General features: G+C 38.8%; 2 protein-coding genes across 13 annotated transcripts; one reads left to right on the forward strand and one right to left on the reverse strand.

Annotated features, from left to right (window-relative positions):
- Positions 1–26357: 26357 nt before the first annotated feature.
- Positions 26358–113747, forward strand: LOC6505378 (scavenger receptor class B member 1). 12 transcript variants are annotated; one of them, XM_044716527.1, is made up of 12 exons: positions 26358–26727; positions 26786–26875; positions 89779–89870; positions 90077–90237; positions 90294–90438; positions 95440–95868; positions 95940–96057; positions 108600–108766; positions 109834–109959; positions 110013–110115; positions 111355–111767; positions 113620–113747. In XM_044716527.1, exons 2-12 carry the CDS (start codon positions 26857–26859, stop codon positions 113647–113649), a joined length of 1803 nt encoding a protein of 600 aa, XP_044572462.1. In that variant the 5' UTR covers positions 26358–26727; positions 26786–26856; the 3' UTR covers positions 113650–113747. The 12 variants fall into 12 exon arrangements, 11 of the variants coding, with proteins under 11 accessions (XP_044572462.1, XP_044572459.1, XP_044572460.1 ...); XM_044716524.1 differs by having other exon boundaries at positions 26385–26406; XM_044716525.1 differs by lacking the exon at positions 26358–26727 and adding an exon at positions 56978–57173.
- Positions 113748–138304: 24557 nt separating this feature from the next.
- On the reverse strand, positions 138305–139657 carry LOC123257361. The gene is made up of 2 exons (XM_044716177.1): positions 139549–139657; positions 138305–138795 (listed from the first exon to the last, which is right to left on the reverse strand). Exons 1-2 carry the CDS (start codon positions 139655–139657, stop codon positions 138305–138307), a joined length of 600 nt encoding a protein of 199 aa, XP_044572112.1.
- Between the last annotated feature and the right edge of the window lie 4522 nt (positions 139658–144179).

The raw sequence follows: 144179 nt of genomic DNA on the forward strand, positions 1-144179 counted from the left end.
TGATCGTTGGAAACTGTTAGTTTCCAATTCACTGTGTGTCGGAGTCAGCCGGCTTCAGCTTATTGCGGTATAGCCAAATGCTTAAATCAAATTAGGAGAAGATTATATTGGCCCAACATGGTAACAGACGTTCGAAATTATGTTAAAAATTGTCAGGTGACTCAAACAACTAAAGTACCAAACCGACCTTTCAAACCCCCAATGGAAGCTCGTACAACAAAGGAACGACCTTGCCAACGTTCGTACCTAGATTTTATAGGACCATTTCCTAGAACACAAAGAGGAAATATAGGCATATTGATTATCCTCGACCTTATCTCAAAATTAAGAGGTTCACATCAAGGAGGACATATTTACATGTTTTGGAGTGCCCGAAATTATCGTTAGTGATAACGGAACTCAATTCAAGAGTCGCGAACTCACTGACTTCTTTTCTAATTTTGGTGTGCAACAAATCTTCACTGATGTATAAGACCCATAGTCTTATGCAGCGGAACGCGTAAATAGGTCAATAAACGCAGCCCTTAGAGCTTTTTTCAAGACAGACCAACGCGAGTGGGATACCTTTTTGAGTAGCATAAATACCGCTCTTAGAAATTCCATTTACTCCATTATTCCATTATTTCGCAGTTTTTGGCCAATACATGCCTTATCACGGCCCAGATTTTAAACTGTTTTGTAATCTTAATCTCCTATCCGAAGGCAGTGCTAGATTACCCAGAGCTGACGAATTCCAGCAAATCAGATCGAACATAGATAAGTATGTGTCGAAAGCCTACGAACGAAATAAACGAAGCTACGATCTAAGATGTCGACCGCGAACCTTTGAGGTAGGGCAAAATGTGATCAAAAGGAATTTGTTGTTAAGCAAGGCGGCTGAAAATTTTAACGCCAAGCTTGCCCCAGTTGGAGCCCGAATTAAGAATAAACTAGGCCTCCCTGCTGGAGGACATGAATGTCAAGGAAATAGGGAAATATCATGCCAAGGATATTTGGTAACTGGGTACTCGCCTAGTGTTATCCAGTTTCAATGCAAGGGTGTGTTCCCCTTGATTCAAACTGTAGGGGAAGGGTGTGTAGCGAGCACCCTATTTAAAAATAATATTTTTTACCCTTACTGTATTGAGAAGAAGGGGAGGACAAAATTACCAAAATATAAGCAAAGCCCTGTTACTCACGCATCCACTGACCGAAAGTAGGTAAAAAATCATACGATCTTACCGTTAGGTAGGGAAGCTTTACTGCAGCAGGGAATGGCTGTATATACGCACGCTCTCAGAATTCATTTTATTCTGATCTTTTGCCGAGCGAGGAGTATCTGACAACATTTTGTAAAGTGATAGAAAATCCCGCCAAGACACGTGTAGTGTAAGAAAAAAAGAATATAAGACAAAATAAACGGAGCCGGGTCAGTGAAGGCAATTCAGAAAGACATTAAGAGCTTTTGAGGAGATCAAGAATCAACTGTGCTCTGCTCCACTTTTGAGTCATCCAGATTATGATAAGCCATTCATTGTGCAATGTGATGCATCTTTATATGGTGTAGGAGCGGTCCTAGACCAAAAAGATGAATCAGGGTCGGAACGTCCCATAGCATACAAATTAATTAAATTAAGGGGGTAAGGATAGTTGTATGTCCGTTGCTGGAGAGGATGTTGGAAGTTATGTTGGGAGTTACTAACTCCGTTGTTACCGCCCTTGAGGCTGAGTAACCAATTTTACAAGTGAATTGAATTTTACGGCTTGTGCCGGAGTTTTGGTATAGGAGTTCTTTATTGTGTGAGACTCAAGTACCAACTGAAACTTAAAGCTAACAAAAATATATTTCATAGCGGCCACGCAAATATGCAGTGTTCGCCGGCTATGCACGGGCATCCGGCCAGACGCTGTGTCAGCAGTTTGGCCAGAGCGAGCTCATAAGTAATCGGACATTGCCGTTGCGCGGTTAACTTCAGTTAACTACTCCCCCTTCAAGAATGAGGCCCCGATGCCAAGCCGATGCAAATCAAAGCGCAGCATATTGCTCCCGCTATGAACACCATCTGATATATTTGATGATGGTTGATCTTCTCCCCGAACTCCTTGATGTGTTCCAGGTTACGTTCACTCAGCCGGTGAAGGTAAGGAAGACTGAGAACGTTGCGTTCCATAGTGACGTTCAGGGAAGGCGAGCTCCACTCCTGGAGCCCTCTTCTGGGCTGTGTCATGATTGACCAATCGGGTTTCGTTGACGGTGGTACCTTCTTCAAAGGTGACGAGATATGTGCCCCTTATGTGGGCACAGGTGCCATTATCCACACACACTCGAGCCGGGCTATCATTTATAATCACAATCCCCTCATCAACGTAGGTGATGGGGTGTAAATCGCTTTGCTGGATCTCGCAATGTGCCGTGCCTCCAGCGTAGAGCTCTTGGGCGCATGATCTTCCTTCGCGCCAGCCGACAAAATGTAGCCCCTGCTGTCAAAGAGCACTTTTCTACCGTGTGGATATTGCCGTCGCATTCAGCAATAATATTGTCCACCAGCCTGAGTATGGTGTCGTGATGTGACACCGGGAAAACGGTGATCTTGTTGCAGGCCGACTTAATCTTTAGAAACTTAATAATAAAGTGTAAGATGTTATTGGATTGAGAAATCTTAACGGACGAAACGGGCAAAACATCCCTAATCGAGGTCTCGGTGGGCTCTTCCATCGACAGGTCTGCATGATCTAAGATGCTAGGGCTAACGACATTAACTTTGGCAAGTGCTACTGCCAGTATTAAACCCTGCAGCTCCATTGTTATCATCCTATTTCGAGTTAAAAGCATCTCGAATAGGTGCCCTGTATCAATTTGGGACTTTTTAGCTGACCTCAGAAGTTGATTGACGGTAGCGGAAATTTTATTAATTTGAATTTGCACCTTGTTGTTAATATTGACCTGTCTATTGTTTGCATTTTTTAATTCGAATTTCACTACTATCCACTACTTTCCACTAATTCCACTACTTTCAACGCGGTCCCTAGGAAGTCTAAGCTTCTTGCTACCCTTTGATGGATGCTCAATGAGTCGAGCAGGTCGCGCAGATGGGCGACATCAACAATCAAGAATTTCTGCATGTGAGACTGAGGGAACATGTTGGACATCCCGTTAGTTTCTTCTATGACGCGCCTATATTCCGAGAGATTCGCTGAATGTTTCACAAACGCGAATTCCTCCCATATTAGAATTCGGCCATCAACGATGGGAATGTATTTAGCTTTAGAGTAGTCCGTGACGCGTGCCGATGTTGTGGTCAAAAGGAAAATCAGGGATATGTTTGTGAACCTGTAATTTGGAAGTGCTGTAAGTTTGTTGAAATTGGGTAGCCCACCACCAAAGCGTGATTAAAATAATAAAGGAAGCAAAACATATGCCAAGTGGCTACAAAAAATGGATAATAAAAAATTTTAAAATTATCAGGCGAGGGATGATATAGTCACGCTCGGCCTACCTAAGGTTGTCTTTGTGGACCACCCTCCCCTTAATGAGGACTGTGGTCCCCATGTCCGCTTTAACGGTTTTTTCTTCACACAAAGGTGAGAGTTTGTGCCCAGGCGTTTGTTGGACTTCACTAGGACTTTTTCGCCAACCTCGAACACTGTATTTTGTCGGGAAGCGTTTTCCCTGTTTCGGAGCTTGTCTTTTGCTATTTTTATCTTATCCTGTATTTCGTATTGTGGCCCCTTTGATTGAGTCTGAACCACGTCAGCCGGCCTCTTGTCGATGACCGAATGGATAGATTTGTTGTATTTGGTTGTAGCCAGTAGGATCAGCTCTACGGTATCGCTAATGCCTTTGTCGATTTTAAGGCATCTAGCAAGCTCTACCAGAGTGCTGTGGAAGCGCTCCATCTGTCCGTTTGAGACACTGTGGAGGGGCGGAGCATTTGAAATGCTAACGCTGAAATGGTTTTCCAGCATGGCCACGATGGTGTGCGAGTTCAACGATGGTTCGTTGTCGCAAGGGAAAATGTTCATCAGCTGTAGTAGCGCTGGTTTGAGGTCCTCTATGGATCTAGAGGAAACCGGTTGGACGACTGAAAATTTCGAGAATTTGTCGATGCACGTAAGGAAATACTTTTTATCCGTGGAGAAGATGTCTACATATGTGTAGCATTTCTCCTACATGAGATGGGATTGGTGTTTCGCCAAGCTTCTGTTTCTTTGGATGTCTGTCGTATTTAGCCTAGGCGCAAGTCCTGCAGGAATCGACTATTTCGTTCGCCATTTTGGTCATTTTTGGGAAGTAGTACTCGGAGAGTACCTGCTTCACGTTTTCTTGGGCAGACCTGTGAGCTCTGTTGTGCTCTACAGTGAGAATCTCCCGCCTTTCGTCAATTGCAAAAATATCCGTTACTCGGTTTTTGCAGTGCCAAAATTTGGTGGCAGGGCATTGCCGAACCAATTTGTCCTGTACCATTGCTAGCGTGTGCACATCGCAATGGATGGCGTTTACGCATTTAGGAACTATCACGTCCGCGAGCTCTCCCAGCAATGACTCCTCGCAAGTGAAGTCAATGTTATGCCGTCTCTTGTTTCCAAAGAGAACAAAGCTGAGTTTTGACGAACAGCTGGCTTCCCCCAGAGTTATCTGGTTTCGAAGCAATTGAGAGGCTTTTCCGTGGATGGGATAGTGTGGGTTAGCGATAGCTCACTGTGAATTGTGGCCGCGCTTGAAAATGCCCCTTCCTCTTCTACAACGTTGAGTTGTTGCCTCGAGAGGGCATCTGCAACGAGGTTGTCTTTGCCACCTTTTAATCCACCTTTTAATTTTCGTGTTCGGATTAGAATCCGACACCGCGTAGGTCAGCGGTTGGTGGTCAGTGTAGACATTTATGTCTTTGACCCCTACCTATATAGTGACGAAGCTTTTCTAGATACCAAGCTATGGCTAACAGCTCCCTTTCGTTGGTAGCGTAGTTAATCTCTCTGTCCTTTAAGGTTTTAGAGATCATAGTAATTGGTCGTCCCTTTTGGGAAAGCACTGCGCCAATGCCGTATGCTGAGGCATCTATCGTTACACCAAATGCCAATTTATAATCGGGGTATCTGAGGATGACATCCTCAGAGGCCAGGATGTTTCGAAGCTTTTCGAAGGCCAGCCGTAGTGGCTCGGTAAATTGTACCTGGATGTTTCTGACACTCTCATGTTGGCGTGCAGGCTCTATAGCACCCAGTCTACGTGCCGTATGTGGGCGTTTTCGTCCTCTGAGAAGACGGTAACATCAACGACATAGACATAGCAAAATTTGCCAATCTGCTCTCGCAGTATGTCCTCGATGGTTCTTTGGAAGATGCTGGCAGCATTCCTCAACCCAAATGGCAGTCGGCGAAACTCTTATTTTCCCCCGTTTACGGAAAAGGAAGTTTTTTCACGGCCACGTTCCGCCAGTGTAATTTGGTGGTAGCCAGACTTCAAATCGAGCTTTGTGAAGTGTTTGGCCTTGCCTAAATTCCCTAGTATCATAGAGATAATTGGCATGGGGTAGCGATCCGGTATTGTCCTCTCATAAGTCTAATACCAGCCGCATCTTACGGTTGCCAGACTCGTCGGTGCCCTTTTTGTCTACTACCCATATTGGGTTATTGTAGGGGGATCTCGACTTCTGGATTATGCCGTTTTTTAGGAGGTCTTGAATTTCGCCATTGACGAAATCGGCTGCCCCCATCGGGTACGGGTAGGGTCTGGCATAAATGGGCTCCTCATCAACTGTTCTAATGGTGGCAACCACTGAAGTGTTGTAAGGTAACGCCTCATTTGGGTTCGCGAAGGCATAATTCCTGTCGCTTAGCATTTTTGAAAATGCTTTTCTGACTGAAGGTGGTGCACTGGAGCAGTCCACTTCAGTAACATTTACGTTGGGGCATGCTTGAAATTCTAACTTTTCTATTTCAGACCCCCATTTGAGGTGTCCGGAAGCTAGGCAAAGCGATGCCCCTGCCTGTTTTAACAGGTCAAGGCCGATGATGGCATCAAAGGAGGACAAATCTGGTAAGATGAAGAACGTGGCCTTCAAGTTGAATAGGGATAGGAAGCATTTTTTTGTGATCGTGGTAACGCCATGGATAAAATGTACTGAAAACGGCGAATCTGGCCGGAATCCTTTCAACCCTTCGTACTGACGGATGAAATTTTTTGACGCGCCCGTATCGGAAGGCATATCTTTCGGCTTTGCCGAAAAAAGGACATCCGTAAGGCTACGCTTAAGTCCCGAGATAAATACTCGAAGTGCGTCGTCCCGGAATTTGTCACACAAAACCTTTGCCGCCGAGGCTTCGTACGACATGGTGGCTTTGTTGGTGAGCAAGGTCAGTTTTTTCTCGACCTCGTCATAGTACTGCAGTAGGGTCATATTTCCCTGCCTGAGAGTACCCATCTCCTGCTCGATAACGTGAATCTGACGCTTATCACTGTACGTAAACTCGAGTCGATTTATAATCGCGTCGAAATTCAGCACAGTTCCAAACGAGGATAGCACGGCATCGGCAGGGCCTCTTATTTTACTCATAATAATAAATTTTACGGCCTGATAATGGCGAGAGTTATTTTCATAGTTCCTAAAAATATAATATGCGGCTACTGCCGCTTGCCGCCAGGAAACATATGCTTCCTGTGCTCCCGTAAATTCGGGCAGGCACTTAACGGCATCTAGGGCCTCGTCACATTTGACGTTGTCCCTGATTTCTATGGGTTCATACGCTTTGATTTTGGGAGCTTCCGCTTGCGCGGGAGCGATTTGTACTGCGTTGACCTGTTCGGTCAGCCGCTGTATAGCCAGGCGAAGTTCATTTTCCCTACGTTGGCTCTCAATACTGGCTTCTTGAACGGCATGTTGAACGGCCGGCTGTATAGTGGCTGTCATTTGTTCCATGCTGAAAGCTATTTTCGCGTGTATGAGTGCTCTAGCGTTTGCGCTTTTTGGGGTGGAAGATCTGGGCGGTCTTTCGGACTCGGACTCAGAATCACTGGAGAATTGTCTTACGCTTCTATATCGTCGGAAGGGATTGCTCATGTAGAGCTTTAGCTATGTATAAAACCCGAAAAAAAAAACAAATTCATGTTCGAATTGCATGCCCACAGAGGTGATTGGTAGGGTGAGGGGGCTTGCGAGGGCTGAGCCGTCGTTTTAGTTATGTGTGCCGGCTCGTCGAACTGTACTATTGCTTTGCCAAGTAGAGGCAAGGTGAGGGGTATGCGGGGACTTAGCCTCCGCTATGACACAAAGATAAAAATAAAAATAACAAAGTGCCACACACTGCATGCGCGGCCGTATCGTATTCCCAAAAATGGAGTGGGGAAACAAAACGGAAAGGGAAAATAAATAACCAAGACTGTGCAGCTAATACCAAGAATTTTTGTGTAACAAAGGAGACATATAAAGGCTGAATTAAATGCACACAATTATATGAATTATTAAATTTTGAATTAGTGACTTTTTTGTCTTGGTTAAGAATTTTCTATTCTGCAACTTTTGCGTTGTTGTATAAAAATGTTTATTTTTTTATTCATACAGAAAAAAAAATGCAAACAATATTGGGAAGTAAATATCCCAAACATGGTTTATATAAAAAATGTGTATAAAATTTGTATTGTTTATAAAAAAATTTGTATGAAAATACAATGCTAAACCGTCAGACAATTAATGGAAATATTAATTAATGTAAAAAATGTTAAAGGGACTGCACGTTTTTTAGCTGTCAGTGTAAAACAATTTCACTACTTTTTTTATTTAACAAAAAACCAATGCAGCCGTGAAGGATTTATGGGTGAAAGTGCTCACTTACATGATTTTACGATGGGCGCCAATTAATTAAATTAAGGGCTAAGGATAGTTGTATGTCCGTTGCTGGAGAGGATATCTTCAGTAGAGGGTTATATGATATCCCTGGCGGTTGCCTAGGGTTCTTTCTTCTCGCTGGAAGTTATGTTGGAAGTTACTAACTCCATTGTTACCGCCCTTGAGGCTGAGTAACCAATTTTACAAGTGAATTGAATTTTACGGCTTGTGCCGGAGTTTTGGTATAGGAGTTCTTTATGTGAGACTCAAGTACAAACTGAAAGTTAAAGCTAACAAAAATATATTTCATAGCGGCCTCGCAAATATGCAGTGTTCGCCGGCTATGCACGGGCATCCGGCCAGACGCTGTGTTATCAGTTTGGCCAGAGCGAGCTCATAAGTAATCGGACATTGCCGTTGCGCGGTTAACTTCAGTTAACTTACATGTCAAAAAACTAAATAACAGTGCAACTACACTGTGACAGAACTGGAATGCCTAGCCGTAGTTTTAGGTATTCAGAAATTCCGAATATATATTGAAGGACATGTATTTGAAGTAATCACAGATCATGCAAGCCTTCGTTGGCTCATGAACCAATCCGACCTGAATGGACGATTGGTAAGGTGGGCTATCAAACTTCAGGGTTATGGGTTCACAAATGTTCACCGCAAAGGAAACGACAATGTTGTGGCCGATGCTCTTTTCAAATGGTCGCAGATTCCATTTCCACTCTCGAGTATGAAACTCTTCCGCAAATCGACTAGGATGCAGAAGCATTACCAGATTTTCAAGTCATGGATGGTTATATTTATCACCGAACCGAGTTTTCCGATAACTTTTGCTGTGATGGTTGTCGTGCTGTTCAGGACGAAATGAGGTCGTTCATGAGGCAGACTAAAAGCGGTTTCAAGGAGTTGATTAGTGGTTTTCGAAAAATCAATGACCAACTCTGTGCGCTTGATACACAGTTTAGTAGCCTTCAACTACTAAATGAGTCTCCAAAGCGTAAGAAATCCGCTTTTAGTGATGTGCTCGGGTCGAATAATCTTCAGCCTGCTCAGCCGACAACTATGCAGCCGCTTATATGTCTGGCCACCCCAAGGGCCGGACCGTCCGGACCCCCGGTACGCACTGATGCCGCAGTATTAGTTACGGCGGCACCAAAACCCTTGCAGGTGATCCTACCATCGAAACACATTTTTGTTTCCCGGCTTGCCCCTGATACTTCGGAGATTGATATCTCGGCTTACATCAAAGCCAAAGCAAAAGCCGACATAAAGGTGGTGGATATTACAAAGTTCAAATACTCTTACACCAGGCACACGTCATCTTTCAAAATACGTGTGCCCTTGCAGATGTTCAAGACGATCTGTTCCGCCAGCTTTTGGCCAGAGAACATTTTCGGCCAAGAACATCAGCCAAGTACGGTGAAAAAAAGATAATCAAACCTTTGGGTGTAAAACTCCCACATGTTAAGGCCACTGATCAACCTTTCACCTCATCTTCCTCAATCTCAAAAAACTAATGTCTTCATTAACACTTACCTATCAGAATACAAGAGGGTTACGTAGTAAACTTCCCAAACTGTATTCTGATAGTTCTTTTTTGCATCCCACATTATAAGATTTACAGAAACATGGTTAAAGCCGGAGATCTTAAGCTCCGAAGTTTTTCCCAGTAGGTACACCACTTTTAGATGTGATAGAACTTTGCGAAGGGGAGGAGGAGTGCTAATTTCTGTAGACTCCAAATTCGCTTCTGAAGAGGTAAAATCACAAGAGTTTGGTGACATTGAATTTCTTTGCATCAAAATCACTTTGTCCGATCAATCTTTGTATGTTACCTGTTCGTACATAGCACCTTCGTCCGAACCGCCAACATACTGGCAACATTTGTCCGCTATTCATTTGGTTTTCGATCGTCTGTCTGATGGTGACCAGCTGATAGCTCTGGGTGACTTTAATATCCCAGAACTTATGTGGTCAAATGTTGATAATTCACCGTCTTTACAGCTTAACTCCCACCATGACTTCCCTGAGGGCATGTTCGACATGTCACTCGGGCAAATTAACCACGTTAGAAATTCTTTAGGTCGGCTGTTGGACTTATGTTTCGTTTCTGATCCTGATGGAATTACTCTTTCCAGAACTTTGCCCCTTTCTAACCCTGAGGATCCATATCATCCCACTCTTGAGGTTTCAATCGAAAATAATTACTTTTTTGACCTTAAGTGTACAGTTAAATCTCAGAAAGTTCGTTTCTTTCGTAAGGCTGACTTTACGAAATTAAATAAGTTAATTTTGGAATTTGATTGGTCTGATTTACTGGCATGCGAGGATATAAACATCGCATTACAAAAATTTTATTACACTTTGAACATATTTTTCGACGCTTGCGTGCCGTGGAAATATCCGTCCGCTTCAACGAATCCGCCTTGATATACAAGGCACCTTATAAATTTAAAGAATATTATGAGTAGACTTTTAAACAAACATAGATTATCTGGCTGTACAGTTAGTTATTCAAGATACTTAGTAGCTCGGTCCAATTTCACCGTGCATAACGCAGAATGTTATAGGAGTTATATTCGCCGCTGCAGGATTCAGTTTACTCAGGATCCGAAGCAGTTTTATAACTTTGTAAACACTAAGCGTAAAAATTTATCTTTTCCCCCACTGCTTACGTTTGAGAACTCTTATGCGAACACCGATCAGGCAATGGCCGATCTCTTTGCACAGTTTTTTAAAACTACCTATTCACCTAGCAGCAGTTTAGCTCAGCCTTACACTTATAATATCCAATCAGCCAACCTTATATTTTGCCCATCTTTCGATCAAAGTGGTGTGTTATCGGATCTTCTTAAGGTCAAGCCCGTGTATTCGCCAGGCCCTGATGGAGTACCAGGCTGTGTTCTGAAGTACTGCGCCGAGGCACTGTGCAAACCGCTTGTTAAACTCTTTAATCTATCGCTGGAAACTTCGATCTTTCCCCTTATGTGGAAGGAATCCTTCATTATTCCGCTGCATAAAAAAGGGAAAAATCCGACGCTGCTAATTATAGAGGCATCTCTAAATTGTCAGCAATTCCAAAGATTTTTGAAAAACTTATCACTCCACATTTGCAACACCTATGTAGTTCAATAATAACTCCGTGCCAGCATGGCTTCATGAAGCGCCGCTCCCCCACTACCAACTTATTGGAGCTAACATCTTTTATCACGGATGGCTTCCGGAATGGCTTACAAACAGACGTCATATACACTGACTTCAGTAAAGCATTTGACTCTGTTAACCATTCGCTTCTTATAAGTAAACTCAGTCTTTTGGGATTCCCAACTGATCTTCTTATGTGGATTTCGAGCTACTTATCAGGGAGAACCCAAAGTGTTTTCTTTAAAGATGTTACCTCGCGTTTAGTCCGCGCCATCGGGGGTGCCCCAAGGAAGCCATCTTGGACCCCTACTTTTTACTCTGTTTATTAACGACTTGCCCCTTGCCTTAACTAATTCACTTGTACTTATGTACGCTGATGATGTTAAGCTATGCCTTCAGTATAAATTCACTAGCGCCCAGTCTAGACTTCAATCCGATTTGGATAAACTTCAAAATTGGTGTTTAGCAAATAACCTAAAGCTTAATGGATCGAAATGTAAACTCATGTCTTTTTACCGATCTAGTCCTCACCAGGCTATGTACTTTCTCTATGGGAACGCCTTAGAACGATTAACTCAGGTTAACGATCTAGGTGTCCTATTAGATTTGAAACTTAAATTTACCGACCATGTATCTACCATGGTTAATAAAGCTATGGGTGTGCTTGGTTTTATTAAAAGATGGTCAATAGAATTTAATGACCCGTACATAACTAAAACGTTATATACATCAGTCCGATTCTTGAGTATGGATCGTGTGTCTGGAGTCCTCAATATGGAGTACACCAAGATCACATTGAATCTGTACAAAAAAACTTCCTTACTTTTGCGCTTAGGGGACTTAATTGGGATGCAAATCTTTACCTCCCCTCTTATCATAGTAGACTTTTACTAATCAACTTACCATCATTAACAAATCGTAGAACGATGCTGAGTGTCATGTTTTTATATAATCTTATTTATGGAAATATAGACAGCCAGCATTTACTAACACGCTTAAATTTTAACATTCCTAGTAGAAGGACCAGAAACTTTCGTCCTCTGCTCCTCAGCCATTGTAGTTCGACATATGCCCAACACGATCCGTACAATGGTCTCTACCACATCTTGTCACTTTGCTCTACTAACAATGTTAAATCGCTTATATTAACCGCCTTATCTGTGCAACACTCTTCCTCGTAATATTTTTCTCCTAATCCTCGCTTATCTATCTCGGATCTATTCCCGCGATTCGAGCCGTACGTTACGCGGCAGCGTCCCTCGGTCGGTTGGACGGGAGGTGGGCTGTACGTATGCAGTGGGAACCGCGCAAAAAAATTTGCATGTTTTGGAGTGCCTGAAATTATCGTTAGTGATAACGGAACTCAATTCAAGAGTCGCGAACTCACTGACTTCTTTTCTAATTTTGGTGTGCAACAAATCTTCATTGATGTATAAGCCCCACAGTCTAATGCAGCGGAACGCGTAAATAGGTCAATAAATCCAGCCCTTAGAGCTTTTTTCAAGACAGACCAACGCGAGTGGGATACCTTTTTGGGTAGCATAAATGCCACTCTTAGAAATTTTAACGCCAAGCTTGCCCCAGTTGGAGCCCGAATTAAGAAGAAACTAGGCCAATCATGTTACCTGCTGGAGGACATGAATGGCAAGGAAATAGGGAAATATCATGCCAAGGATATTTGGTAACTGGGTACTCGCCTAGTGTTATAGTGCTACCTAGGTAGGGGAAGGGTGTGTAGCGAGCACCCTATTTAAAAATAATATTTCTTACCCTTACTGTATTAAGAAGGGGAGAACAAAATTACCAAGAAGCAAAGCCCTGTTACCCACGCATCCACTGACCGAAAGTAGGTAGAAAATCATACGATCTTACCGTTAGGTAGGGAAGTTTTACTGCAGCAGGGAATATCTGTATATACCCACGCTCTTAAAATTCATTTTATTCTGATCTTTTGCCGAGCGAGGAGTATCCGACAACATTTTGTAAAGTGATAGAAAATCCCGCCAAGACACGTGTAGTGTAAGAAAAAAAGAATATAAGACAAAATAAACGGAGCCGGGGCAGTGAGAGCAATTCAGAAAATTTAAGACATTTTAATTAAAAAAACTGATTGTGTTTGTGGTGGGGCAGAAAATTCATAAGGTGAGACTCTAAAAATGTAAATAGTGCAAGTTTATATCCTGACCAATCCCTTGTCAGGTAGCACCTAATTGACCAAGATCAGCCGGATAGGCTCTCCGTGTGGCCTCGGATCGGTCGTCGGGTTAGTCATGAGGCAGTAGCACCACCAAAGCCACTCCCGCGGAATCAGTGGGACACACATGGTGCGCCGTAGTGCAATTCTGATCTTCTCCACGATTGGCGTGAAGGTGTCGCTCAACAGCTGCAGTAACAACCAACGGATGCCGCTGCGCCCCGCCAAATTCTATTTTATAAAATTTATTACTACAAATTCTGTTTCATAAATTTCTTAATACAGCATAGATATAGTCTTTAGCGAGTATGAATTAACAAGTCTTATCTTTAAATTTAGTCTCTAAGCAAACCAACCCAACCTCGAAAGAGAGATCAGCCAGGTCTTTTCCCGATTGTACGATTTTCTTATGGCATAAAGTAAACAGCAAAGATCTCCTAAGGCATCTTGCGCCCAACGATGGATGCAGAATCGGAAAAACTGAGTGAGTAAACAACAAAGAGTAATACTAACATACATATAAGTACAATGGGAAATCCCTGTTATGTTCTGCCGTTCTATTCCATACTATAAAGATAAGTTGTAATTCTACTATTTGAGAATATCCAATTATAGGAAATGAACATGAAATAATTTCTTTTACTTAGAGCACTTCGGATCCGAACATTGCAGTTGAATATGGGGAGACCTCCCACTGTTTAGTGAGACGTCTACATGGAAGGGTGGGTATAGACGAAGGACCACAATATCCAGTCTTTCATGCATCAGGGTTAGTAGAATCAACCACCCAGGATCGGCATACTTCCATTCGTTCCTTTCCGATTTCTCCATCTATGTCTACGAAGAAATCAGTAACGTACCTTGAATAGTTTGCCGTGCTGGCTGATTTTGGAGTGGGCTGATTTTTACTCGGCTTTCTCAACAATCGTGGGCTGCAATCCTCACATAATTAAGGTGGAAAAACTGCAGATGTAGCAATCTTGTTTTCGGGACTCATCTCCGAGGAGAATTATGATGTCGCGTTACATCTCTAAGAAAAACGATTTAATAACCGTCGGTTAATATTTTTGGTTTATGAGAACGGGATTCTGGGCTTCGGAAACGTGAAGTGGCATCGCTTCGAGGGCTCTCTTCAGTTGTGCCAAGCCAACGGGCGCTTCACCATCCGCGGCTAATGCCGCGGTTACCCAAGGTCGCAGCGGTGAGATAGCCTTACTTGCTACAGAGAACATACTCGTTCGGAGTCGCGCTGGTGTTTTTGTTCCTTGCCGAGCTCTATTGGATTCAGGATTGCAAGTGCATGTGATTATTTCCCGCCTAGCTAGTCAACTGCAGCATCGTAGACGCAAATCTTACATGGCAGTGTCTGCAATTGCTCTATTGGATTCAGGATCGCAGATCCACATGATTGCGTCTCGACTGGCAAGTCAGCAGCAACTTTGGAGATGCAAAATTCGCATGGAAGTGTCCGGAATTGGCGAAAATGGCTTCGCGACAGACGCATTCTCTGTCGATGTGCTATTACGGTCCCATTTCACCGAATATTCCCTTTGTCAACACTGCCATCGCCACGAATATCACTGACCTCCAGCATAGTTTCAGCGTGGATGTATCCAATTAGAATATTCCGGCCTACCTCACTACAGCTGATTCCAAGTTTTTCCTGCCGATGTACTTATCGGAACCAGTCTGTTCTATGAGCTGCTGTGTTTTGGGCAAATGCAGCTCTCAGCTGGCCTACTGTTGTTGCAGGAAACCCGGCTTGGATGGATTGTATGTAGAAGCGGTTCATACGTGGAGAGAAGGCCATTTGTGGCCACAGCTCACATTATAAAGTAGTCGTTGGCCAGGAGTATGGATCTAGTCTCCGGCCGAGAGGGAATATCTCAAGTGGCGGGTTTTAGAACCGCTACTGAAACTAATAAGCTCTTAGTTTAGTTTCTTACTGAAACTAAAGGCTGAGCTTTGCCTATTTCCCCTTAAGGATGAAGTTGAAGGACAGGCCTCAACTGGGGGATGATGTCAGAAGGCAGCCACGGCTAGATCACTAAAATATAATACCTATAGTTGGCCGTCAGCCAACGGGTACTGCAACGCATGAGTTCATATGCCGTAACTGTGTACACCGCTGGTAGTGCGACTATACTCTCCACGTGAGGGCGGCTGGTAACAGGTCCCGGTAAGGTCATGTCTCTGCCGAGGACGCTGGCGAATCGTAGTCGGGCGGGGAGAAGAACACTCCCTTCCTCAAATCACTCCAATCCAAGGTGGAACAGCATATGCCGAGGGATGCATGTCCGGGGGTGCACGGACGTTAATATGCGGACTCTGGGGGACCGGCCGCCCCTCAGTTTCAATCAGGCTTGAAGCGGGCTATGTCATGGTGGACGAACCCCTTCCCGCCTACTCGTGGGTCCAAATATGAACATGAATAAAAATATAAATAAAAACAGTGGAGAACGGAACTCCCCAAGAAAGTCCGGAAATGGGATCATGGATCCGTCAATCTTCAAGGCAGACAGAGGCCAAAGAGATGCTGGGATGGCGAAGCTCCCCACTGAGGGACAACGTCCGGAGGCGAGCTGCGCCGGTATAGGGGGACATGCCAAGGCACCGACCCCCAAAACGGGGCCCACTATGGGACCACCGAACGGTGTGGGGGCAAGATCCCAGGGTCGAGCTCCTCTTGCACCTGCGTTATCCCTAAGAAAGGCCCCGGTCCGGCGACTGCTGGCTCCTTGCAGCGGAAAGGCTCCTATAAGGATAGGAGGAGAGCGGCCTTCATTCTGATGAGGGCAGACCCATCGGCGGAATCTAACCCCGATCAGGCTGAGATAATAAAGTGGGCGAGGGAAATCCTGCCAAACTGTATTCTGATAGTTCTTTTTTTGCATCCCACATTATAAGATTTACAGAAACATGGTTAAAGCCGGAGATCTTAAGCTCCGAAGTTTTTCCCAGTAGGTACACCACTTTTAGATGTGATAGAACTTTGCGAAGGGGAGGAGGAGTGCTAATTTCTGTAGACTCCAAATTCGCTTCTGAAGAGGTAAAATCACAAGAGTTTGGTGACATTGAATTTCTTTGCATCAAAATCACTTTGTCCGATCAATCTTTGTATGTTACCTGTTCGTACATAGCACCTTCGTCCGAACCGCCAACATACTGGCAACATTTGTCCGCTATTCATTTGGTTTTCGATCGTCTGTCTGATGGTGACCAGCTGATAGCTCTGGGTGACTTTAATATCCCAGAACTTATGTGGTCAAATGTTGATAATTCACCGTCTTTACAGCTTAACTCCCACCATGACTTCCCTGAGGGCATGTTCGACATGTCACTCGTGCAAATTAACCACGTTAGAAATTCTTTAGGTCGGCTGTTGGACTTATGTTTCGTTTCTGATCCTGATGGAATTACTCTTTCCAGAACTTTGCCTCTTTCTAACCCTGAGGATCCATATCATCCCACTCTTGAGGTTTCAATCGAAAATAATTACTTTTTTGACCTTAAGTGTACAGTTAAATCTCAGAAAGTTCGTTTCTTTCGTAAGGCTGACTTTACGAAATTAAATAAGTTAATTTTGGAATTTGATTGGTCTGATTTACTGGCATGCGAGGATATAAACATCGCATTACAAAAATTTTATTACACTTTGAACATATTTTTCGACGCTTGCGTGCCGTGGAAATATCCGTCCGCTTCAACGAATCCGCCTTGGTATACAAGGCACCTTATAAATTTAAAGAATAGTATGAGTAGACTTTTAAACAAACATAGATTATCTGGCTGTACAGTTAGTTATTCAAGATACTTAGTAGCTCGGTCCAATTTCACCGTGCATAACGCAGAATGTTATAGGAGTTATATTCGCCGCTGCAGGATTCAGTTTACTCAGGATCCGAAGCAGTTTTATAACTTTGTAAACACTAAGCGTAAAAATTTATCTTTTCCCCCACTGCTTACGTTTGAGAACTCTTATGCGAACACCGATCAGGCAATGGCCGATCTCTTTGCACAGTTTTTTAAAACTACCTATTCACCTAGCAGCAGTTTAGCTCAGCCTTACACTTATAATATCCAATCAGCCAACCTTATATTTTGCCCATCTTTCGATCAAAGTGGTGTGTTATCGGATCTTCTTAAGGTCAAGCCCGTGTATTCGCCAGGCCCTGATGGAGTACCAGGCTGTGTTCTGAAGTACTGCGCCGAGGCACTGTGCAAACCGCTTGTTAAACTCTTTAATCTATCGCTGGAAACTTCGATCTTTCCCCTTATGTGGAAGGAATCCTTCATTATTCCGCTGCATAAAAAAGGGAAAAAATCCGACGCTGCTAATTATAGAGGCATCTCTAAATTGTCAGCAATTCCAAAGATTTTTGAAAAACTTATCACTCCACATTTGCAACACCTATGTAGTTCAATAATAACTCCGTGCCAGCATGGCTTTATGAAGCGCCGCTCCACCACTACAAACTTATTGGAGCTAACATCTTTTATCACGGATGGCTTCCGGAATGGCTTACAAACAGACGTCATATACACTGACTTCAGTAAAGCATTTGACTCTGTTAACCATTCGCTTCTTATAAGTAAACTCAGTCTTTTGGGATTCCCAACTGATCTTCTTATGTGGATTTCGAGCTACTTATCAGGGAGAACCCAAAGTGTTTTCTTTAAAGATGTTACCTCGCGTTTAGTCCGCGCCATCGGGGGTGCCCCAAGGAAGCCATCTTGGACCCCTACTTTTTACTCTGTTTATTAACGACTTGCCCCTTGCCTTAACTAATTCACTTGTACTTATGTACGCTGAATGATGTTAAGCTATGCCTTCAGTATTAAATTCACTAGCGCCCAGTCTAGACTTCAATCCGATTTGGATAAACTTCAAAATTGGTGATTAGCAAATAACCTAAAGCTTAATGGATCGAAATGTAAACTCATGTCTTTTTACCGATCTAGTCCTCACCAGGCTATGTACTTTCTCTATGGGAACGCCTTAGAACGATTAACTCAGGTTAACGATCTAGGTGTCCTATTAGATTTGAAACTTAAATTTACCGACCATGTATCTACCATGGTTAATAAAGCTATGGGTGTGCTTGGTTTTATTAAAAGATGGTCAATAGAATTTAATGACCCGTACGTAACTAAAACGTTATATACATCAGTCCGATTCTTGAGTATGGATCGTGTGTCTGGAGTCCTCAATATGGAGTACACCAAGATCACATTGAATCTGTACAAAAAAACTTCCTTACTTTTGCGCTTAGGGGACTTAATTGGGATGCAAATCTTTACCTCCCCTCTTATCATAGTAGACTTTTACTAATCAACTTACCATCATTAACAAATCGTAGAACGATGCTGGGTGTCATGTTTTTATATAATCTTATTTATGGAAATATAGACAGCCAGCATTTACTAACACGCTTAAATTTTAACATTCCTAGTAGAAGGACCAGAAACTTTCGTCCTCTGCTCCTCAGCCATTGTAGTTCGACATATGCCCAACACGATCCGTTCAGGGTATTATGTTCGGACTACAATGGTCTCTACCACATCTTGTCACTTTGCTCTACTAACAATGTTAAATCGCTTATATTAACCGCCTTATCTGTGCAACACTCTTCCTCGTAATATTTTTCTCCTAATCCTCGCTTATCTATCTCGGATCTATTCCCGCGATTCAAGCCGTACGTTACGCGGCAGCGTCCCTCGGTCGGTTGGACGGGAGGTGGGCTGTACGTATGTAGTGTTAACCGCGCAAAAAAATTTGCATGTTTTGGAGTGCCCGAAATTATCGTTAGTGATAACGGAACTCAATTCAAGAGTCGCGAACTCACTGACTTCTTTTCTAATTTTGGTGTGCAACAAATCTTCATTGATGTATAAGCCCCACGGTCTAATGCAGCGGAACGCGTAAATAGGTCAATAAATCCAGCCCTTAGAGCTTTTTCCAAGACCTTTTTGGGTAGCATAAATGCCGCTCTTAGAAATTTTAACGCCAAGCTTGCCCCAGTTGGAGCCCGAATTAAGAAGAAACTAGGCCAATCATGTTACCTGCTGGAGGACATGAATGGCAAGGAAATAGGGAAATATCATGCCAAGGATATTTGGTAACTGGGTACTCGCCTAGTGTTATAGTGCTACCTAGGTAGGGGAAGGGTGTGTAGCGAACACCCTATTTAAAAATAATATTTCTTACCCTTACTGTATTAAGAAGAAGGGGAGAACAAAATTACCAAGAAGCAAAGCCCTGTTACCCACGCATCCACTGACCGAAAGTAGGTAGAAAATCATACGATATTACCGTTAGGTAGGGAAGTTTTACTGCAGCAGGGAATATCTGTTTATACCCACGCTCTTAAAATTCATTTTATTCTGATCTTTTGCCGAGCGAGGAGTATCCGACAACATTTTGTAAAGTGATAGAAAATCTCGCCAAGACACGTGTAGTGTAAGAAAAAAAGAATATAAGACCAAATAAACGGAGCCGGGGCAGTGAAAGCAATTCAGAAAATTTAAGACATTTTAATTAAAAAAACTGATTGTGTTTGTGTTGGGGCAGAAAATTCTCTAAAAATTTTAATAGTGCAAGTTTATATCCTGACCAATCCCTTGTCAGGTAGCACATAATTGACCAAGATCAGCCGGATAGGCTCTCCGTGTGGCCTCGGATCGGTCGTCGGGTTAGTCATGAGGCAGTAGCACCACCAAAGCCACTCCCGCGGAATCAGTGGGACACACATGGTGCGCCGTAGTGCAATTCTGATCTTCTCCACGATTGGCGTGAAGGTGTCGCTCAACAGCTGCAGTAACAACCAACGGATGCCGCTGCGCCCCGCCAAATTCTATTTTATAAAATTTATTACTACAAATTCTGTTTCATAAATTTCTTAATACAGCATAGATATAGTCTTTAGCGAGTATGAATTAACAAGTCTTATCTTTAAATTTAGTCTCTAAGCAAACCAACCCAACCTCGAAAGAGAGATCAGCCAGGTCTTTTCCCGATTGTACGATTTTCTTATGGCATAAAGTCAACAGCAAAGATCTCCTAAGGCATCTTGCGCCCAACGATGGATGCAGAATCGGAAAAACTGAGTGAGTAAACAACAAAGAGTAATACTAACATACATATAAGTACAATGGGAAATCCCTGTTATGTTCTGCCGTTCTATTCCATACTATAAAGATAAGTTGTAATTCTAGTTTAGTACCGCCCCATTTGAGAATATCCAATTATATGAAATGAACATGAAATAATTTCTTTTACTTAGAGCACTTCGGATCCGAACATTGCAGTTGAATATGGGGAGACCTCCCACTGTTTAGTGAGACGTCTACATGGAAGGGTGGGTATAGACGAAGGACCACAATATCCAGTCTTTCATGCATTAGGGTTAGTAGAATCAACCACCCAGGATCGGCATACTTCCATTCGTTCCTTTCCGATTTCTCCATCTATGTCTACGAAGAAATCAGTAACGTACCTTGAATAGTTTGCCGTGCTGGCTGATTTGGAGTGGGCTGATTTTTACTCGGCTTTCTCAACAATCGTGGGCTGCAATCCTCACATAATTAAGGTGGAAAAACTGCAGATGTAGCAATCTTGTTTTCGGGACTCATCTCCGAGGAGAATTATGATGTCGCGTTACATATCTAAGAAAAACGATTTAATAACCGTCGGTAAATATTTTTGGTTTATGAGAACGGGATTCTGGGCTTCGGAAACGTGAAGTGGCATCGCTTCGAGGGCTCTCTTCAGTTGTGCCGTATGCATCAGCCACTGCTGAGTGCGCCAAGCCAACGGGCGCTTCACCATCCGCGGCTAATGCCGCGGTTACCCAAGGTCGCAGCGGTGAGATAGCCTTACTTGCTACAGAGAACATACTTGTTCGGAGTCGCGCTGGTGTTTTTGTTCCTTGCCGAGCTCTATGTGATTATTTCCCGCCTAGCTAGTCAACTGCAGCATCGTAGACGCAAATCTTACATGGCAGTGTCTGCAATTGCTCTATTGGATTCAGGATCGCAGATCCACATGATTGCGTCTCGACTGGCAAGTCAGCAGCAACTTTGGAGATGCAAAATTCGCATGGAAGTGTCCGGAATTGGCGAAAATGGCTTCGCGACAGACGCATTCTCTGTCGATGTGCTATTACGGTCCCATTTCACCGAATATTCCCTTTGTCAACACTGCCATCGCCACGAATATCACTGACCTCCAGCATAGTTTCAGCGTGGATGTATCCAATTAGAATATTCCGGCCTACCTCACTACAGCTGATTCCAAGTTTTTCCTGCCGATGTACTTATCGGAACCAGTCTGTTCTATGAGCTGCTGTGTTTTGGGCAAATGCAGCTCTCAGCTGGCCTACTGTTGTTGCAGGAAACCCGGCTTGGATGGATTGTATGTAGAAGCGGTTCATACGTGGAGAGAAGGCCATTTGTGGCCACAGCTCACATTATAAAGTAGTCGTTGGCCAGGAGTATGGATCTAGTCTCCGGCCGAGAGGGAATATCTCAAGTGGCGGGTTTTAGAACCGCTACTGAAACTAATAAGCTCTTAGTTTAGTTTCTTACTGAAACTAAAGGCTGAGCTTTGCCTATTTCCCCTTAAGGATGAAGTTGAAGGACAGGCCTCAACTGGGGGAGGATGTCAGAAGGCAGCCACGGCTAGATCACTAAAATATAATTCCTATAGTTGGCCGTCAGCCAACGGGTACTGCAACGCATGAGTTCATATGCCGTAACTGTGTACACCGCTGGTAGTGCGACTATACTCTCCACGTGAGGGCGGCTGGTAACAGGTCCCGGTAAGGTCATGTCTCTGCCGAGGACGCTGGCGAATCGTAGTCGGGCGGGGAGAAGAACACTCCCTTCCTCAAATCACTCCAATCCAAGGTGGAACAGCATATGCCGAGGGATGCATGTCCGGGGGTGCACGGACGTTAATATGCGGACTCTGGGGGACCGGCCGCCCCTCAGTTTCAATCAGGCTTGAAGCGGGCTATGTCATGGTGGACGAACCCCTTCCCGCCTACTCGTGGGTCCAAATATGAACATGAATAAAAATATAAATAAAAACAGTGGAGAACGGAACTCCCCAAGAAAGTCCGGAAATGGGATCATGGATCCGTCAATCTTCAAGGCAGACAGAGGCCAAAGAGATGCTGGGATGGCGAAGCTCCCCACTGAGGGACAACGTCCGGAGGCGAGCTGCGCCGGTGTAGGGGGACATGCCAAGGCACCGACCCCCAAAACGGGGCCCACTATGGGACCACCGAACGGTGTGGGGGCAAGATCCCAGGGTCGAGCTCCTCTTGCACCTGCGTTATCCCTAAGAAAGACCCCGGTCCGGCGACTGCTGGCTCCTTGCAGCGGAAAGGCTCCTTTAAGGATAGGAGGAGAGCGGCCTTCATTCTGATGAGGGCAGACGCATCGGCGGAATCTAACCCCGATCAGGCTGAGATAATAAAGTGGGCGAGGGAAATCCTGCCTGACTTTCAGCCAGCAAAAGCGGGAGTGAGACTGAATTCGAAGAAGCCGACAGGAGTAGGCGACTCTGCCAAGGATAGCGCACAAAGTGCGAAGAGGCAGAGGTCGACTGATGGTGGAGCGCCCCTGGCGAAGAAGAAGGTGCTGACGCAACAGAGTAACAGATCCTTCGCCGAGGTTACTAAGGGTAGGACCATCATTGGGGTTGTTGACAACGGCTCCAAAGATGGCCTCCAAAGATGGGTGGTGAATGAGCTGCATGGGCGCTTCATGGAGGAGATGCTCAAGAGCGGAGGACCTCCACCGGACTGCGAAGACGCAGGGTGGTACCAGGGTAGCATCAAGATGATAGCGTGCCAAGATGCGAGGTCTGTAAGCCTCTACAAGCGCATGATTGCGTCGCTTGGAGAGGTTTACCCAGGAGCCAGTCAGGAGTCATTTTGTAATTGCTAATAAAGGTGGCCACTTAATTGATAATGTTTTCAAAAACTAGCACAAAAAAATTGTAGGGAACCAAACTGAATAAAAATACATTACTTATAGAAATCGGTTGTTTTTTCTCAAAGTTATTCCATTTTTACACACTGACATAAAAGATGGAGCACCCTGTATAATAATACCAGCTGCTAACTAACTGCAAGGGTATATAAACTTCGGCTCCGCCCGAAGTAAGCTTTCCTTATGTTAATTTTGGCCATCTTTTAATAAAAATATGATTTATTAACCATTGTTATATATGGTCGCTAAATTTAAGTTTCAAATCTGCACATGCACGATGCACAAATCTAATATTCTCCATCCAGAGAAAGTATGTAGCCTGGTGAAGGCTAGATCGATAAAATAACTTGAGTTTATATAATGATATACTACGCTTACATTATTTACTAAACACCAATAATGAAATTTGTTCAAGTCGGATTCAAGCTTGAATTGGCCACTAGTATATCTATACTGAAGGCAAAGCTTTACTAGTGTGCAAGTCGTTAATAAACAATGTACAACGTAATGGTCCTGGGGAACAACAAAATTGCGAGTGAACATCTTTAAAGAAGACACGTTGGGTTCTTTCGGATGGGTAGCTCGATATCTAAATGAGGAATCTCAGTTGGGAATCCCAAAAGTCTGAGTTTACTTAAAATAAGCGAATGGTTAACAAAGTCCAATACTATACTATAGTCAGTGCAAATGAAGTCAGTTTGTAAGCCTTGGAAACTTCTTGTACTTACTTGGAAAAACATCGGAGCTAACCTAAAAAACCAAAATATTGCCAATTAAATATACATACATATGAAGATAACTCCAAGCTTCACAGCTGGTTACATAAAATAATAGCTTCACTTATAGGACCATATCTTGCAGTAGTGTATTGTGTGTATATATTGTAAGTGATATATATATGGCGATAAGTTGCGTCAACTCCAAGGCTATCTTCAAACACAACATAAATAAAATGATTATATTTTTATCTTTGCAGAGGGTATTATAAATTTGGTCAAAAGTGTGCAACGCAAAGAAAGATAAAGTGTATACGCATATTTTTGATCAGTATTGCACACATCCTCCTTTCCTTCCACGCAGTTTATAAGTCGGATCTATCGACTATACCCTGGAGCTGCCTGATTTGTATAACTGATAGATCGGGAATGGCAAACTTTTGGTGTATTTTAAGCTAGAAGGATGGGATTTTTTATGGATTCCATTTTGGAATGGAATTGGGATACGAATCCGACCTCCAAATGTTCTAAGGAGCAGTAGACTTTATCCAATAGCTGTCATATAAGTGTAAGTTCCAAGTCGATAGCTTTAAAACTAAGGCTAAGTTCGAGTAAAAACAGACAGACGGACATGCGTATATCGACTCAGGAGGAGATGACTCCTGCACTGCGTTGCACACTTTTGACCAAAATTATAATACCCTTTGCAAGGTTATAACAATACCTTTCGATTATGATATCATTCATAAAAGGAAGGGTGTCGGTGCAAATATGATATCGGAGGGGAAGTTTGACTAAAGCCGTCCTTTCATAACAATTTTAATTCATAACTTTTGTATAACTTCTTAAAATGATCCGACTTTAGTTAGTATAGGACTAGAACCTAGTTGCTCCTTGACGTCAGAGCAAATACTTTCTATATGATTAAGGTCACACTAAGTAGAATATCCGAAGACGCTCACAGATTTTACTCTTAGCCATTCCTCTTACACCTTTTGGGATATTGTCTTGTTAATGGAGCCATATGAGATGCACTTTTCACTCTGCAAAGGGTATAGTGTATATCTTCAAAATATTCATGAATTGATGCTGAGGAAAGCACACCCAAACTGTTGTACAATACTCTGATCATGATTCACTAACTCTTATGTACTCCAATATACCATACTCAAAACTAATTTAATAAGATTATTATACTATACTGAAAAATTTTTCGGTAGTAGTAGAGTTGTATTTTAAGTATTTTGGACCTCTTTATAATATACTCTTGAAAATAACCACATTTATTCCACCTGAACATTAAGTTAGTTTAGGTTTTTTTTACTAAAAGGGTTAGAAGTATTTTTTTCGCTAAACGTTAAAAATATTTTCTTAAAAAAATTTTGGTATAGGCAATTACACAGCCTGCATAATACAATATGTGACACACCAAAATTCTAAGTGAAATATTCACACGATAAGAGTAGATAAAATAATATTATTTTTAGGCATCCCTTTCGAAAACTAATCATATCATAGTTATTACCACCAACTAACCATAAGTCATATTTTTTGTGCGAAAGTTTACATATATGTGTACATACGTGTATACTTTTAAATAATATTATTAATTTTTATATAATATATATTATTAAATAATATATATTGCAGGAATTTAATGTAAACTGATGTAAATGTGTAAAAAAAAACTTTTATTGTAAACTGGAAGAAATTGTACAATTATTTTCAAAATTTTTCTTTGATACTTTATTATTTAATCGATTTTAATTTAATAGTCACCTTTATAAATAATTAAAAACCAAAAAAAAAAAAGTTAGGTTTTGCTTTAAGAACTTGGGAATAGACTGAAATGGTTAGATGCATTAAAACCATGCTCGTTCGTGTGTAGAGAATGAAAGCTGGAAGTATGTATGTGTGGAGGTTGGAAAGTACCTAATTTTGGAGTTGAATGGTACATTACAGACCTTTAAGTATAACATAGTTGATTTTTCAACACACTTATTATTTATTTATAGTTTTTTAATCAAATTTTAAAGACCTTATATTAAAGACTTTTAAAATATCAAATTACCTCCGACCGGTCAACAGGAATCCATATATTAAATAAATATTCGTATTTATACTAATATACATTTAATATACATTAAAAATTTTTAATTCAGATCATAGTTAATAAAATAAAAATACCCTTAAATAAACAATTTCATGATTCCTACTATGTATTCTTCTTGTTATACTGCGATATTTCTTCTTTATTTCCTTATTATTAACTTATGTATATACATATGCACATACATCCATACAAAAACATGACTAGCAATTTTAAGATAAATACAATTACATGTAATGTATTTATTTAGCTTCCGAGCCAATACCCGTTACTTGGGAAATGAAGTAAAGAGAACTAATATAGATAACATATGTATGTATGTATGGATATGAACATATGTATATAAGTACGATGCAGGAAAGGCGCTTCCAAGTTCTTTTCCACAATTTATCTGTTCGCCTTTCATTTCCTTCATTTCTACAACAATGTCACGTTGGTATTGGCGTCGTTGTTTAACCAATTCTCTGATAAGTTTATTTTGACAATATCTAATTTATTGCACCTCTTTTTAATAATTTCTATCCTAATGGTTGTGTTCCATTTGCTAATTAAAATTTTTTGGTTGATGTTGAAAATTATTTAAATAAAAGTTGAAAATAATAATTAAAGATATTTTTGCTTTTATAAACAAAACAAATTTAAACACAAATTTTCTGACTGAGCTGAGGATTTTTATTGAAAACAGAAACCATTCCGTAACAGTAACAGTAACCAATCTCAACTTAAGAAGTTCTTTTTTTGTAGAGCAAATATGTATGTATTTTATATTTTGTGTCACACTAAAATAAAAAAAAAATTGTTGCACCCTTAGATGTTTTAAAAAGCTTAAATATACTTAGTCGCTTACGAAATTATCGAAATACGAAACTAAAATACGGAAAAATGATTTTTATAAAAAGGTGTAAGTATTAATATTATTGTGTTTTGTTCTCTACATTAACGAAATTTAATCAAAAATTTTATTACGAAAATCACAAAAAACAAGAAAGGAAAGCTACTTCGGGCGGAGCCGAAGTTGATATACCCTTGCAGTTAAGGTTATGCCGTTTCCGATCGTTCCGTTATATAGCGGCTATCGGATATAGTCGGCCGATCCGGATGAACCTGAATTTGGCAGAACAAATAAGATTGCCCAAATTGGAATCCGTAGAAAGTCCCATCATTCTAGCTTCAAAGACACCAAAGTTATGCCAATTCCGATCGTTCTATAACAGCTATAGGATATAGTCGTCCGATCATTATGAAATTTTGTACATAAGATATTTTGGCCAAATATACCACGCGTAGAAAATCTTAAATCCTACGCAAAATAGTCTCTCAGTTTTAAAGCTATCAAGTTGAAACTTTGTTCACATCCTTCTTTTGTTTGCAGGCAGTATATAAGTCGTAACGGCCGGGACCGCTCGTCTATATCCTATAGCTGCCATATAACTGATTGATCGGAAATGCCATAACTTTTTTTTAAGGAACAGGCCGACTGCTACGACTGCTCATAGCTGTCATATAACTTAACGATCGGAATTGATATTACTTTGTTAATTTTTCAGCTAGAATTATGGGACTTTCTACGGTATTTCTACCGATCTGCTAAATTTCATAAGGATCGGCCGACTATATCCTATAGCTGCCAAATAACTAAACAATTGCGAATAGCACAACCTTGCTATTTTTAAAATGCTTGAGGCTATATTAAACATTTTTATTAGAAAATTGATTTGACTGTGAAATTTTCATGAGGATCGGAAAACTAAGCCGAAGCATTTGATTTGTCAAATTTGATCAAAATCGGCCGACTCTATCCTATAGCTGCCATATAACTGAACTATCAAAGATGTCATAACTTTGGTCGTATTGAAAATAGATGCTTGGAAGGTCTTTTTATTCCCTTGCAGAATGGATAATTTTAGTCAAAAGTGTGCAACGCAGTAAAGGAGACATCTCCGACCCTATAAATTATAAATATTCCAAAAAAAATACTTTCGGAGCAAAAATTTGCTTTACAAGTAAAAATTCATCATGCTATATACACAACCAATGTTTCCAGATGATAAGATGCCGAATAAACTAGATTATAGAAGAAAATAAGTTGGAATTATGCTGAATAAACACACTTTATTCCTAAATTAAAAAAAAACAAGAGAGGAAAGCTAACTTCGGGCGGAGCCGAAGTTTATATACTTGCAGTTGAGTCGCAGTCAGATATAGACGGGCGATCCTTATGAAATTTGGCAGATCGGATAGGTTTGCCTAAATTAAAATGCTTAAAAAGTCCCATCCTTCTAACTTGAAAAACAACAAAGTTATGGCATTTCCGATCAATCAGTTATATTACCAGTACCAGTAAGAAGGGTGTGTGCAAAGTTTCAACTCGATAGCTTTAAAACTGAGAGACTAGTTTTCGTAAAAACGGACAGACGGACATGCTCATATCGACTCAGGAGGTGATCCTGATCAAGAATATATATACTTTATAGAGTCGGAGATGTCTCCTTCACTGCGTTGCACATTTTGACCAAAATTATAATACCCTCTGCAAGGGTATAAACATAACCAATTATGTTTTGTGGCTAAAAAAAAAAAAAAAAAGAATTCATATATATATTCATATATATATAATTCATATATATATATATATATATATATATTCATATATATATAAAAATATATATTTGTGTGTATATACATATGTACTGCGGAAGGCACTCCGCAGTGGCAAACTGCATATAGTCAAAGAATTAACCTTTTTTTTTTACTTCCGATCTAAATGAATGATATATAGAAAGATATTGTTTTTATTTGATCAATTAACAAAAATGAACGAAACACACGAAAACTAATTTTAACAAAATTCCCAAATGAAACCAGTTTGTCCCATTATTTGTCTTTTTGCACTCTTTGCTTCTTAGAAAACTTGCAAGAAATTGAAGATGGTTGGTTAATATGTGTTGAGTGACTTTTAAGCAGGTTTAAATTAATGGGAAAATGAAGCCGTGAACCCGTCATAGCGTTTACAACGAATTCGAATAGCCAGCAGTTTATGGTAGGCTGGGATGATAAAATCTTCTTATTAAAAGTCTTAACAGAACTGACAAGATTAACTTCTTAACTTAATAATTACTAGAAAACCCGGCAAACGTTGTTTTGCCATATATATATTTTTCTTCTAGAAACATTATTTTTGGTTCAATAAGTATAAGATTATTTTCTCAGCGCATTGGAGTGCACAATATTCTTGGTTAGTCCGTCTTTAGCCAGCAAAAATAAACTGGATGGTTTTCCCGCGCGAGAACATACCACATATAGTTGTCCGTGGGAAAAGCATGGTGTTTCCAAATCTAAGTCACATACAGATAATGTTTGGCTTTGTGACTTATTGATAGCGAATGCCAATCGAATAGGAAATTAAGTCCGTTTGAATTCAATTGGTACATCTGTAGGAATCATGGGGATTCGTGGCAATAACACATTTTTGCCTCGAAACTTCCCATTCAAAATGTTGAAAAAATTAATGCATATTGGAGGGCGTCATATGAACGGTGAGTGTCACTGATGAACTGAAGATCATTATTTCTTCTTCGAATCACAATTTGTCGCGTAGCTGTACGGTCACCAACCATGATTCCAGCAACGTCGTTAACAACAGGTGCTCCAACTGGTGTTCTATCAGGATTGATGACAATAGCATGATTGTCACTTTCTAGCTTGTGCATGTGTGATTTGAATAATTTCAATAAGTCATTGTGCTCATTTAACAGAGCGTCCAGCTCGCCGATGATACGGCTGGCAAACGGTGAATTGAGATTATGGTAGTCGCAACGTGCATCCACACGATTGGCGAGTGCACTTGTCGAGTCCTCACCACCCATAAAGTAGATTTGTAAAAATGTATGAGATTCGTTCGGCGTTGGCAGCAATGAGCCAACTTTGTGATGCACTACACTATTTCAGTTGCTCCAATCGAACTCATTTGGAAACATGAGTTGAATGTACGAATTGACTTCAGGAACAGGCTAGAATCTGTATCTGTACCGAGAAGTAAACCGCGCAATGGTTCAGGTGGTGTTTGAATTTTGGGTAGTTGTACTTTTCCTAATGGGCAACACATTCCAAGTGGCTCATTTTAAAATTAAGTGAATGACAATACAGGCATTCCTTATCCAAAGAACCAATAATCACTTTGGAATGAGCAGAATATTCAACATCAGGTTCGTACTGGAATGCTAGTCGAAGAAATGCCCCTGATGTAAATGCTCGATGAACTTGTTGGCGTTGTTGGTCAATTTCTCTAAGTCGATTAACTATGAATCTGCGAGCTTCTTTTCGTTGCAATTGTCTTTCTTGATTACGTTCATATCGTGCCTCTTGCGATTCTGATTGACGGAAGTGCTCCATGGTCACACGCGCATTTGCATTATCTTCTTCGATTTGTTCGCCTGATCTTCGTGCTCTTCTATCTCGCGCGGTTATGGTTGACCTTGACCGCGGTTGAAATTATTCATTGGAGGCAAGTTTTCGTCCCTCTTATGTAGTTCCTTCATGTGTGACCGCAGGTTCTTCTCTTCCACCACCTGACCCTACAGCTCGGCATTTTCCTGGCCCAGCTCCTCCTTGTGCTTCTAAAGTCGGCGTTCTTTAGATTTTGCGTGTTCTCCGCCTCGCCCTTATAGCTCTGTTTCATTTCCGCCAGCTGCTTTTCCATTGAGACGACCTTCTCTTCTGCTCGTTCTCCAGGTTCCGTTGCGTCCGCCGCCGTCTCCGCCGCAGTCCGGCGTCTTGCTGCTCCAGAGCTTCCTTTGACGCCTTCACAATCGTATCAGTGCAGGTTTCCACTTCCCAGTCCCAGAATTGTCGAAGAAGTTGATCGAGCCGCTCATCTAAAGTGCCTTTTGGGCACTTTGGGATCAGTCCCAACCGCTCAGCTGCCATGAGGACCTTGTCAGCAGAGCCGAGAAGAACTACGCTACGATAGAGAAGATGCTCGGCATAGTGAGGACTATTCCTTTTAGTAGCAACACCCTAGTTAAACTTACAGACAACCACGAAATAACTAAAACTTTCAATAATAAATGGGGTAAATTATTTGAGAAAATTAGGGATTCAGCAGTATTATACACCGACCCAGAAAAGCCAGAAGTCAATGGTCAAATCGATGGAATCGATTCGACATATTTATAGGTGCCTGAATACGAGCATTCGAACTTTAGTCAGAGGCAATAACTCTGTTCGTTCGGTGAAAAAAAGGAAACCATTTATTTTTGAACCGCTCATCTAGGGCTAAGTATCAAGAGTTAACAAACTTTTAAGAGCAGATTATAGAGGACATAAGAGGTTTAATTCAACAAAAGCAAGATTTAACTGACCTCACTAGAATCAATATTTTGCCCAAAGAGGAATCCATTGAAACGCCCATCCTTCTAACTTGAAAAACAACGAAGTTATGGAATTTTCGATCAATCAGTTATGTTATATGGCAGCTATAGGATATAGACGGACGATCCTTATGAAATTTGGCAGTCGTATACGTTTGCCCAAATTAAAATCCATAGAAAGTCCCATCCTTCTAACTTGAAAAACAACGAAGGTGTAGCATTTCCGATCAATCAGTTATATGGCAGCTATAGGATATAGTCGACCGATCCCGGCCGTTCCGACTTATATACTACCTGCAAAGGAAAAAAGGGTGTGTGTTTGCGTAGAAACAGGCATACGGACAGACGGACGTGCTCATATCCGTCATATCATACTAATACTAGTATAGGATATACAAAACACAACATACGCACACAAATGCTGGTTTACAAACACAAAAACAGTATTGATAAAAAATAATCGAACCAAAAAAATTGTCAAGCTCAACCCTCTTCTGAAACGCCCTAAGAAGCTTACTTCCTATAGATACTAGTACTTAAGAACATGACACAAATTAGAATTAATAACAACCCTCGGAACGAGACCCAGAACTAAAACCTTTATCTCAAATACTCCTGTACCACCATCAGCATGGCTCTGATCCATTTTCCGGATTTTTTAAGCTTGCCCATGTAATTGACCTTTGGGGAATGCAATACCTTATCGAGGACAATGAAGAAGAAGCACTACGTATCGCCAACCGCAGAACCGGTACCTTGACCCAAAACTACCTGAAAGACACACCCGAAAGCATCGATCGCATGCTGAATATACCTCAACAGAGGTCGCGCTCTATAAATAAAAAGAAGAACAACGACCAACAGGTCGGCATCAATGATCGGATTTTCGATACGAACCACGAGTTTAACCAATGCATCATCGGCATCGTAGGAATGGTCATCGCGACGACGGGGCCGTCCTTGAAACCACGGCCTTGCTGCAGAAAACATTTATTCTAACAAAATCAGGTCAACGAAACAGAAAGGGCATGCCAGCTTGCCAACACAACAGTCTGCCCAGAAGAGAAACTGATGAAACTGAAAGAAGGCAGCTATATCGTAAGTTTACTGACAGGAGGGCACGCTGTGTGCAGATACCACTTTTTTTGTTGCCACAGCTTCCCCAACTCCAGTGATCATATTGGGCGCGAATCGGGCCATTCGTTGATTTTAATAGGTGCACAAAACTCTGGGTCAAGTTCTTGGATCTTCTTCGTCGGCAGTTCTTGCAATGAAGGCTGGTTTGTGGCGCGTAATCCGAGTAAAACTGTGGGAAGAAGTTTGATTCAAGGAGTTTCCAATACAATATCTCTATAATTCCGTTTGACTTATTATCCGTGTTAATGCAAAAAACGCGGGTATATGGCGATCCGCTTGGGATAAGTGCTGTAGTTCCTTTTGGACGGAGTAAGTATTCGTGAAAAGGCGCTATAACGCTATCAATTCCAATTTCGATTTTAATATTTATTATGGGTCCAATCAATGTTGAACTAACAATTGCCTAAACTAAGAGCTTGCGCAGAAGCTCTACAAAGACTCTTAAAGTGCATGCGCTACAAAGAACAACAAAGCATATGCGAATTTGGGAAAATCAAAGAAGATGGAACTGTTGATAACGGGCAATTAGTAGACCGCTGCGGCTAGTTACACTGAGAGAACTAATTACGAATAATTACAATATTTTATGCTGGCCCAATTCCCAACATCCTCCCCCGTTGAAAATTCAACTTTCAACAAAAATCCTTTGGGGCATTGGACTTCATCACATAATATTGCTGATGATCGCAAGGTCTATAATACTCGGTCAGCCAATAGAGCCAATAATACTAGCCAGGAGCCAATAGAGTGGAGTGAGTGGCGGAAAACGTCTTTCAGGGATTGCGGGGAGGTGCACCTTTCGATTGCTACAGCAGACTCGTCGACAATTGAAGTATAGTTATCGTCAGTACGGTTAAGGATTACAAAATCGGTGGCGCTTCTCTTACGCACTTTAATGGTCAGAAAATCAAACCGGTCGCGATCACGTCGGGGTCACCAAAATGTTACGCTTTTAATAACGGCCGAATAAATAGCCGATTTTCGGTTCTGATTTTAAATATTTTCTTTAGGGGTTCAATTTAACCCCAAAACTGCAGCCGCTCAAATGAGTGCCAAAAATGCAAGTGCATAACTAAGAGCTTGCGCAGAAGTTCCCAAAGTGCATGCGCTACAAAAGAACAATAAAGCGCATGTGAATCTAGGAGAATCAAAGAAGATGGAAGTTCTGATAGCGGGCAATTAGCGGACCGCTGTGGCTATTTACACTGAGAGAACAAATTAGCGATAATTACAATATTTGTTGTTTTGATCTGTGTGGGCACATTAGGAGTCAAATCTAGTACCAAAATATTTTATTTTTGGAGGCAGTAGGCAATCTCTTTATTGATATCTCTTACTTTAGATCAGCGCGTTCATACGCATAGACGGTCATGGCTACAACGACTCGGCTGTTGATGCTGATCAAAAATACCTCCGCCCTCCCAGATAGCGCCCTCGTATCCACAGGTTTAGCACACGCCGATGCCTTCGCCAACATGTAATTTTGTCTCCAGTATCAGAACCAACATCGGGTCCTTCGGGCACGACACCACTGGCAAGCAGTAACGGCAACAGCATTGCAGAAGGCGGTTCAATAGTAGCGGGTGCTACTCTGCCTAGCAACTAACACTTTCACTGATCTGATTGGACAAGCTGTCGTTAAGCTTGTTCCTGTCAATTAATTTGGTCAAAATCAATAATAATAAGAAAGTGTTGCAAAATTTGATAAATTGCAATCAATAATCAAAATGGTATTTATTATAATAAAAATGAATCTTAATATATTTATAAGGGGTTTATATAATATCTTTAAAAATATAAGATTTTTTTTATGAGCAAAAAAAGTCTTAATCGGCTTTTCGCACTATTTTATCGAGCAGACAATATCATATTCCACTTTAAACAATATATACAAAATGCAAAATAGAGATATAATAACCTTGGGAAAAATAGAGATATGCAGAAAATTATTGCATGTAATGTAATGAAATGTAAAGAAATTAATAAATAACTACATATAATATATTGATTTAAAAATTTTATAAATGCGTAAAATGATTATCCATATATGGCACTGCAAACTGGTAGCGATACGGGTATACATTTTTAATTTATCACACAAGATTTTTATTATTATCCTATATTATAATAGTTAGTTAATATAGTTTTACTAGTTATTTATTGAATCTTCTCCTTTCGAGACTAGCAATAAATTATCAAATCTTTTAACCTAAATCTTTAAAAATCTAACTATCTGATAGACAGTTTGCAATTATCAGTTTGAGTTTTTTCATTAAATATGCCTCTGCCATGGCAGAGACGCTTATCCAGATGGACACCTGGACAAGTTATTTCGCTAACTTGAAAGTTCTGTGTGTTGTTGAAGGTTATCGGAAGGCATTCTGGAACCCCAATTGTGCAGGGATAATGTTCAATGGCTCTGATGTAAGGTGTTATGATAAATAGATGGCCTTTCCCAAAGAGTTTTGGAGACATGGTAGCAGACTTATTGATCTGTTTTTTATAAAGTTTCATATTTTTCATGTTTATAATAAAATTTTTTTTTTGATTTGTCATTTTTCAAGGAGGTTGAATAGTTCTGAATTTGCAGATAACATCATTAGCGCAGTTCAATAGTTTTATAACCATAGTTGGGCTTATTAGATCTGCCACCGAAGCTCTTTTAGGTTTCAGTTGATCCTTGATGATTGTAGTAATCTCGGTGTGCCGGAAAGTATTGGGTGTGTCGCTGCTGCGAATCTTTCTGATCCGTCTTCTTTATTACAGGCCAAATTTCCTGAGGAGTTTCTAATTGGAGTGATAGTTGCATTCGAGGGTGGTCTTGTCACACAGGCTTGTCCCATTTCGGTGGGCTTGTCACAGAAGAAATCTGGAGCTGGTCGGTGCTAACTGGTCTGTGTACTTGCGCTATACTAGCGCCTTGTTTTAGGACCTCGGGGATATTGATCAAAGCTTCTTGAATAACTGAATGGTTAAGAGGGTTGTTGGATGCGGATTTAGCAATTCATATGTCCTCCTTGGTATTGACACTTTTTGGTGACACTTGGTGGTTCATTATTTGGGGGTTATAGAGAAGCGTTTCTGGGAGTGGTCAGATGAAAGGTCCAGGACCGATGTGGCAGTTGTTAGATTGCATGGAATTTTTGTAGTCACACAAAAGTTGATTAGGTCAGGCTGGGCTGGGCTAGGTTGGGCTATTCGGAGAGATCCAGTTTGTTTAACGCATTTATTAATGCTTCGTATAAATATCTACCCTTGGGAGCCCAAGAGCGTATGTTTCGCGTTAAAGTCTCCAGCTGCTAAAAGTCTGTCCCAGAGAGAGTCAAAGAAGTCCATGAATTGCGCATCAACGATTACAGTTACAATTACCGTAACAATTAGCCTTATTGCGAATTTCTGGCTCAAAATAAAAAGAACACAAGTACCTCCAAAGACCTGGCAACCGCTGACTCTTTGCTCCGGGAAATCAGCCCTTAATGTGCTTCAGAAACCTATGCTTGGTGCGGCAGCGTCGGATACATTTGTGCAATGCCTTTGTCCCCGTTTTCCTCCCACCGGTTGGCCAGTATTAGAATACAATAAGATTGTACATTCCGCTCATGGAAATCGACAATTATAGATCCAAAACAACCATGAACTTTCAAAACACAGTGATGCGATAGCCTGGACTGGAGACATATGACCCAACTCCAAACACTTTTTTATAGACGCAGCAAACTGATCCTTTAATTCAGACTGACAGCAAAGCTTCTTTTCGAGGGAGAGAAATCGCCGAACGGCTTGGGAGTAAGATTCACCTAGCAACTCAGAGTTGCATTACATCGAAAACCTCACCGAGTAGGCGCCTGTGTTGAGCTGAATGTTGCACAAAATGCTCCTCGGAATCCAACTCCTCCTTTGCAGTCTTTGATTTCGCAAAATTTACGGAGCAGACACTCTAAACGCCATTCAGATGGCTTGGGCTCTTTGCACGTCCTTTCGCTATGTGCGCACACAGCAGCTCATATAATAGACTGGCACCGATAAGAAAATCGATACATTGTGGCCGTAAAAACTTTGGTGCACCTGCGATCCTGAATCCAATAGAGCTCGACAAGGAACAACAGTGACAATCAGCAACGAGGCACTCATGCCGCTGATGCAGTGGCGTAGATAGCTTTTTGATATGGGGGGATATGACTCAGAATAATATCCTGTTTTTTGTAAGTTTTATTTTACACTGCGATAATATCCGCAATCTGCGATAATAATAATAATAATGCTGTACTGCACAGTCATCGCGTAAAAATGTGTTTCTTTTTCAATTTTGAGATTATATCATCTTATAATTCTCAGACCCAAGGGGGGAATTGATCCCCCTGATCCCCCCCTATCTACGCTACTGCGCTGATGGTCTGTTTGGAGACATTTCCGACAAAGACCTAGTCGCCTAGTCTCCTTAAGGCGGCTCTCAGGAGGCATTAATAGAAATCTGGGTATGAAGACCGCCCACCTGATAAAATAAAGGCAAAGGAAGGTGAATTAGTGATAATAAAAGACTATCTGCTGTTATTTGCGACACTACCTACCACTACGTCTTTCCACCTGGGTGCCCGGCGCGAAGGTGGCCATGGCCATGGCCACATCCTTAGCCTTCAAAGTCCTGTATTGCTGCTCCAAAAATTCTGCCACTGACTCCCAATTAGGCATGAGATCCGAGATCGAGGCACTATGACCTTCCTCCAACTTGGCTGGAGTTGATGGATTCAACTTTTAAAAGAGCACCTGGACAATGATGCCGCCGACTAGTTGAACTATCATCACAAATTTTTGAGGGCTCGCATATGGGCATTGAAATTATCTGAAAGACCCCGTAGCTCTGCCACTCAGCCACCATTGTTGAAAACCGAGTGAAACTAAGCCCACTGCAAATATCCTCCGCTGAATGTAGAAAGAGGAAAAGGAGGCAAGGTTTGAAATCTGAAGCGCTCAGTCAGACCTGCGTCTGCCTGAAAACCCTGGAAACTCTGCTGGCAGGGGTGGAATTGGCAGAGCGCAGCGACGTCTCATGCTCGATTTCGGCATGCATCAGCGCTACAAGCTTAGATGCGACCCATCGCAAGTCGCTGCCGATTTCTGAAATATCCAATTCTTCAAGCTCTTGATCAGGAGCACCTTCTAAGTCGATATGAGCATGTCCGTCTGTCACTCTGTTTCTACTCAAACTAATTTATCGGTTTTAAAGCTATCGACTTGAAACTTTGCACACATCCTTCTTTTGTTTTCGGGCATATAAGTCGGGAATATAATTGCGGGTATATTGCGGAACGGCCGGGATCGGTCGACTATATCCTAAAGCTGCCATATAACTGATTGATCGAAAATTGATCGGGACATGTTATATTTGAATTACCAAAATATTTTATGTACAAAATTTCTTAAGGATATAGTCGGTCGATATCCTTTAGCTGTCATAGAACGATCGGAATTGGCATAACTTTGGTGTTGTTCAAATTAGAAAGAGGCGACTTGGTATTTTTTTTATGCAGTTTTTTAAAAAAAATAATATTCGAAATAAAGAATAGTTTTAGTAACAGTATAGCTCTACTGAACTAGTTACTTAGCTGGGTTACTAGGTTACTAGCTTACTTAGCTAGGTTTTATTTGATCATAAACAGTTCTAAATAACCATGACCTTGGAAAAAAAATTAATTAAAAACTCTTATTTAATTGACGAAAACATGGCCTAATTAAATCAAATTCATTTACATTTTTCAATAATATTAACATTACGAGCCTTAATTTAAAAATTAATTCATGGTATTCTCTACTGATTTAAATAAGAAAAAAAATTGCGTGGAAAAAATGTTTCGAGATAAATCATAGAAGCACAAAAATAAATTTTTTATATAAAATTGTTGATTTTAACATTTAATTAGCAGTCCTAAAATATTCTAACGGCTAGACTGCTGTTTTCTTTGGTAAATTTTTGTTTATTACCCACCCTACATAACTCAATAAATTTAATTTGATACATTTATTCCTTTAGGTGTACCTCAGAAACTGTGTGTGATGTTTTGAAAACTGTTTGTTCTTGTTTGGCTCAAAGGAGCCCAAAGTTTATAGAGCAAGTGAAAATTTCAAAATTTGTACAAATATTTGTGAGCAGAATAAAATATAAAAAAAATGGTTCAAAAATCATTTCATAAATATCCAGATCGTAAAAAATGAAGTAATCATATAAAAAAAATTCTCTTGACGAAGCCGCTGACGAACCTGCATGCGAAACCCAAAATATCTGATATCAATTTTGGTGATGGGAATAAGCTATAAAGGTGTACAAAATAGCATATAAAAAATATTCTTATTCGGCACGTGCCTGATTTTTTGTGTTTTTCTTGCAGGTGCCCAACAAGAATATTTTTTATATAGTTTTGTAGTTATAAAGTTATAGTTTTAAATGTTGAAAACAGCCCCAAGCACCTTTACAAATAGCAAGGTTGTGCCATTTCCGATCGTTCAGTTATATGGCATCTTTAGGATGCCGATCCTTATGAAATTTGACATATTTGACGGACTAAGTTGCCCAAATGGAATATGTACCAAGTTCTATGAGAGCTATAGGATATAGACCGCCCATCCATATGAAATTGGGCAGATCGTATACGTTTGCCCAAATTAGAATCCATAGAAAGTCCCATCCTTCTTACTTGAAAAACAAACGAAGTTGTGGCATTTCCGTCTGTCTGTCGCTTTCAGCGCAAACTAGTCTCTCAGTTTTAAAGCTATCGAGTTGAAACTGTGCACACATCCTTTTTTTCCTTGCAGGTAGTTTATCAGTCGGAACGGCCGGGATCGGTCGACTATATCCTATAGCTGCCAAATTTCATAAGGATCGGCCGTCTATATCCTATAGCTGCTATATAACTGATTGATCGGAAATGCCATAAATTTGTTGTTTTTCAAGTTAGAAGGATGGGAGTTTCAATGGATTCCACTTGGGGAAAAACAATTCTTAATGCCAAGGATCGGCCGACTATATACGATCCGCTATATATCTAATAGAATAACCAATAATGATCTGTGGCGCTGCACAAACGAAGCACCAATCCAGCAGCAGATAAAGAAAAAGAAATGGAAATGGATTGGTCACGCACTAAGGAAAGAACGAGACAGCATAGCTAGGATGGCGTTGGAGTGGAACCCTCAAGGAAGCAGAAGAGAGGGACGGCCCAAGCTAACCTGGCGCCGATCAACATTACGCGAGCTCTCTGACAATAACATCACCTGGGACTTGGCAAAAAGAACAGCGCAGAATAGGCTCCCAAGCGGAATATAAGATGCGTGTCGCCACCTAGCGGACTGGGACTCAACTGCAAGGGTATATAAACTTCGGCTCCATCCGAAGTTAGCTTTCCTTTCTTGTTATACCCTTGCAGAGGGTATTATAATTTTGGTCAAAAGTGTGCAACGCAGTGAAGGAGACATCTCCGACCCTATAAAGTATATATATTCTTGATCAGGATCACCTCCTGAGTTTTTTATAAAAATTATAAAAAATTAAAACATAAAGAAAATGAAAAATAAAAATTGGAATAACATATTTTGCCAAACTGTTTCAATAAAATTCGCATCCCACAAATTTTTAACAGCTCTTAAATGTTGTGAATAAATTTTTTTCGTTTAAGTACAAGCTAAGTGACACACACTTGTACAGAAGGATGTGCAAAAAATGTGACCCACAGAAAGGATGGGACCCACAATTTTTGACATGTGGTGTAGTGCTATACTATTTGTGCATCCGCGGAGCTTCTTATATTTCATATGCGCTAATGCAGATTCATGTCCAAAAACCCTTGGCACTGTTTTGCTGAGGAGTGGATTCCTGATCGTACAAAACAGTGGACAGCCATTTCTTAAAATTTCTTCTACATCATTGCCTGGCTTTTTAGCATTCCATTTAGGATTTGTCGAGATTTGGGATCAACTGAGGTTGTTCTAAACACGACAGAGTATGTAGGTCCATTTTTTTTGTTGATGACACCTTGAAGACTTTAAGAGTGATAGTTATTTGGAGTCGTTAATTTCAATGTAGATTTTTCAGGCGTTCCGTGGCATCCTAATATCAAGGCAATCTGTTTTCCGGATGTTGGTGGAATTAGTTTCCTAGCTTTTTCAACATGATTCTTAAACGGCCTAAAATTCATTGCATCGCTACATTCTTGGTTGTGAACAACGTTGAAGAGAAGCGTGGAAGGTAATTTTCGTTGTATTTGGGAATTTTAACCAGGCAGTTGCTGGTAGCATTGTTTCATGTAGAGCTATTGACTTTTCTAGAGACTTCTCTGCCCATTATGGTTTGTATTCTGTCCACAGAACTAGTTTATTAATCAAGTATAGTCAATCGTATATAGTTATAGTTATTCGTTATGCATGCGTCCGCATCAATCAGGACGTCGTAACCGTCTTTTATCTCCATTGTTGTTCCATATAGTTCCTCATTTGTAAGGGAACTTTCTTTCCTACATTGGTTGGTTGGTTAATCGAGCCGGTGGTCTTTATGGCGGGAGGATATTCAGCTAAAGGTGTCCTGCAGGTGGTCCTTCTGAGGAGAACAATACGCTGTGAATATTCGGTGCATTTGATGACCTCAAAAATTTGTAGTGATTTACTATTAGTTATTCGTCCGATTTAAATTAGTTATATATAATACACTGGCGAACTAAAAAACTGCAACACGAATTCAGCTCTCTAACTTTTAAGGTCTGTATCTTCGGTTCTAATTGCATATTTTTAAAAAAATTGCATATATTTTGGAAAATTTAGTCTTATTTTATTGATAATTTATTTATTATGTTTTTTGAAAATTTGAATGAGATCAAGGTCGACCAAGAATTTTTAGCGACGAGCAACCCAGACATCACGCCAGTAATATCGGTTACGATGCTGAATTTGGATGCCAGTGCTTGGACAGTCTGACGTAGCTTCGATTGATAGGGCCTAAAAGCTTAAGAAATGAAGATGAAACCACACATAATAAAAAGACACATTATTTTGCGTAGAAACTTTGCTGCAACTCATGAATATTGTACCAAAACGGAATGGGATACTAGTCATTACAAGTAGCGTCAAAAATGAGTATGTTTTCAAGGTTATAAGGTCAGATGAAATAAAAATTAATCAATTTGAGTTCTCTTCTCGAGTATACATCCCCTTTAACATCACTGCAATATTTTTCGATCAATACCTCTTTTTTGTTTGTAAACAGTTTTTTCTTGAGATATTACCAAAAAACTAAAATAAGGACTAAAAAAAACAATTTTCACAATTATCACACACTTTTTTTTTTAACACACTTTTTTACGCAGGTTCATTTTTCTTGTAAACTAGTGTTATATACTGTTGTTTTTTGGAACGTGTAGAACACCAAATAAACCCTCTTTATAATTTAGCAAAAAATAAGAAAGGAAAACTTTTTGTAGACTTATGATAACAACCAGGCTTTTTCGGATCTTTTTAATTTCTTCTTTATACTCTTGCTCTTGAACTACCTAGACAATTTTCTTGGGGGCTTCATTATATATGACAGATGAAAATAAACTATCAGAATTTACTATATATAAATATTACATATATTTTACATTTCCTTATAAAGCGGAACATATAAATCAACAGTTTTAGGTGAGAGGAAAATACTTCTATCAGTTTCAATAACCCGACCTGTAACGAACAACGTCTGAGCTGGTGGTCTTGCAATCTGTTAATCCCGCACGCGTTGAAATCCGGCTATATCTCGTCGGCAATTGTCGTGGTGTTATTTGGAGGATTCAGATTACGGGCGCTCATTTGTATCTTTGATAATTAAAATTTATCGCGTGCGAATAGGTAACGAGCCTGAATCGGCCGGAAAAGAGATAGCATAAAAATCGGACAGGCGGTTAAGAAAATGAAACAGTACTTCTCACTAGACATGCCACGCCCCTAGATGTAAACGGGGTGTTATCAGCCCTCCCTACCATGGCCAATGCTCGTCCGACAAAGCTATGCATTAGGCCCCTTTTAGTATCTTGAACTTACGACGGCTCTTGGGTCAGCATGGAGTTAAAAGTGGGTATTTACTCAGACATTATAATATTTGTTTATTCATAAAATACAGGGAGAGATAGGATATTCATTCTTAGTAATCATAAAATATTCTAATGAAAATAAAAAGTAACAGTAAATATTTCAAAACAAAATTGTGGGTTAAAGTATGCAAAAAGAAATGTGATATAATTATTTAAAAAGTAACTTCGTTATATTCTTCATTCCAACGCAATTCAATTCAATGTTTTTTCAAAAATATTTTTTTTAATTTTTAAGGAAAATTATTTCTTTATACTCATTTATATTCGTGTGTTCGTGTAACAAAATTTCGGTAGAAAAGGAATCAAAGTTGGTTTATTGCCAAATAGTAAATAAAGCTCACCTTAACTTCCTCCAATGACGAAAGCGCTTCCATTCGTTGGCGGTGGTGCTGTGAAATTCTGGCAGGCAAACACAATAAAAAAAACTAACAACAACAAAAAAGATTCGGTAAATGCACAATATTTAGTGCATGTCTTTAAGCGACCGAAATTTGCATGCACGAAAACTTTTTTTTTCCAATTCCTCCTTCACATAATTTTTCTCTAAGATCTTCCTACTGATAAGTGATTTTATATCTTCTTTTGCATATTTTTTCTCTTTCCGTAGCCTTATAATTCACTTTTTATATTCACATTTTTTTCTTTTAACTTTTACATGTTTAAATTTTACAAATCCTTATCAATCTTGTTATTCATTATATTTGACTTTAACTTACATTTTTAAACTTTAGAAATTTTAACCTACGATATTATTTAGTATTAACTATAACGGGGTTTTTTCTCTATATATTATATTTTTGCGCGTAATGCATTTATGCTGTTTGGGCCATTTCTGAATTATTTAAACGAGAAAGGATCTTAGAGGTCCCAAACCGGTAAGAAACACCTTTAGACCTTTTTTTGGGGTTTTAGGGGAGTTTTCCCCTCCTCGCCGCACTCGGACTTCTGCCCACGCCGAACTGTATAGAAACCGTGCCGAAAATAGACTGAGCTTCTTGAAGCGGGGATCAATTTTGCCCTGCTTGCTGCTTCTGTCTCCGTGACAGAGGTAAACGGCGATTATTCAAAGCCACCGTTCCCTACCCTGAGATAAAAATGTTTGTGTGAGAGCATATTCATTCGCTTTGCTCTGCAGCTCTTCGAACTTACCCTTAGGGGCCTGGGAAAACACTATTTAATATGACCACAATCTGGCCAGAACGCTTCTACTATCCACTTTACACTTTAAATCCGTGTAGCTAGTAAATCTCGACTTGGATCGGGGCAAGATCGGATTGCGACTTAAGCGGATCCAACTTCTCTCTTCCTTCTTGGACAGCCTTGAACAGCTACTTTTTAATCAACCTTTCAGGTCAAGATGCGGTTTGGGAAAGAAAGCATGGTGCGTTTAGCAGTAGCTTCCTGCCGGCGCTAGAGCTGGGATTAGTGGGAGACTTATCGTTAACGCAAATGCAGTCTTGCAGATTGCCGATAAACTATAGATTATAATGTTGCCACTTGCAACGGCTACCGCCCGATAGGTGGCGCTAGTACCCGTTGATCCTGTAGTTCTAAGCTCCGCTACAACACCCCCCGCCAAGATCTGACTTGGTGGTGAACCCAACAAGGCTGATCCCGCCATAATTACTGGCGCAAATCTTTCGCATGATAGCGTCCGACAAATTTACCTTGGAGATCCTCGACCTCATGGTACGAGTTTCCCAACTTTTGTCGCACTCGTGCCTTTAGGAATGCTGGTCCTAACTTTGCGTTGTAGCCGGTTAGAAAGCAACTTTGCTTAAAGTTGCGGCGAAATATTTCCTGACCATTAGAGAAGTTTACTTCTCGCGATTTCAGATTATAACGCTCTCGGTTTTTGCTATCCTGCTGTTGCGAAAGTTTCTTTGCCATCCCTCGAGCCAATTCCAGCGAATCTTCTCTAGTAAAGGATATCCCTCTATCCTGCAATACTTCAAGTGATCTTAACAAGGCATAGGTTCCACCTGACGTTACCATATGCTGGCCAAACACCATATAGTAGGGTGAGGTACCAATTGCCGAATGGGTAGCTGACCTTAAAGCACAGCAAATGCTGCTTAAGTTTGCGTCCCAGTCTTTTTGACTAATGTCTACATAAGAACGTATTGCAGTAATTATGGATCGGTTAACGCGTTCTGACGCATTTGCCTGCGGCGAATGAATAGCCGTCAGCTTGTGAGAAATTCTATGTTCTCTCAAAAGCTTCTGAAAAAGCTCCTATCTGAATTGCGAGCCGTTGTCAGATACAATTGTCTCCGGAACTCCGCAAAGATGAAACAATTCTTCTATTAGATATTTTATTAAGACCGCTGCTTCCAGCTTCTTTATGGCCTTGACGAATACAAATTTCGAAAAGTGGTCTAAGACTATAAAAATGGCAATATTTCCGCTCTTTGAATGAGGATACGGACCCAGGAAATCGATATAGATTCGCTGAAAGAATCTTTCCGACTCTGGCGCTTTACCCATTGGAGGTCTAAGGGGACTATTGGGTGCCTTGGTGGTCTTACAAGTCTCACACCCGCCAATATACGCCTTAACATCTCCTACCAAACCGGGCCAGTAATAATAGCGCCTTATTCGCTCTAGATTCTTGTGAACTCCGCCGTGAGATGCAAGTGGATGATCATGCGCGTTCTTCAAAACATCGCCTACCAGCTGAACGGGCACCCAAAGCTTCCAAATGTACACGTCGTGGAGCGGCTCACCTGTTGCGTGTTCTGAGCGAATATACACTAAGCCGTCTACAACCTTTAAGTCTGGGAATTTCGAGCAATTGGCCTTTACGCTATCTATCAGACCAATATACTCAGGACTACGAAACTGATCGGAGGAAGTATCCACTAACAAGCCATTAGAGGCATCTATGCTCGCTAATTCGTCCTCGTTTAGCCTCGAAAGTGCATCAGGAACAACATTCAGTCACCCCTTCCGATGCTCAATCGTAAATCTAAAAGCTTGCAACTTAAGGGCCCAACTTGCTAACCGTGAATGCAAATCCGTTTGATTCATCAACCACTTGAGCGATGCGTGATCGGTTACAATGGTGAACTCGTGGCCTTCAACATACGGACGAAAGCGCTTCACGCTTATAATCGCCGCAAGACACTCTTGCTCAGTTACAGAGTAATTTCTCTGAGCTTTATTGAGCTTTTTGGATACATACGCGATTGGGTACTCATCCCCATCCTCTGTCTTTTGGACCAAAACGCCTCCTACCCCGCTTTTACTTGCGTCGCAATGAATATAAAAAGGCTTGTTGAAATCTGGACTTCTAAGGACTGGCGCTGAACATAATCTACGCTTTAGTTCCTCAAAAGCCTCTCTTCCTTCATCCGTCATACTGAACTTTCTCTTCGCTTTCAACAAATCGGTCAAGGGTGCCGCGATTGTAGCAAAATTTTCAATAAACTTTCTATACCAGCCAGCCATACCTAAAAAACTTCTCAAGCTCCTAAGAGTTTTTGGCAATGGAAACTTTTCAATCGCAGCCACTTTATCTGGGTCTGTGCGTATAACACCTTCCCCAATTAAATGTCCCAAATACTTGACCTGTTGCACGCAGAAATGGCTTTTCTTGACATTAATAGTCAAACCTGGTTTCCGGATGCAATCTGCAACTGTCTCAAGTATTTCCATATGCGCTTCATAGCTTTCGGAGACTATAAGGAGATCATCGAGATAGATGAAGACCTCGTTTCGTAAGGCTGCTGGGATAACCTTATCCATCAATCGTGACATAGTTTGGCCCGCATTGCAGAGTCCAAACGGCATCACCTTGAACTGGTAAAGTGGACGACCGGGGATCGTGAATGCTGTTTTATCCCTAGACGCTTGATCTAATGGAATCTGCCAAAATGCGCCCTTGAGGTCTAGACTACTAATGAAATTAGCTTTGGGCAACCGACTAAGGATACCGTCAATTTGTGGCAACGGGTATGCGTCCTTGACGGATACCGCGTTCACTTTACGACTATCTAGACAAAGCCTGACCTTTCCGGGCTTTTGAACTAGGACTACTGGTGACGACCAGGCACTGTCGGACTCCTCAATCACTCCTAGCTGCAGCATTCGATCTACTTCTGCATAGAGTAACTTCTCTACAGCTGGAGAGACAGGAAAATGCCTCTGCTTAATGGGTTTTGCAACACCAACATCGATCTGATGCGACAGAAGGCTTGTTTTACCTAGCCCCGATACTTCAAACGATGGAAACTTTTCTACTACCTTCTGCAGACTTCTTCTCTGCTCATCAGAAATCTTGTGGGCGCTCAGCTCTGATATCTGAATATCTGGAGGTAATAGGTCTAACAGGTTCCAAAAATCAATGCCTAAATAGAGATCCTGCGCTAACGAAGGGACTATATATAATTCTAAAAGCTCTTTACGGCCTTTGTACTCAACTCCTGTCTTTATTCGCCCGACAATGTTTTGCCTACTGCCATCTGCCGTCGAAATATTACTAAACACTCTACGCACGGGAACTCCACTTCCTAAGATTTCTTGTGCAAATCGTCCGCCTATACAGCTCATTGCTGCTCCTGTATCCATCAGCCCTTTCACTTCCTTGCCAAGAACTGTTACTGATGCATACGGCCGATTGTCGACACAACTTTTTCGGAGCGCACACAAATCTTTGGTGACTCTCCAAAATCTTCTTAACCTGTTTGAATTTCTAGACTTAGCTGTAATCCTTATTTATTAAATTATTACTATTTTTGCTCGTAACACTGTTAGTAAACTTATTAGTAGTAGAAACTCTCTGGTGCCATCCTGCTGAGGCGCCCTCAGTTGGTTCAAGGATATCCTCAGGAACACCCACCTCATTGATATCTATACTTCCAGATTCTCCGTGTTCGTTCCTTGTGCCTTCAGAACAGTCCGCGAACGAACAACTTGGGTGTTCTGCTGTATGTTTTTTAAACACCTTTGGCAAGATGGTTTGTAGGTATTTCGAGCACCACAACCATAACAGAACACTTTTCGTGTTGCTGTGCAGTCTTGGTATCTGTGTCCTTCTTTTCTGCAATTCCAGCAGATTAAGGATATGGCCTCCACAGTACCTTCCCGCTCATCGAAGAATTCTGATTCGGTTGGGTCATGAGAATCTTCAAGGAGCTCAGACACGTGGCTCTTGAATGGTGGTCCCTTTTTGTAGACCTGCTCTTTCTCTTAAGTTCTTCAAGGAAGCACTCCCGCTTTCTACAAATTTCGCGAAGCCGTGACATTGAACTAATAGAGATATTTAAGATCTCGTGCCTTATCTCGGGTCTTAAATTTCGCCGAAGGATTTCTATTAACTCCCTCTCCTCCATTTGATCCTCTAAGCTATCTGTAAGTTGGACCACCGCATCATAAAAGGAGTCGAAAGTTTCCCTTTCTTTTTGTTTACGATCCCTGATCATTTCTCGTATATCTACATCAGTTCTCGTATCCCTGAACTGACGGCGAAGAGCAGCACACAAATCATTCCATCTCACGGTCCGAACAGATTTATGGTACCGCCAGAGGAAATCATCGGCTTTGCCTTCAAACAGCGCACTTGCATTTCCACAGAGAATATCGAAATTTCCGCCAAGTGTCTGGCAAGTTAAAGCCTGAACTCTATAAATAAAATTATCTACGCTTATTCCACCCTCGGCACCACTGAAACGCAACTTCCACCCATTCATTATATGAGAGACCTTATCGGGTCGATGTGAAAGGTCGGAAAGGTTTGACCTGGGTGAATAGTTTGGGTTAACCGGTTCCTGCACCTCACTAGGTTGACCCGCATCTACACGTAGCAGATGGTCAAACGACGGACTTGCGTTGGCTACACCTTGACGTGGAGCTTCTTGGCTCCAGCCTGCCAAATTCGAATGAATTAAAAGGGACATTTTCTCTGTCAACTGTGTAAGTAACTCATTTTGCATCCTCTTCACTGCATCCTGCAGCATGCTCTCCATGCTCTCGCGACTACTAGTCTGACCTCGACCCTCCATGTCAGCGACTCTTTGCTCCACGCTTTCTACCTGTGAACTTGCGACCCTTTGTTTCTGCCTTGTATGCTGTGCGACATTATCTGGTCTTCCCACAGATTCTCCTTGGCAGGATGCTTTGCAGACAGGACAACTTCTATCTTTTGCGAAATGCGTTTTTATACAGCTTCTATGAAAACTATGCCCACATTTGGTTTTAAACCATTCCGTTGACGAAGTACGAGTTCTGCACAACGTACAGACCTCTGTTGAAGCACTTGCCTCTTCGGTATCCGAATGATCGAGACCCATTTCACAACTAAATCTTGACTGCTTGGGATATAACAGCTAAATTTGTTGTATTATTCTGTCTCTCTTAAATCGAAAACTAAATGAAATTTCTCGGACTTTTCTATCAAACGGTACAAACTCTGTAGAACTAACTTTTCTTCTTAATCCTCCAACCTTTATAGTCGTGGGAAGATTAGTAATAGTTATTTGTAAGATATACGACAGGATATGTATAATTGTAAGATTTGTATATATTTAATGGGTGCGAAAAGATAATATATGAAAATTAAATTACTCCATGCTTAACCAAGAGCTCATTGTCGAAGCTCTTATGTATGTTTACGTGAGAGGTTCTGAGAAAGATAGAAGGAAAGATAAAGGTGATTTGCTCATTTAGCCTGGTTCGATTATTTATAGCGTGGCCAACCTCAACTACTAATAATTTTTATAGGATTGTAGTTCCAAGCACATTCCAATCTAACAGACTCAAAAAAAATAAAACAAACCACATTAGACCCAAATCCAAACCGCGGCCAGGCTACTGCTCGCGGGCATTAGCACTGTTATCCTGGAGTGATGACTTGTCAGATCTAATTTAAATTAGGTATTGCTACGCCAAGCGCGGTTAGCCAAAACACATAGTGAATGTTGATTGCCTAAGTCCGAAGCGCTTGACTTATGTAATTTAACACAAATCAAGGAGACAGGTGTGCCAAACTTTCTTCGTGGTCAGGTTTTACTATTTTTAAAAGTATAAACACTGCATTCCTATGCGAATGAAAGTTGACCCACCTGACTGGGAAAATTGACAGAAATAGAACAGAAAGGACAGATTTAGTATTTTCATGCTATTGAGTGGGCTTCACTGTACAGTAAGGCCCCTTACGTTGGGCGCCATAATTATTTTAGATATTAATTCTTATTATTCCTGTAACGAACAACGTCTGAGCTGGTGGTCTTGCAATCTGTTAATCCCGCACGCGTTGAAATCCGGCTATATCTCGTCGGCAATTGTCGTGGTGTTATTTGGAGGATTCAGATTACGGGCGCTCATTTGTATCTTTGATAATTAAAATCTATCGCGTGCGAATAGGTAACGAGCCTGAATCGGCCGGAAAAGAGATAGCATAAAAATCGGACAGGCGGTTAAGAAAATGAAACAGTACTTCTCACTAGACATGCCACGCCCCTAGATGTTAACGGGGTGTTATCAGCCCTCCCTACCATGGCCAATGCTCGTCCGACAAAGCTATGCATTAGGCCCCTTTTAGTATCTTGAACTTACGACGGCTCTTGGGTCAGCATGGAGTTAAAAGTGGGTATTTACTCAGACATTATAATATTTGTTTATTCATAAAATACAGGGAGAGATAGGATATTCATTCTTAGTAATCATAAAATATTCTAATGAAAATAAAAAGTAACAGTAAATATTTCAAAACAAAATTGTGGGTTAAAGTATGCAAAAAGAAATGTGATATAATTATTTAAAAAGTAACTTCGTTATATTCTTCATTCCAACGCAATTCAATTCAATGTTTTTTTCAAAAATATTTTTTTTAATTTTTAAGGAAAATTATGTCTTTATACTCATTTATATTCGTGTGTTCGTGTAACAAAATTTCGGTAGAAAAGGAATCAAAGTTGGTTTATTGCCAAATAGTAAATAAAGCTCACCTTAACTTCCTCCAATGACGAAAGCGCTTCCATTCGTTGGCGGTGGTGCTGTGAAATTCTGGCAGGCAAACACAATAAAAAAACTAACAACATCAAAAAAGATTCGGTAAATGCACAATATTTAGTGCATGTCTTTAAGCGACCGAAATTTGCATGCACGAAAACTTTTTTTTCCAATTCCTCCTTCACATAATTTTTCTCTAAGATCTTCCTACTGATAAGTGATTTTATATCTTCTTTTGCATATTTTTTCTCTTTCCGTAGCCTTATAATTCACTTTTTATATTCACATTTTTTTCCTTTTAACTTTAACATGTTTAAATTTTACAAATCCTTATCAATCTTGTTATTCATTATATTTGACTTTAACTTACATTTTTAAACTTTAGAAATTTTAACCTACGATATTATTTAGTATTAACTATAACGGGGTTTTTTCTCTATATATTATATTTTTGCGCGTAATGCATTTATGCTGTTTGGGCCATTTCTGAATTATTTAAACGAGAAAGGATCTTAGAGGTCCCAAACCGGTAAGAAACACCTTTAGACCTTTTTTGGGGTTTTAGGGGAGTTTTCCCCTCCTCGCCGCACTCGGACTTCTGCCCACGCCGAACTGTATAGAAACCGTGCCGAAAATAGACTGAGCTTCTTGAAGCGGGGATCAATTTTGCCCTGCTTGCTGCTTCTGTCTCCGTGACAGAGGTAAACGGCGATTATTCAAAGCCACCGTTCCCTACCCTGAGATAAAAATGTTTGTGTGAGAGCATATTCATTCGCTTTGCTCTGCAGCTCTTCGAACTTACCCTTAGGGGCCTGGGAAAACACTATTTAATATGACCACAATCTGGCCAGAACGCTTCTACTATCCACTTTACACTTTAAATCCGTGTAGCTAGTAAATCTCGACTTGGATCGGGGCAAGATCGGATTGCGACTTAAGCGGATCCAACTTCTCTCTTCCTTCTTGGACAGCCTTGAACAGCTACTTTTTAATCAACCTTTCAGGTCAAGATGCGGTTTGGGAAAGAAAGCATGGTGCGTTTAGCAGTAGCTTCCTGCCGGCGCTAGAGCTGGGATTAGTGGGAGACTTATCGTTAACGCAAATGCAGTCTTGCAGATTGCCGATAAACTATAGATTATAATGTTGCCACTTGCAACGGCTACCGCCCGATAGGTGGCGCTAGTACCCGTTGATCCTGTAGTTCTAAGCTACAGACCTCACTGTTCTTTGCTTCCGTCTGTAGAAGTTTTGGTGATAAATCCAACCGGGGACTCGTTGGCCCTTTATCTTCCAATTCCTTTAAAAACCATGAACCTGTAAACCCGATCGATTTTACTGTCACCTCTTGACATTATATCTTTTGGGTCCCGGGAGTGGAATTGACTTATCCCAATCTAGCTTCTTGAGCCACAGTTACTGCAAAAGGATCTTTTCTTCAATGAGTATTGGGCTCAATAAGCCGAGGGGTCATATACCTTTGATATCACCGAAAGAATGTTCCGCTTAGTCGCCATTGCATTTAGGGACCAAAGCTATTAGTCAGCTCTGAGTTCAAAATTGCTATTGGATGCAGTAATTTAAGGCGAGTTTAAGAACCCTTACTTAATTCAAACTCAGCGTTTAGAAGAACCAAATACTCTTCAGACTTGATTGTATTTAGCCCCTCAGAGCAACCAGCACCCTTAAACATATCGTCGACATAAAAACCAGACCAAATACCTTCCGCATCTTGAGGAAATGTAGGGTTCGCGGATTCACTCAACCTCTTCAAACAACTTATGGGCAGTAATGGGGCTGGTGAAGTATCATAAGTAACGGTGTTGAGCTTTCTGAATTTCAAGGAGTCTGATGGTCCTTTTCTTCACACTTTCAACTGGTATCGCCTCTCTGCTTCAGTCACCATTACTTGGCGATACATCTTTTTTCAGAGCGAACCTGTTTGACGAAACCGTAGAAGAGTTGAATACAGCTCTTCCTGGATTGGAGGACAAACCATCAATAAATAATTTAGGCGCTTCAGTGTGGATAGTTAAGTCGATGCGCTTTAAGGCCATAAGACACATTGATGAGGTATAACATAATGTGGAGTAGCAAGAACATCGTTGGAAATTCAGACGGGAGTTAAAGGAATTTAACATCTATTTTTCGGTAATATCCATCCAAGGAGAATTTTTTTGAAGAATGGGTAGGTTCGGACTTTGTTTTATTTGACCAAAGGACAAAAGATTCAAAAATGACTCAGCTCCATTAAGCATATCAATCCACTGAGGTTTATAAAAATATGGGTCTGATAATGGTAAAATCTTTGGTAGTGCCCAATCTTTTACGTTCTCTGAATGGTCAGGGTGGTAGCTTGAAATTGGTTTAAAAATCTCAAAGTCGAATGGAAACTCACTTCCGTTAATTCTTGACTTGTCCACAATGCTTGACCATTGATTTAGCTTGACCAATTCTAAACATGCTGTTGCACAATTCCTCCCTACGGATCTTTGAGCGTTGATCAAGGTATTAAGTAATAAAATTCATTTGTGACCCCAAATCAAGTAATGTTTAAGCCAATATGTGCTCATGCAAAACGCATGCAAAGAATTTGACGTAGCCATCATCCGTTAGCGTTGGCTAGGAATTTCGTTTGGTGGTATCGCTTCGTTATTTTCAGTCACGGTGAATCGGTGCAGAAGTTTGTTGTGAGATCTGGCAAAAAATTGACATTTAGTCTACCCACATTTTCCAATTGTGTAACATTTTCGCAGACAATTTAGACTTGACAAACTCAAACCTTTGCATTACAGCAAGGCACGCGAATGGACTACACTGGGCCAAAAAGTGTTCTTGAGCGTTACAATAACTGCAAGATTGATTGATGTTGGCAGAGGAGCAAGCTAACGAACTTCTATTGAGTTGCTTGTTGCACCTAGTTTTTTGCGGTTTTGGTTTTCCATTGTCTTTAGCGGACAGGAGCTGATACCTACCATTAAATATTTTTTTACAATTTACTTATTTGACCTAAGTGACCTGGGATGCCTTGATAGTTCTTAAGGCTATACCAGAGAGGGAAGCAATTAAATCATTAAATTTCTCGATAACAGGAGTTTTCACATCTTTGTCTACTAATGTCTCGATATACAAAATTTGTTAACTCAATGTCAAACTGGGAAGTCGCGCTCGAGTTGGCGCTGCAGAAATTGTAGTAGCTGGAAAGGAGTCTGCAGCTTCATTAAAGCCATTAAATAACGACGAATAAAAGATTACATACTAGATAAGAAAAAAGTGCATGTGCATTCTGCATATGGGCTTTGCAAAAAATAAAAATATCATATATTACAATTTTATGCCAAGATGACCGTAAATTATCACTGTGGACGGCAGTCCACGAGGTGAGGAACTTCATGCCTTAGTGTGCGCGATGAGACTCTATATAGACGAATTAAAAATTTTTTGTATGCATCCGATCTAAATTATATACCAAATGTTTTAATTAGACAATTTTTGTCCAAGCATTTTCAAAAAGTCGTTTGGTTCGGGAGAAATTAGGGTAAAAGTGAAAAATATTTGAATCTCCAAATCTGGTGGAGACATTTTAGCCCCCAGATAGAATATTTATTTACTCGCATTCTACTCCCAAATATGCGTCGATTGGTATCTCAACCAACCCGACATTTCGTTCAGAAGTTAATCAGGAAATTCGATTTTTACAGCTCTTTCCAACTGAAGGCTCTTTGTCCCTCTGTTGGTCTGTTTGCACTATTTTATTCTTGCCAATCGTTAAAAAAATTGCAAATGATTGTTACTAAAATGTGAGCAACTTTTGTTCTTCAACTTTTTAAAATACCTTACGTTGAATAATTAAAACAAACTTTGTTAATTAATATATCAATAACTTCATAATCAATGAAGATAACAAAGTGTCACAAGGAAAAGGGATTGAAAAAGATTTTCAAATATCTAGTAAACTTTTAAATCTATGAGACCCAACGTCTTAATAGTAGACAAAACAAGAAAGGAAAGCTAACTTCGGGCGGAGCCGAAGTTGATATACCCTTGCGGTTAAGGTTGTTCCATTTCCGATCGTTCAGTTATATGTCGTCTACAGGATATAGTCGGACGATCCTTATGAAATTTGGCAGGTCGAATTATATTGCCCAAAATAGAATCCGTAGAAAGTCCCATCATTCTAGCTTAAAAGACACCAAAGTTATTTCAATTCCGATCGTTAAGTTATATGGCAGCTATAGGATATAGTCAGCCGATCCTTATGAAATAGCAAATCGGATTATTTTGCCCAAAATAAAATCTGTACCAAGACCAATCTCTTTAACTTTAAAAACACCAAAGTTATGACATCAGTTATATGGCAGCTATAGTATATAGTCGCCCGATCTCGGCCGTTCCTACTTATATACTAGCTGCAAGAAAAAGAAGGATGTGTGAAAAGTTTCAACTTGATGGCTCTAAAACTGAGAGACTAGTTTGGGTAGAAACCGACAGACAGACGGACAGACAGATAGACAGACAGACGGACAAACAGATAGACGAAAATGCTTATATAGACTCAGGAGGTGATCCCGATCAAGAATATTAATTCCTTCACTGCGATGCACACTTTTGACCAAAATTAAAATACCCTCTGCAAGGGTATAACAATTTTTTTGTTTGGATCTCCCAAACATGTTATATTTGGTCAACATATCTTATCTACAAAATTTAATAAGGAAAGATAGAAAATAGAAAAATGGGACTTGGTACAGATTCCATTTGGGCAACTTAGTCAGGATATCCTGTACCTGCCATAGAACTGAAAGATCGAAAATGGCACAACCTTGCTATTTTTAAAGATGATTGGGGCTGTTTTCAACATTTTTATTAGAACATGAATTTGATGGTGAAATTCTCATATATAATAATATAAGCTGCACCCTAACTGCAAGGCTCCGCCCGAAGTTAGCTTCTCCTTTCTTGTTTTATTTTGATTCCCATATTGACTTTCAGTATTTTTGAACGATCGGTTTTTTAAAGCGATTTTTTCACTCCCATGAAAACCAAGCAGTTTGTGCCAAAATTTTGCCACTCCACCTTTCACCATTAAAATTAAAATCTTACCAATGCCTTATTTATAATTACAAAACAAAATTCAGCCAAATCGGAAATATTATTTAATATTAGTTTTTGAATATAAAATTTTATATTGAATCGTACCAAAAAGTTTTAGAAGAGTTATTAAGTTTTGGATCAATTTGTGGAAAATAAGAAGAAATTTAAAATTTTCAAAAAATAGCTCAAACATTGGGAGCATTGGAGTATTTTTTTCGTCTGATTAGAGTCGTCTGATATATTTTTAATCAGGATCACATTATACTCAAATACATGCGCTGCTCCCACCATAGCTCAGGCAAATTTCAATAAAAATGTTGCATAGCTTAACAACACTTAACTTAGTTTCAATACTTTTCATCCTAGTGCGAAGGCATTTTTGTTGTTGGATTGGAAATAAAAAAAAACAAGAAAGGAAAGCTAACTTCGGGCGGAGCCGAAGTTGATATACCCTTGCAGTTCAGTCGCAGTCCGCTAGGTGGTGACACGCATCTTATATTATTAAATGTATAGCGGATCGTATATAGTCGGCCGATCCTTATGAAATTTTGTACATAAGATATTTTGGTATATAATATACCACAAATATAACATGTGTGGAAAGTCCCAACCCTCTAACTTAAAAAACACCATGTTATGGCATTTCCGATCAATCAGTTATATGGCAGCTATAGGATATAATGGACCGATCCCGGCCGTTCCGACTTATATACTACCTGCATGGAAAAAATGGATGTGTGCAAAGTTTCAACTCGATAGCTCCAAAACTGAGAGACTAGTTTGCGTAGAAACCGACAGACAGACAGACGGACAGACGGACATACTCATATCGACTCAGGAGGTGATCCTGATCAAGAATATATATACTTTAAAGGGTCGAATATGTCTCCTTCACTGCGTTGCACACTTTTGACCAAAATTATAATACCCTCTGCAAGGGTATAAAAATATCGCACATATGTTTTAGTGTTTTTGTTCATCGGTATTGAATTTTGCTCTGCATTACGCAGTGTTTGACATTAAAACATTTTCAAAAAACTTTGTTTATTTGGCGCTACATTCAGATTTTCTTTTCATGGACAAAAGGGGGTGGTATTGTAAAATTTTAACACAAACTTGATCTGCATGGGTATCATAGGAGTCAATGTGCCAAATGTGATCCAGGTATGTACATATACCAAGGTGGCTTAAATTTTTTTTTTTTTAAACTTTTTCAAAATACTGGCGGTACAGAAATATGCCATTTGTGTGCCGGTAAGGGGCGAGGCAAAATGTGAAACATACTTGATCGATCTGCGTGGGTATTATAGAAATCTACATGCAAAATCTTATTGCTATCTCTTATCCAAGCGTTCATACAGACAGACGGAGAGACACACAGGCGGACATGGCTATAACGACTCGGCTGTTGATGCTGATCAAGAGAGAGAGAGAGAGAGATATGATACGGCGATGATTCTTTCTCCCTTATACTTACATTCAAAAAAATATAATATACCCTTGAACTTTACGATTACGGATTATAGAACACACAGACACGTGCCGGGTAAGAATATGATTTAATAGGTAATTTTGTATCCCCATATTGCATTTTTTCGTCACCAATATTATATTTTGAGCGTAGCATGCGGATTCGCCCCCGGTATTTTAACACGTCAAGAGATTTTTTTATTTAAACAATTAAAATTAAAAGACGGAACATTTCAAGTATATCGAGTATAGTAATGTATAGTATAGTATGAGTGTGTTTATTATTTGTTGATTATCCGGATCTGATTTTTAATTGATTTTAGTTTACATAAAGAAAGTCTAGAATAAATAGAGTTAATTGGTTGATTGCTATTTAATTGCATAGTGAGGTGCACCAATTTAGTTCAAAGTTTCATTTCAGAGGAAAGGTTTTAATTTGTTGTTAACATGTATAACATTTTTTATATTATTTAACCTGTCCCTTTATATTACCAAAGAATAAAGACTCAAACATAAAAAACTAAGCTACATATAAAATCTGTGTTATATCATATTATTTTTGTTCCTTTTTAAACAGGGGAATTGTGGGGAAATATTAATAATAACAAGAAAGGAAAGTTAACTTCGGGCGGAGCCGAAGTTTATATACCCTTGCAGTTGAGTAGCAGTCCGCTAGGTGGCGCCACGCATCTTATATTATTAGGTATATAACGGATCGTATATAGTTGTCCGATCCTTATGAAATTTGGCATATCGAATTATTTTGACAAAAGAGGAATCCATTGAAACTCCCATCCTTCTAACTTGAAAAACAACGAAGTTATAGCATTTCCGATCAATCAGTTATATAACAGCTATAGGATATAGACGGCCGATCCTTATGAAATTCGGCAAATCAGATTTTTTTCCCAAAATAGAATCTGTACCAAATCCCATCGTTCTTACTTAAAAAAAACCAAAGTTATGCCCATTTTGATCGTACTATGACAGCTATAGGATATAGTCGACCGATCCTTATGAAATTTTGTACATAAGATATTTTGGTCAAATATAACATGTGTGGAAAGTCCCAACCCTCTAACTTAAAAAACACCAAAGTTATGGCATTTCCGATCAATCAGTTATATGGCAGCTATAGGATATATAGCTATAGCTATATATATACATACATATAAATATATATATAGCTATATATATATAGGATATAGCAAAAGTGTGCCACGCAGTGAAGGAGACATTTCCGAACCTATAAAGTATATATATTCTTGATCAGGATCACCTCCTGAGTCGATATGAGCATGTCCGTCTGTGCGTCTGTCTGTTTCTACGCAAACTAGTCTCTCAGTTTTGGAGCTATAGAGTTGAAACTTTGCACACATCCTTCTTTCCTTTGCAGGCAGTATATAAGTCGGAACGGCCGGGATCGGTCAACTATATCCTATAGCTGCCATATAATTGATTGATCGGGAAAGCCATAACTTGGTTGTTTTTCAAGTTAGAAGGATGGGAGTTTCAGTGGATTCCTCTTTGGGCAAAATATCGATATGCCAAATTTCATAAGGATCGGCCAACTATATACGATCCGCTATATATCTAATAATATAAGATGCGTGGCGCCACCTAGCGGACTGCGACTCAACTGCAAGGGTATATCAACTTCGGCTCCGCCCGAAGTTAGCTTTCCTTTCTTGTTTCAGTATTGACCGCTACCAACGACTTGTTTAAATTTCTAGATCTTATACTTTTAAATAAAGTGGCTGTACGGGCAATTTAGGCAGGAATATAAATTCCCTAATAAATTTCTTTACAACCAATATACATATATCCGATTTTGAAGGCTATTTGCTTGTAAATGCTAAAAAGTCTCCATCTGACATACCCTCTTTTATTTTATGGATTTTTTAGGGTTACTCCGATAAGCGCATTTTCTACCTTTTTGCTAAATAATATATATTTGAAGAAAAATTAATAAAATTGGTTATTTTCTTCCAAGCAAAGCTCTGCTCACCTTCTTCATCTTTTTTGTAATGCTTCTTTTCTTCTTCAATAGAAAATATTCTTTTGATTCTGTGACACAGTAGTTCAATTTACTTTGTTAAAGAAAAATATATAATTAATTACTACTATGAGAGCTTGTTTGTGCTGTTAAATCTTGTCATAAGACATATAATGTTGTAATATTTAATATTACGCTGCCTACTATCCACGTGAACAAGTTTTACACGCTAAGTGAGGCTTTTTATCGTAGGTCTGGTCTCCACTTTTTATACCCTGGCAGAGGGTATTATAATTTTGGTCAAAAGTGTGCAACGCAGTGAAGGAGACATTTCCGAACCTATAAAGTATATATATTATTGTTCAGGATCACCTTCTGAGTCGATATAAGAATGTCCGTCTGTCTGTTCTACGCAAACTAGTTTCTCAGTTTTAAAGCTGTCGAGTTGAAACTTTGCACACATTCTTATTTTATTTGCAGGTAGTATAAAAGTCGGCCGGGATCGGTCGACTATACCCTATAGCTGACATATAACTGATTGAATGCCATAACTATGGTGATTTCAAAGTTAGAGGGTTAAGACTTTCCACACATGTAATATTTGGCCAACATACTTATCTACAAAATTTAACGAGGATCGGCCAACTATATCCTATAGCTCTCATAGAACGATCGGAATTGGCATAGCTTTTGTGCTTTTTAAATAAGAAAGATGGGACTTGGTACAGAACCCATTTTGGGCAACTTAATCCGATATGTCGAATTTCATAAGGATCCTATAAGGATATCCTATAGCTTCCATATAACTGAACGATCGGAAATGGCATAACCTTGCTAATTTTAAAGATGCTTGGGGCTGTTTCCAACATTTTTATTAGAAAATGAATTTGATGGTGAAATTTTCATATATTATAATATAAGCTGCTACCTAACTGCAAGGGTATATCAACCAAGCTGATATGCGATTGAGACGCTTATCCAATGAGATGTCCGTCGTGACAGTCGTCTGCACAGCTAGGCAGTTACTTTTGACTTCGCCTTGTATGCGTTTGTCTAAAAGAGAAGTACAGTTGTGAGAATTGTTCAACTTCACCAAGAATTGATCCTTGTCCCTCAGCTATAAAGGACCCTTCCACCATAATTGAGAAGTCAATGAGCTCGGATACTCCAAAGCCACGGGATGCGCAATCCGCTGGGTTCGATTTTGAGTCTACATGCCGCCATGCATGCTTTGGAATGGTTTCGAGGATCTCAGATGTGGGGTTCCCAACAAACGTCTTAAGTTGGGCTGGTGAATACGATATCCATGACAGGACTATCGTGGAATCACTCCATGCGTAGATCGATACGTCGTTGCGCATTAATCCAGCTTTTATGGATTGCAGAAGTTGACTCAATAGAAGTGCGCCACATAATTCTTGTTTTTGCTGCAAATATGGCGACCGAAACGTTCCATCGTCGTTAACCACTCGGTTGTATACCACCGCTAAGTACGCCTTGGTGGATGCACCTGAAAATCCGTGCAGTTCGATTTTCTGTGTGACGCTTTTAACTAAGCATGGTATCTGGAGCTTGTAAAGGATGTTTAGATCAGCTCGCCATTTAAGCCAGTTGTCTGCTAGTTTGCTCGGTAGCTCGTAGTCCCAATTAAAATTCAACAGCCAGAGTTTTTGAAATAGTATTTTGAATTAAACTACGATTGGTGCCAATAGACCGAGAGAGTCGAATATATGTCGGATGACATCCGACAACACTTTCCTCTTGGTGCAGCTAGGGTCTTTGGATAGGTTTACATTGTACGATAATGTGTCCTCTCTAGGGTGCCAATGCAGCCCTAGCGCTTTGACTGATGATTGTGAGGAATCCATGTTATCTTAAGATTCGATGCGTTTGGTATTCGATACCCATTTCTCGAGCTCTAGGTTAGCACAGGACATCAGTTGGACGAGTTCGTCCCTATTGCGTAGCAGCTTATCCTCACTATTTGCTCCAGTGAGAACGTCGTCGGCATAAAAATCCTCCAAAACGATTTTTGCTGCATTCGGAAACTCGTGCTTATCGTCAGCAGCTAGTTGTTCTAGCACTCGGACTGCTAGAAATGGTGCGCATGATGTTCCATACGTCACTGTGCAAAGTTGAAAGTGCTTGATAGGATCTGACGGATACTCTCTCTATACGATTTTCTGATAGTCTCTATGTTTTTGGATCACCCAGATTTGACGGAACATCTTGTCTATGTCCGCTGAAAAGACGTTTTTGTACATACGGAAACGCAAGCACACAGCCAACAGGACTCGCTGAATACTCGGTCTGATCGAGAGCATGTCGTTTAACGCCATGCCTTTGGCGTCTTAATATGAGCCCCGTCGAAAACCACTCTAAGTTTCCGACCCAATACGGGATGATGTGGCAAATAGAAATTCCTACCCTTGGGAATTTCGCTCGGTGAAATTTCTTGCATATGGCCTAGCTCCTGGTATTCCCTCATGAACTTCACGTAGTCGTTACGTAATTGTTGATTTTGTGCAAATCGTCGTTCAACTTATTTGAACCTCTGCAGCGCTCCTTGAAGAGTATCTGCGAATTGTGTTTCGGATGCTTTAAACGGAAGTTCCACTCGTCTCGAATGTGTGTTGCAAGAAAGTGTTTCTCCACCTCCTCGTCTTCAAGGTGGACTTCTGCTTTGCGTTGTATGCTCTCCAGTTCCCAGAACCGTCTGAGATAAGCATCGATGTCGATTGTTGTTGTAAGTGTCATAGCGTGATGTAATTACCCATCCGAAAATTGATGATATAGCAATATAGTCGTAGATCTTTCTCCCAGTTATAACACTCCGAACGCATTCGCTGCTCAAAAGAATGTCAATTGGGGCATTTGTGCTAAATTGTGAATCCGCCAGTTGCAGATCGTTCAAAACTCGAAGTGCAGACGCGTCGATGGCCTGCCTTCCAATGATGATGTCTTGAATCTTTCCAAGCACGTGAGCCTGGAGCAAGCATTGGGTGCGTATAATTCTGCATCCCCTTGTAGTGTCTGCATTGCTTGATGAAATTCCCGTAACCAGTATGCGTGATGGCGTTCGAGCCAAACCAAGTGTTTGAATACAGCGTTCAGATACATACGACAGTTCTGAGCCCATGTCCAATAGGGGTCGGCATGCTATCAAATCTCCACTTGCGTTGCGAACGTTGACCATGGCCGTGGGCAAAATGCTCCTGTTCCATCCAGTTGATTGTTGTGAATTTGCAGTGCCTTGTACACATACAATTGCTGCAGAACCTTTTGCTTGTGCGATGTGACTAGTAGTCACCGTTGAGATGTGTGCGCTAGGATCCTCCTGATCCTCACCAGTTTAACCGATTGTTCCAATAGCCTGTTGCTTGCGTAGCTTGCGTAGCTTGCAATAGCTTGCTTGCCTGTTGCAGACAATGCTTCCAATAACCTTTACATTGTCTGCACTTGAACGTAGATTTGCATTTTCTGACCCCATGACCAGGTTCCAGACAATTGTAGCATAGAGCGTTTTCCTTGGCAAACGAAATCCTCTGTCCTGCTGACTTATCCAAGAATGGTTGGCATCCGTACAGACGATGCTCTGTAGAATGACATTTGCTGCACTTGTTTCCTTCAAGTACAACCAACGAATGTGTAAGCTTCTTTGTCTTGTCACCGATTGTTTCACGCTTGCTGAGCGTCAGTTCCTCGCAGCGTGCATCCAAAAATTTGAAGAATTCTCCAGTGTGGGTGAGTCTGACTCCACACTGCGCTCGATCCACCTGCGTCGAGTGTCTGCGTCCAGCTTCTCCTTCGACCTTGTTGTTGTTGGCAGCTTCATAAACTGCTCCAATAGTGAATTCACGATGTGCCGTGGACGATTATATATTTTATTAAGTCGCTCCCACGTAGTGTTGTAAGCTGAATCCCTAATAGCCAAATGCCGTACCAGATTCGCAGCCTCATCGATCCGAAGAAATTTCAAATGATGAAATTTGCGCGAATTTGATAAATTCGCCTTGTTGTGAATTGTGCTCTCATAAATATCTTTGAAAGCTGGCCACTCTGAATAATTGCCAGAGAACCGTTTAATTTGAATTTTAGGCAATTCGCTTCGAGCTGATGCCCCTACCATTTGAGCACTACATGAATTCGCCGTGTTGTCCTCTCCTCCTTCAGGTCTCGACATGTTTGCAGTAGCTCGATTTATCGCCAACTGCTCGAAGAGTTGTTGTTGTAGCAAACTTATTATTGCGTCGTTGTTTTGAAGCACGCCGCTGCCGTTTTCACTGTTCTCAAATGATGGACTAGGCCTTGCACCTACCATCGCCGAAAGTAATGCATGTGCCCTTAAGTACTTTTCCTCGTAGAATATGTTGTCGTTCTCTGGATCCACATAGCCATCTACTTCGTTTAGCATAGTTTTGAGTCTGGTGCGTCCTTTTGTCTGTGCTTTTAATTGCTCCATGTCGAGGAACAATTACAATTGAGAACCAAGGCACAGAAAACTACAAAACAAATCCGGTTGCGAAGGACCAAACAATGATCCCCAACCAATGACACGAATGAGCAGTGGACTGTAGAGTTTTATGTTCTTGTCAGTTTCGCTGCCTAATTGGTACTAAGGAAAAGTTACAGATCTTCCATTTGTGGAACTTAAAGATATGTGTGTATATACATGTTGTGGATTGTAAAACTAATAGGTAGAGAAAATATAAGGATGATAATATGGGCTAACTTATAAACTATGTATCGATAGTTTCTTAACAGTTCAAACGTTTTAAAAATTCACAAGGGTAATCAACTGTCTGGGCTCCGGGTTCCTACTGACTGACACCAAAATCCTTACAGGTGATCTCACCATCGAAACATATATTTGATTCCCGGCTTATCCCTGACACTTCTAAGATTGATATTTCGGTTTTTATCAATGCAAAAACAAATGACGATATTACTAAATTTAAATACCGTTACACTAGGCACACGTCATATTTCGAAGAACGTTTACCCATGCAAATGTTCAATACGATCTGTTAAGTTAGTTTTTGCGAAGGCCAGTGGTCTGAAGATAAATTCGAAACTGCATTTTTGCACAGGCCAGTACTCTGAAGATAAGTTAGAAACTGCTTTAGAACTTATTAGATTGCATAGAATGCTTTTTGTGACCGCAAAATCAGCTTTCGTGAGTCTTCTGGCCGGTATAGAACAATTTGTTTCTCAATGTATAATTTCATTGTACAATTTCCTACATTTGAGAGTCACAAAACGTAATCCCCAGTGTGAGCCCTGCAGCTATTAATGGATACCTAAGTGAGTTGAATAGTTCCGAGATTCTAAAGCGAGGCGAGCAGTAGACGAAATTTTGGATCATTATTGGATTAAATTTGTGTAGATACTTTGTTGCATACCTAAATACCATAGGAAAGCTAACTTCGGGCAGAGCCGATGTTTATATACCCTTGCAGTTGAGTCGCAGTCCGCTAGGTGGCGCCACGCATCACTGTGGACGGATGTCCACGAGGTGACGACCTGCATGCCTTGGTGTGCGCCAGGAAACTCTATATATAGCCGAAGAATTAAAAATTGTCTGTAGGCAACCGATCTAAATGAATTATATACCAATCGAAAGGTATTGTTTCCATTAGATAATTTTTGTCGAAACATATTCCAAAAATTATTTGGTTTGGGAGAAATTAGGGTGAAAGTAAAAAAATTTTAATCACTAAAGTGGGGCTGGTGGACACATTTTAGTCCCCAGATATAATATTTTTATATTCTATATTTTAGAGCTAAATACGCGTCGATTGGTACCTCAATCGACACGATCCGACATTTCATTCAGAAGTTATTCGAAAAATTCGATTTTTTCTTCTTCTTCAAAATGAAGCCAGTTTGCATCGGTTTGTCGGTTTGTCTGTTTGCACTATTTTTTTCTTAACAAACCTGAAAAAAATTGGAAAATGTTTGTTACTATCATATGAGCAACTATTGTTCTACAACTTTTTGAAATACCTTAAGCTTACGTCAAAAAATTAAAAAAACTTTTTTAATTAAAAAATCCATAACTTTATAATTAAAAAAATATATTAAAAATAGCTTTACACCGTTGAAAGGGTTTTTTAAATATCTATTGCACTTTCTTTGAGACCAAACGTCTATATAGTACACAAAAAAAAACTCTAAAAAAAGATATCAAGATATAGTACTGTAAGTGCAGCTACCCATTTTGTGCAGCCTCCTGTGAAGCATACATTTACGTATACATGTGTGTGTATTTGATTGGCAACTTTGTTTTCGGAGTCTGCATATATTTGGTCAATACCCTAAAAAATATGGAATATATCTTTTCAGCTTTTAGTTTATGTTGGGCCAAGCAGCCACCAAAGATTGCATATAAAATAATAATAATATTCTAAGCTGCAGCTGTTGTTATCAGCATGTTTCGTCTCTATTTTGTCCCCAGTTTCGCATGCGTTTTATTGTTATTTGTAGCGTATGCGCTTTGGGGAGCTTTGGTTGAGCTTCTGCGCAAGCTCTTGGTTTGGCGTTTGTTGTGATTTGGAGTTGATTGGAGCCGCATATATTAGGGTTAAATTGAGCCCAAAATAAATATATTGAAACTATAATTTGAAACGCGTATAGTTATTCGGCTGCTATTAAAAACTATTAATAGCTCAACATTGGTGACCCCGACGTGATTATCATCCCATTCAATTCTTGTGATCAGCATTAAAAGTGCCACTAAAACACCGTTGTTGTTTTTGTTGTCGCAAAGTTGCATTTTAATTTAATTGCACAATGGAATCTGGAGCTGAAGCTACTGCATCTGCTGCGTCAAGCCGTGAAAGGATGTTGCGGAGACGCGCAGAGGTAACATGTCAGGAAATGGAGGTACTGCATCGGAAGGTCAAGGCTGCGATGCAGACCGACGATTTAACCATTCTGACCCTCGAGTCTATGGAGAAGCGTCTGTGCGACCGTTTCACCACGCTGCAGGAGGAATTGGAGGAGCTAAACTACAGCGAGATCGGCAGCGATTTATATTGGCGATTCTCTCAGCTGGCTACGGACGTGCACGTTGACATCCAGGTGGAGGTGGCCAAGCGTTCTATGCGGGTTGCTGCTCACTCTACGCTGTTGGATGCTACCAATGGTGCTGGGATTTCAAACGCTCCATATAGGCCTGCTCCCTCATTGCCCCCGTTGCCAATGCCAACATTTAGCGGCGGCTATGCCGAGTGGCCGGATTTCTGCGCCCTATTTAGGACAACCATTGACAGCCACCCGCACTTGACCAATATGGAGAAGCTCAGGTGGCTAATTTCCTGCCTGCGGGACTCAGCCCTGGAGACTGTGAGGGCGCTTGAGATTACCGACGCTAACTATGATGTTGCCCTCGACCTTTTGCGCAACCGTTTCAGCAACCGTCGCTTAATCTTCCAGGCTCACATCAACGAGATCCTGCAGTTAAGGGTAGTTGAGCCGGGATCCGTTGCTACTCTTCGAGAATTAGCTGACCGCTTCAATGGACATATGCGGGCCCTTATGAGTTCTGGAACGTCGGCCGAAATTCAAGGATGCCTCCTCATCCAGATCATTTTTCAAAAGCTGGACCCTGCCACAAAGGCCAAATGGGAAGACTCTCTGGCAGGAAACACTGATGATAGCCTGCCAACTTGGGAGTCTATGGAACGATTCTTAGAGCAAAGGTGCCGGACTCTCGAAAGCGTTGACTTGTCTTTGGCGTATTCACCAGTTAACCAAGTAGGCCGAGGTAGATCCTCCAATAACCGATCCTCGTGCATGGTTATTAACGCCAGTCCGGCTCTATGCGCCCTGTGTGGTGTTTCGGTTCACGAGCTTCCTGCTTGTCCAAAGTTCAGTGCTTTGCCAATTGAGGAACGGTACGACGAAGTGCGGCGTCTGGCTCGCTGTTTTGTTTGTCTGGAGGATGGCCATCTCGCTCGCGGATGCTCAGCTTCCCGCTGCTCGACTTGCAATCACCGTCATCATATTCTGTTGCACCCTCGCGGGCAGGTTTCACCCGCACGAGTCTCACGTCCCATCGGTGCAGTTGCTGGTGCGAACCCATCCCGCTCAAGTAACACTGTTGTGACCCAGGATCGCAATGCTGAGCTAGTGCTCCTGCCAACAGCAAATGTACTCGTTCGTGGTCGATCTGGAACCTTCCTGCCTTGCCGAGCGTTGTTGGATTCCTGTTCACAAGTGCATCTCATCTCGTCGCGGCTGGCGAATGAACTTCAGCTTGGCCGCTCCAAATGCTCCACAACGGTGGCCGGTTTCGGCGGCGCTGGATTTGAAACAGATGGAGCATCCGTTAATGTGTGCTTGAAGTCCCGCCTTAGCACATATTCAGTGGAAATTGAGGCTGTTGTAGCTTCACATATAACGGACTATCAGCCTAGCCAGGACATAGATGCTTCGGGCTGCAAGATTCCTGGCAATATGGACCTAGCTGACCCCAACTTCCACAAAACGCAGCGAGTGGACCTGCTGATTGGAGCCGGCTTATTCTTTGACCTGTTGTCGGCTGGCCAAATCCAGTTAGGTCACGGGCTCCCAATTGCTCAAAACACTCGATTTGGCTGGTTTTCTGGCCACGTTGGACTACCACGGGATGTGTCGGCGCTCTGTGGTAGGGAGGACAACCCATGGAATAACCTCTGCAATAATGTGACTGCTGCCCCTTCCAAAATTCTTATTGAAGGCCCACCCTTCAATGGGGGGAGGATGTTGGGCCAAGCAGCCACCAAAGATTGCATATAAAATAATAATAATATTCTAAGCTGCAGCTGTTGTTATCAGCATGTTTCGTCTCTATTTTGTCCCCAGTTTCGCATGCGCTTTATTGTTATTTGTAGCGTATGCGCTTTGGGGAGCTTTGGTTGAGCTTCTGCGCAAGCTCTTGGTTTGGCGTTTGTTGTGATTTGGAGTTGATTGGAGCCGCATATATTAGGGTTAAATTGAGCCCAAAATAAATATATTGAAACTATAATTTGAAACGCGTATAGTTATTCGGCTGCTATTAAAAACTATTAATAGCTCAACAGTTTATTTATTTAAAAATAAAATCCAAATAAAAAAGGGCTTAAAAAGTAAATTAGAAACATTGGCTCAACTAGGACTAGAACTCAGGCCCTTCCGCGTTAAAAACCACAACGCTCTCCACTCGGCTAATCTCGAACTTGGTTGCTTGATGGCAAATTTTGATGTAATTCTGCTTTGTGTTTCAAGGTCTCATGTCTTAATGAGAAGACTTACAAATGCACAATTTTACGATTAGAAAGCTTTATATGCATATGCCCCTACTGAGCATATAATGCATATAAATAAAACTCTGCTTTACTTAAATTACAGCCACCACCGTTATTGGGCCAAATCATGGATTAAAAGCTGAAAAAAACAGGCAAACCAACTCCGCCAATACTTTTCTAATATTTATTATTTTATATCGCACACCCAAAATAAATTGTTACATTCAACAATTGGTTTAGCTAGAAAAACTGGAAGAACGTTGTTTTTTTTAATTTTTTATCTTTGCGCATTTATTTTAGGTATAATACATGTTTATTATATGATTGATCGGATATGCCATAACTTTGTTTTTTTTTAAAGGTAAGAAGGATGGGACTTTCTATGGATCCCACTTTGGGAAAAATTATCTGATCTGACAAATTTTGATAAGGATCGGCCGACTATATCCTTTAGCTGCCATATAACTGATCCATCGGAAATGCCATAACATTGGTGTTTTTTAAGTTGGAGGGTTGGGACTTTCCACACATGTTATATTAGGTCAAAACATCTTATGGGCAAAATTCATAAGGATCGGCCGACTATATCCTATAGCTGTCATATGTTTATGCTGTGGCATGTTTTTTAAGTTAGAAAGATGGGACTTACTACAAATTGCATTTTGTGCAATCTTATCCGATTTGCAAAATTTTATTAGGATAATTGGCTTAACTTTGTTGTTTTTGAATGTAGAATGATGGGACTATCTACGGTTTCCGTTTTGAGCAATCTAATCCTATGTTTCATAAGAATCGGCCGACTATATCCTATACCTGCCATACTGAACGATCGGAAATGGCACAACCTTTCTATTTTTAAAGATGCTTGGGGCTGTTTCCAATATTTATACCCTTGCAGAGGGTATAATAATTTTGGTCAAAAGTGTGCAACGCAGTGAAGGAGACATCTCCGACCCTATAAAGTATATATATTCTTGATCAGGATCACCTCCTGAGTCGATATGAGCATGTCCGTCTGTCAGTCTGTCCTTTTCTACGCAAACTAGTCTCTCAATTTTAAAGCTATCTAGTTGAAACTTTGCCCACACCCTTCCTTCCTTTGCAGGCAGTATATAAGTCGGAACGGCCGGGATCGGTCGACTATATCCTATAGCTGTCATATAACTGATTGATCGGAAATGCCATAACTTTGTTGTTTTAGTAAGAAGGATGGGACTTTCTATGCATTCTAATTTAGGCAAACTTATACGATCTGCCAAATTTCGTAAGGATCGGCCGACTATATTCTATAGCTGCCATATAACTGATTGATCAGAAATGCCATAACTTCGTTGTTTTTCAAGTTAGAAGGGTGGGAGTTGCAATGGGTTCCTCTTTGGGTAAAATAATTCGATATACCAAATTTCATAAGGATCGTCCGACTATATACAATCCGCTATATATCTAATAATATAAGATGCGTGGCGCCACTTAGCGGACTGCGACTCAAATGCAAGGGTATATAAACTTCGGCTCCGCCCGAAGTTAGCTTTCCTTTCTTGTTTTTTTATAATTTATTATATAATGAAACTCTCATAAGGATAGGCCTCTCATCTGTTAATTTGTTAAAATAATTTGGTTTCCCACAACTACGAAAAAATTTTGGATTTTAAATACATTTTTGGGCAAATTTTTAATTAAAATTTTTAAACTAACCAAATTCCAAAACCTTTGTAAATTAAAAATACGTATAACTTCAGAGCCACTAAAGCTATCGAAAAATTCTTTACGTCTTTGGAAAGGTTTTTAATTATTCCACCTTCTTGAATGTCAAAATCTATAGTTAAAAAAAAAAAGAGTTTTGATGTTTATCCTTGCAATTAAAGTATTGCTAACTGTGTGAATCGCCAGTCCAGAGGTTTCTTCCATATATATATATTCTGTATATTATGCGTTCTGTTTTAAATAACTGAAGATCAATATATACAAAAAAAACAACTGATATCATATAAAGAAACCTCTTGACGAGGTAAAGTACCGGTGACGAACCTGCATGCGAAACCCAAAATATCTGATATCAATTTTAGTGACAAAAATATGCTATATAGGTGTACAAAATTGCATATAAAAAATATTCTTTTTCGGCACGTGCAAGAAAAACAAAAAAAAATCAGTCACGTGCCGAACAAGAATATTTTTTATATGCAATTTTGTACACCTATATAGCATATTTTCGTCACTACATTGCAGTGCTACAGTGCTAGGTGTATACGCATATGAGTTTTCAAACGTAATCAAAGGGGGGAAAAGGGACATGTTTAAACAGTAATAAAACTGCTTCGGATCCTGATTAAAGTGAATCAGGCAGCGGCTAATATAACTCAATAACATTCTGCGTTATGCACGGTGAAAATGCACCGAGCTACTAAGTTTCTTAAATAACTAATTGTACAGCCAGTTATTATAGAGTCTAGTCTTGTTGTTAACAAGGCGGATTTGTTGAAGCTGTGGGATATTTTCACGGCATGCGTGGAAGAGTCGAAAAATAAACTAACTAGACTAAATTTATGTATGGCAATGTTTATATCTTTACATGCTAGTAGATCGAACCAATCAAAATCCAAAATTAAATTATTAATTTAGTTTCAGAAACGAATGAAAAAAAAACTTTCTGAGATTTTAGTGTAGACTTAAGGTCAATTAAAGTATTGGTTTTGATTAAATCACTGTGGACGGAAGTCCACGAGGTGACGACCTGCATGCCTTGGCGTTCCTCAAGAGTGGAATGATATGGATCCTCAGGATTAAAAAGCGCCAACTTTCTGGATAGAGTAATTCCATAAGGATCTACAACAAAACACAAGTCCAGCAGCCGATTCAACCATTTCTAACGGAGTTAATTTGACCGAGTGGCATATCAAACGGACAAATGTTACCAGTATGTGGGCGATTCGGATAAAGGTGGTACATGAGAACAGTAAACGTATAAATTTTGACCGGAAAAAAATTATTTTGATGCGAAGAATTCTATGGCACCAAACTCTTGTGAAGCGAATTTTCAGTCTACAGAAATTAACACTCCTCACCTTTGCAGTGTTCTATTACGTCTAAAAGTAGTGTACTTACTAGTAAAAACGTAGGAGCTTAAGATCTCCGGCTTTAACCAAGTTTCCCAAGCTATAATGTGGGATGCAAAGAATAAAGTATCATAATACAGTTGGGAAAGTGTTCTACGTAACCCTCTAGTATTCTAATAGGTAAGTGTTAGTAAGGAAATTAGTTTTTGCAGCTGAGGAAAATGAGGCTCTAAAATGGTTTGGTAATTTTTTCCTTCACCAAACTGGGCTGATGTTCTTAAACGAAAATTTTCTCTGGCTTAAAACTGACGGAACAAATAGTATTGAACATCTGCATGGGCACACGTATTTTAAACAATCACGTATGCCTAGAATAGGTGTATTTAAATTTATTAATGTTACTGCAGCATCAGTTACCCTGTTCTTTTAAGGGGTTTTGTTACTTTTAAGGGGTTTTATTTAATGGGTCTGGTGGTATCACTTGAAATGATGGCACAAAGGACATATTGGCCCATTGATCATTTATACTGAAATATTCGGAGGCCAAATTTTTCCCAGGTCCAGCCCTTGAGGAGCAGACTGAAGATTATTCGCCACAAGCACATCACTAAAAATGGATTTCTTACACTTTGCAGACGCATTGAGAACTATTACTGGGACACCATTGTATGTTCAAAACGAAACGACCCACTGGAAAATGGGCATATCCGCTGTAAATAACGAAATCGAAAAGCAAAAAGTATAGTACAAATTATTTCGCTCGGGGATCGACTCGGGCTGCCAACAAATCGCGCCTGTGACGCAACGACTTCCTAACCTAGAAATTGTTTTTTAGGATCGTCTAACTATGTCGAAATATAAATAAACTGAAAAGAAAATTTTTTGTTAAAAACAAATATTTTTTTAATTGGCTAATTGACCAAATTTTAAATTGGCTCCAACGATTTTATTTATAGCATTTTTGGAGAGAGCCCTTGGTTTCTGTCTTTATTTTAAAGCGAACTGATGTGTTTTTTTAGTCCGCACTGCATTTCCAACTGAAACTAGTCTGCAACTTCCAAGCATTCCAAGTTCTGCTTCTTTATTATACACTTGCAGAGGGTATCATAATTTTGGTTAAAAGTGTGCAACGCAGTGAAGGGGACATCACCGACCCTATAAAGTATATATATTCTTAATCAGGATCACCTCCTGAGTCAATATAAGCATGTCCGTCGGTCCGTCTGTCTGTCTGCCTGTCTGTTTCTACGCAAACTAGTCTCTCAGTTTTAAAGCTATCTACTTGAAACATTGCACCCATCTTTCTTTCGTTTGCAGGCAGTATATAAGTCGGAACGGCCGGGATCGGTCGACTATATCCTATAGCTGCCATATAACTGATTGATCCAAAATATCTTATCCAAAAAATTTTATAAGGATCTTGTGGCCGTTACCAACATTTTTTGTTGAAAACTGATTTTAAACTTTCATAAGGATGAACTATATACGGTCCGATAATCATATACGCTGCTACCAATCTGCAAGGGTATATCAACTTCGGCTCCGCCTGAAGTTAGCTTTCCTTTCTTGCTTTTGTTAATCTCACTAATCTCTTACTAATCACTCTCTATACGCTTACTTCTTTGTTTCTCTGGAACAGTGGTTTAATGTACTTAAATAAAAATAAAATAATAATAACAAATAATTAACCCTCTAGTGCCCAAGACCGCCTCTAGACGGGTAATGTTAAAAATACCGTTATTTTATTCTTTTCAATCCTTTTGACTCGGTTTTGCATTGTTTCTAATTTGGGAAAGCCCAAAAATTAAGTTGGTTGCTTTTGGAATACATACTAGACCTTGCGCAAGCTGCTGTATTCATTTGAAGAAGAAAATTTGTGAAACTCGAATGAAGTAATTATTTTGTAAAAAGTGCAAAATGTAAATATTTTTTTTAAATATTATAATTAGTTTGCCGGTGGAATAAAAAATTGTACCGTGTTGTTGATAGTCTCAAGGACGCAAAATACGAAACTCATACTAAAAATAAGCTTTCGTTAGCTTTTTATTGCATTTATAAAATATCCCGTCTAGAGGCGGTCTTGGGACAATTCGGGAAAAAAAAATTTATAAAGTAATTTAGAAAGGGAAGCAACTTATGACATATTTAAGTATGAATAACTGCTTGAATAATGAATTAATTGAATAATGTAAATAAGTTATCAGCTCTTTCCGACGTGGAGATTAAAAAATTATTAAATTCTATTGATTTTGGCATTGATACCATGACATTGATCTATGTTGGGTAGAGAGATTTGTGTAACTTCAAGCGGAAGTCCTACACCTTTTGCAAAATGGTTGTCATCCTCAAGTTCGATTGCGTCCAATTCACCTCAAGCATAGAAACGCAAACGTAAAGCGCCTGCTGATCATAATATTGCTCATGTTAAAGAAAGCACAATAGCTGAATGTGGATCTGTTTGCACTATGGATCCAAAAACACCGCTTTTCAAAAAGTTTTTGTGGTACCAAATGAACCTATTCATGGATATATCTGCAATATCCTTTAATGAGCCTGACCTCGGAGAACTTCAAAATCTGGATACGCCATTCAAATGTTTTCAATTTTTATACCCTTGCAGAGGGTATTATAATTTTGGTCAAAAGTGTGCAACGCAGTAAAGAAGACATCTCCGACCCTATAAAGTATATATATTCTTGATCAGGATCCCCTCCTGATTCGATATAAGCATGTCCGTCTGTCTGTCGGTTTCTACGCAAACTAGTCTCTCAGTTTTAAATCTTTGAAACTTTGCACACATAAGTCGGAACGGCCGGGATCGGGCGACTATATCCTATAGCTGCCATATAACTGAACGATCGAAAATGGCACAACTGCAAGGGTATATCAAGGGTTCGGCTCCGCCCGAAGTTAGCTTTCCTTTCTTTTTTTTTATTATACTATTATTGAACATATCACTTAGCAAACAAATTTGTATGCTGTCCAAAATGATCCGATACTTCGTTTTCCACAACAAATTTTTTAAATTTGCATTTTAATGAAAACAGTAAGTTGCCCTCCAAGGATTCTGACGACCACGATCCTTTATACAAAATACGACCGCTCGCGACTCATTTCAATGACAAGTATCAATTAGTTCCGCTGCGCCAACGCTTATCTGTGGACGAACAAATGTGTGCAACAAAAGAATTGATTACCTAATTTTTTGTTGGCCTATCATCCCAAAGCCGCCTCTAGGCGGTCCAAGGATATAGTCATATAAAACTCGATACGAGCAAAAATAAATTTTTTTTTAAAACAAACATTTAATTTTGATACATACTGAATCCAAAAATAATTTTTTTCTTGGAAAAGAAAATTTGGGCACTAGAGGGTTAATAATAATTATAGATTTCAAGCTTGTCTGTGCGATCAAGTCTTGTATTAAGAAAAGATCATCCCAGCCTACCATCTACTGCTGACTCTGTAAAGCGTTGAACAGGTTTCGGATAAACTATCACGTAGGTCTGGTCTCCACATTGACTGTGACGGTTGTCGTTATGTTCAGGACGTAATTACGTCGTTTATGAAACAGACTAAAAGTGTATTTAAGGAGCTGATTAGCGGTTTTTCCAAAATCAATGAAATTTCGATTTTGTCATTTACGGCGAGATGCCCATTTCCCAGTCATAGCGGTGCCCCAGTAAAAGTTCTCAAGATTTAGATTGTTCCCGCTGTATGATGTCTACGTTGGTGCTGCTCGCCTTCCCCCACAGCTGTTAGTCATAAGAGGAGTTAGGCAAACGACAGTTGATTCAATAGATGTGTTTGATGTGGCTATGCCAGCTTAGTCGCCTGTGGAGGTGGAAGATTGAGATACGTTACGTCGTTAGGGCTTAAATTTGGGTGAGCTTCAATTTGTGTCTGTTGGCGAAGGTCTGATTTGTTTATAGTGTTTCTGTTTCTGATTCGTTTATAGTTTTTTTTGCTTGTTCTTCCTTCCATTGCGGTATAGAGATTTCGCTCTTGCAAAGAGTATTCCAGTGCGTCAGTTGTGTAGTCGACAACCGATTCATATTAGGCTGCGGGCCGAGATCTATGTTGGAACTCACATACTTTTTTTGTTTAAGCCAGTTAGTGTTTGGCGCCTTAATCTGAAGGGGAGTTCGGTTACATCAGGCTTTGAAGAAGCGTTAATAGCAAAGGCGAGTGGTCTAAAGATAAGTCCGAAAACTCTTTGGTACTTATTAGATTGCGTGATATGTTTTTTGTATGTAGTCTCCTGCAGCTATAAAGCGATCCCCAAGTGAGTAGTAGAAGTCCATGAACTATCCTTTCGAGATTGTAAAATTGGGCGAGAAGTAGACGGCAGCGATTGAAAGGTTTCAGTTACTTGATTGAAATTGTATAGATGTGGCTAATAGTGGAAAAAAGGAAAATAGTTTCAAACAGTTTCAAAAAGTTTGCTAATCTTTGGTGATTCCGTTGCCGCCGTGGGCTTTGCCATCAAGATGCTCTGTGCGGTAGAATGTACAGGGTTCTCCATCTTTTATTTCGGTATGTAAACATGGAATAACTTTGAGAAAAAACAACCAATTTCTATAAGTTTTTATTCAGTTTGGTTCCTTACAATTTTTTTGGGCTAGTTTTTGAAAACAATATCAATTAAGTGTGTTCTGCGTTTTCCATTACCTTTCCTAGCATCTCGGGTGTTATAGCGTCGATTTCAGCACGAATGTTTGTCTTGAGCTCGTCAATAGTTTGAGGGTGGTTGGCGTAAACCTTGCTTTTCAGATAACCCCACAAAAAGAAGTCCGGGGGGGTTAAATCAGGTGATCTGGGTGGCCAATCAATGTCGACTCTTTTTGAAACCAGACGTCCCGGGAATTTTCGTTGCAGAAATGCAATTGTTGCGCTTGCAGTGTGGCATGGTGCACCGTCTTGTTCACTCATTTGAGCTATTTTTCGTGGCACCTACTTATTAAAAACATGTTAGAGTGGTTGTTAACTTTAACGTAGAGCGATATGCGGCCATTGAACTCGGACTCACGGGAGTAACGGTGGGTCCCTTCTTACGAGAACAGCAACAGGATATTTAAACTTTGTTTGGTTTAAGTTTGAGCCTCTCTTTATTCTTGAAGTTTAGTTCTGATATATTTTCTTACATACTAGCGGTTAGTGGGTCATTGCCAATTTATTGTGCATGTAGCTGGGTCAGCTCAATAGCCAAGTGGTAGTAAATATTGCAAAGCGCTTGGTCAGCTATTCTTGATATTGTTATGTTCTTGGTACTAGGTGTCAACAATTACTTTTCTCTATTGTTATCCTGTGAGTGGTTTAGCGTCTTTTCGCGTTTTTTTCGGTGACCCCAAACTTTTTATACCCTTGCAGAGGGTATTGTAATTAAAGGGTAGGGTAGGCAGGGGTAGGGTATTAGGGAGGGTAGGGAAGGGTAGGGAGGGTATTATAATTGCAGAGAGTATTATAATTTTATATAAAAGTGTGCAACGCAGTGAAGGAGACATCTCTGACCCTATAAAGTATATATATTCTTGATCAGGATCACCTCCTGAGTCGATATAAGCATTTTTTGTTTGTTTTTCTTGCACGTGCCGAACAAGAATATTTTTTATATGCAATTTTGTACACCTATATAGCATATTATCTTGAGTTAACGGATTTTGCCAGATATGAGCGATATATCGAAAGTTGCGTCATCTCAAAAGCTATCTCCACGTGCAATATAAAAAAGATAAGTCGACCAAATTTTTGATAAATAATTTTTTTTCTTAAAAAAAAAGTTTATTTTCAGTGTATTACATGTAGACGTTTGATCTCAAAGAAAGTGAAATTGATATTTAAAAAACCATTTTAACGGTGTAAAGCTCTTTTTAATATCTTTCTTAATTATAAAGTTATGAATTTTTTCATTAACAACGTTTTTTTAATTTTTTGACGTTCAAAAAGTTGTAGAACAATAATTGCTCATATGATAGTAACAAACATTTTTCAATTTTTTTCAGGATTTTTAAGAAAAAAATAGTGCAAACAGACAAACCGACAAACCGACGCAAACTGGCTTCATTTTGAAGAAGAAGAAAATTTTTCGAATAACTTCTGAATGAAATGTCGGATCGGGTCGATTGAGGTACCAATCGACGCGTATTTAGCTCTAGAGTGCGAATATATATTCTATCTGGGGACTAAAATGTGTCCACCAGCCCCACTTTAGTGATTACAAATTTTTTTACTTTTACCCTAATTTCTTCCAAACCAAATAACTTTTGGAATATGTTTCGACAAAAATTATCTAATTGAAACAATACTTTTCGATTGGTATATCATTTATTTAGATCGGTTGCCTACAGAAAATTTTTAATTCTTTGGCTATATATAGAGTTTCTTCGCACACGCCTAGGCATGCAGGTCGTCACCTCGTGGACTTCCGTCCACAGTGATGCTGCTTCCGCATAAAAGTCTGAATGCGTTGCCAAAATTCCGGTATGAAAATATAACTCGTGCTGCAGTTAACGAAAACCTTTTTTACTTATAGTTTAAAAATTATAATTATTTCACATTTGTTTTAATTTTTATTATAAAAGTATACACATATATTTTTTAAATTTATTTTCGATTTTATTTCATTATTATTATCAGAATATATCCGATACAAGCGGAAAATATGTACATTTATCTGATATATCTATAACGTTTTTCATCTGTCAGATAGGTAATATTTATATTACAGCTAAGAGGAGACCGAACCCGTTTGAGTGATGATTATAGTGCGTTATCGTGTTACGGTGCAATTAAATGCATACATATGGTTACTTAATTATAAACATACATAATATGTATATTACTTACAATTAAACTAAAATGTTTCAAATTTTCTAAAACAAATAAGCACATAGAACTCGAAAGATGTGAGCCTTTTATTGTTGCGCATTCATTGCGAACAAAGCCTAAACTAAAAAGACTGTATTTGTACACAAATACACATGCAAATTTATTCTCGATAAAGGTAACAACCGAAAAATTTTCCTTAACAACATATGAATGAGTAATTTGACTGAAAGACAAGACAGCTGATATGGTGTTTCCCAAAGCCTACCCAATACTTGCCAGGGGCGTATATTAAAAATAAAGGTAAACGGGTTTGACTAAAACAATTTCGATGAGACAACCGGCGGAAAAAAAAACAGACGAGCATACAGAGCGCGAGAGTACTCACTCAGAGGCTGAGTCTCAGCCCACAGCAGACCCTAAACAGACTCTCCTTCTTAAACTCTCTCAAAAGTTGCTTCCCTGATCGATTCTTACCTCTAAGATCGTTAAAGCAAGAGCGTAGGTACATCATAGGTTACCAGTCGATCGAATCTCATCCAAGCTTTTATTCATAAGCGAGCTATGTTTGCGAACGGTCGCCTTCGCGATAAAAGACAACATTCAATAAAAATCTACGGTTAAAATATTTTTAAAGGCTGCAGCAGAAAAACATAAACACGTTTTAAGTGCCGTGGTTTAAGTAATTTTAATTTTACCAAAATTAAGTACCAAGTGAAAATCCAATACCTACTTTAAACGTTTCTTTATATAAAAAGTCCCTGAAAGCTAAATATGAAGGATTTCGGAAAAATGTTCTCGGGTCGTTATAGTGCCGTTTGTGTGAGCGAAGACGATGACAACAATCAGCAGCAGTCAACGACAACGGCAGATTCATCAGGCTTTCAAAGCGTTGGTCCTGCTACGACATCATCCGCCATGGCTGCAATGCATCGTAACCAACGTCGAAAGAGTCTCAAGGCAAATCGCTCCATGTATCCAATGGGTATATTGAACGGTTTTTTTATGGAAACCAACCAGGGGAGCCAAAACAGAGTGCCTACGCGTGAGTTCTAAAAATAATGTATTCAAATAAAATAAGGTATTTTCCACTGGGCTTGTTCCACCTTAACCAGAAACAAAATTAATTGTATATTCTGTATTAATTAAAAAGCATTTTTGACGTTTTTTCTACACGCATAACAATGAAACAAGAAACGCCGATAAAAAGACATTCAAACTGATTAGCATAGCACTTTATATTTCTTGCTGCTTTATATACAGAAATCAAAATATGAAAAAGTACAAAAGCAATTCGACAATGACATAGTTTTACCAAAGACTTCTCGAATTATCTTTCATCAACACAAAATGACAAACTACGACTACAATATGAAATTGATTGTTAGTTGATTTGGACCCTGAACTTGTCCATAAAAAATTTAATATACAACCCACATTCCATAATAACCATGCGGAGTTTAATATTACATGTGATCACTAGTTTATTTGCTTAACGTTAGAAAAAACGAAGAAACGTTTGATTGAACCTGTTCCCTTTCAGTACAAAATAAGTAATATTTCATAATAGTGTAAAACTAATATAAAAACTATAACAAGAAAACTATTTTTAAGCGTAAACTTAGCATAAGGCGTAACACAATACTTTATACATTATTAAAATTTTTATAAGGATTATCTTGTTGTAGTAACTAATAAGATTCAACACTTTTTGTAAACCAATGACTAAGACAAATTAAAAATATTAACGTGTTCTTTTCAATAATCTTTTATATTTTATAATATTATTATATCATAAATGCCGTTCTAGTATGGATCCAAATTGTTTCGTAAATTTGTTTGCATAAATTGCAATACGAATATAAATAAAAAAGAAACTCTTGTAGTTAAGTGACAGTTTATTAAATAAGATATATGTATGTATATCGGATCGGATATGCATACATACACATAGGATCATATGAATAGTTACACTACAACTTTACACACTACTTACAACTTTTCCAAAAGTCGTTTGGTTTGGGAGAATTTAGGGTAAAAGTAAACAAATTTTGAATCACTGAATTGGGGCTGGTGGAATCATTTAAGTCCCCAGAAATAATATTTTTGTATATATTCGCATTCTACTCCTAAATACGCGTCGATTGGTAACTCAACCGATACGACATTTCTTTCAGGAATTATCCAAAAAATTCGATTTTTACAACTTTTTCCAAATAAAGGCATTTTATCTGGTTTTCTGTTCGTAGAATTTTTTTTCTTAACTAAAAATTGGAGATGTTTGTTACTATCATATGAGAAACTATTGTTTTACAACTTTTTGAAACACCTTAAGCTTACGTTAAAAAATTCAAAAAAACTTTGTTAATTGAAAAAAAAACATATTTTTTCAAAAACTATTTTTCAAAATTAGCTCATTTGATCTTATTTATATTGCAGAGATAGCCCTTGAGATGACGCAGCTTTTGATATATCGCTTATTTCTGGCAAAATTCGTTAACTCAAAATATAGTCCTATAAGTGCAGCTACCAATTTTGTGCAGCTACCTGTGAAGCTTGGTGTTACGTATACATACATACATATGTACATGGATGTGTATATTTGATGGGGAATATTTATACCCTTGCAGAGGGTATTATAATTTTGGTCAAAAGTGTGCAACGCAGTGAAGGAGACATCTCCGACCCTATAAAGTATATATATTCTTGATCAGGATCACCTCTTGAGTCGATATATGCATGTCCGGCTGTCCGTCTGTCTGTCCGTCTGATTGTCGGTTTCTACGCAAACTAGTTTCTCAGTTTTAAAGCTATCGAGTTGAAACTTTAACGGAACGGATTATAAATCAAACAAAAAACCTTTGAAAAGGTAAGACAAGCCCAAAATATCTGATATAAATTTGAAAAAAGCTTTATTGGTATGAAAAGTTAAACAAGAAAGGGAAAGCTAACTTTGGGCGGAGCCGATATTCTAAGATATTGGAGGCATATATTTTAAAATATTATCGTAAATATTGGCTTCAGTTGACCGATCCTTGACGAAAAAAAATAATCAAGGAAGTATAGAAAATTACATATGAAATATACTGCCTGCAAACAAAAGAAGGTATTAGATATATATCGGATCGTATATAGTCGGCCGATCCTTATGAAATTGAGCATATCGAATTATTTTGACCAAAGAGGAATCCATTGAAACTCCCATCCTAATAACATGAAAAACAACGAAGCTATGGCATTTCCTATCAATCAGTTATATGGCAGCTATAGGATATAGTCGACCGATCCCGGCCGTTCCGACTGCCTGCAAAGGAAAGAAGGGTGTGTGCAAAGTTTCAACTCGATAGCTTTAAAACGGAGAGACTAGTTTGCGTAGCAACAGACAGACGCACAGACGGACATGCTCATATCGATTCAGGAGGTGATCCTGATCAAGAATATATATACTTTATAGGGTCGGAGATGTCTCCTTCACTGCTTTGCGCACTTTTGACCAAAATTACAATACCCTCTGCAAGGGTATAAAAAGTGAAAAAACTTAGATTTAGTGTAAAAACCTGCTACAAGCAGGGCATGCGTGTCGCCATCTAGCGAATTGCCGTTCGCTGAGATAATATAATAGGGTCGAAGATGCCTTTTGTTTTGGCATTTCCGAACATCCCGGTCGTTCCGTATACTGACTAATTTTTTTCAAAGTCAAAGAACGAAATTATATTCACAGTAAATAATTATATGTGCAAAATTAGTCTTGTTGATAATTTTCACGAATTATAATTCGTGATGATTGTGTCAAAACAATACAATATAACAAACTGCACAGAATATGGCACAGTACCATTGATAATCGGCCAAACATCAGATCCGACGTCTAGCAGTGGAGAATACTATGAGCAGCGGTGAAATAAAAGCTAAATTGTGACTAGAAGTTACCAGAAATAGAATTGTCGAAATTGTTCATCAATACAAATTCAATAAGTCAATGATAACACAACCATGGTACTTAAGCCGAGGCTATTGGAGCGGCATTTAAGAGCGTTTCATAAACAAATAACCACCAATTCTGGACCGAATAGCGAAAAAATATATTTTTAAGTAGTTTAAAAAATGTTATTAGACGGCCCTGATACCTGCAATAGACTGTACTGCTGCAAGGGAGACTTTGGAGTTGGTACCTTTTTTTTTAATTTTTTTTTTATTTTTTTTAAATTTTGAAAACGTATGACTACAATAAAGACCTGTGTTGCATACAAAGTGTTTAATTTTGATTCAAAAACCATTCTGCAAATTTGAGTATTAAAAATTGTCAATTACTTCCCAGCCTTGTTTGGGTGTCAGACACAAAAACATTCCCATATAAGCTTGCGTTAGTGTTTGAATACGAAAACTTTTGCCGTAAACCAACCACTACTGCAGTAGTGCCATATTGCACACATGTAAACATTTTAATGTGTGCGTAAGCAGCAAAAAACCAAGAGAGTATGCCATTTACTGAGCGAAAAAACGTTGTGTGTTATTTCGATTATTGTTATTTCAAATGTGGCACCCATTCAAAAATGGGCACTAATATTTAAAAATTAAAGAGAAATTGCTAGCAACAGTTCTAAAGAAAATTCTTAACTCTTCGCTTCCGCTTCCACAATTTAAAAAAAAAAAAATTTCATGTGGCCCTATATTGAAAATGAGAGTTTGCCCACCACTGCCGTTAACAAACAACCGTTACTGCTCTGCAGTGCCAGTGTTGAGGAGTTCCTTGGGGACTATCCAATACCTGTTCACCATACATGAGGATTTCCCTAGTGCTGGTATATGAAATTCGTAAAGGCATTTTTGTATGGAAGGCATAGGGCACTCGGTGATCTGGGGAATTTTCTTCCCAACTGGGTAGAGAATTTCCCCAGGAATTCTTTCAAAGAAATCATAGGAAAGCTGTTGGGTATTCTTTGCAAAGAATTCCATGAACTCTTTGGTTAAGTTTTTATTTCTTTTAAAATCCCAAGGAAGTTCTTCAAGACATTTAATGAGCTTAAACATGTTTAATGAGATTATTTTATCTCACAAATTATCACGAGAAGAGAGAAAAACGGCGGCTGTGTAAATTGTTAAATGAAAAAACGACGATAAAACAAATGCGTTCACTCGGCTTTATAATTCGATCTATATTCCATATAAAACTTAAACATAGCTTATTTATTGCGGCGAAGCGGGGCGAATTCACAAGAGAGCGCAACTGAGCTTTTCTTTCGCTCCCGCTCCGCCCTATGCTAACTTATACTAGACTTCCAATTAACTTGAATTTCTATTGTTCATTAATCTATCTATTATATTAATCTATATTTACTCTACAGTTAAACTAGTTTGCTCTGTCGGTGAGCCAGCAGAGGGCAATGAAATTTATAAACCCATGTTATGGGGTCTTGGGCATCGCTGCCCTAAATCTTAGAAATATTTCTACTAACAAAATAAATGAAACAGTTAGGTGGCAGTTTGAGCTCAAATCAATTTCCAAAAAAAAAATGTTGGAATCAGCTTCAAGCATCTTTAATAATAGCAAGGTTATTTCCGACCTCAGCTATAGGATTTTTCCAGATGCATGGCAGCTATAGGACACAGTCGGCCGATTATAGAATTTGGCAGATCGGATTAGGTTTCCCAAAATGGAATCAGTAAAAAATGTTCACCCTTCTAAATTAAAAAATACAAAAGTTATGACATTTCCGATCACTCAGGTTTATGGAAGCTATAGGATATAGTCGACCGATATAGGATATAGTTCCGACTTTCGTTTCCTTTCCATATAGCTTTCCTTTCTTGTTATACCCATGCAGAGGGTATTATAATTTTGGTCAAAAGTGTGCAACGCAGTGAAGGATACATCTCCGACCCTATAAAGTATATATATTCTTGATCAGGATCACCTCCTGAGTCGATATAAGGATGTCCGTCTGTCCGTCTGTCTGTTTCTACGCAAACTAGTCTCTCAGTTGTAAAGCTATCGAGTTGAAACTTTACACACATCCTTATTTTCCTTGCAGGTAGTACATAAGTCGGAACGGCCGGGATCGATCGACTATATCCTATAGCTGCCATATAACTGATTGATCGGAAATGCCATAACTTTGGTGTTTTTTATGCCAAATTTCATAAGGATCGGTGAACTATATACGAACCGCTATATATCTAATAATATAAGATGCGTGGCGCCACCTAGCGGACTGCGACTCAACTGCAAGGGCCGTCTATCGGCTCGGATCCCCCCGAAGTTAGCTTTCCTTTTTTGTTTGATTTCATTTTGGAACTTTATGGTTTATGACTTCTGCATGAATGCATCTAAATCGGTAAATGAATTACTTATTCTAGACTTTTTTCCATTCAGTTTATTAGGGTATGAGTGAGTTGGGTAGAATTGTCAGTCTTGATTGATAGTGTTCTAACAGTGCACTGTACAGTGTTTTGGAGTGCAGTTGATTCAAAAGGTGCAAGAAGGTTCCGCTAACATTAATTAAATGTTTGTCCGTTATTCTAGATATTTCATTTTTTTCCACCAAAATCTATGAAATTTCCATCCAATTTAACTCAACGGACTTCAAGATTTTAAATTAAGTATTCCAACGAGTTGGACAGTAGCTTTTTAGAGTGCTTGCTAAGTTCCAATTTTGTCCCTATTTTTAAAAATATTTAACAAGCTTGCTGCAGCGATTAACCAGATCCAGCAATTCTTGTACACCAAACAAGTCACTCATCTGCACAGTTTTACACAGTTGACATACACATTGTACAGTGTTAATGTAAATGTAGTACAAATGTAGTGATCACTATCGAAAAGTACAATTATACTGTATACACTGAAAATGTTGTGCTTTCTTATTGTGAACCATAGAGTATACTGTTCAGTAAAGAATGTATACAGTATTTTAAAGAACACTACACTACTACTACTATTAATTTATGATTTAAAAATTTTTAATACGAGACTCTAAATACGATTCTAAAATGCATTCGACTTTCTACTATAATAAAGTGCAAACAAAGAAAACAAAGAAAGTTAAAGTACTTGAATAAAAAAAGAAAAGACGGCTATAGTCCAGTTTCCTACCCGGTACTTATCATTTCCGACAAAAATTTCAAAGTATAGAAAAATTTTTTGTTGCATACTTTTGTGTATTTTGGAATAAAGATTTGAAACAATAAAAAGTCTAGAACTCCATTAAAAATTAAAAACTTTAGTGAGCTGGAGAGGGCGTGGCACTATTGGAGTCTATGTGACAAATCCGACGGCTACTATTGGAGTCTACATGCCAAATTGGATAGGTCTATTTTATATAATCTATGAGGGCCACCAGTATGAGGATCAGATTTTAAAGTTCTATAACTCATCCAAATTTCAGCCGTTTTGACTAATAAGGCAGATATGCTCAACATTTTAGCACACTCGGCCACACAATCTTTGGTTATCATAAAAGATATTGCTCTTAACAAGCAAGTATTTTTATTTTAAAATAAATTGTATTTACCTTATTCAAAAATGTTTTCTTTTTCAAAAAGTCTTAAGATAAAAACATTCTTTCGCTTTCATACAGTTGGTTTTAAATTATATGGACGAATATATAATAAATACGTATTGTGAAAGTTGTACGTAAGTTTATTTGTCGCTTTAAGGACTAGTGAATCTTGGTAGTAATAATTTAAATTGCATCCGGTTCAGGAATTTTTAAATAAAACTGGAAAAAAAATAATCAAACAAGGTAAAAACAATCAGATCAGGTTCCCTTTGCCAGTTTTATAAATAACTTGGTTTCTTAGCACATCGGAAGGCAAATTTCCCATCACATATTAGGTGTTCTTACCACAAATCTCATTGTCATATTAAATACAAGTCAGTAGTGGGACCCTTTAATAGGCATAGCAAATCTAAACCCTAGTAACGTGTAAAACAAGGTAACCGGTGATTCAGGTTTTCAGAAGCTTTCTTCTTGTACCCTTGCATAGGTTATTATAGTTTTTCGTCAATGTGTGCTGCTAGGAATTCTTCGCCCCTAAAAGTATATAGCTATGTGTATGTCATTATATCTGAGTCATTAAAAGCAAGCATGTCCTTAGTTTCTAACAGATTAAGTATCCTAGTTTTAAAGCTTACGTCCTTCAAATCTTCTTTTCTCACACTTCTATCTTTTAATACGAACTTTGTAATTATGTATATCCATTAGCTGCTTTTTATACCCTTGCAGAGGGTATTATAATTTTGTTCAAAAGTGTGCAACGCAGTGAAGGAGACATATCCGACCCTATAAAGTATATATATTCTTGATCAGGATCATCTCCTGAGTCGATATGAGCATGTCCGTCTGTCCGTCGGTCCGTCTGTCCGTCTGTCTGTTTCTACGCAAACTAGTCTCTCAGTTTTAAAGCTATCGAGTTGAAACTTTGCACACACCCTTCTTTCCTTTGCAGGTAGTATATAAGTCGGAACGGCCGGGATCGGTCGACTATATCCTATAGCTGCCATATAACTGATTGATCGGAAATGCCATAACTTTGGTGTTTTTTAAGTTGGATGGTTGAGACTTTCCACACATGTTATATTTGACCAAAATATCTTGTGTACAAAATTTCATAAGGATCGGCCGACTATATCCTATAGCTGTCATATAACTGATTGATCGGAAATGCTATAACTTCGTTGTTTTTCAAGTTAAAAGCATGGGAGTTTCAATGAATTCCTCTTTTGGCAAAATTTGCCAAATTTCATAAGGATCGGCCGACTATATACGATCCGCTATATATCTAATAATATAAGATGCGTGGCGCCACCTAGCGGACTGCGACTCAACTGCAAGGGTATATCAACTTCGGCTCCGCCCGAAGTTAGCTTTCCTTTCTTGTTTCTTTTGCTATTAAAAATTATGTCTTTACTACATATGTGTTACTACATATTTATGAATGTACATGTTCATGTTACGCTGCTGTACATATGTATATCTGGAGTATGCGAACTAACCGAGATATAACCTACATCTCAAAAGTTGTGTTATCTCAATGTAAACCACCAAAGGTAAGCCTCCAAAACAAAATTGTTTTGTTTAATGTACAAAATTTTATATTCCACTTCTTACATGATAGCTTCATGGGTTTGTTATAATTTTGCTATGCATAATATTATATGCTAAGGTTTCCGGCTCGTCAGTGATAGTTAGCTGGATTGTAGAACACCTTTTATAAAAATTTGGTATTAAAACTTAAATTTAAAAAAAATGAAGCTATCGATACTTTTGCGAAAATGCTTTGATGAGTCCCGGAATAATATCCACTAAAATTAAACAAAATATTGTTTAAGTATTTTATTATTGAAAGGTTAGATAAATTAAAAATCATATAAAACAAGAAAGGAAAGCGGGCGGAGCCGAAGTTTATATACCCTTGCAATTGAGTTGCAGTCCGCTTAGGTGGCGCCAGGCATCTTATATTATTAGATATATAACAGATCGTATATAGTTGGCTGATCCTTATGAAATTTGGCATATCGAATTATTTTGCCCAAAGAGGCATCCATCCAGAGGCAATCCCATCCTTCTAACTTGAAAAACAACGAAGTTATGGCATTTCCGATCAATCAGTTATATGGCAGCTATAGGATATAGTCGACCCATCCCGGCCGCTCCGACTTATATACTGCCTGCAAAGGAAAGAAGGGTGTGTGCAAAGTTTCAACTCGATAGTTTTAAAACTGAGAGACTAGTTTGCGTAGAAACAGACAGACGGACATGCTCATATCGACTCAGGAGGTGATCCTGATCAAGAATATATATACTTTATAGGGTCGGAGATGTCTCATTCACTGCGTTGCACACTTTTGACCAAAATTATAATACCCTCTGCAAGGGTATAAAAATAGCACGGTTGCATTTCCGATCCATCAGCTATAATATATAGTCGGCCGATCCTTATGACATTTGGCAGATTAAATTAAATTGCCCAAAATGGAATCCATGGAAAGTTCCAGTTATATGACGATCGTTCAGTTATTTGACAGCTATAGGATATAGTCGGTCGATCCTTATGAAATTTGGAAAATCGGATTACTTTGTACAAAATGAAATCTGACCCAAGTCCCATTTTTCTAACTTAAACATCACCAAAGTAATGCCAATTCCGATCTTTCTTTGACAGCTATAGGATATACATAGTTGGCCGATAAGATATTTTGACCAAATATAACATGTGTGGAAAGCCCCAACTCTCTAGCTAGAGAGTTAAAAACACCAAAGTTACCGCATTTCCGATCAATCAGTTTTATGGGAGCTCTACGATATAGTCGCCTGATACCGGCCGTCCCGGCTTATATACTACCTGCAAGGAATCTACCTTTCCTTAAAGCTTTAAAACTGAGAGACTAGTTTGCGCAGAAAACGACAGATCCGTCTCCTTCACTGCGTTGCCCACTTTTGACCAAAATTATAATACCCTTTGCAAGGGTATTAAATCAACCGACATAAAAAAATCGTATCGAGGTAAAATACATAGACAAACATGCAAGCCACTCTCAAAATATTTGATAACAATTTTTATGACGACAATATGCTATATAGAGATTTTTCGTTTAACAGAATAAAAGTTTCTTGAGGGTTTCTTGCGTTATTTTCTTGTGTAAATATTCTAACACTGTCACTACGAAGACAGCGCTTTTCTCTGACTAGTTTCTCAGTTGCTGGAATCCGATTACAAAAGAGTTAAAGAAACGTATAAATTGGTTTTCGGGGACAGCAAATTGTGGATGCCAGTAGACAGCAGCTAATGAGGTCTCACCGTAGTTTGTGTGTCAGGAGACGCTTGGAGAAGATTATTTTTGATATGGTTTTTTTACCAGTATACTAGTACCACCGTGGGCTTGTTCTTGTAAAATAGGTTTTACTTGTGGAAGCCTATACAGAGAATAAAATTATGTCAATTTCCATCTGTTTTAGGAACTGCGACCGTTCTAGCTTGAGCTGGAAAATTGCGCTGTTTCTCCTAATCTTTAAACTTAAACTTCTTATATTATTAAATTGTAAAATAGTAAAGAAAACAATTTTTTTATTTTTTAAATTGAAAATAAAAGTTTTTGTTGATTTTGTTATTTATTATTATCTTTTGCACATTAAATATAAAATATAACATTGCACGTACACTTTCGCGTCAATACTTTCTTTAATTATCTTGCGGTTCTTCAGTACGGCCTCGAAGTTACCGAATTCCACTCAACAACTCGAATAACTTGAATGCCTTCGGCATTGTCGAATGTTTCATTCCGTTTCACTTTTTATTTATTTTCACTCATTTCTCTGAAAGTTGCATGCTGCGAATTCCCGAATTCCTACAACTTCATTTCGCTTTTGTTTTTTGCTCACTTTCTTGTGAGATATTCTTAGAATACCATGTAGATTCCGATTTTAATGTACGCTAACAATTTTTTTTGCTCCCCTCTTATGGTTATAAATATTACATATATATTTATTTATGTTAGTAGGAACTGATCATGTTATTTGGTATTTCTATTTCTAGGTACATTTTTACTGCTAGCAGTCGGTTTTTTGGCTATAACAACAGCGGTGCTGGTTAAAGTATTTCAACCCTACGATTTAATATTTAAATGGGTAATATTATACAATTAATATCACATAAAAAAAAATTTTTAACAACAATAATAAAAATTTATAAAAAAAAAAAGTATCTAAAAAAAAATAAAATTCAAATGTTTAAGCTTATGTTAGAGTTTCACACCTAATCAAGACGCTTTACCATTTATAAATGACACTTCTTACTTTAACTTATTAAACATTTTTTGTAATGCGCCCTGCAGAAATTAATAATGGCAGAAGGAGGAGAAATTTTCAACCTTTGGGCACAGCCTCCAGTCGATTTGTATATAAAGATATATCTGTTTAATATAACCAACGCCGAAGACTTTCTTGCGGGTCGCGAACAGTTAAAAGTGGAACAAGTAGGCCCTTATGTCTATAAGTATGTCAATGATATTAAACTTTCTTAATTTCCCACTAAAGAACAAGTATTTATAGAGAAATAATGACTCATGAAAATGTAATATTCAATGAGAATGATACCATGTCTAGCTCACCTAGTCATCCTTTAGTATGGCAACAGCACTTGTCAGAGGGACGACGTGAAGACGATCCGGTTGTAATGCTTAACATTGCCATGTTGGTGAGTAATATTTATACCTTATAGTTCATTTTAAAATTTAATATTTAATTATATATTTATTAAAAGTAATAACCTTATCATAAATGATTAACTTAATAGTAAATTACCGAGCACTGGCCTGATGGCCTTTGGCTTTGGTTATCGCTACGAAACCAGAGAGTTATTTTTATACCCTTGCAGAGGGTATTATAATTTTGGTCAAAAGTGTGCAACGCAGTGAAGGAGACATCTCCGACCCTATAAAGTATATATATTCTTGATTAGGATCACCTCCTGAGTCGATATGAGCATGTCCGTCTGTCCGTCTGTCCGTCTGTCTGTCTGTCTGTCTGTCTGTCGGTTTCTACGCAAACTAGTCTCTCAGTTTTAGAGCTATCGAGTTGAAACTTTGCACACACCCTTCTTTCCTTTGCAGGCAGTATATAAGTCGGAACGGCCGGGATCGGTCGACTATATCCTATAGCTGCCATATAACTGATTGATCGGAAATGCCATAACTTTGGTGTTTTTTAAATTAGAGGGTTGGGACTTTCCACACATGTTATGTTTGACCAAAATATCGTATGTACAAAATTTCATAAGGATCGGCCGACTATATCCTATAGCTGTCATAGAACGATCGAAATTGGCATAACTTTGGTGTTTTTTATGTAAGAAAGATGGGATTTGGTACAGATTCTATTTTGGGAAAAACAATCTGATCTGCCAAATTTCATAAGGATCGGCCGACTATATACGATCTACTATATATCTAATAATATAAGATGCGTGGCGCCACCTAGCGGACTGCGACTGAACTGCAAGGGTATATCAACTTCGGCTCCGCCCGAAGTTAGCTTTCCTTTCTTGTTTTATAATGATTTCTTCTTAACTTTTCTGTTAAGATAACTTTTCCGTTAAGATAAACGTTGGTTCCCTCCCAAATGAACGTTGATTCCCTCCCACATGAACGTTGACTCCAAGGTTTAAGGAACAGGTCCTTCAAAAAATCGAAAATTTTGGAAAACATATTTTGGTCAAAAGTGTGCACTCAATCATATGCGTCTAAATTTAGTGCAAACTAAGTTCTCAGTTTTAATGATATTACCTTCTAACTATCCATCTTTCCTTTGTAATATAAATATACTAGGTAACCCGGCAAACGTTGTTTTGCCATATATATTTTATATAGAAAATTTTTTTTTGGTTCAATAAGAATAATTATTATTTACATTTTAGATAAGAGTACGGGGCTTATAACACAGGCCGAAAATTTCCAACGTTTTTTTTTTCCTCCACGCATAATTTTACCTGTTCCATAACCTTTAAGCTCCCCGGAACCAAAGTCCAGAACACATATAGGTTCTATCACCCACAGTTTCTGCAGTACACCTAAGAGAAGAAATTGATCAAATTTTACCATATATTCAATTATGTAGGCCGTTGACCATCATTGTTTTTATTGCATATCATTTTTAAAATGTATGTGTACCAACTATCTTTTTCTACAATAATTTTTGGTCTTCTATGATTTTTCCCCAAAAATTTTCCTATGGAAGATTTTTATTTTCTTATTGAAATCAGTAGATCAATAATGAGTAGAATATTCGATTTAAGGGAAAACTCGAAAAAATTTTATTGAGTTTATTATATGTGGTTAAACAATATTTTCTTCAATTAAATTTGAGTTGTTAATCTCATATTTTCAAAAAGTCATGGCTATCTAAAATTTCTGTAAAGATTTACTACACCAGCTGAGCCTGCAATAGATATGTTTTGAACATAGAAACAGTTTTAGATAGCCATGTGTAGCACACCGAGCGGCCGTCTTCTAAGCATGGCCATTGACAAACAACAATTTTAGTTGTCTACAGAAACACCAAAGAACAATCCCCGCTATAAGATCACGTTTCGATAGAGCAGTAATTAAAATAAAAAGAAAACACGAAAGTTATGTGTAATATGTAGAAAAAATCTGCTGTCTTACAATAACAACACAGTTGGATAAACACAGAAACCCGTAAAGTCATTCACGTACTCTTATTCACGGAAAACGCGACCTTAATAATAATCTTGAGGCCGCATTGAAATTCATAATTGCCGTAAATTATTTTACAATTTATATAATTTTTATACATATTGGTTAATTCGTGCTGTTTTTTTAAAACTTTGAAAGTTTATTTAAGAAAAACATGTACAATTGTATTATGTGTGATCGTTCTTCATCGACCGGAACAAAAGTTAGTTAAAAGGGGCAAGGACTGGGCTATAAGGCAGGTGGGGTAACACTTCCCATCCACTGTTTTTCAAATAGTTTTTAACTTGTGCTCGGCAACAATCTCAATCGAGTAATGCTTCCAGTTCATCATCTTCAAACTTTTTTGAATGCTTCCAAGTCTTCCAAGTCAAAATACCAGTTTAAATCGAGCGAATCACTTTTGGCACGTTCGCTTAGCTAGAGCATGTTCACAACTAAACTTCAACTAAAATAAGATAACTTTCTAAGCAGTTTTCTTTATATTAAAGTATTGAAGAAGAACTCTCCGCAAAAACCCTTTTCCAGACATAAGCTTCGACATATTTGAGAAATCAAAAATAATGTTGCTTACGCTTCAAATGAATGACATACATACATGAACAGATGCACAATAAAATTAGCTTTCCAACACATGTTTGGAATATTGGAATGATGTATAGTCTAGAACAGTCATAGAATATAGTATAGAATAGTCATGCGGCGCCATCTCTTAGTAAATCCCACGAATTAAGTTATAGAGTCATTCCCATTATAAAATTTATAATGAGAGTAGAATCATATATTTTTTATTCGTTTAATATTTTTTCTGGGAATAGGTAATACTTATAACAATATTTTTTTTATTCGGATAACAATAAATTATTACTGCAATTTATTGTTACCAATATCAACTATTTTTTCAAAAAAATGTTCATGCAAAATTATTTTTATCGAATTTATATCTAGAGAGCAAATCTCAGCCAAATCAGGCCGTTTCAGAAGAGTTTATAGACATTTATATTCTAATTCCCATACTGGATTGTTGCATTTTTGAAACGCGTGGATCTTAGAGAGCATTTGAGATAGAAGTTATGAGTTCAGGTTTGTGTGAATTTTTTTTCATTCTGCTTCCCCACGGAATACATCCACTAATAAATGTGTTGGAAACAACATATTTAAAAATAGAAAGGTTGAGCCATTTCCAATCGTTCAGTTACATGGGAGCTATAGGATTTAGTCAGCCGACCCCTATGGAATTTTCCAGATCCGAAAGTCCCATCTTTCTAATTTAAAAAACACCAAAGTTATGGCATTTTCGATCAATCAGTTATATGGCAGCTATAGGATATAATCGACTGATCCCGGCTCTCCAAATTGTATACTGCCTACAAACAAAAGAAGGATATGTCCAAATTTTAAAGTCGATAGCTTTACAATTGGAAGGCTAGTTTGCGTAGAAACAGACAGACAGAAGGACATACTTATATCGACTCAGGAGTTGATTCTGATCAAGATATGTATACTTTATAGGGTCGGAGATGTCACTGCGTTAAACAATTTTGACCCTCTGCAATGGTATAAAAATTGATTATTAGGGTGCGTAAGCAACCTCTTGTTTATTTGATAAAATAGAAATGTGCCTAAACGTATGCTATTAAAGTTAAACGTCGGATTTCACTATACAGAAATTCACTTTTATTAATATAATTACAGGCTATTGCATATGCTAGATCCTTCATCCCAGTGCATCCTTCATCCCCATTCCTTGCACCCAGTATGACTTAACATCAAACACCACAATAAAACAATTGAATTTATCATATTTAATAAACAAAATATAATAATACATATAATTTTTGTATATAACCTTTGGTCTCAATATTAGTTTAAATAGGTTCGATTGCTCATTTAATTTTTCTGCGTTGGATCATTTTTTATGCACCATATTATGAAGGCGTAAAAATTTACTACGATGCAAATCGACTTTCAAAATTAAAAACATAAGTCCAAAAAAATTAGACTTCAAAAAGACCATTAAAAACTACATACAAACACAAAACTATATAAACAACACAAATATAATAAAGAAAAGTCGTGGATAATACTGGACAAAAAAAAACCTAAAATAAAAGTAATCATTAAATTACTCATTCCCAATCCCATTTCCGCTCACTCAATTTTTTGTGTGAACAAAACAGTGTTTGTGTAGTGTGAAATTGAACTATATTCGTCCTTTCTTGTAATACCTGGTACTCGTAAAGTCCATGTCCATTGTATTCGTTTGAATGCATGTAACAGAGACAAAGAAAGATCTCCGAACCCATAAAGTATATATTCTTGTTCAGCATCAACAGCCGAGCCGATTCATAATCTCTGTCCGTTTATTTGTCTGCCTGTTTGAATGTATGTATGAAAGCGTGGATCTTAGAGACTATAAGAGATAGAGCTATAAAATTATGAATGTAGACTTCTATGATGCACACACAATTCAAATTTTGTCAAAATTTCGCCACGCCCCTTTCGCTCTTAACAATAAAATTTGTATTTGGCGCCAGGCCAAAAATGTTTTAATACCAAATTATTCCAATTCCCAATTTATAACTTCAAAACAAAATTCAAATCGAAATCGTTTCTTGTTTTTTAAATAGAGTGGCAAAAAGCTTTTCAGACAAACCTATACATATATATAATATACATATATATATATATATTAGTATACGGCACATATCGAATATATTTAGCAGAATTTAATATCAATGTCCATAATATAAATTTTGAAGTAAATGTTCAGTATATATGTAAGCTGAAGCGATCACCTTAACAATAATACCTATAATAATAAACCGAACGATCGAAAATACAATAATGTTGGTAAAACACTTTGTAGATTCCGATTTTGATAGACGTTTATAACCAAGAAATTAACCCATCCTTTTTATGTATATATATATATATATATATGTATGACAACAGCCAATCCTACTTGAAAACATATTTTTTTGTAGGCCATATCGCATCTTACTGCCAACCATCCGTTTTTTGTTCGAATGGCTTTAAAAACTCTACTTGTGAGTACGAAATCGGAACCAATAGTTCAAACCACTGCCAAGGAGTTTATGTTCGGTTATCCGTCAGCGCTGGCTACATTGGGCAACACATTTTTACCCAACTGGATATCCTTCGAAAAAGTGGGACTAATAGACCGCATGTATGACTTTTCAACGGACTTTGAGACCTTTTACACGGGAAAGTCAAATCCGGCCGAGTCTGGCTTGTATGCAACCTACAGAGGAGAGGCATCGTTACCTCAGTGGGAGAATGAACATTGTAGCAACATTGAACACGCTTCTGATGGAACCAAGTTCAAAAGTTTTCTTTTGCCCAACGAGACAGTAAAGTTCTTTCGGAAGAGCATGTGCAGACCCATCCACTTGGTACGTACATATGTATATAATAAAATCCAATGAATATAAAAAAGTTGATGAATGTTATACTTGGTCCTCAGTATCGAGTTGGTGAAAAGAAAAAAATTGGAAGCCTAAGTGGTTACAGTTATGTGTTTGAGGACAACGCATTTGACAATGGAGTAACAAATGATGCCAACAAATGCTTCTGTAGAAAAGGTAGGCCCTATTTGTTTATTATAAGAAAATACATTTTTCACAAGTTATATATATTGGATTATCTAGCCGGACGTTTCGGCGAGAGAGGCATAAAGCTATCATCAATCATTATTCTGCTTTCGTTTACGCATCCGAATCGAGCGAAAAAATAGTTTTCGTTTGCCCAGCAATTGTCAAGCAAACCTCTTGACGAGGTATAATAATGGCCTCCATTGGATGGAACCCGCATGCCCACCCAAAATATCTGATATCAATGTAGGTGACGAAAAAATGCAATATATATATAAATAAGAAAGGAAAGCCAACTTCGGGCGGAGCCGAAGTTGATATACCCTTGCAGTTAGGTAGAAGCTTATATTATTATATATTATTCGGATCGTATATATCCTTATGGATCGTTGGGCGATCCTTATGAGAGTTTCGCAATCAAATCAACTTTCCAATAAAAATGTAGGAAGCAGCCCCAAGCATCTTTAAAAAGAGTAAGCTTGTGGCATTTTCGATCGTTCAGTTATTTTATTTTTTTTTTTTGCGCGGTTTCGACTGCATACATACAGCCCACCTCCCGTCCAACCGACCGATGGACGCTGCCGCGTAACGTACGGCTCGAATCGCGGAAATAGATCCGAGATAGTTAAGCGAAACGTAGGAGAAAGATATCACGAGGAAGAGTGTTGCACAGATAAGGCGGTTAATATAAGCGATTTAAGATTGTTAGTAGAGCAAGATGACAGGATGTGGTCGAGACCATTGTAGTCCGAACATAATACCCTGAACGGATCGTGTTGGGCATATGTCGAAATACAATGGCTGAGGAGTAGAGGACGAAAGTTTCTAGTCCTTCTACTAGGAACGTTAAAATTTAAGCGTGTAAGTAAATGCTGGCTGTCTATATTTCCATAAATAAGATTGTATAGAAACATGACACCCAGCATCGTTCTACGGTTTGTTTATGATGGTAAGTTGATTAGTAAGAGTCTACTACGATAAGAAGGGAGGTAAGGATTTGCATCCCAATTAAGTCCCCTAAGCGCAAAAGTAAGGAAGTTTTTTTGTACAGATTCAATGTGATCTTGGTGTACTCCATATTGAGGACTCCAGACACTCGATCCATACTCAAGAATCGGACGGACCAGTGATGTATATAACGTTTTTGTTATGTACGGGTCATTAAATTCTTTTGACCATCTTTTAATAAAACCAAGCACACCCATAGCTTTATTAACCATGGTAGATATGTGGTCAGTAAATTTAAGTTTCAAATCTAATAGGACACCTAGATCGTTAACCTGAGTTAATCGTTCTAAGGCGTTCCCATAGAGAAAGTACATAGCCTGGTGAGGACTAGATCGGTAAAAAGACATATGTTTACATTTCGATCCATTAAGCTTTAGGTTATTTGCTAAATCGGATTGAAGTCTAGACTGGGCGCTAGTGAATTTATACTGAAGGCATAGCTTAAAATCATCAGCGTACATAAGTACAAGTGAATTAGTTAAGGCAAGGGGCAAGTCGTTAATAAACAGAGTAAAAAGTAGGGGTCCAAGATGGCTTCCTTGGGGCACCCCCGATGTGGCGCGGTCTAAACGCGAGGTAACATCTTTAAAGAAAACACGTTGGGTTCTCCCTGATAAGTAGCTCGAAATCCACATAAGTAGATCAGTTGGGAATCCCAAAAGACTGAGTTTACTTATAAGAAGCGAATGGTTAACAGAGTCAAATGCTTTACTGAAGTCATTGTAAATGACGTCTGTTTGAAAGCCATTCCGGAAGCCATCCGTGATAAAAGATGTTAACTCCAACAAGAAAGGAAAGCTAACTTCGGGCGGAGCCGAAGTTGATATACGCTTGCAGTTCAGTCGCAGTCCGCTAGGTGGCGCCACGCATCTTATATTATTAGATATATAGAAGATCGTATATAGTCGGCCGATCCTTATGAAATTTGGCAAATCAGATTATTTTGTCCAAAATAGAATCTGTACCAAGTCCCATCTTTCTAACTTAAAAAACACCAAAGTTATGCCAATTCCGATCGTTCTATGACAGCTATAGGATATAGTCGGCCGATCCTTATGAAATTTTGTACATAAGATATGTTGATCAAATATAACATGTGTGGAAAGTCCCGACCCTCTATCTTAAAAAACAACGAAGTTATGGCATTTCCGATCAATCAGTTATATGGCAGCTATAGGATATAGTCGACCGATCCCGGCCGTTCCGACTTATGTACTGCCTGCAACAGAAAGAAGGATGTGTGCAAAATTTCAACTCGATAGCTTTAAAACTGAGAGACTAGTTTGCGTAGAAACAGACAGACAGACAGACAGACGGACAGACGGACAGACGGACATGCTCATATCGACTCAGGAGGTGATCCTGATCAAGAATATATATACTTTATAGGGTCGGAGATGTCTCCTTCACTGCGTTGCACACTTTTGACCAAAATTATAATACCCTCTGCAAGGGTATAATAAGTTGGTAGTGGTGGAGCGGCGCTTCATGAAGCCATGCTGGCACGGAGTTATTATTGAACTACATAGGTGTTGCAAATGTGGAGTGATAAGTTTTTCAAAAAGCTTTGGAATTGCTGACAATTCAGAGATGCCTCTATAATTTGCAGCGTCGGATTTTTTCCCTTTTTTATGCAGCGGAATAATGAAGGATTCCTTCCACATAAGGGGAAAGATCGAAGTTTCCAGCGATAGATTAAAGAGTTGAAGGAGCGGTTTGCACAGTGCCCCGGCGCAGTACTTCAGAACACAGCCTGGTACTCCATCAGGGCCTGGCGAATACACGGGCTTAACCTTAAGAAGATCCGATAACACACCACTTTGATCGAAAGATGGGCAAAATATAAGGTTGGCTGATTGGATATTATAAGAGTAAGGCTGAGCTAAACTGCTGCTAGGTGAATAGGTAGTTTGAAAAAACTGTGCAAAGAGATCGACTATTGCCTGCTCAGTGTTCGCATGAGAGTTCTCAAACGTAAGCAGTGGGGGAAAAGATACATGTTTACGCTTAGTGCTTACAAAGTTAGAAAACTGCTTCGGATCCTGAGTAAACTGAATCCTGCAGCGGCGAATATAACTCCTATAACATTCTGCGTTATGCACGGTGAAATTGGACCGAGCTACTAAGTATCTAGAATAACTAACTGTACAGCCAGATAATCTATGTTTGTTTAAAAGTCTACTCATACTATTCTATAAATTTATAAGATGCCTCGTATACCAAGGCGGATTCGTTGAAGCGGACGGATATTTCCACGGCACACAAACGTCAAAAAATGATTTTACAGTGAAATAAAATTTTTGTAATGCTAAGTTTATAACATCGCATGCCAGTAAATCAGACCAATCAAATTCCGAAATTAACTTATTTAATTTCATAAAGTCAGCCTTACGAAAGAAACGAACTTTATGAGATTTAAGTGTAGACTTAAGGTCAATTAAGGAGTTGTTTTCAATTGAAAGCTCAAGAGTGGGATGATATGGATCCTCAGGGTCAGAAAGGGGCAAAGTTCTGGAAAGAGTAATTCCATCAGGATCAGAAACGAAACATAAGTTCAGCAGCCGACCTCAAGAATTTCTAACGTGGTTAATTTGCCCGAGTGACATGTCAAGCATGCCCACAGGGAAGTCGTGGTGGGAGTTAAGCTGTAAAGACGGTGAATTTTCAACATTTGACCACATAAGTTCTGGGATATTAAATTCACCCAGAACTATCAGCTGGTCACCATCAGACAGACGCTCGAAAACAAACGAAAAGCGGACAAATGTTGCCAGTATGTCGGCGGTTCGGACGAAGGTGGTATGTAAGAACAGGTAACATACAAAGATTGATCGGACAAAGTGATTTTGATGCAAAGGAATTCAATGTCACCAAACTCTTGTGATTTTACCTCTTCAGAAGCGAGTTTGGAGTCTACAGAGATTAAAACTCCTCCTCCTCTTCGCAGAGTTCTATCACATCTAAAAGTGGTGTACCTACTAGGAAAAACTTCGGAGCTTAAGATCTCCGGCTTTAACCAAGTTTCTGTAAATACAATAATGTGAGATGCAAAGAAAGAACTATCAGAATACAGTTTGGGAAGTTTACTACGTAACCCTCTTGTATTCTGATAGGTAGGTGTTAGAGAACACATTAGTTTTTTAAAACAGAGGAAGATGAAGTGGAAGGTTGTATGGCAGCTAATATATGGCAGATCCCTTTGAAATTTGGCAGATCAGATTAGATCTGCCCAAAATAAAATTCGTAGAAAGTCCAATCATTCTAGCATAAAAAACAACAAAGTTAGATGTAGTTAAAGTTATAAGATGTAGTCGGCCTATCCCAGCCTAAAAAAGAAGGTTGTGTGCCAAGTTTCAACTCGATAGCTTTAAAACTGAGACTAGTGTGCGTAGAAATAGACAGACGGGCATTGCTCATATCGACTCAGGAGGTGCTATATCTACACCAAAACATCTTATGTACAATATTTCATAAGGATCGGCCGACGATAACTGTCATAGAACGATCGGAATTGGCATAAATTTGGTGTTTTTTAATTTAGAAAGATGGACTTGGTACAGATTCTATATCGGGCAATATAATCCGATGTGCCAAATTCGGCCAACTATATCCTGAACGATCGGAAATGGAACAACCTTAACTTCAAGGGTATATCAACTTAGGCTTCGCCCGAAGCCTAAGCCTTTCCTTTCTTGTTAATACTAAGACAGCCAAACAAGGAATGCAATACCTACCAGGCCTTGAACTGCAATTATTATAAAAAGAGATAATGGAAGAGACTTACATATATTTAAATCTATTTGTTAAATTTAGAAATTTAATAATTCTTTTAGTGTTATTAATGTAAAATCACGACTTCTCGGATGTTGCAAAAATTTAGTTCAGAATTCGTTTTGAATTATAATATGTGTAGTTTATTAATAATATTAATTATTAATTCTGAGTAACATTTTATAAAGGTTTAACTTAAGACGATTTTTCGCTATGAGATTCTGACACCGACTGATTCCTTTTGCTCGATTATAGGTGATAATTTATTTGAGAGCATTAATAATGCCACTTCTAGAAACTCCCTCATTGATCTTCTCTTCTGTGCTTTTCTTAAATCGTATATAAATAGATGAATAGAGTTTTTTTTGGACGCCTTCATGTAAATAAATGTGTGGCTTTTATATTTATACCCTTGCAGAGGGTATTATAATTTTGGGCAAAAGTGTGCAACGCAGTGAAGGAGACATCTCCGACCCTATAAAGTATATATATTCTTGATCAGGATCACCTCCTGAGTCGATATGAGCATGTCCGTCTGTCAGTCTGTCCGTTTCTACGCAAACTAGTCTTTCAGTTTTAAAGCTATCGAGTTAAAACTTTGCACACACCCTTTTTTCCTTTGCGGGCAGTATATAAGTCGGAATGGGATCGGACCGGGATCGGTCGATTATATCCTATAGCTGCCATATAACTGATTGATCGGAAATGCCATAACTTGGTTTTTTTTCAAGTTAAAAGGATGGGAGTTTCAGTGAATTCCTCTTTGGGCAAAATAATTCGCTATGCAAAATTTCTTAAAGATCGGCCGACTATATACGATCCGCTATATATCTAATAATAAACAATGAATGTCGCTACCTAGCGGTCTGCGACTAAACTGCAAGGGTATATAAACTGCAATGGCATTAAATCCTGGGGAATGCCATGGTGGATTTGTTTTGTTATTATTGTTGTTTGCCTTTGCACACATCTTTCTTTTATTTGCAGGCAGTATATAAGTCGGAACGGCCGGGATCGGTCGACTATACCCCATAGCAGCCATATAACTGATTGATCAGACATATCATAACTTTGGTTTTTTTAAGGTAAAGGGTTTGGGACTTTCCACACATGTAACTTTTGGTCAACATATCTTATCTACAAAATTTACAACATTTCATAAGGATCGGCCGACTATATCCTATAGCTTTTATATAACTGAATGATCGGAATTAGGATAACTTTGTTGTTTTTAAGAGTTAACTTTCCTTTCCTGATTTAGTTGCTTTGGTTAAATGAGATTGTTGTCTTTGGAGTTAGTGGGATTTTCGTATATTTTGGCTGTGAGATTGTCCCGCATATTCTATTGTTGGTATCGCGCGGCTCCCACTGTGAGCCTACTTGTGAGCTTTTGGAAGCGTGTCCATAATTTTGAAGTGTGTAGTGGATTTTTGAAAAAGGAGTTGCATTTCTTACGTTAAACAGAGTGCTAGTGTTGCAGAGAGAGAAGGGATGAGGAAGTTCATATAATCATATATTTTTTTGAAGAGTTACGTTAAGTAGCAGCGTTGTTGCGTTGTTGGTCTCATTCAATTTGATCATTAGATGGAAATCATCGCCACATGCAATGAATTTGATTGCTTTATAAAGCGTGAGGGTATTGGCTATCTTGTTGAAGGCTATGACGAACAGAACCACAGATATTGAGGAACCTTGTGGGATGAATCGAGGGGAAGGAGAGGGAGGGGGAGAATGGGGCAGCGTTTTCTTCCGACTTTTACAGATATAATGTCCCCATTACCTGGCCTTGATCCATTACAGAGTGGATCCCTACCCTATCGAATGATTTTATAAAATCAAACATTGTTGTATATAAGGAACAACCAAAGTCGGGGTGCCATTATGTTATCCAAAGTTTTTTGAAGGAGCAATTGAATGATAGGAGTTAATTTCTGTTTCCTTTTTGTTGGGTTTTAGGATTGGGATTGTGGGACTTGTTTTTATGACACAGGTATGTGGAAGTTAAAAATATTACTAGGCAAACTACACAGGCCGACAATTTCCAACTTTTTTTTTCCTCCACGCATAATTTTACCTGCTCCATAACCTTTAGGCTTCCCTGAACCAAAGTCCAGAACAAACATAGGTTCTATCACCCACCGTTTTCGCGGTACACCTAAGAGAAGAAATTAATTAAATTTTACCATATATTGAATTATGTATGCCGTGTTATGGCGATGACCATCATTGTTTCTAGTACATATCATTTTTGAAATGTATGTGTACCAACTAAAATTAAAAAATGGTATCTAGCAGTTACCATATCTTTGGAATACTCATCCAAAGTTGAAATCTCAGATTTTCTACATTAATTTTTGGTCTTCTATAATTTTTTCCCAAACATTTTTCTATGGAAGATTTTTAATTTCTTATTGAAATCATACCATGTTTTAATTTTGGATTTAAGGAAAAACTCGAAATAATTTTATTGAATTTAATATAGGTGGTTAAACAATATTTTTTTCAATTAAATTGGAGTTTTTAATCTCATATTTTCAAAAAGTCATGGCTTCCTTTAAAGTATATATATTCTTGATCAGGATCACCTCCTGAGTCGATATGAGCATGTCCGTCTGTCAGTCTGTCCGTTTCTACGCAAACTAGTCTTTCAGTTTTAAAGCTATCGAGTTGAAACTTTGCACACGCCCTTCTTTCCTTTGCAGGCAGTATATAAGTCGGAACGCCGGGATCGGTCGACTATATCCTATAGCTGCCATATAGCTGATTGATCGGAAATGCCATAACTTTGGTGTTTTTTTAGTTAGAGGGTTGGGACCCTCCACACATGTTATATTTGACCAAAATATCTTATGTACAACATTTCATAAGGATCGGCAGACTATATACTATAGCTGTCATAGAACGATCGAAATTGGCGTAACTTTGTTGTTTTTTAAGTTAGAAAGATGGGATTTGGTACAGATTCTATTTTTGTTTATTAGTACTGCTTCTTTGTTAATGTTTTGGCGGAAGGAGGGTAAATTTTATAAGTGTTGTGTGAGTAGGCTTGAAATTTGCCCCAGTTGGCTTCACTTAGCTTAAAGACAATTTTCGTCTTGTTGTTTAGTTCGTTCGGAAAGGGGTGCTTCGTCGACCAAAATCCCCAGTTTTGGTGCCAGCAGTGAAGTCGCCGGTAACACAGTGCAACAGTGATTCTGAACTTTGAAAGTAAAATAGTAGGAATTGTTTATCTGGTCGATTATAACACAAAACCGTATATGAAATATTTTTATCACCCTAAAAAACTTGATTTACTGTTAAAAAACCGATTTTCTGAACTTTTTTGTTCCTGAACGCGTTTTTTTACACCGATTTAAAAATTGCCGGTGTTTTTCGATACTTTAAGGTTTTAAGGTAGCTTTTAAAAAAAATCTTCGATTTTTTTAAACAAAAAGGACAACATTTTTGCACAAGAAACTGAAATTTTCGTTCTGTCATTCTGTCAAAAATCTGTCATTCATGCCACATATCAATGTTGTCTCATTAATACTGAACAAAACGAGACAAATTTCATTAAAAAATTATAAAAATTGTTGAAGTTATCACGTTTTTTTCCGAAAAAAAGTCAATTCAACCTTGCGAGCGCTCCGGAGTAACAATGTGTATAAGAACAAGAGGCTCCTTTTTAACGCTAAGCTGTCACCTGTGACTGAAAAAAATAGGAAGCTTATCTCATCAGACAACATATTGAGCATGCGGATTATCCCAGATACAACCGATACATAAAAAGTTGCGTCATCTCAAATCCTATCTTCGTAAATAAAATTAATTTAAAAAAAAATTTTTACATTGCAATGCATTGTGTGCAACGCAGTGAAGAGGAAATCTCCGACCCTATAAAGTATATATATTCTTGATCAGGATAACCTCCTGAATCCATATAAGCATTTCCGTCTGCCTGTCTGTTTCAACGAAAACTAGTCTCTCAGTTTTAAAGCTATCAAAACTTTGCACTCATCCTTCTCTTATTTACAGGCAGCATATAAGTCGGAACGGCCGGGATGGGTCGACTAATGCCAAAACTTTGGTGTTGTAAGTAAGAGGGTTTCCACAAATGTTATTTTTGGCCAACATATCTTATCTACAAAATTTCATAAGGATCGGCCGACTTTCATATAACTGAATTATTGGAAATTTATTAAGAAAAACAAATGATGGAAGAGCATCTTTTTCTTCGCCAAATGCGGCTTCGATTCCGCCAAATAATTTGGCATAGTACAGCCCTGTCCCTTCTGAGATTGATATCTCGTCTTCCATTAAGGGGTTATATGTTATCATATACCTTCTTTGTCGAAAAAAAAGGAAAGTTTGGATTACATTACACGAATGTTTTTATTTTTTTAAAGTTCACTTTATTAACAATGTTTGTGGAATTTTCGTGGAAAATTATCAAATAGTTTTTAAGGGGTGGCTGTTTCTATTAGAGGCCTTTTTTTGGCAGACCCTTGCAGTGACGGTTCCCCAGGTCGAACAAGTCGTTTTATGCAAAAAAAAAAAACGCTAAAAAATTCATTTCGGCGAAAAAAAAGTAGTGCGTGAAAAGTCGATCGTTCAATCTCAGAAAAATTTTATTACGAACATTTTAAAGAAAATTTGCAGAAAATCGGTTCCGTTGTTTTCCGCCAATCCACGACACCGGAAAGTCATTTTTAAATACACCATTTCGAGATATTCGCGTTTAAAGTTTCAAGTTTCGTTTATGCGAAGATAAAAGTTAGCGATTAGAAGTGTTGTAACTTTTTTCTACTGCTTAAACCTCTATGAAAATTTGAGAAAATATTCTCAAGGAGTTGTTCTTTAAGATAAAGCAATAAAAAAATTTTACATTTTTTGAAAATATAAAATGACCCCTTAAAGCCAAAACAAAAGCTGATATAAAGGTGGCGGATATTACTAAATTTAAATACACCTACACCAAGCACACGTCATCCTTCAAAATACGCGTGCCTGTGCAGATGGTCAATTCGATTTGTTCTGTCAGTTTTTGGCCAGAGAACATTTTCGTCCAAGAAAATCAGCCAAGTACAGTGAACACATGTTAAAGCCACTGGTCAACACTTACCTATCAGAATACTACAGGGCTACGTAACAAATTTCCCAAATTTTATTCTGATAGTTCTACCTTTACATCCCACATTATAGTCTTCACAGATACTTGGTTAAAGCCGGAGATCTTAAGCTCCGAAGTTTTTTCAAGTAAGTACACCACTTTTAGACGTGATAAAACCCTGCGAAGAAGATGAGGAGTGTTAATTTCTGTAGACTCCAAATTCGCATTGAAAGAAGTAAAATCACAAGTGGTTGGTGGCATACAATTGCTTTGGATTAAAATAATTTTGTTCAGTCAATCTTTAGATGTTACCTGTTCCCACATACCACATTCCTACGAACGGCCTATATAGGGGAAACATTTCTGTCTGATTGTGACCAGCTGATAGCCCTGGATGTCTTTAATATCACAGAGCTCAGGTGGTCTAATGTTGATAATTCACAGTCTTCACCACGACTTCCCTGTGTGCATGTTTGAAATGCCACTTGGTCAATTTAACCACGTTAAAAATTCGTTAGGTGGGCTGCTGGACATGTGTTTCCTTTCAGATCCTGATGGAATTACTCTTTCTAGAACTTCGCCCCGTTTCTATTCCGAAGATACCTCGGTCCAATTTCACCGTGCATATCGCAGAATTTTATAGGAGGTATATTCGCCGCAGCCGGTTTTAGTTTACTCAGGATCCAAAGCAGTTTGTAAACACTAAGCGCAAACATGTTTCTTTTCCACCTCTGCTTAGATTTGGGAACTCATTTGCGAACACTGTACTGGGATCCGATGAACTGTGCTGAGGCTCTGCGAAAACCGCTCCTTCTATCGCTGGAGACTTCGATTTTTCCCCTTATGTGGAAGGAATGTAACATTATTACGCTGCATAAAAAAAGAGGAAAAAACTGACACTACAAATGTAGAGGCATTTTTTAATTGTCAGCAATTCCAAAGCTTTTTGAAAAATTAATCATCCTACATTTGAAACACCTATGTAGTTCATTAATATCCCATCTTTCTAACTTAAAAAACAGCAAAGTTATGCCAATTCCGATCATTCAGTTATATGGTAGCTATATAATATATTCGGCCGATCCTTATGAAAGTTGGCAAATCAAATTATTTTGTCCAAAATAGAATCCGTACCAAGTCCCATATTTCCAACTTAAAAAACACCAAAGTTATGGCATTTCCGATCAATCAGTTATATGGCAGCTATAGGATATAGTCGATCGATCCCGGCCGTTCCGACTTATGTACTACCTGCAAGGAAAATAAGGATGTATGCAAAGTTTCAACTGGATAGCTTTAAAACTGAGAGACTAGTTTGCGTAGAAACAGACAGACGGACATGCTTATATCGACTCAGGAGGTGATCCTGATCAAGAATATATATACTTTATAGGGTCGCAGATGTCTCCTCACTGCGTTGCACACTTATGACCAAAATTATAATACCCTCTGCAAGAATATAATAAATAATACGCAGTGTTTTAAAGTTATTACCTTAATGACCATCAATTGTAAAATTAAGATATTAGACTTTTAATCTAACATGATGCATTTTTCTCCCAAGTTCCAAGCAAGATTATAATGATTATTTACTAGTTTATATATTATATATTAATATACTATTATATATGTATGTACTATTGTTACTATATATATTACATATAAAAATACTATAATAAATAAATCTTAAAAAATAATAATTATTTATTAATCAAAATTAAAAAATAATTCAATAATCATAACAATGATGAAATAAAAATAATAATAAGCAAAGTTCAATAGGTTCGCTTCAACTTTTTGCCGATAGGGACGGCGAACGACGCGTTGTTTTTCCTTGTTCTTTTGACATATGAAACTTCATTAGTATACATTTCATCGTGGAACGCTACACACTTGAACAGCGATTGCAAATTGTGCAACTTTTTTATCAAAATAATCGTTATGTTCCTGCTACTTTAAGAGCATTACGGCCATTTTACGGTCCATTTAACAATCCAGACCGTTTGAAAATCGACCGCTACATAACATCCGGTGCCCGTGAGAGCAAGAAGTGCTTGAAGTGATGAAAACATCGCAGTCGCCAGCGCTTCAGTTCAAGAAGGCGCGAATGTGTCGCTCACACGATTTTCTTTGGGATTACGTGAAGTCATTGGTCTATGCCAATAAGCCGGCGACGTTGCAAGAGCTCAGAGCCAATATTGAACGCGAAATTGCTGGAATTTCGACCGATTTATGCGAAAAAGAGGTTGAAAATTTGGTTGAACGGTTGGACTTCTTAAAACGTGCACGCGGTGGTCATGCGAAAGAAATCGAGTTTCATAATTAAATATACATATATGTTCAAATTCGATAATAAAAAAAAAATTAGTTGAAAAGTCAAACCGTTTGTGTTTTATTAAAAAAAAAAAGTTGAAGCGCTCCTATTGAAAAACCCTTTATGTGCAATGAAAAAGAGAAATTTTTGCAAGAAATTTTTAAATATATAATATATATGTTAAATATATAATAAACGACACAAATCTGAAATTCAAAATGAGTCTAAAGTTTTAATTACCACATAAATATTAGCGAAATAAGTTGCCATGTAATAAGTTGCCATGTAACCATATAACACCAAAAATAAAAATTCGGAAGTTATGAAATTGGTATTCTTTCTTATCTTCAGGTTATTGTCAGCCCGTAGGATTAATTGACGTCACCGATTGTTACTATGGATTTCCAATATCTCTAAGCTTTCCTCATTTCATGGGGGGCGATGTGGGTCTCCAGAAAAACATAACCGGCATGAATCCTGATCCGGCCATACATTCTTCAGAGTTTATCATACAACCGGTATGTCCAAGTCACGCTTTTTTAAAACCGGTAATAATGGTCATGACTCAAAAAAACATAGCTTAACAGTATGACTACAATATGGGCTTACAAATTGATTTATGGTAGTGGTCGGCAGGGCCAAATTTTAGGGGCATAGGACCGCAGCTTTGCAAGGTACACAGTTTAAACGAACAAAACGATGCCCTCCCAATAAAGTTTCTACTATTATCTACTGATTCTAATATATACTTAAAAATGGAATCGTATTGAACATATTTGTATTGTACTAAATAATAAGTTGATTTTATAAACCAAATCCCATTTTGGGATTAAAATCTATTGTGGTTAGATAGCCAACTTGAAAATTTGAGTTCATAAAATTTATTAATTTAGCCCTTATGAATTATTGAGTTTGATTCTAGCAAGAGTTTCCGACTAAATGGTTTCACTGCAAAACAGGTTATTACATTTTAACTAATTGGATATTCGTAATTGAAAATTATACTGTGAAGAAGGAAGTTGATGCGAACTTGCATTCTACATATATGTATAATCACTTTGTTGCTATAATGTACTAAGGCCACATGCACGACCTTGAATAAAGTCATTACATTGCTTTTGTATTTTGCACTAATGTCAGCTTGTTTCCAAGGAACTGGTTTTAAGTCAATCTATGCGGAGTCGTCAACACCCACCAATTACTATTTTTGATTCTAATATGAGTTGTTATCCAACTCTAGTAGTGTGCTACTACATGTATTGAATTAAAACATGAATCAATCAATCGTTCAATCAGTCAATAACAATTTTGGCTCTAGTTTTACCGGTTTTTGATTTAATGAAATACGCAATGAATAAACCATGACGAACCAAATTAAACAAAAACTTGGAAGCAAAATGAGAAGGCTGCATAATAAAAAAGTAGATGAGGCAGAATAAAAACAACAAGTTTTACTTGAGGTTATATTCATTTGAAATTTAAATGACAATTTATTTAGTTTTTCACAACAACAATACATTCACACAACACAACAACATTTTCACAACAATATTGTTACTATACTTTATTTTTGATACATTTTCAGGAATCAGGATTGCCACTATCGTTGTCAGTAAAAGTTCAAATAAACATGCACTTTCAAAATTTGAACAATTATCAAGCTGCTTCGAAATTCAGTCACCTGACAGTGCCTATGCTTTGGTTTGAGATTGTATGTATGACTGTTAAATATTTGGAGTCGAAAAATAAACAATCCAATTTCAGATGATGCCCAAACTTCCGGACTTCTTAGATTCTCGCTTCAACTTTTATCTTAACCTACTTCCGTTGGTTAATCCATTATCTTTCTGGAGTGCGCTTTTATTAGGAGTAAGCCTCCTTGGATATGCTATTACCAAGGCAACACTGCAAATGTCTAATTACGCTCGCAAGACGACCACAATTTCCGAGAGAAAGTTTGCTCGAGTCAATCTTATTAAAAATCTTTCTGGTGGCACGCCCACTCAAGCTCTAGGAGCATGCGAGATGAAATTTATTAATGATCGACAAGGAGTTAAACATAAGATAAGACGATCTAACAACACAGATTTAAAGTTTCAGAATCTACATCGGTTGTCGAAATTAGCTTTAGAAATAGAACCAGCTTTGTCAGATTCCGAGGAAAACAACGACGAAGGCAGAAACTGCAAAACTGTATATTCTAACTTGAGTATTTCCAGCTCATGCAGTACTGCAGAATTAAATAATGAAGTGAAAGCTTTGGATTCTTTCGAACAGGAAGTATGTATGCAGTTTTTTTAATCAATAGCCAAAAATTAAATCTAAAATTTTATGTAAACTGTAGCGATAATTAGATATACTCTTAAGTGGATTAGTATTTATCCCTTTCGACACAGAGTTCTTTGAAGTTCAGAAGTTTTAAATAACCCTTATATTTATTATATCTCTTCAGGGTATGTTAATTTTGTCCAGATGTTTGTAATGCATTGTTGAATCCATTTCCATAACTGATTGATTTGGAAATGCTCTTTCTAGAGCGACGGCGCTGGCATACGCATGCTCATACTTAATCTTAGCCAACTCTGCCACACAATCTTTGATGATCTTTGGTAAAATCTTATTTTTCACAAAAAAAAAATAAAGTTTATTTACTTTATCTACAAATTAAAAAAAACAAGAAAGGAAAGCTAACTTCGGGCGGAGCCGAAGTTGATATACCCATGCAGTTGTGCCATTTCTGATCGTTCAGTTATATGGCGGCTATTGGATATAGTTGGCGGACCCCTTTGAAATTTGGCAAATCAAATTATTTTGCCCAAAATGGAATCAGTACCAAGCCCATCTTTCTATTTTAATAAACAGCATAGTTATGCCAATTCCGATTGTTCAGTTATATGGCAGCTATAGGATATAGCCGACCGATCCCAGCCGTTCCGACTTATATACTAACTGCAAGGAAAAAGAAGGATGTGTGCAAAGTTTCAACTCGATAGCTTTAAAACTTAGAGACTAGTTTGCGTAGAAACCGACAGATAGACAGACGGACAGACGGACATGCTCATATCGACTCAGGAGGTGATCCTGATCAAGTGTGCGCTTTTATTAGGAGTAAGCCTCCTTGGATATGCTATTACCAAGGCAACACTGCAAATGTCTAATTACGCTCGCAAGACGACCACAATTTCCGAGAGAAAGTTTGCTCGAGTCAATCTTATTAAAAATCTTTCTGGTGGCACGCCCACTCAAGCTCTAGGAGCATGCGAGATGAAATTTATTAATGATCGACAAGGAGTTAAACATAAGATAAGACGATCTAACAACACAGATTTAAAGTTTCAGAATCTACATCGGTTGTCGAAATTAGCTTTAGAAATAGAACCAGCTTTGTCAGATTCCGAGGAAAATAACGACGAAGGCAGAAACTGCAAAACTGTATATTCTAACTTGAGTATTTCCAGCTCATGCAGTACTGCAGAATTAAATAATGAAGTGAAAGCTTTGGATTCTTTCGAACAGGAAGTATGTATGCAGTTTTTTTAATCAATAGCCAAAAATTAAATCTAAAATTTTATGTAAACTGTAGCGATAATTAGATATACTCTTAAGTGGATTAGTATTTATCCCTTTCGACACAGAGTTCTTTGAAGTTCAGAAGTTTTAAATAACCCTTATATTTATTATATCTCTTCAGGGTATGTTAATTTTGTCCAGATGTTTGTAATGCATTGTTGAATCCATTTCCATAACTGATTGATTTGGAAATGCTCTTTCTAGAGCGACGGCGCTGGCATACGCATGCTCATACTTAATCTTAGCCAACTCTGCCACACAATCTTTGATGATCTTTGGTAAAATCTTATTTTTCACAAAAAAAAAATAAAGTTTATTTACTTTATCTACAAATTAAAAAAAACAAGAAAGGAAAGCTAACTTCGGGCGGAGCCGAAGTTGATATACCCATGCAGTTGTGCCATTTCTGATCGTTCAGTTATATGGCGGCTATTGGATATAGTTGGCGGACCCCTTTGAAATTTGGCAAATCAAATTATTTTGCCCAAAATGGAATCAGTACCAAGCCCATCTTTCTATTTTAATAAACAGCATAGTTATGCCAATTCCGATTGTTCAGTTATATGGCAGCTATAGGATATAGACGACCGATCCCGGCCGTTCCGACTTATATACTGCCTGCAAACAAAAGAAGGATGTGTGCAAAGTTTCAACTCGATAGCTCTAAAACTGAGAGACTAGTTTGCGTAGAAACAGACAGACGGACAGACGGATATGCTTATATCGACTCAGGAGGTGATCCTGATCAAGAATATATATACTTTATAGGGTCGGAGATGTCTCCTTCACTGCGTTGCACACTTTTGACCAAAATTATTATACCCTCTGCTAGGGTATAAATTTATATGTTATTATCATTTTGGGCAGAAACAAAAAATTAGCCTATATAAAAAATTAAATATGTGTAGATAAAATTACACATATACACAAATTTTTTTATTCGGCATGTGTTTTTATACCCTTGCAGAGGGTAATGATTTTGGAGGGTATGATTTTGGTCAAAAGTGCGCAACGCAGTGAAGGAGACATCTCCGACCCTATAAAGTATATTCTTGATCAGGATCGCCTCCTGAGTCGATATGAGCATGTCCATCTGACTGGACAGGTTATCACCAACTATAACCGATCCGATAATAATATAAATTACTACTTTGCTGCAAGGGTACTGCTACTTAATTTCAAGGGTAAAACAAATTCGGCTCCGTCGTAGTTACCTTTCCTTTTTTTTTGTTTTTATTATGCATGATTATGTTTTTTGGCTTAACTTATGTTTAGTATGTTAGTGTTTCAGAAAGCTGTATGTCTTTTGTTCAGCCAAACGTTGGGTTCCGCGTTCGGCTCGCTTTCCAGTCCGTAATTGGTCCGTTAGTTAGAGCGGTAATGCGGCCCGGTACATAGACTATTGCTGATGGCTGCATTTTCCATATTATTATTATTATGTGTTTTCACCCCCTCCGCTGATGCTGGTGCAATCGGTTGGTGCTAAAGTTCTGATTTAATCATTTAATTTTTTAAAAGTTAAAAATTGTAATTATTACTGTTCCTGGTTCTTTCTTTAAAAAAAAATTACAGACAGGTTTTTTCAAAAACCTGTGTTTAGTCCACAGGATATTTTTAAAGTATACAAATTAAGGGTTGTAATTATTTATATATTTTTTTAACAAAAAATTTTTATCTAAGTATTTTTATGAATTTTATGAGTTTTATGAGTATTACACTAATAAAATATTTTAGTGTTTAAAATTTTGTTTTGTTTCATTTTTTTTCTAATTTCCTTTTTTTTATTCTTTTTTTCTTTAAGCTATTGTTCAATAATGTGATCACCAGCTGATCTTCTTCTATACGGAGTCTAAGATCCCAAATGTATAAGGAAAGGCAAAAGGAGCATAACTGAATGTATTAAAAATAAAAAAGAAGTTGGTTGTTGTAGTTAAATCTTTGAAGGATATAGTGGTATATATTTCAAAGTTTATGTTTTGCTACTGTGATAGTTTTGGAAGAAAAGTAAAAAAAAAAATATTTTATTTAATAAAAACAAATCTACTTTTATTAAAAAAAAATAAAATAATAGAATAGTGGAGTATGTTTTTACATGCATGATTTTCTAAGGAAAAAAGTACGGTCTTATTTTAATAAGGCTACATACATAAGAGACATATTTTATAACTTAAATTAACAATAGTTAGATTAAACAACGCTTTAAAGATTTTCCTAAACAAATTTAACCTGTCCAGACAGATGGACATACGGACATGCTCATTTTTTTTTGACTCAATTGTTTTGAAAATATTAGAAGTATTGAATTACTTTTTCAGGAAATATTAGTTTTTAATTTTAATAATGGAGTAATTAGTAAAAGTTAAATCAAAAGAAATGCAAGGTCGCAGGAATGAAAATAACTTTTTTACAATGCATCTATTTTAACTTTTTTCTTAATGTAAAAAACTTTTGTAAATGGTTTCCTGGTTTTTTTTCCTTTTCGACCTCACTAATGTTATATGATTACTTTCGAATGGCAATAAAACTGTAGAAATTTAAATAAATACTTTCATTTATTTCATCATTTATAAACAACTTTGGTGTTTTTTTAATTTAGAAAGCTGGGACTTGGTATGGATTCCATTTTGGGCAAATTAATCCGATTTGTCAAATTTTATAAGGATCGGCCGACTATATCCTATAGCTGTCATATATCTGAACGATTGGAATTCGTTCAGATGATAAAAACTTTGTTGTTTTTTAAGCTAGAATACTGGGACTTTCTACGAATTCCATTTTGGGCAAAGTAATCCGATCTGACAAAAAATTTCATAAGGATCGGCCGACTATATCCTGTAGCTACCTGTAGCTTACTGAACGATCGGAAATGGTACAATCTTGTTATTTTTAAAGATGCTTGAGGCTGTTTTCAACAATTTTAATAAAAAATTGATTTTATGGTGAAATTCTGATAAGGATCCGGCAACTATTTACGTTCCGAGATATATATAATAATATAAGCTGCTAGGATGCTTAGGTAAGTGCAAGAGCTACGAGAAGTTGGGTCGGATAAAATGATATTTTTTGGAAAAAAAAGGGTGCTATCGATTGCCCATCAAATGACCACAAATGACCATCAATATTTTGAAATGACCACCTCCCGTTTGAAAAATATTCAAAAATGAAAATTTTCGAAAAATTTTCGAAAATTTTAAAATTTGACTTTTTGAATTTTTTTTTTTAAATCGAAATAAACCAAAATGACCACCAATGGTCATCTTTTAGAATTTTGAAAAAACTTTTAGTTTTTGAAATATTTAAGTGTTCAATTTTGTTTTACCTTTGAAAAAAATGAACTGAACTGTAGCTCATCAGTTCAGTTCATTTTTTTTAAAGGTAAACAAAATTTGAAAAAAAAACTACTGAAATCGTTTTCCAATAGTGTGATAAACAATGACCATCAATATTTTCAAATGACCACCCACCGTTTTGAAATTATTTAAAATTGAACATAGTTAAAAATTTTTCAAAAATTTCAAAATCGACTTTTTGAATTTTTTTTTTCAATATCGAAATAAACGCAATTGACCACAAATGGTCATCTTTTAGAATTTTGAAAAAACTTTCAGTTTTTAAAATATTTAAGTTTTTAGTTTTGGTCATTTTTTGGCCAGGTAAAAAAAAAAATTCAAAAACAAACTACTGAATTCGTTTTCCTTTAGTGTGATAAACAATGACCATCTTTTAAAATTTCAAAATAACATTTACTTTTCGAGATACTTGATTCTCATAGTCTTAAAAATAAAGAAATTAAAAATCCAAAAGATGACCATCATGGCCCATATCCTAAAACATATAAATTAAAAAAAAAAATTGATTTCCATCATTGCCCATCCCTTAAAACTTAAAAAATGAACAAAAAACTATATGCCCATCATGGCCCACATCTTAAAACTTACAAATTTTACATAAAAAACTATGCCCTTCATTGCCCATCCCTTAAAACTTACAAATGTAGGGTTGTACAAATTATAGTTTATCACTGTGGACGGAAGTCCACGAGGTGACGACCTGCATGCCTAGGCGTGCGCGAGGAAACTCTATATATAGCCGAAGAATTAAAAATTTTCTGTAGGCAACCGATCTAAATGAATGATATACCAATCGAAAGGTATTGTTTCAATTAGATAATTTTTGTCGAAACATATTCCAAAAGTTATTTGGTTTGGGAGAAATTAGGGTGAAAGTAAAAAAATTTTTTATCACTAAAGTGGGGCTGGTGGACACATTTTAGTCCCCAGATAGAATATTTTTATATATTCGCATTCTAGAGCTAAATACGCGTCGATTGGTACCTCAATCGACCCGATCCAACATTTCATTCAGAAGTTATTCGAAAAATTCAATTTTTTCTTCTTCTTCAAAATGAAGCCAGTTTGCGTCGGTTTGTCGGTTTGTCTGTTTGCACTATTTTTATCTTAAAAATCCTGAAAAAAATTGGAAAATGTTTGTTACTATCATATGAGCAACTATTGTTCTACAACTTTTTGAAATACCTTAAGCTTACGTCAAAAAACTAAAAAAAACTTTGTTAATGAAAAAATGCATAACTTTATAATTAAGAAAGATATTAAAAAGAGCTTTACACCGTTGAAAGGGGTTTTTAAATATCTATTTCACTTTCTTTGGGACCAAACGTCTATATAGTACACAAAAAAAAATACACTGAAAATAAACTTTTTTTTTAAGAAAAAAAATTATTTTTCAAAATTTAGTCGACTGACCCTTTTTTTTTTTTGCACGTGTAGATAGCTTTTGAGATGACGCAACTTTTGACATATCGCTCATATCTGGCAAAATCCGTTAACTCAAGATATAGTCCTGTAAGTGCAGCTACCCATTTTGTGCAGCCTCCTGTGAAGCTTGCATTTACTTATACATGTGTGTGTATTTGATTGGCAACTTTGCTTTTTGGAGTCTGCATATATTTGGTCTATACCCTAAAAAATATGGAGTATATCTTTTCAGATTTTAGATAATTTATTTAAAAATAAAATCCAAATAAAAAAGGGCTTAAAAAAGTAAAACGTAAACATTGACTCAAGTCAGACTCGAACCCAGGCCCTCCGTGTTAGGAACCACGACGCTCTCCACTCAGCTATCCTCGAACTTTGTTGCTTAATGGCAACTTTTGATGTAATTCTACTTTGTGTTTCAGTGTCTCATGTCTTAATGAGAAGACTCAGAAGATTGGTACTTCAACCGACCCGGTCCGACATTTCTTTCAGAAGTTATTCAAGAAATTCGATTTTTACAGTTTTTTTAAAATTAAGCCAGTGGGTTTGTTTGTCTATATTTTTTTCTTTGCAATACTGAATAAAATTGGAGATTTTTGTTAATGTAATATGACTCATATGATATGAGCAATTATTGTTCTACAACTTTTTGAAAAAGCTGTAAAAATCTAATTTCTTGAATAACTTCTGAAAGAAATGTCGGACGGGTCGGTTGAGGTACCAATCTTGAGGTCCCAAAGAAAAACAAGAAAAGAAAGCTAACTTCGGGCGAAGCCGAAGTTGATATATCCTTGCAGTTGTGCCATTTCCGATCGTTCAGTTATATGGCGGCTATTGGATATAGTTGGCCGATCCCTATGAAATTTGGCCAATAAGATTATTTTGCCCAAAATCTGTACCAAGTCCCATCTTTCTAACTTAAAAAACACCAAAGTTATGCCAATTCCGATCGTTCTATGATAGCTATAGGATATAGTCGGCCCATCCTTATGAAAGTTTGTACATAAGATATTTTCAAATATTTCAAAAATAAAATCCAAATAAAAAAGGGCTTAAAAAGTAAAACGTAAACATTGACTCAACTAGGATTAGAACTCAGGCCCTCCCGTATTAGAAACTCTCCACTCGGCTAATCTCGAACTTTTTTGCTTGATGGGAAATTTTGATGTAATTCTGCTGTATGTTTCAGTGTCTCATGTCTTAATGAGAAGAATGCAAAATTTTATGAGTAGAACGCTTGCATATGCCCCTACTGCATATGCATATGCCCCTACTGAGCATATAATTCATATAAATAAATGCAGCCACCACCGTTTTGGGCCAAATCATGGATTAAAAGCTAAAAAAAAAACAGGCAAACCAACTCCGCCAATACTTTTCTAATATTTATTATTTTATATCGCACACCCAAAATAAATTGTTACGTTCAACAATTGGTTTAACTAGAAAAACTTGAAAAACGTAATTTCCATTTTTTTTTAATTTTTTATCTTTGCGCATTTTTTTTTAGATATAATACATGTTTATTATATGATTGATCGGATATGCCATAAATTTTTTTTTTGTTATAAGTTAGAAGGAAGGAACTTAGTACAGATTGCATTTTGGGCAATCTTATCCGATTTGCAAAATTTTATTAGGATAATTGGCTTAACTTTGTTGTTTTTGAAGCTAGAATGATGGGACTTTTTATGGTTTCCGTTTTGGGCAATCTAATCCTATGTTCATAAGAATCGGCCAACTATATCCTATACCTGCCATATAACTGAACGATCGGAAATGGCACAACCTTTCTATTTTTAAAGATGCTTGGGGTGTTTCCAATATTTTTATTAGAAATTTTGTTGATGGTGAAATTCTCATAAGGATCGGACAACTATATAGGATCCGATATATATAATAATAATATAAGCTTCTGCTTAACTGCAAGGGTATTTCAACTTCGGCTCCGCTTGAAGTTAGCTTTCCTTTTTTGTTTTTTTTTTTATAATTTATTATATAGTGGAACTCTCATAAGGATAGGCCTCTCATCTGTTAATTTGTTAAAAAAAATTGGTTTCCCACAACTACGAAAAAATGTTGGATCTTAAATACATTTTTGGGCAAATTTTTAATTAAAATTTTTAAACTAACCAAATTCCAAAACCTTTGTAAATTAAAAATACGTATAACTTCAGAGCCACTGAAGCTATCGAAAAATTCTTTACGTCTTTGGAAAGGTTTTTAAATTTTCCACCTTCTTGAATTTCAAAATCTATAGAGTTAAAAAAAAAGAGTTTTGATGTTTGATGTACAAAATTGCATATAAAAAATATTCTTGTTCGGCACGTGCAAGAAAAACAAAAAACAAATCAGTCACGTGCCGAACAAGAATATTTTTTATATGCAATTTTGTACACCTATATAGCATATTATCGTCACTAAAATTGATATCAGATATTTTGGGTTTCGCATGCAGGTTCGTCACCGGTACTTTACCTCGTCAAGAGGTTTTTTTATATGATTTAAATTCTTTGGGTAACGTATACAAAAATGAATGTTCTTTTTAATAATAATCGCGACTTTCGCACTCGATGGGCTTCGGTAGCTTTTTTTCCGCGTCTTCTCTTTTTTGCGTTCAACTCTCTTCTTCTTCCCGGTTTCCGTTGGCAAACCGGAATGTCGTCTTCTAGAATAATTTTCATACTAACGGGAGATTCGATTGATTTACAGGGCTTATATTCATTTATCATCATCTCCACCCTATCTTTCACATCGTTCTTCAGATGCGATAGTTTGACTTTATCTACTACTGTCTCCTTTTCAATAATTTCCGTTGCACACAACCCTTTGAATACAAATTCATTTTCCTTCTCTTTAAATATTACGCCGTTTGAACTAAACATCAGATCCACTGTTTCTAAAACGTCATTTCCCACGATTGTTGGATAATCAAAATCATTGTGCTTTACAATGTGAAAAGTTACAGGGAAGCAAACTCCATCTGCCTCTAAATTGGTTTCGAAAGATCCTATCGTCCGTAACTCGCCCTTACCGATACCCTAGAGATATCTCACTTCTGGCTTTATGCTTAAACCGTCGAGAGTTTTAAAAATGTCTTAATGTCATAAATCGCATCCCCAGTCAATCATGGCCGTGATAACTACTCCTGCCGCTGTTACTTTCTTGTAGGTTAATCCTTCTGATCTTCTAACTCTTAGCATATTAGCCGGTTCATTCTTAATGGAAATATTTGGCATTTTCTTTTCACAGTTTTTCGATATGTGACCCCTTTTATTGCAGTTATAGCACACTACTTCCCCCTTGCAGTCCTTGGCAATATGGCCTTCTTTGTTACACTTGAAACACTTTTTCTGAGAATTTGAGTCTTTCCCTTGAGTCTGTTTACTTTCTTTATAATTAGTCGTCTTATTTCTTATCTTCTCATATACTGTGATCTCATATTTAAGCTCCTTAATCGTTTTTGCCCGATATAATCCTGCCTTGTTCATTCCCCCATCGGGTATTCCATCTACAAAATAGGATATTAAACTCTCCTCATCGAGTTTAATCGGCTTGCCTATCTCCATTAAGCTGTAAAGGTATTCGATACATGTTTCTATTGCCTGCTTCTGTCTTTGCTTTAGAATCTTATGAATTTCGGCAGCGCACAACCTTTTGCCGAACTCATCTTGTAGCACCTCTTTAAGTTTAACCCAACCTCTAACACCCGTCTGACTCTTAATGTAAAGCTTAGCAGCCCCAGCTAAGAGCTGTTTCGCGTATATAAATTTTTGTAGCTCATCCCAGCCAACAGTAAATGCAACGTATTCAAACTCAGACACCCAATGATTTACGTCTTCTTGTTCCGACCCTGAAAACGACGAAACACTGTCCTGCACATCTCTTAAAGTAAACCTTGAACTAAACATCTGCGGTGCTTCTTGGTATGCCGACGAGTTTACGCTCTCTGCATCTTCGTTACTTCGTTCTTCCACGTTATTCATTGTTTCAAGTCCAAAATGCTCAAAAAACCGATCTTGCAATGCTCTCTTTAACCCTGTCGTTTGTAAGTTCAGTTCAGAGAGTTTTGCTCTTAAGTTTTGCACAGTCATTCTTAAAATTTCCTCAGCATCCATCGTAATGCGTTTAAGTCGTTCACAAAATTCGTATGATTACGAATTTTACAAAAGTACAATGTTTTACAAAATTTCTTTTCTTAAAATTAGCGTTTAACGAAAAAAAATGAATGTATTGATTGAGTTTCTGGATTTTCTCTCTCGACTTCGTCGATGCCTGTCGTTTCTTTGGAATAAATGTGGATTCTCGGAGTTCCTTTCCTTTTCCGTTCCTTTTCTCGTCGTCTCGTCGTTTGCAGCTTCTTCTTTCTTCTCGTCGTCCAATTCGTTTGTGGCTTCTTCTTTTTTTCTCGGAACCGAACTTCGTTTCTGCTTTTTCGTCGAATTTTCGTTTGCAGCTTCTTCCTAAATTTTATCCGTTCCTCGTGTGGATAAAACTTAGCCGTCGTAGTTTTTGATACTGAGGGCCATCAATTGCCCAGATCTATGTATTCTTCCTCGTTTCACAACTGCTCTGCCATCAAATTCCTTTTAGAGCATTCTCGTCTCTACAGATCCCTGACTCCTTGATCTCTGCCTGATCGTGCTCCTGCGTGATCGTCCTTTTCTTGTTCTTCTCCGTTGCACAGCCTTTCGTCGAATTTTCGTTGCGGAATATGCGCCTTTCCTCGTCGACGTCGTCGGCGGCCACTCTCGTTTTTCCTCGTATGTGCCGCTTCCACGCTGCGCAATTTCCAAGATGGCGGTTCACAAGCTCACACACACATAAATTGATGTTCGTGTGTATGTGTAGTTTTCATGCACCGGTGATCACCTTCGTTGCACTTATATTGTTTATCGAGTCAAAAATCTTTTCCACTTTCACGTTTTCGTCTGCTTTTGATTGTACTTTCATTGCATCGTCTACTTTCCGCGATTATTATTCTGTGTTAGCGCACTGATCTTTTTTTTTTTTTTGTAACGAAATCCCGGACGAGCCCCCAAATAATTTGTAGGGTTGTACAAATTATAGTTTATTTAAATTCTTTGGGTAACGTATACAAAAATGAATGTTCTTTTTAATAATAATCGCGACTTTCGCACTCGATGGGCTTCGGTAGCTTTTTTTCCGCGTCTTTTCTTTTCTGCGTTCAACTCTCTTCTTCTTCCCAAACGACAGTGTTGTATATCATTGTCTTTGTCCTAATATGTCACAATCCCACACAAATTTAACAAAAAAAGTCATGCCCATCATTGCCCATCCTTTAAAAGTTAAAAATTTAACAAAAAAAATCATGCCCATTCTTTAAAAGTTAAAAATTTAACAAAAACAATCATGCCCATCATTGCCCATCCTTTAAAAGTTAAAAATTTAACAAAAAAAATCATGCCCACCATTGTCCATATCATAAAACTTAAAAATTTAACAAAAACATCTATGCTCAGCATGGCCAACAGCTTAAAACTTAAAAATTTTATTTTAAATTAAAATTTTTTTAATTCTATGCCCATCGCTAATAACTTAAAAATTTAAATAATGTGTAGGTTCTTGCAATTTGAACATTGGAAGTAAAATATTAAGAAGGGTTTTGTTAAGAAAAATATATCATCTAATTTTTATTACTTAAAAAGTCTAACTCGTCATTTTTGAAAAATGTTCAACTTATACCTGTCATGGGGAAATCCAGAATATATACACACACAGGTCGTAAAAGATACAGTTACGGTAGTTTGGGAAAACACTTAAAACAGGAAATGGAAAAAATCATACGAAATATGTATGTACTACCTACTGTACACCATAAAGTTTCAATTGCATAATCATGCGGTTTGGAAAAAAGGGATCGGTTTGGGAAATGCATATTACCGCAAATTTTTTGGGGTTTCCTAACTGGGAAGGACTTAAAACCCAAACAGGTAACCAATAAACATTTCCCAGATGAGGATATTTCCCAGATTTTCCATGTTATGCCCTTATAAACTAATAAAAAAAGCGTCATAAAATCGTCCCCAACCGATGAGACGAATGAGTAGTGGACTGTAGAGTTATATGTTCTTGTCAGTTTCGCTGTCTAATTGGTACTAAAGAAAATTTACATTTGTGGAACTTAAAGATATGTGTGTGTGAGTATACATGTTGTGGATTGTAAAGCTAGTTGGTATAGAAAATATAAGGATGACAATATGGGCTAACTTATAAACTAGGTTTCGATAGTTCCTAAACAGAATTATTTGTCTTTTCCGATGATCTATTGGTCATTCAGCCGTGCTGAGGACGACCAATTGAATCTTCCCCGTGAAAAGATTATAAGCTGTATATAATTTAACTGTTTTGAAACCTGGAATACACGAAGATGCCATCCAAGACCCACATTGATGTTTCTGAGATAGTGGATACTCTCTGCCTCTTTAATATTTTTGAAAATGAAACTGGTGCGTTACAATCAAGGAATGACTCTGTTTGGAAAGAAGCTAGCGACCGACTAAAAACCAAAATCAGTGCCCCGACTTTAAATGTATACGTTCGGATAAATCGAAATAATATGTTGACCCTTATAAAGCAAAGATGTGGTATTACGGAGAACTCAATCAATGAAACTGTAAACTCAACGCTTCCCGAAGATGATCCAGAATTTCAGATCAGCGAAGTACATGGAAATGGACCTTTGCCCAATCTGTTTTTAACATTAGAATTGGATGAGGAAGTTTGGGGATCTATCGCTCCTATCAAAGGAAAAAATGAAGAAGTAAAGGATTTGCGACCAAAAAATTATTTACAACCAGGATGGACTGACATAATCGCAAAGGCCTTGCAGGAAAAGGTTCCCTTGCCTTGTGCTTTCAATTTTAAAAAAGCAAAGATAAGCGGAAAAGAGGAAAACATTTGGCTCAAAATTGAAGGTTACTGCAGTGAGTGCAGTTCACTGTTTAAAGGACACTGTCTTGTGGAACCTGATCCAAATTTGGGAATAAGTATTTCGGTTACAGTACCAGATACTCGTGGCATACCACATAACCAAAAACGGAGATGCACTGGATTAAAACGATTGGCAATTGGCCATGAGTTGCTGCATAAGAAAGCGTCGTTGTGGAGAAAAGAAGCCACGAAGGAAATGAAAGACGATGATCCTGAGCCAAGTTATATTCCCAAGTTACCAACATTAAGAAAATTGCGCGAGGCCAGCTACGTGTTCTTATACCAGGTGGTTATGGAAGGGGAGGACGGAATATGTCCCGTATTTCAAATGCTATCGGCCAAGCATGATACGGCCAGCATCCAATTCTGGCTGAGTCGATTTATGTCAAAATCGGGCATATATCCACCTGAAGTTGTGTGCGACTTTTCTTTGGCTTTGTTGAACGCTGTGAGTTTAAGCTTCAACGATTGTCGCCTCCATACATATATGTCGTCCTGCTTCGAAGCTTTGTCCTGCGAGTCGAGTCGAATTCCAAGATCATATATTCGGCTCGACATCGCCCATCTTATAAAAATGATGTGCCGGAAAAATGTATTCAAAGGAAAATTGCCCAACGTCAAGGATTTTTACATAAGATGCATTGGAGTTACAACAACCTGCGAAACCAAAAAAAGTTTTAAAAAAATGTTAAAATCGATCCTTATTGTGGCAACGAGCGAATCCTCAGGATTAAATAAGGAGGGAGAAAACTACGCCAGCCAGAATAACGAAAATTTTCTTCTTCAAAAAATTGCTACATTTACGGCACCGGAATATGATGAAGATTATGAAAATTCTATTACCAATACACCGGAGGAATTGGAGCCAGAAGGAGAAAATGAAGGAATTAATGAATTTATAAAAAACATTTTAAGATCCGCAGAAAAAAAGCCAGTAAATGTAAATCATCCAGAAGTCGTCCAAATCCATATTTTCTTCCGGAATTGGTACAGCCCCTCATCAAATTATCGCAATATTTTATTTTATGGACAAACGTTATGAAAAATAATATACATCGAATTATAATGTTGGATCGTCTGTTGTTGGATTGGTGGAAATGTTGGATTGGTGGAGATATTAAATGGTGGTGGTAGATATGGTGGAAAGATTTTAAAAAATCCGACATGAGCATCTTCAATAGACCTGTGCGCGCAGATAAATTTGTAACACAGCACATCCGATGCATCGAGGCAGCCTGCAAATTGGAGCGTGCAGCAACAAAAAAGAAAACAATGAAAACACCGGCCTTCATTGAGGACAAAAAATTAAAATTAGATGATAAAATCGATGCAGGTCATCTCCTAGAAGAGGAAAATTGGAAAATTAAGAACAAAGCGAAGAACACTCAACAATTAGAAATTGAAGATGAAGAAAAGCCCAGAGGAAAATATTTAAAAAAATGTCCAAATCTCGAAATGATATACAACCGTCCCTATAGAAGGAAGAAGGACGCGATATTGCAAAATGGCGGTGCACTTGGGCCCATATGGATTGCAGAAAAATCAATCAATTTAAAAAATACTTGCCCTTTTGATTCATTAGTGGAAATTCTAGCGACTGCATATATGGACAACATCTATTACAAACGGGCTATTGACGAGGAGAAGGACAATTCAATAATATTATTTTCAAAAAAATATGCCATTGATGGAATAAGTGGAGAACTATATTGTGATAGAGGACGGATTCTTACAAAAATATTTTCGGAACATAACTCCGTTGTGTACTGCGAAGCGAATATCGGGACGTTTATTAAAAAGGTCATGGAAGGAATACCGAGCCTCAAAAAACGTTCATGAAAATGGCAACCAGAGCTGTAACAATATGATAAATTGCCTTGAATGATTAGAAAACTTATATTTTAAGTGGAGCTGTTGAATATGTTCCGGTATCAGGATCAGGAATTGGACATTATATTGCTTACTGCCGCAGGATAACAGGATTAGGGGAAGCGCACAATGATTTTACGAAGCAAGCGAAAAATTTTACGGCAACAAATACGAGTATGAAGATACACATTGTTTTTTACACGGAGGCAGATGTTTAATTTTAATAAAAGCTAATCAAAAATTTTAAAAAAATGTATAATTATGTTTTTCTTGTATAAAAAGATCTTATATAATAATGGTTATACTCGTATATATAGGCTGGTTTATGATCTGCTAAAATATATTTTATGACGCTTTTTTTATTAGTTTATAAGGGCATAACATGGAAAATCTGGGAAATATCCTCATCTGGGAAATGTTTATTGGTTACCTGTTTGGGTTTTAAGTCCTTCCCAGTTAGGAAACCCCAAAAAATTTGCGGTAATATGCATTTCCCAAACCGATCCCTTTTTTCCAAACCGCATAATTATGCAATTGAAACTTTATGGTGTACTGTAGGTAGTACATACATATTTCGTATGATTTTTTCCATTTCCTGTTTTAAGTGTTTTCCCAAACTACCGTAACTGTATCTTTTACGACCTGTGTGTGTATAAGTTAACTAAGTCAACCGGGCGACGGCAACGACCGATCGTCCGACAGCTCGCTTCGGCCAAACTGCTGACCCAGCGTCTGGCCGGAAGCTCGTGCATAGCCGGCAAGCACTGCCCATTGGAGTGGCCGCTATGAGTCTCACTTTTGTTAGTTCTTAAGTTCAGTTCTGTTTTGACAATTATGAAATAAAGAGCCATCGCTCTCATACCGAAACTCCGACGATCCGTCGTAAAGCATTTATTATTATAAATCTGACTGAGTCTCTAGGCCAGCAGATAAAGAGGGACAGTCATCCCTCCAACCTAATCTTCCTAACTGGATATTCTACTGCCAGCTGGCTAGAAGACATCAAAGGGCCTGTTGCCCCAACCTTACATCTCCAGGAACAATCCTTGGCGGAATAGAAATTGTCAACGGCGAATCATCACCGCACAACATCTTATTAATTTTGTCAACGGCGAATCATCACCGCACAACATCTTATTAATTGGCGCCCAACCTCTTTAAGTACCCACTGTAGCAAATTGGGGAAACATGTAAGTGAGCACCTCCAATTACATATACTTTCCCATATCTGCATTAGTTTAGCTTCAAAATAAATAAAATAAATCGCTGCCGGAATAATTTCTGCAGCTCCACTTTAATATTTTTGTGTTAACTTTGTATTAAATTAAAACTAATTAACTCATTATTTGATTGACAATTTAATGGTGAATTATATGTGCGCTAATAATATCTGTTTTATGCTGTCTGTGTATTGTTTGCATTTTACTGCCAAAAATAAGTACGGATATTAAATATCTCTAAAGCACTAGGCCGTCGCTAACGAACAAATTTGTCGTGAATTTGTTTAAAATTATTTTTTCACTTAATATCGGCGTTTAATTCTGCAGTTTGGATATTCATAAATTGTGAATTTGTTTATATAATTCGTTGTGCCTCTTTGCTTAGACCCTAAATTCTTAGTATTTGCCTCGCAATACATTTTTTTTTTATTACCCCCACTCGGCCACTGCTGGAAATCCGATCCCGCTGCATATGCATTTGTATGGCAAATTCTTGCTATTCATTTCTTTGTTTCTCATAGCGGAGGCTCAGTCCCCGCATACCCTTGACCCTATCGCTGCTTGGCAGGGCACCGGCTCGATTTGACGAGCTCATTTACTTAAGTATTTAAAACAATTGTCTCTAGAGCGGCGGCTCCGACCCCGCACACCCCTTGCCATGCCAACTGCCTTCATGGGCAGAATAGCTTGAGCAAACATTCCCCTACCGGTGCAATTTAACTTGGCCACATATGAGCTCTCCATTCCGGGGGTACAGGGAGAATAAACAATACGCTAGTGACTCAGAATCTGATAGCGAAGGGCCCCCGCGTACTAACCCCACAGTAGGAATTATGGACCCAGAACAACTTAAAGTTGTAATTCAGGCCGCGGTTAACCATGCCTTGGCAGAAAGGGTCAACAAGGAGCAGGAATTGCGCCAAGCCATAGAGCAGTTGGCCGCTCAGGTGGCAGCGGTGCAAGTCGCACCCGCACAAGCAGAGGCTCCAAAAATCAAGGTTTATGAGCCCATTGACATCAAAGACAATGTTCAATGCAATGAGCCTTTAGATGCCGTTAAATGCCTGCCCGAATTTACGGGGGCACAAGAAACGTACGTCTCTTGGCGGCAAGCGGCGGTAGCTGCGTATTACATTTTTATGAATTATGTTAATAGCTCACGCCATTATCAGGCGGTAGTCATAATTAGGAGTAAGATTAGGGGCCCTGCCGATGCAGTGTTATCCTCGTTTGGCACAATATTGAATTTTGATGCGATTATAGACCGCTTAGATTTCACATATAGTGACAAACGACAGATTCACGTCATCGAGCAGGAAATGGGCACCCTCAGACAGGGAAGCCTCACGCTTCTGCAATACTATGACGAGGTCGAGCGGCAAGAATTTTATGCGAAAAGTTCCGGGATGATGCGCTCCGTATTTTTATTTCGGGCCTCAAACGAAGCCTCTCCGATGTCCTTTTCTCGGCAAAGCCGAAGGACATGCCAACTGCGCTGGCATTGGCGCAAGAAGTTGAATCAAACCACGAGAGGTACACCTTCGCAGCATCGTTCGCGAAGAGCCTGGAAGATAGGGACAGGAAACAAGTTCCAAAGGCGCAAGATCGCCAACAAACATCATATCAAGGGTACTCCCAAGGGGGTGCGGGTAAAAACCCGCACTTCACCAAACAACACAAGGCTCAGGTGCACTCCGCTCCGAGCGGTGACAGGCGTCACGAAAACACGCCAGAGCCCATGGACGTTGACCCTTCAATGTCTAGGTTGCTCAAGCCATCTCAAGCGCCGGCCTACCAAAATAGGAAGCCGGGCGGATCCGATCGGTCCGGCCCGCCCAAAAGGCAGAGGGTAAACCACATTACCCAAAGCCCAAATGGAACTGAGGATTATACCGCCGCTGCTTCAAGCGCTCAGACGCAATTAATTTTTTAGGGGAAAATCCCTGCTACCTGTCATCAGACGAAGAGTAGCGGGGGTAAACATGAGACTTTTAATAGATACGGGCGCGGCAAAAAATTTCATCCGTCCGTACGAAGGATTGAAAGGTGTCCGCCCAGTAGAATCGCCATTTACGATACATTCGTTACGATACATTCATTACGATACATCCATGGCGTCACCACTATCACTAAAAAGTGTTATGTTTCCCTATTTAACTTGAAGGCCACGTTCTTCATATTACCAGATTTGTCCTCCTTTGATGCCATAATTGGTCTTGACCTGTTAAAGCAGGCAGGGGCATCGCTTTGTCTAGCTTCCGGCCACCTCAAATGGGGCTCCGAAGTAGAAAATTTAGAGTTCCAATCGTCGTCAATTTTACCAACATTGATTGCTCGGACGCGCCACCTCTAGTTAAAGATGCCTTTATCAAAACGCTTGGCAAACGAAAGAAAGCCTTCGCAAACCCCAACGAGGCCCTGCCTTACAACACGTCGGTGGTAGCTACCATCAGGACGGTAAGCGAGGAGCCCATTTATGCAAAGCTTTACCCATACCCAATGGGGGCTGCGGATTTTGTCAACAGCGAAATCCAAGAGTTGCTAAAGAACGGCATAATACAAAAATCAAAGTCCCCCTACAATAACCCAATATGGGTAGTAGATAAAAAGGGCACTGACGAAGCGGGCAACCGAAAAATGCGACTCGTGTTGGACTTTCGCAAATTGAACGAGAGCACGATACCCGATCGCTATCCCATGCCAAATATCTCTATGATACTAGGGAATTTAGGCAAAGCCAAATACTTCACGACACTTGATCTGAAGTCAGGCTACCACCAAATCACTCTGGCAGAGCGTGACCGCGAAAAGACTTCCTTTTCCGTTAACGGAGGAAAGTACGAGTTTCGTCGTCTTCCGTTTGGCTTGAAGAATGCTGCCAGCATCTTCCAGAGAACCATCGACGACATACTGCGAGAGCAGATTGGCAAATTTTGCTATGTCTACGTTGATGATGTCATCGTTTTTTCAGAAGACGAAAACGCCCACATACGGCATGTGGATTGGGTTCTTAAGAGCCTGCTCGACGCCAACATGAGGGTGTTGGCACAAAAATCGCGTTTCTTTAAAAAGAGCGTTAGTTTCTTGGGCTTTATTGTCACTAATAAAGGTGCCACAACAGACCCAGAAAAAATCAAGGCCATACAGGAATTCCCCGAACCCAAAAATGTATTCGAGGTGAGATCGTTCCTTGGCCTGGCCAGTTATTACCGATGCTTCATCAAGGATTTCGCATCATTAGCTAGGCGCATACATGAAATACTTAATGGGGAGCATGGAAGTGTCAGTAGGCACAGATCCAGGAATATCCAGGTGCAATTTAGCGAGCAGCAACGGCTTGCTTTCCATAAGTTGCGTAACATTCTGGCTTCAGAGGATGTCATCCTCAGCTATCCCGATTATAAAATGGCATTTGATCTAACGACAGATGCCTCGGCATACGGCATTGGCGCAGTGCTTTCTCAAAAGGGACGACCCATCACTATGATCTCCAGGACCTTAAAGGACAGAGAGGTTAACTACGCTACCTACGAAAGGGAGCTGTTAGCCATAGTTTGGGCACTAGGAAAGCTGCGTCACTACCTGTATGGGGTCAAAGACATAAATGTCTACACTGACCACCAACCTCTGACCTACGCGGTGTCGGATTCTAATCCGAATACGAAAATTAAAAGGTGGAAAGAACGCATCGACGAGTATGGTGCCAAGGTTCATTACATGCCTGGCAAAGACAACCTCGTTGCAGATGCCCTCTCAAGGCAACAACTCAACGTTGTAGAAGAAGAGGAGGTGTTTTCAAGCGCGGCCACAATCCACAGTGAGCTGTCGCTAACCCACACTATCCCGTCAACGGACAAGCCTCTAAATTGCTTCCAAAACCAGATAACTCTGGAAGAAGCCCGCTGTTCGTCGAAACGCAGCTTCGTTCTCTTTGGAAATAAGAGACGGCATAACATTGACTTCTCTTGCGAGGAGTCATTGCTGGAGGAGCTCGCGGACATAATAGTTCCTAAAGGCGTAAACGCCATCCATTGCGATGTGCACACGCTAGCAATGGTACAGGACAAATTGGTTCGGCAGTTCCCTGCCACCAAATTTTGGCACTGCAAAAACCGAGTAACGGATATTTTTGCAATTGACGAAAGACGGGAAATTCTCACTGTCGAGCACAACAGAGCTCACAGGTCTGCCCAAGAAAACGTGAAGCAAGTACTCTCCGAGTACTACTTCCCGAAAATGGCCAAACTAGCAAGCGAAATAGTCGCTAATTGTAGGACATGCGCTAAGGCGAAGTACGACAGACACCCCAAAAAGCATGAGCTTGGCGAGACGCCAATCCCATCGCATGTAGGAGAAATGCTACACATAGACATTTTTTCCACGGACAAAAAACATTTCCTTACGTGCTTTGACAAATTCTCGAAATTTGCCATAGTCCAACCAATTTCCTCTAGAACCATAGAGGACCTGAAACCGGCATTACTACTGCTGATGAATGTTTTCCCTAAAACCAAGGTCATATATTGCGACAATGAACCATCGTTAAAATCGCACACCATTTTGACCATGCTGGAAAACCATTTCGGCGTTAACGTTTCAAACGCAAATAGCCTATTCACTTAGGCTATTCTACGCTTTATTTTATATGCTTGGTGGTGGGCTTCTTAAATCTTGCAAAACACTACAATAAATCCGAATATTACAGGTTCACTACTATACCTCTGTTATTCCTTTTGACCCTAACATCGGCACACGTCACGGACTACTCACAGGCCAAGTACATTCCCATCATTGATGGTCGAATATTAGTATGGGAAGAATTTGCATTCGTGAGACACACGGCAAATCTCTCAGAATACAGGCGCGTGGTGGAAGAGACTAATAACATGATTCACATGTTTCCCCAGTCACACATGCAGAAACTTTTGAGCGTAGATGTCGCTCACCTGCGTGACCTGCTCGAGTCACTGAGCATCCACCATAGAGTAGCTAGGAGTTTAGACTTCTTGGGAGCGGCGTTAAAGGTAGTGGCGGGAACGCCAGACGCGGAGGATTTTGAAAAAGTTAGGCTTACCGAATTCCAGCTCATTAATGCAAACAATAGACAGGTCAATATTAACAGTAAAGTACAAGAACAGATAAATAACATTACCAACACAGTCAATCAAATTCTGAGGTCGGCTAAAGAATCCCAAATCGATTCGGGACACCTTATCTCGGAATAGGATCATTACAATGGAGCTGCAAAATTTATTGCTTGCAATAGCGCTCGCCAAAATCAATATAGTTAGCCCTAGCATATTAGATCATGCAGACCTGGAAAGTATGTGGATAGAGGAGCCCACAGATACCCCCATCAAAGATATATTGTCCGTTGCGTCCGTTAAAGTTTTACAATCCGCTAACATTATTCATTTCATTATCAAGTTTCCTAAAATTAAGTCAGCTTGCGTCAAGATTACAATTTTTCCCGTGTCACACCACGACACAATGCTCAGACTGGAGGACAAGGTCATAGCGGACAGCGATGGAGAGATCCACACTGTAAAAAACTGCTCCGTGTCATCGGGAGTAACGTTTTGCCAGCTGGCGTTGAGAAGATCTTGCGCCCAGGAACTCCACGCGGGTGGGATTGCGCACTGCGACATCCAGCATAGCGAGCTGCATCCCATCACGTATGTGGACGAAGGAATCCTCATCATAAACGATCGCCCGGCTCGTGTGAGTGTCGACAAGGGCACTTACATCTACCTACAAGGAACACACCTTATCACCTTCATCGAGAGTGCCACGGTTAATGAAACCCGTTATATCAATCATGATACGGCCCAGAAGAGGGCACCAGGAGTAGCCAGCTCGCCTTCCCTGAACATTTCTCTGGAGCACAATATTCTCAGCCTCCCTTACCTTCACCGCTTGAGTGAACGTAACCTGGAGCATATCAAGAGATTTGGGGAAGATGTCAACAACTACCGCTCGCGCCAGATAGCGCTAGTCGCGGGAGCAGTTTGCTGCGCGTTGATTTGTATCGGCCTCACTTATTGGCGAGTCACCCAGGCCAAGAGATCTACGGCCCAACTAAAGGAAGTGATTGCCCAAATAGGGTCGGCCGAGGGCGGCCTTAATCTGGAGGGGGGAGTAGTTAACTAAGTCAACCGGGCGACGGCAACGACCGATCGTCCGACAGCTCGCTCCGGCCAAACTGCTGACCCAGCGTCTGGCCGGAAGCTCGTGCATAGCCGGCAAGCACTGCCCATTGGAGTGGCCGCTATGAGTCTCACTTTTGTTAGTTCTTAAGTTCAGTTCTGTTTTGACAATTATGAAATAAAGAGCCATCGCTCTCATACCGAAACTCCGACGATCCGTCGTAAAGCATTTATTATTATAAATCTGACTGAGTCTCTAGGCCAGCAGATAAAGAGGGACAGTCATCCCTCCAACCTAATCTTCCTAACTGGATATTCTACGGCCAGCTGGCTAGAAGACATCAAAGGGCCTGTTGCCCCAACCTTACATCTCCAGGAACAATCCTTGGCGGAATAGAAATTGTCAACGGCGAATCATCACCGCACAACATCTTATTAATTTTGTCAACGGCGAATCATCACCGCACAACATCTTATTAATTTATATATTCTGGATTTCCCCATGACAGGTATAAGTTGAACATTTTTCAAAAATGACGAGTTAGACTTTTTAAGTAATAAAAATTAGATGATATATTTTTCTTAACAACACCCTTCTTAATATTTTACTTCCAATGTTCAAATTGCAAGAACCTACACATTATTTAAATTTTTAAGTTATTAGCGATGGGCATAGATTTATTTGTAAAATTTTTAAGTTTTAAGCTGTTGGCCATGCTGAGCATAGATGTTTTTGTTAAATTTTTAAGTTTTATGATATGGACAATGGTGGGCATGATTTTTTTTGTTAAATTTTTAACTTTTAAGGGATGAGCAATGATGGGCATGATTTTTTTGTTAAATTTTTAACTTTTAAAGGATGGGCAATGATGGGCATGATTGTTTTTGTTAAATTTGTAAGTTTTAAGGGATAAGGGCAATGAAGGGCATAGTTTTTTATGTAAAATTTGTAAGTTTTAAGATGTGGGCCATGATGGGCATATAGTTTTTTGTTCATTTTTTAAGTTTTAAGGGATGGGCAATGATGGAAATCAATTTTTTTTTTTAATTTATATGTTTTAGGCTATGGGCCATGATGGTCATCTTTTGGATTTTTAATTTCTTTATTTTTAAGACTATGAGAATCAAGTATCTCGAAAAGTAAATGTTATTTTGAAATTTTAAAAGATGGTCATTGTTTATCACACTAATGGAAAACGAATTCAGTAGTTTGTTTTTGAATTTTTTTTTTTTTACCTGGCCAAAAAATGACCAAAACTAAAAACTTAAATATTTTAAAAACTGAAAGTTTTTTCAAAATTCTAAAAGATGACCATTTGTGGTCAATTGCGTTTATTTCGATATTGAAAAAAAAAAATTTTAACTATGTTCAATTTTAAATAATTTCAAAACGGTAGGTGGTCATTTGAAAATATTGATGGTCATTGTTTATCACACTATTGGAAAACGATTTCAGTAGTTTTTTTTTTTCAAATTTTGTTTTACCTTTGAAAAAAATGAGCTAAACTGAACACTTAAATATTTCAAAAACTAAAAGTTTTTTCAAAATTCTAAAAGATGACCATTGGTGGTCATTTTGGTTTATTTCAATTTAAAAAAAAAAAAATTCAAAAAGTCAAATTTTAAAATTTTCGAAAATTTTTATTTTTGAATATTTTTCAAACGGGAGGTGGTCATTTGTGGTCATTTGATGGGCAATCGATTGCACCCTTTTTTTCCAAAAAATATCATTTTACCCGACCCAACTTCTCGTAGCTAAGTGCAAGGGTATATCAACGTCGCCTCCGACCGAAGTTAGCTTTGAGGTCGGAATTTTAAATCGTTATTTATTCATTGGTTTTAGTAATTTTCTTTGTTTCACTTAAAAATATTGGGTTGTTTTTTAAATTTAATTTTGATTCACGCGACACTTTCTTCATACTTTTTATGTTGTTTTTGAACTTTTTAAATAATTAAAAGTGAGTTGGATATTGTAAATTAGTTAAGAATTAATTTAGAGATAAAAGAAATAAATTTAAAAAATATACTTTTCAAGCTTAACAAAAAAGTTTTGTTTGGCTCAATGTGGCACGCGACAATGAAAAAAACCGATAGTCTGTTAAGAAATTCGTAATAATTAGAAATAACATCGTTTTTTTCCATTTGTGTTTTAATCTTTGGTTATCAGACGATATTAAAAATATTGAATATCAATGCATTTTAACTCTCTTTAGCATGCCATATGTTAGGCATGCAATTAAAGGTAAGGCTCCAATGGCTTCCTTGGGACACACCAGATGCGTCTCAAGCTAGGCATAAGTGAACATCTTTTAAAAAGACTCTTTACTTTATTCCAGTTAAGTAGCTGGAAATTCAAGTAAAGAGATCTGTTCGGAAAATATTATTTTTACTTAAAAGAAATGTACATTTTTTATGTCTTAATGTAATTTGAAAACTGCGGGGAAAATCACACTGCTAACTACTACTTCAAGGATCAACTAAAATCTAAAGGCACCGGGTGCAGATCTAATAACCCCAACTACAATAAAGAAACAGAGGTTATCTGCAAATTCTTTAAAAAGGATTAATGCTTTCCAGAAAAATTGACAAAAAAATATATTATAACCTGGAAAAGCATTAACTAATCCATCGTCTTAGAGACCAATATTTCTGCTACCAGGGGTATCACAACTTTCTGAGAAATACCTTTTAATCTGTATAATATGCATAAGAGCCCAAAGCATTGTCTCGGAACATCTATATGGACTGAACCGGATAAAAACAGAAATACGCACTGCCATAGCACAAATCAAGACCCGACTGCAAAAGTCTACACAAATACAAAGTAATATTTTCGGCGAGATCCAATGCAACATCATCTGTGGTCTTTACTGTAGACTTTCTCAGGGTAGTGTCTTGGGTCCCACTTTGTACTCTACACAGCTGACTCTACGCAGCTAATGAGTGTCTAACTACATCAACATTCGCTGGTGACACCGCCATTCTGAGCCGCTCGAACTGCCTGACTTAAGAAACAGAACAACTAGCGGATCATTTAGTTGAAAGATGGATATCTGACTGGCACATTAAAATTAAGAAAAAAAATATCAAAAGTGTTATATCGTTTACTCACTCATAAGCTTGAGCAATTTACGGATTTTACACCGAAAATTCTTCGAACAATCACAGTGGCACCATGGTATGTTCGAAAGGATATAAGATATAAGACGCCAGTATAAGACGAGATTAAAGCGAACTCATTATACGCCCAAATAATCTCGCTCGGAACCTAACCGTAGTTTCAGACAGAACATCTGCGACGCAACGAATTTAAAGCCCAGCAATTATATTTTATATTATTACAGAAATTATAATTATATTTGATTCGCATGATAAATAAAAAATGACAATAGTTATGTTATCGCCGGGACGTATGGCTCCCACGTTTCTTTAGCAAACACACAATTTTTTAAATTTAATCTTTATTAATCAATATGCGTGCCACGAAAAGTGTGAAAAGCTAAAAAACTTCGTGTTTCTTTCACACGTTAACTTCACCGTATTTCTCTTATTCTTTTTTTCTAGCGATGGCCGACGCTTTGCCTTCTTTTGACCGTTACTAACCTATCGATAAGTTTACATAAGTGTGCTTATTCTAACAATTCAAATTTAAATCAAAAATTCTATTACGGCGGCAACATTCCCTCCCCCGTAATTGATCCCGGTTCTTGGTCAGTTACCATCCTCCAAGCCGACGTCCAAAACAGCTATATTCGTTGCTGGTCGTTCCAAAACGCCGTGCTGGGTCTTTATAGTCACTCGACGAACTTGCCCATCCTTGGCCATCATTGTTTCAATCACTCGTTGTTAAGAGGAGCCCCTTAAATAATGGTGTTACTCCAATGAGTTCCGTTTAAAAACTGTTTTTATTTCTTACAGTTCTCTTACAAGAAACATACATGAAAATCTTAAATCTATTTAAAACTACTTATCAACGAACTGCACGCTGACATGCTATGTGACCCTTTCTTAAGTGCTTCAAGTGCACCACATAAATATTTGGTTAGACTGCAGGAGATCGTCTTTCAAACCATGCTGTTGATTACTTATTCCCATGGTTCCGATCTCTTACATTCTATGTTTGGAATTTTTATCGTGTTCAATGCTTGAACACTCGTCCTTTTAACCACAGGTTCCTGGGTAGAAGCTCATCTACGATGACTACGATGCTCCCAATGGTTATTGGAGGTACCTTTTCAAACCATTTGGTACGCCGGGTTAATACGGGCGCATACTCTTTCATACATCGCTGCCAAAAACGGTCCCCGAAATGGCAAATGTTCTTCAAAATTCCTTTTGTTGTCCGGACGATTCTTTCCCATGCTCCACCCATGTGTGGTGCTCCTGGTGGGTTGAATCGCCACTTTATGCCATCAAACTTAATGGTGATCTTATCGTGCTCGATATTTTTCAGCTGCTCTCGCACGGCTTTTTCCGTGGCTCTGAAGTTCGTAGAATTGTCTGAGAATATTTCCTTTGGTGTCCCTCGAAGCGCCATAAAATTGGAGAGGCACTTGATGCATGAACTTGTGTCAAGACTATGGGCGATCTCAAAATGCACCGCGCGCAACGTGAGGCAGGTGAACAGAGCTACCCATCTCTTCTCCTAGCGCCTGCCGACGTTCACCAATAACGGGCCAAAATAATCTATGCCTGTGTAGGTAAACGGTCTCTGGAAGCTTCCTATTCTCGCTCTCGGAATCGGTGCCATCTGGGGTGGTCTGGGAACTGCACTGTCAACCTTGTATCATAGCATGTACTATGCACGGATTTGTACAACACTCGGAGGCGGCTGATGTAAAACGAAGCCTTAATGTCGTTTATTGCCGTCTCGTGAGCGAGATGATGGTACTTCTCGTGAAAGCTTCTCACTATTAGGTTAGTTATCCGGCATCCTGGAGCTAGTATAATTACGTCTTCAGCTATGTCAATTGAGTTCAGTCTGCTTCTAGTCCGCAGTACTCCATCGTTGTCTAGATATGAGTTCAATCCGACCAATCTGTTTCCTCTGTGCAGCGCCGCTCCCACGGATAGCGCTTTCAACTCTTCGGCGAAGGCGATGGCTTGAGATTGCTTATAAAGTAACATCTTCGCCTTGCTCACATGGGCCATCATCGTGGCTGCTGGCATGTCTTGCTCGGCCAATTTCGCTCGTAACCGATCGACGAACAGGAGTATTAGCGCCACTGCTCTATACAACCGCCGCCAGTTCGAGAAACAGTGCGCATTGAACGTAACCGCTGATCTCGAACGCGTTGTCATCACATGCTTCCGTATTTCTGAAGTATCGATGATGCTCTCCTGCTTTGTCGGTAGTGGCCAATGGCTGGATTCAGCTTTTAGGAACCCAGGGCCCGTTATCCACGTCTTCTGCTGGGTTTGGTCGGTGATCTTTGTAGCTCCGTCTGCTACGTTCAGCTTCGAGGGGACCCACCGCCATTGCTCGACTGGCGTTGTTTCCAGGATTTCAGCGACTCTGTGCATCACGAACTGATGAAAGTTAGGGGGTCCATAGTTAGCCACTGCAGTACTGTCTTTGAATCCGACCAGTATGTGGCGTTGTCGATTCGCAGGTTGCGCGTGCTCATCACCTTGTGGGCTAAGCGTGCTCCCATAACTGCTGCCTGCAGCTCCATACGAGGAATCGAAAGTTGTTTTAAAGGTGCCACCTTCGACTTCGCTATCACCAAAGAGACGTCGAACTTGTCATCCATTGCTACACGCAAGTAGAAAACATCAGAATACGCATACTCGCTGGCGTCGACGAATGTGTGGAGCTCCGTTTGACGTGGATCTGATGTGTCTGGGGAAAAGCATCTAGGCACCTCGAAAATCCTGATCTGCTCTAAAAGAGTTTTCCAAAGGCGCCAGTCTTCCAGAATCTTCTCGGGCAGCTCTTGATCCCAGTCAATATTTAGCCGCCATATATGCTGGAGAAGTATTTTCAGCCCAATCGTCTGGCACGACAAGAATCCTAATGGATCGAAGATCGACATAAGGACTTGCAGAACTTCTCGCTTGGTCGGGACTACGTTCTCTGCCAGGACGTCGCGTTTCAGTCTTGCAAATCTGCAGAGAAACTTAAACACATCCTTATGTGGGTCCCAGGACGCACTAAGTATCTTTTCAGTCTAACAAAAATCCACAGGTTATTGGCTACCAACATTGCCATTACTTTGCAAGCTCTTAAGGACTTCTTTTGAATTTAACGACCAGTTACGGAACTCGAATCCACCTCTTCGAACTCATTATACACCCAAATAATCTCGCTCGGAACCTAACCGTAGTTTCAGACAGAACATCTGCAACGCAACGAATTTAAAGCCCAGCAATTATATTTTATATTATTACAGAAATTATAATTATATTTGATCGCATGATAAATAAAAAATGACAATAGTTAAGTTATCGCCGGGACGTATGGCTCCCACGTTTCTTTAGCAAACACACAATTTTTTAATTATAATCTTTATTAATCAATATGCGTGCCACGAAAAAAGGGAAAAGCTAAAAAACTTCGTGTTTCTTTCACACGTTAACTTCACCGTATTTCTCTTATTCTTTTTTTCTAGCGATGGCCGACGCTTTGCCTTCTTTTGACCGTTACTAACCTATCGATAAGTTTACATAAGTGTGCTTATTCTAACAATTCAAATTTAAATCAAAAATTCTATTACGGCGGCAACATTCCCTCCCCCGTAATTGATCCCGGTTCTTGGTCAGTTACCATCCTCCAAGCCGACGTCCAAAACAGCTATATTCGTTGCTGGTCGTTCCAAAACGCCGTGCTGGGTCTTTATAGTCACTCGACGAACTTGCCCATCCTTGGCCATCATTGTTTCAATCACTCGTTGTTAAGAGGAGCCCCTTAAATAATGGTGTTACTCCAATGAGTTCCGTTTAAAAACGGTTTTTATTTCTTACAGTTCTCTTACAAGAAACATACATGAAAATCTTAAATCTATTTAAAACTACTTATCAACGAACTGCACGCTGACATGCTATGTGACCCTTTCTTAAGTGCTTCAAGTGCACCACATAAATATTTGGTTAGACTGCAGGAGATCGTCTTTCAAACCATGCTGTTGATTACTTATTCCCATGGTTCCGATCTCTTACATTCTATGTTTGGAATTTTTATCGTGTTCAATGCTTGAACACTCGTCCTTTTAACCACAGGTTCCTGGGTAGAAGCTCATCTACGATGACTACGATGCTCCCAATGGTTATTGGAGGTACCTTTTCAAACCATTTGGTACGCCGGGTTAATACGGGCGCATACTCTTTCATCCATCGCTGCCAAAAACGGTCCCCGAAATGGCAAATGTTCTTCAAAATTCCTTTTGTTGTCCGGACGATTCTTTCCCATGCTCCACCCATGTGTGGTGCTCCTGGTGGGTTGAATCGCCACTTTATGCCATCAAACTTAAAGGTGATCTTATCGTGCTCGATATTTTTCAGCTGCTCTCGCACGGCTTTTTCCGCGGCTCTGAAGTTCGTAGAATTGTCTGAGAATATTTCCTTTGGTGTCCCTCGAAGCGCCATAAAATTGGAGAGGCACTTGATGCATGAACTTGTGTCAAGACTATGGGCGATCTCAAAATGCACCGCGCGCAACGTGAGGCAGGTGAACAGAGCTACCCATCTCTTCTCCTAGCGCCTGCCGACGTTCACCAATAACGGGCCAAAATAATCTATGCCTGTGTAGGTAAACGGTCTCTGGAAGCTTCCTATTCTCGCTCTCGGAATCGGTGCCATCTGGGGTGGTCTGGGAACTGCACTGTCAACCTTGTATCATTGGCATGTACTATGCACGGATTTGTACAACACTCGGAGGCGGCTCATGTAAAACGAAGCCTTGATGTCGTTTATTGCCGTCTCGTGAGCGAGATGATGGTACTTCTCGTGAAAGCTTCTCACTATTAGGTTAGTTATCCGGCATCCTGGAGCTAGTATAATTAAGTCTTCAGCTATGTCAATTGAGTTCAGTCTGCTTCTAGTCCGCAGTACTCCATCGTTGTCTAGATATGAGTTCAATCCGATAAATCTGTTTCCTCTGTGCAGCGCCGCTCCCACGGATAGCGCTTTCAACTCTTCGGCGAAGGCGATGGCTTGAGATTGCTTATAAAGTAACATCTTCGCCTTGCTCACATGGGCCATCATCGTGGATGCTGGCATGTCTTGCTCGGCCAATTTCGCTCGTAACCGATCGACGAACAGGAGTATTAGCGCCAGTGCTCTATACAACCGCCGCCAGTTCGAGAAACAGTGCGCATTGAACGTAACCGCTGATCTCGAACGCGTTGCCATCACATGCTTCCGTATTTCTGAAGTATCGATGATGCTCTCCTGCTTTGTCGGTAGTGGCCAATGGCTGGATTCAGCTTTTAGGAACTCAGGGCCCGTTATCCACGTCTTCTGCTGGGTTTGGTCGGTGATCTTTGTAGCTCCGTCTGCTACGTTCAGCTTCGAGGGGACCCACCGCCATTGCTCGACTGGCGTTGTTTCCAGGATTTCAGCGACTCTGTGCATCACGAACTGATGAAAGTTAGGGGGTCCATAGTTAGCCACTGCAGTACTGTCTTTGAATCCGACCAGTATGTGGCGTTGTCGATTCGCAGGTTGCGCGTGCTCATCACCTTGTGGGCTAAGGTTGCTCCCATAACTGCTGCCTGCAGCTCCATACGAGGAATCGAAAGTTGTTTTAAAGGTGCCACCTTCGACTTCGCTATCACCAAAGAGACGTCGAACTTGTCATCCATTGCTACACGCAAGTAGAAAACATCAGAATACGCATACTCGCTGGCGTCGACGAATGTGTGGAGCTCCGTTTGACGTGGATCTGATGTGTCTGGGGAAAAGCATCTAGGCACCTCGAAAATTCTGATCTGCTCTAAAAGAGTTTTCCAAAGGCGCCAGTCTTCCAGAATCTTCTCGGGCAGCTCCTGATCCCAGTCAATATTTAGCCACCATATACGCTGGAGAAGTATTTTCAGCCCAATCGTCTGGCACGACAAGAATCCTAATGGATCGAAGATCGACATAAGGACTTGCAGAACTTCTCGCTTGGTCGGGACTACGTTCTCTGCCAGGACGTCGCGTTTCAGTCTTGCAAATCTGCAGAGAAACTTAAACACATCCTTATGTGGGTTCCAGGACGCACTAAGTATCTTTTCAGTCTAACAAAAATCCACAGGTTATTGGCTACCAACATTGCCATTACTTTGCAAGCTCTTAAGGACTTCTTTTGAATTTAACGACCAGTTACGGAACTCGAATCCACCTCTTCGAACTCATTATACACCCAAATAATCTCGCTCGGAACCTAACCGTAGTTTCAGACAGAACATCTGCAACGCAACGAATTTAAAGCCCAGCAATTATATTTTATATTATTACAGAAATTATAATTATATTTGATTCGCATGATAAATAAAAAATGACAATAGTTATGTTATCGCCGGGACGTATGGCTCCCACGTTTCTTTAGCAAACACACAATTTTTTAATTATAATCTTTATTAATCAATATGCGTGCCACGAAAAGTGTGAAAAGCTAAAAAACTTCGTGTTTCTTTCACACGTTAACTTCACCGTATTTCTCTTATTCTTTTTTTCTAGCGATGGCCGACGCTTTGCCTTCTTTTGGCCGTTACTAACCTATCGATAAGTTTACATAAGTGTGCTTATTCTAACAATTCAAATTTAAATCAAAAATTCTATTACGGCGGCAACATTCCCTCCCCCGTAATTGATCTCGGTTCGTGGTCAGTTACCATCCTCCAAGCCGACGTCCGAAACAGCTATATTCGTTGCTGGTCGTTCCAAAACGCCGTGCTGGGTCTTTATAGTCACTCGTCGAACTTGCCCATCCTTGGCCATCATTGTCTCAATCACTCGTCCTTTTAACCACAAGTTCCTGGGTAGAAGCTCATCTACGATGACTACGATGCTCCCAATGGTTATTGGAGGTACCTTTTCAAACCATTTGGTACGCCGGGTTAATACGGTCGCATACTCTTTCATCCATCGCTGCCAAAAACGGTCCCAGAAGCGCTGAGTCTCAATCCATCTACGCTGCAGATACATCCCTTCTTTTGGCAGTGGCTTGTATCCATTCGCTGACCCCAACAGTGGGTGGTTCGGAGTCAGAGCGGCGTCATCCTCAGTGTCCAGACTTACGAACGTTAGCGGTCGCGAGTTGATGATAAATTGTGCCTCAATTAATGCGATTCTCAGGCCCTCGTCATTGAAGGAGTAGTTTGGGCAAATGTTCTTCAAAATTCCTTTTGTTGTCCGGACGATTCTTTCCCATGCTCCACCCATGTGTGGTGCTCCTGGTGGGTTGAATCGCCACTTTATGCCATCAAACTTAAAGGTGATCTTATCGTGCTCGATATTTTTCAGCTGCTCTCGCACGGCTTTTTCCGCGGCTCTGAAGTTCGTAGAATTGTCTGAGAATATTTCCTTTGGTGTCCCTCGAAGCGCCATAAAATTGGAGAGGCACTTGATGCATGAACTTGTGTCAAGACTATGGGCGATCTCAAAATGCACCGCGCGCAACGTGAGGCAGGTGAACAGAGCTACCCATCTCTTCTCCTAGCGCCTGCCGACGTTCACCAATAACGGGCCAAAATAATCTATGCCTGTGTAGGTAAACGGTCTCTGGAAGCTTCCTATTCTCGCTCTCGGAATCGGTGCCATCTGGGGTGGTCTGGGAACTGCACTGTCAACCTTGTATCATTGGCATGTACTATGCACGGATTTGTACAACACTCGGAGGCGGCTCATGTAAAACGAAGCCTTGATGTCGTTTATTGCCGTCTCGTGAGCGAGATGATGGTACTTCTCGTGAAAGCTTCTCACTATTAGGTTAGTTATCCGGCATCCTGGAGCTAGTATAATTAAGTCTTCAGCTATGTCAATTGAGTTCAGTCTGCTTCTAGTCCGCAGTACTCCATCGTTGTCTAGATATGAGTTCAATCCGATAAATCTGTTTCCTCTGTGCAGCGCCGCTCCCACGGATAGCGCTTTCAACTCTTCGGCGAAGGCGATGGCTTGAGATTGCTTATAAAGTAACATCTTCGCCTTGCTCACATGGGCCATCATCGTGGATGCTGGCATGTCTTGCTCGGCCAATTTCGCTCGTAACCGATCGACGAACAGGAGTATTAGCGCCAGTGCTCTATACAACCGCCGCCAGTTCGAGAAACAGTGCGCATTGAACGTAACCGCTGATCTCGAACGCGTTGCCATCACATGCTTCCGTATTTCTGAAGTATCGATGATGCTCTCCTGCTTTGTCGGTAGTGGCCAATGGCTGGATTCAGCTTTTAGGAACTCAGGGCCCGTTATCCA

Source organism: Drosophila ananassae, chromosome 3R (assembly GCF_017639315.1).
Source record: "Drosophila ananassae strain 14024-0371.13 chromosome 3R, ASM1763931v2, whole genome shotgun sequence".
Classification (NCBI taxonomy): Eukaryota; Metazoa; Arthropoda; class Insecta; order Diptera; family Drosophilidae; genus Drosophila; species Drosophila ananassae.

Coding starts and splice junctions, on each gene's coding strand:
- LOC6505378 (XM_014904046.3), top strand. CDS start 79,018: ATGAAGGATTTCGGAAAAATGTTCTCGGGTCGTTATAGTGCCGTTTGT. Junction 79,289..89,778: donor CCAAAACAGAGTGCCTACGC/GTGAGTTCTAAA, acceptor TTCTATTTCTAG/GTACATTTTTACTGCTAGCA. Junction 110,529..113,619: donor TGGATTCTTTCGAACAGGAA/GTATGTATGCAG, acceptor TTTTTCTTTAAG/CTATTGTTCAATAATGTGAT.
- LOC123257361 (XM_044716177.1), bottom strand. CDS start 139,657: ATGATGGCCAAGGATGGGCAAGTTCGTCGAGTGACTATAAAGACCCAG. Junction 138,796..139,548: donor GGACGTCGGCTTGGAGGATG/GTAACTGACCAA, acceptor TCGATCCATTAG/GATTCTTGTCGTGCCAGACG.